Source organism: Pollachius pollachius (assembly GCF_949987615.1).
Source record: "Pollachius pollachius genome assembly, chromosome: 2".
Taxonomy (NCBI): domain Eukaryota; kingdom Metazoa; phylum Chordata; class Actinopteri; order Gadiformes; family Gadidae; genus Pollachius; species Pollachius pollachius.
In genome coordinates this window covers 46,182,283-46,326,461 of record NC_136935.1, presented here as the reverse complement: position 1 = coordinate 46,326,461, position 144,179 = coordinate 46,182,283, and the positions used below count along the sequence as shown (strand labels likewise).

General features: G+C 42.9%; 8 protein-coding genes and 2 pseudogenes across 13 annotated transcripts in view; 5 read left to right on the top strand and 5 right to left on the bottom strand.

Moving 5' to 3' along the window:
• The window catches only part of apbb2b (amyloid beta (A4) precursor protein-binding, family B, member 2b), a 43,184-nt gene extending 41,291 nt beyond the window's left edge, over positions 1–1,893 (bottom strand). For both annotated transcript variants that reach the window (XM_079730567.1, XM_079730568.1), the window contains exon 1: positions 1,798–1,893. The gene's annotated coding sequence lies outside the window, so the exon portion shown is untranslated. The remainder of the gene's footprint in view (positions 1–1,797) is intronic.
• LOC307071393 (NLR family CARD domain-containing protein 3-like) overlaps positions 1–8,348 on the bottom strand; it is a gene marked incomplete at both ends in the record, with an annotated part of 16,559 nt that extends 8,211 nt beyond the window's left edge. Inside the window, 11 exons of the mRNA XM_079730373.1 lie at positions 1,817–1,983; positions 4,128–4,324; positions 4,421–4,578; positions 4,955–5,001; positions 5,125–5,298; positions 5,431–5,604; positions 5,743–5,753; positions 5,938–6,015; positions 6,579–6,700; positions 6,825–6,834; positions 6,897–8,348. Of these exons, the coding sequence (XP_079586499.1) occupies positions 1,817–1,983; positions 4,128–4,324; positions 4,421–4,578; positions 4,955–5,001; positions 5,125–5,298; positions 5,431–5,604; positions 5,743–5,753; positions 5,938–6,015; positions 6,579–6,700; positions 6,825–6,834; positions 6,897–8,348 (2,590 nt within the window). The remainder of the gene's footprint in view (positions 1–1,816; positions 1,984–4,127; positions 4,325–4,420; positions 4,579–4,954; positions 5,002–5,124; positions 5,299–5,430; positions 5,605–5,742; positions 5,754–5,937; positions 6,016–6,578; positions 6,701–6,824; positions 6,835–6,896) is intronic.
• Positions 8,349–17,637: 9,289 nt separating this feature from the next.
• LOC307071555 (CMP-N-acetylneuraminate-beta-galactosamide-alpha-2,3-sialyltransferase 1-like) lies at positions 17,638–20,973 on the bottom strand (the record flags this gene model as incomplete). The annotated part of the gene is made up of 5 exons (XM_079730571.1): positions 17,638–18,470; positions 19,182–19,301; positions 19,429–19,474; positions 20,253–20,432; positions 20,816–20,973. The coding sequence occupies 5 exons, from the start codon at positions 20,971–20,973 to the stop codon at positions 18,306–18,308; spliced, it is 669 nt and encodes a 222-aa protein (XP_079586697.1). The 3' UTR covers positions 17,638–18,305.
• Positions 20,974–36,921: 15,948 nt separating this feature from the next.
• Positions 36,922–50,585, top strand: LOC307071391 (CMP-N-acetylneuraminate-beta-galactosamide-alpha-2,3-sialyltransferase 1-like; annotated as a pseudogene). Its single transcript, XR_013812796.1, has 7 exons — positions 36,922–37,132; positions 37,289–37,493; positions 48,292–48,478; positions 48,928–48,973; positions 49,110–49,758; positions 49,889–50,183; positions 50,346–50,585. The product of XR_013812796.1 is annotated as a CMP-N-acetylneuraminate-beta-galactosamide-alpha-2,3-sialyltransferase 1-like (transcript).
• A 2,158-nt stretch (positions 50,586–52,743) lies between these two features.
• On the bottom strand, positions 52,744–56,602 carry LOC307071390 (NLR family CARD domain-containing protein 3-like; the record flags this gene model as incomplete). The annotated part of the gene is made up of 6 exons (XM_079730371.1): positions 52,744–52,753; positions 53,300–53,473; positions 53,610–53,783; positions 54,094–54,267; positions 54,837–54,979; positions 55,151–56,602. 6 exons carry the CDS (start codon positions 56,600–56,602, stop codon positions 52,744–52,746), a joined length of 2,127 nt encoding a protein of 708 aa, XP_079586497.1.
• Positions 56,603–64,298: 7,696 nt separating this feature from the next.
• Positions 64,299–70,315, bottom strand: LOC307071959 (CMP-N-acetylneuraminate-beta-galactosamide-alpha-2,3-sialyltransferase 1-like). The gene is made up of 7 exons (XM_079731099.1): positions 70,155–70,315; positions 69,126–69,402; positions 68,773–68,969; positions 68,210–68,389; positions 67,402–67,447; positions 67,155–67,274; positions 64,299–66,446 (listed from the first exon to the last, which is right to left on the bottom strand). Exons 2-7 carry the CDS (start codon positions 69,378–69,380, stop codon positions 66,282–66,284), a joined length of 963 nt encoding a protein of 320 aa, XP_079587225.1. The 5' UTR covers positions 69,381–69,402; positions 70,155–70,315; the 3' UTR covers positions 64,299–66,281.
• A 9,810-nt stretch (positions 70,316–80,125) lies between these two features.
• Positions 80,126–91,679, top strand: LOC307071554 (CMP-N-acetylneuraminate-beta-galactosamide-alpha-2,3-sialyltransferase 1-like). Of its 2 annotated transcripts, XM_079730569.1 has the most exons (8): positions 80,126–84,864; positions 85,313–86,150; positions 86,281–86,575; positions 86,738–86,934; positions 88,755–88,934; positions 89,336–89,381; positions 89,518–89,637; positions 89,724–91,679. In XM_079730569.1, exons 3-8 carry the CDS (start codon positions 86,303–86,305, stop codon positions 89,889–89,891), a joined length of 984 nt encoding a protein of 327 aa, XP_079586695.1. In that variant the 5' UTR covers positions 80,126–84,864; positions 85,313–86,150; positions 86,281–86,302; the 3' UTR covers positions 89,892–91,679. The 2 variants fall into 2 exon arrangements, with proteins under 2 accessions (XP_079586695.1, XP_079586696.1); XM_079730570.1 differs by lacking the exons at positions 80,126–84,864; positions 85,313–86,150 and having other exon boundaries at positions 86,441–86,934.
• Positions 91,680–124,710: 33,031 nt separating this feature from the next.
• LOC307071389 (CMP-N-acetylneuraminate-beta-galactosamide-alpha-2,3-sialyltransferase 2-like) lies at positions 124,711–126,256 on the top strand (the record flags this gene model as incomplete). Its single annotated transcript, XM_079730370.1, has 5 exons — positions 124,711–124,868; positions 125,104–125,283; positions 125,701–125,746; positions 125,883–126,002; positions 126,089–126,256. The coding sequence occupies 5 exons, from the start codon at positions 124,711–124,713 to the stop codon at positions 126,254–126,256; spliced, it is 672 nt and encodes a 223-aa protein (XP_079586496.1).
• Positions 126,257–129,660: 3,404 nt separating this feature from the next.
• LOC307071388 (CMP-N-acetylneuraminate-beta-galactosamide-alpha-2,3-sialyltransferase 1-like) lies at positions 129,661–141,938 on the top strand (annotated as a pseudogene). The gene is made up of 7 exons: positions 129,661–129,957; positions 130,157–130,353; positions 136,965–137,127; positions 138,598–138,684; positions 140,743–140,862; positions 141,205–141,298; positions 141,913–141,938. The product of its transcript is annotated as a CMP-N-acetylneuraminate-beta-galactosamide-alpha-2,3-sialyltransferase 1-like (transcript).
• A 2,067-nt stretch (positions 141,939–144,005) lies between these two features.
• The window catches only part of haspin (histone H3 associated protein kinase), a 10,528-nt gene continuing 10,354 nt past the window's right edge, over positions 144,006–144,179 (top strand). For both annotated transcript variants that reach the window (XM_079759032.1, XM_079759031.1), the window contains exon 1: positions 144,006–144,179. This exon is cut by the window's right edge and continues 89 nt beyond it. In XM_079759032.1, coding sequence (XP_079615158.1) covers positions 144,108–144,179 — 72 coding nt within the window. In that variant the 5' untranslated portion in view covers positions 144,006–144,107.

The following is a 144,179-nucleotide window of genomic DNA, read 5'->3' as shown; positions in this document are numbered from 1 at the left end:
ATGTTTGAATGCACAAACACGCACATGCACACACGTCTGATGAACACACGTTGTGCTTTGCACGCAGTCATACCACACACACCGCAAGCCGGTAATCCAACCCAAACGAACCAGGTTGGATTTAAAAACGCCTGCTTCTTGTCATGCAATACTTTTTTCTTTTTTTTTCCCCCCTGTGGGCCATCGTGACCTGCTTACGATCGTTTACCCAAACACTGGTGTGTCCAAACACTCAAGAGGGCAAACCACAGAAAACCGTCCAATCAGAGAGGAGCCGTCATAGGAGCCGTAGTGTTTCAACCACCGTGGATTTTAAACTGCGAAACTCACGGAGGGTCTGCGGCACTTGGCCCAAAACACAGCTCATAAATGTCCTCGTCACTTTTTCCACAGTCAGCAAGTCCTGAGCTTGAACGTCAGCAACACATGAATTGAAAAACTGGGGAAGGAGAGGGGGGGGACACTGAAAATGTATTGAGAACGTAAAAAGAAACTCACATAAAAAGGGAATTATATTGGCCCAATCCCCCGAAATGCAAATAACCCAAACACACGTATAATGTATACGTGTAGCCAAGGATGAAAAGAATGGTCATTAATAAGAAAGTGTGTTTGTGTGTGTGTGTGTGTGTGTGTGTGTGTGTGTGTGTGTGTGTGTGTGTGTGTGTGTGTTGTACTGTCACAAGTTTGACTCTTATTAGGCCAGTAAAACAGCAGAATCACAACCCAGCTAAGTTTGAGCAGCATTTATGGAAAAGGTTTCCTTTTAAGCAAAGGACTATTTCGTTATGCAAATCCTCTTTCCATTCTCCCTTTCTCTCTGAAACATTCAGAACAGTCATTTGTGTAACCCATAACCATCTATAACACCACCCTCACTAACAAAAAATAATAAGTTTTGTTGTTTACATGCACACTATATTGGCCATCGTAAGATCTTCGTCATTAAACACAAACAGCAATTACGTGGATCCGTGTTTGCGTAAAAACAACAATCCTGTTATCTGAAGGGCCGAGTATGGGAACAATTAGCTAGCTGGTGGAGCGCTCAGCCCACAGCACCCATAGGAAGCAAACACAACACAGTACAGAACTCTACTGCGTCCCTTTGTTTCGCAATAAATTAACAGTAGTGTGAGCTTGGTACAGGGCAGTAGTTGATGTAAGGCAGGGAGCGTTGGAATACCCTCTTCCCTGTCTGTTCCCATGTCAGCTACACAAGTTGGAGACCTGCTACATCTCCCTGTAGGACAGCGGATTACATCCTGCGCTATAACAGGTATTAGGCCAGAGCAATTGCCCTGAGGTTCGTTTTTATTACCAACTCCTTTAGAATTAATTTATTAATTTGTCAACCTCGATCCCACTTCTTCAAAACTCCAGCCCGGCTATAATTAAATGGCATGGCAGTGGTCAATGGCTGCCTAATGCTACCATAAAGGCTTCCAGCCCACTTGTTTTGGAATGCCTTTAAAGCAAGTAGCAAGTCTAACGGTTAAAGGGTCACCAGGCAATGACAACAAATCAGACAGAATGAACCGTAGCAAAGGGGATAGTTCGTTTTGCACGACCGGCGTTTCCGAGCAAATCCCCAGTAGCTGCAGCCTCTCCCAGCCTTTCCCACTGGCAACAAAACGGGGCCCCCGATACCAAATGCAACGCGACGCGTAAAGCATATGAAAAGTTGTTCACTCAACGCTCGTCTAATTACTTGAGCTTTGGTCCAAAATATGAAAAATAACGGTGCTACTGTCAGTATACGATGAAGACACATAGAAGGCGCAGCACATCACTCACCTCGCCTGTGTACACGTACGTTCACGTATTCGCTGCGACGTGTTTTCCTTCGTCTTCTCGGTGGCTGCTTGTTTCTCCTGCTCCTCCAGCGCCTCCCTCCCCTCCAGATGCCGAGGAAGCTCCGCGGGGAACGGAGCGACGTTGCACCGGAAGCAGTAGCCCCGCGCCACCCAGGGGAAGGGTCTCCTGAGTTATTACCACGCGTTTCCTTCACTGAACGCTACATAACGCAATCATAAGTTCACAAATACATAAGGGGACATTTTGTTGGTTTCGAAAAGGAATTTGAACTGTATCTACTATTGTGGAGTCAAACGCAGCGGTAACCATTCAAGTCTGCGCATTGTGTTTGAATAAATAGTTATTATTCATCTTTAATTGTTTTGCTTATTATTTGTGCCTAAATAAAGTTTACTTCATTCGTTTTTTGTCTCATGCACTGGTTTGCATTTTGTAACCTTTGTTGAAGCAACAACAAAAATGTTCTAAATTGGACTGCATTTTCTTAAAGCAAACTGTAACCTACGTTTTATTTTAAGATACATGTTGTATTTTATGCCAGTTGATATCAAAATTAATATCTACGGCTTGAGCCGAAGTGTTCACGCGCCCGCACCATGTATGCTAAACAATCTTCAGTAGGCTAATGAATCACAATCAAAAATCTCTGGTTAATCCGTCATTTATTATATGCAATTGTTATGTTTTGACAAGAAACCCGATATCCACTAAGAAAGAGATTGTAAAAATCTTTAAAAAATAAAAGTAATGATTTGTGTATCCTCACACATAGTCTAGAGGATCTGAATAAAGAATAAATAAAGAAAGAATAACATCGTTAATAGATGTAAAATAAATGATAGAATGTATGACTAATGTGGCTAAACCAGGAATAAAGGCATTTTACTCCGACGTTTCATTGAGCCAAAGAAAGATTAAAGTGGAGACTCTGTGGTGGTCGTTTCAGGTTTAGACGCAGAATACCGTACACGCTTTAAGATGGACTGTCTGATTTACCGATTCTTTATTTCATTAACTGTGCTCTTCTGATGGCGTTTCCATTAATCGGCAAAAAATGTATGCTATATATATATCTACAATTTAGACATCTCACTTTGTGAAATGGATAAAAAGCGCTGAAAGGATAAACCAAAATTATAATCTAGTTGTTCAAAGGTATGAAATGTCATTTCTGCCGCTAGGGGTCAGTCAATCAAAACAATCAAAACATAGGTAGAGTCTATCGGTGGGTCCACTCCATTGGCTTGGTGGCTGGCATGAACCACTTGTTAAAGAAGTAAACTAGATCGCTATTGAAATATATCAATAAATTACCTGTCTCTACTGGATGTCTGATTGCATTCGTTTCCCTGGTAGTGAGGGGGTATTGGGATGGGATTATGACCCCATGGAGATGCGAACAAATGGACCATAACCATGAATGCAATAACGAATTCCTCTTGGTTTGAACATTGTTGGAAACAATTGTAACATTTCTGCATTAAAACATTTAAAAATAACTAGACCAATTTATTTGATGAATTATCTTCTGACATAATGTACAAAAAAAAATAAAAACATTGGCCTAGTTATTTTTTTTAGATATTTAAATGCAGAAATGTTACATATTGTGGCAAGCTACGACGAGGAGCGAACGAACTCGAGCCAGAGGGTTATTTAAAGTACAGTACATACAACGCATTACCCCCGGGGGTTACTTTTATTTTGATACACACCCACTTTAAACACAGAATATACATTTGAACAAAGGTCCTACATCGTCAGTCAGTTTACAACGGTCTGTGTCACGGAACCATGAACCGAAACAACAAAACAATCAGAACACTTGACGCAGTACAATCCCCTAAACACAAAACTCTAAAAGACCCTTTCCGCGCTAACCAATATGACGGCACAGCCCCGTGGGTCGCTACTGTGTACTTCATTGAAATGTTTGAATAGCAAATGTCAGTTTTTTTTATCTAACAATTAAAACAGGTTTAATTAATGTTCATTTGAGTGCAAAAAATTCAACACATTTCTTACATTGCCTCAAATCATAAAAAAAAGTAGCAGTTTGATAGCAAAGAAAATGCAACAACTTTTGAATTAGATTGATGAATATAGCTCAATGATCACTATATGAAAATAAATGTCCGTAACTGAAATAATTCTATATAATAAGATTTAACAAAGAGTGAGTGAGTGAGTGAGTGGGTGAGTGGGTGTCTGTGTGTGTGTGGGCTAACTAGAGCCGACATAGGGACACTGAGGAACCATAGCGGTTCAACCCAAACCCAGGAAAGAGGTTGCCATGAGTGAATGTGGACTTGAAGGTGTGAATGTGCGTCAGTGTGTCTGAGGACCCTCCTACACCTGGGGACACACTGTAAAAGGACAGGGTGCCAGCAGGCCGGTCCACATATACTCCTACTCTGTTAGAATTAAAGCAGTGGACACTTATCCTTGTCCTTGTACTGTTGTACCAGGCAGAGAACCGATCAGCAAAACAATAAAGACTCCAGGACTGGTCGTTATATCCAAGACAAGTCTCATCACACTGTCCTTGATTTGTTATTCTTCTGTACGCCACTCCGATATAAACCTCCCCTTTCCACTCTACCTCCCAGTAACAGCGGCCATTCAGACGCTGTCCACACAACACCTGTCTGGAGACATAACACCCCTCCGGCACTTCAACGTTGGTCACCTTTCTTTGGTCCTCAGAGAGAGAGAGTTCAGGGTGGGCTGTGTTTGGGTCCAGAGTGAAGTCAGAGGCGTCTGTGGGGTAGAACAAGAGGCAATAAGGGGACTGAGTAATCCAGAACAGAAACACAAAGTATAATGATGCTGGAAAATTACTAATATTTGATGACTTTTCAAACACATCAAAATGTCAATTATCTAATTAGTCGCAGTCCTAAACATGATTAAGAAGCGATGTATCCATGTTTCGTGGATTGATTGTGGATTCAACAACAGGTAGGCTGGACATTTATCAGTTAGATGGAGATAGATGACGTCAACCGTCATCTATCCGTCATCTCATGTCCCAGTAGGATCTCAATGAATGGACCTCCCCTATGCTATGTGGATGGACTTTCTATCTGACTAGTCAGTGTGTTGTGTTGAATAAAATTAAACACTGGACTCTTACACTTCCTCAAACCTGATTCCAGCCTCGAAACCTCGCCGTGGTCAACACTGGGGGGAAAACACAGTCAGACCAGCATGGTGTCTTTAAAAGCAGTCAATTAAAAATTGCTAGGGATAGCCCATTGATATTTGCCAATGTGTTCTCTTGATTAGAAAGGTGAACTCCCCTACCTGAGGGTGTCCAGTTTCCAGTGGGGACCCTCCAGTCCAGCAGAGAGCAGCGTAGCTCCAGAGTCTCCTGGGTGATTGTAGCTCAGGTCCAGCTCTCTCAGATGGGAGGGGTTGGAGCTTAGAGCTGAGGCCAGAGAAGCACAGCCTTCCTTTGTGAGCAGGCAGCCAGACAACCTACACACACACACACACACACACACACACACACACACACACACGCTTTTAGACAATAATTAAAATCACTGGATATGCACAAAATCACACATACAAGATTAACAAAGACCTGATCTGTTGGGTGAAACTGACCTGAGAGTTTCCAGCGTACAGTGTGGACTCCCCAGTCCATCAGAGAGCAGCTTCACTCCTGAATCCTGCAGATCATTGGTACTCAGGTCCAGCTCTCTCAAACTAGAGGACTCAGAGCTGAGAACTGAGGCCAGAGATTCACAGCATCTCTCTGACAGATTACAGCCGATCAGCCTAAAAATAACATAAACATATTTTAAAACATTTTAGAAAAACAAATAATTTTTAAACATCAATACTGTAAAAGGAATGTGCTGGCAGGTAGTTGTGTGTCGTAGGAATGTTTTAGAATTGTATTTAAATGTATCATACTCTAGGTTTGTCTAGAATGGATTTTACATGAAAAATATTATTGTATACTAGATATGACGTCATTATTTTTAAGATTACTTCAAATTGTTGTTGGGGATCATAAATGAGAATGTATTAACCAACTGATTAAGAATATACTTACATAACTCTTTTCTCATTGACTAAAACTGACCTGAGAGTTTCCAGTGTACAGTGTGGACTCCCCAGTCCAGCAGAGAGCAGCATTACTCCTGAATCCTTCAGATCATTGTTACTCAGGTCCAGCTCTCTCAGACTAGAGGAGTTGGAGCTGAGAACTGAGGCCAGAGCTCTACAGCATCTCTCTGATAGATGACAGCCATTCAGCCTTAAAACAAAAGATTTTTAAAAAATGACTTACATAGAATTGAATTCAATACATCTAATAACAAAATGTCGACACATTGAGTGTCAAAATAAAAGATAAACAATAGATGTCCAATTTAAATATCAAACAATATTCCACTTAAACTGCATAAGAATACAGATTATATTGTGTTTATAATGATGTTAAAATACAATTATATCTCAGGATTCAAATTGAAGAGGAAACTATTCAATGATGATATTGGACTAAAAATATTTGAATGAATCTATTAAATATCATGGGCCTTGAAATGCAATTCTTTGCTCATCGAAAAATCCTGGTGTAAAACCTCAACACTTTTTTGGAATAATTGATTTACGTTTATCTAAAGTAAGGGGAAGTAGATTATTAAAATAAGTAAAAATTATTAACATAATTAAAGAAAAATATATATATATATATACACACACTGTGTATATTTCTATTTAGAACTTTGTTCATTGAGAAAAACTGACCTGAGAGTTTTCAGTCTACATTGTGGACTCCCCAGTCCAGCAGAAAGCAGGCTCACTCCTGAATCCTGAAGATCATTGGCACTAAGGTCCAGCTTTCTCAGACTAGAGGAGTTGAGAACTGAGGCCAGAGCTTCACAGCATCCCTCTGACAGATTACAGTCGATCAGCCTTAAAACAACAGATTTCCAGTATCGTTATTGCTATTGTTTGTTGATATTTATGTATTTTGGAGCATGTTATACAATACATTGTCTGTGGACATACAAAGATGTTTTGGAGGCTTTGACCACTGGCAGCAGTCTCAGAAGACCCTCCTCTGAAGCAGTGTATTTCTTCAGGTCAAACACGTCCAGCCCCTCTTCTGATGATAGTAAGATGAAGCCCAGAGCTGACCACTGAGCAGGGGAGAGAGTAGTTCTGGAGAGTCTTCCTGATGCCAGGTATTGTTGGATCTCCTCCACTAGAGATTGGTCGTTCAGCTCATTCAGACAGTGGAACAGGTTGATACATCTCTCTGGAGAGGGATTGTCACTTATTTTCCTCTTGATGTACACAACTGTTTCCTGATTGCTCTGTGGGCTACTTTCTATGTGATCCAGCAGGCCTTGTAGGAGAATCAGATTTTCCTCCAGAGAGAGGCCCAGGAGGAAGCGGAGGAACAAGTCCAGGTGTCCGTTCTCACTCTCTGAGGCCTTGTCCACAGCACTCTGGTATAGGAGTTGGACCCCATATTTCTTGCTAAGTTCAGAAGATCCTGTAAACTGATTTATACCAGAGCTGATGATGGAATGAAAGACATGAACCGCCGCCAGAAACTCCTGAATGCTCAGATGGACAAAGCAGAAGACCTTCTCGTTGTACAGTCCACACTCCTCCTTAAAGATCTCGGTGAACATTCCTGAGTACAGTGAGGCGGCTTTGATATCAATGCCACACTTTGCCAGATCTGCCTCGTAGAAGATCAGGTTGCCTTTCTCCAGCTGGTTAAAAGCCAATTTCCCCAGAGACAAAATGATCTGCCTACTCTCTGGTGTCCAGGGTGGATCTGTTTCAGCTCTTCCATGATACTTCCTGCCCATCCGTATGGACTGAACCCTCAGGAAGAGGATGTACATCCCAGTCAGGGTCTTTGGCATCGCTTCTCTTCTCTTGCATGTGGTCAAGATGTGCTCCAGAACTGAAGCAGTGATCCAGCAGAAAAGTGGGATGTGACACATGATGTGGAGGCTTCGTGTTGTCTTGACATGGGAGATGATTGTGCTGGCCAGTGTCCCCTCTCTGAATCTTTTCCTGAAGTACTCCTCCTTTTTTGGGTTGGTGAACCCTCTCACCTCTATCACCCTGTCAACACAGACAGCAGGGATCTGATTGGCTGCCCCAGGGCGCGTGGTTATCCAGATGCGGGCGGTGGGAACCAGGTTGCCTTGGATGAGGTTTGTCAGCAGCACACCAAGCGAGGACGACTTGGTGACATCGGTACAGATTTCGTTCTGGAAGTCCAGAGGAAGTCGCCACTCATCCAGACCATCCAAGATGAAGAGAATGTTGTATAGGTCGTAGCTGCAGATTCCTGCTCTTTTAGTTTCAATGAATAGGTGATGAAGAAGCTCCACCAAGCTAAACTCTTTCTTTCTCAGTAAATTTAGCTCTCTGAAAGTGAAGTGAAATATGAAGTCTATGTCGTTGTTGCCTTTGCCTTCTGCCCAGTCCAGTGTGTACTTGTGTGTTAAGAAGGTTTTACCAATGCCTGCCACTCCAATTGTCATTATTGTTCTGATTGGATGATCATTTCCAGGTAAGGGTTTAAAAATGTCATCACATTTGATTGGTTTTTCACCCTTTACTGACTTCCGGAAAGCTTTTTCAATCATTCTGACCTCATGTTCCTTGTTGACCTCTCCATTGACTCCCTCTGTGACAAAGAGCTCTGTGTAGATCAGATTGAGCTGTGATGGCTGACCTGCTTCAGCGATTCCCTCATACACACGCTGGAGACTCTCCTTCAGGTGAGTCTTGAGCTCATGCTGGCACACGGCAGAAATATTTACTGAACGTAAAGACAACAGAAAGCATATAATTAGTTTTTTTTTAGGAATTTCGGTTGATAATGGGTTCCAGACTTGAAATCCATTTTTACAGTTGCAATGAGCTTTACTTTATTTGTTGAAACCAACCATTCACCTGACCATATGATGAAGAAGTGTGTAAAAATCCAACAAATATGTATAGCGCCCAAGACAAATGGTTGAAGGCAGACATTTGAAAAGAACAGGTGAATTGCTCATCTCGTATTTTTCCAGTGTAGTTAAATAAATAAGAGTCTCTTACAGCTCTGCATGGTGCTGGTGTGCCTCCTGTTCTCCTCTTCCTCACTCCCCAAGGCCTCCTCATCCTCCTGTTTCCTGGCAGAAAAAAAAAAAAGTGAACACAGCTGTCGATACTGCAACCGCCCCTGATGATGTTTGGCGGGACGGCCCTGTTCTGTTGTGTTTCTCTGCTCTGATGACTGGCTGTTTAGAGAGAAGACGCTAACCCTACAGAGTTTGAAACATCTTCATTCAGGACTCTTATCTCTCTCCTGACTGGTTGGGTCTGATAAGTTTTTCAGCAGCTTTGGAATACATACTTTTCACCGGAGGGGCGTCTGTCTTGCAAGTTGGGAGGAAAATTAATAGATCTCTCACTCGTCATGGATACGCAGCCGGGTACAGGTGAGGCTTTGCTCACATGCTGCTCTTGGCTGTAACTCAACACACACACACACACACACACACACACACACACACACACACACACACACACACACACACACACACACACACACACACACACACACACACACACACACACACACACACACCTTTAACACTGTGTAAAGATGTAAAGACAGCACTGCAGAGATGGACAACAGTCACAGACAGTAGGAAATCCTCTTCTTACCTCTTAGTTTGGCCCTGGCGGCCATGTTCTCCGGACACATTGATTTTAGAGGTATGCCCCCCCTCTTCTCTCTCCTCATTCATAGCAGATTTGAGACCTTTATATAAACACAACGTATTACAAGCTATAGTCATTCAGTGTTCATTCAGGTTAGTTTTTGTTCCATAAAGAAGCTCTAATGGAAACGTGTGAATGCAGACAGTGGACAGACAACACTGAGGGCTTGATTGTGAAACAAGCTTGCTACACCCCAGGTTGACCACTAGGGGGGAACCTGAACATTCAGTTTTTCCCATCAACCGGGTAATTGAATTGTATTCCATTTTCACGATGCGATTTATCTTAGTTCAAATAGGGGCATGAAACTGATGTGCTGCTAAGAGAGTTTATAGCTGTGGCTAATTATTAACTACTGTCCCTAATTAGGCTTTCAAATTTACAGCATAATTAAAATATATTGCTTTCAGTTTCATGCAAAAACACAACAAACTACAGATAGGCAAGTACAATAAAATACCCCCACAATATAGCAATACACATACACAAATAGTTGACAGTAAGAGTACAATTTGCTAAAAATTGGTATAGCTCTGGTTTGCAATTAGCCAGCACCTAACATTTATTGTTAAATAGTTCATGGAGTTCCAGAGTTGACAGCACGTCATGGAGAAAGCCGATTATCCAAATTTAGATCTACCATGTGGTATTGACAGTAGTAATGAGCTTTACTTTATTCGTTGATACAAACCATTCAACTCACCATATGATGAGAAAGTGTGTCAAAATCAAATAATATACTGTATGTATAGCGCCCAAGACAAACGGTTGAAGGCTGACATTTGAAATAGACAGGTGAATTGCCCATCTGTTTACAGAATAAGAGTCCCTTACATACAGGCATGTTTCAGTGTAGTTTCAAAATAAGAGTCCCTTACATACAGGCATGTTTCAGTGTAGTTTCAAAATAAGAGTCTCTTACAGCTCTGCAGAGTGCTGGCGTGCCTCCTGTTCTCCTCTTCCTCACTCCGCACGGCCTCCTCCTCCTCCTGTTCCCTGGCAGAAAAAAACAAAGTCAACGCAGCTGTCAATTATGCAATGCTACCACCCCTGATGATGTTTGGAGGGACGCTACAGTTCTGATGTGTTTCTCTGCTCTGATGACGAGAGAAGACGCTAACCCTACAGAGTTTGAAACGTCTACAATCAGAACTCTTATCTCTCTCCTGACTGGTTGGGTCTGATCACTGATAACAACCAACTTTTGTCTTTTCAGCAGCTTTGGAATACATACTTTTCACCGGAGGGGCGTCTGTCTTGCAAGTTGGGAGGAAAATTAATAGATCTCTCACTCGTCATGGAGACGCAGCTGGGTACAGGTGAGGCTGGTCTCACGTGCTGCTCTGGGCTGTAACGCAACACACACACACACACACACACACACACACACACACACACACACACACAGCTTGTACTCGACTCGACTATAGACTAATAACAACCTAATGGTATAGCACTGCAGAGATGGACAACAGTCACAGACAGTAGGAAATCCTCTTCTTACCTCTTAGTTTGGCCCTGGCGGCCATGTTCTCCGGACACATTGATTTTAGAGGTATGCCCCCCCTCTTCTCTCTCCTCATTCATAGTAGATTCTGACCTTTATACAAACACAACATATTACAAGCTATAGTCATTCAGTGTTCATTCAGGTCAGTTTTTGTTCCATAAAGAAGTGTGTGATTGCAGACAGTGGACAGAAAAATACTAAGGGGTCGATGCTATATAGCAGGGTGACCCCTAGGGGGCACTCTGCAGCTTAAGCAGGACACATGATGAGGTGCAAAAGAAGACACTGACCAAATTGTACCTAAACTTTTCTGATTAAGTTTCTACGGATTAGGATTAGGGCCAAATATGATATATATTTTTAGAGTTCTGACTTTAACATCGGAATTCTGATATTAAAGACAGAATTATGGGTAGGCTACCTGTAAGGAACCAAAGTCAGTGAGAGTCACTTTGCGACAGACAGAATGGGTACCACACCCTGACCCACGGACGGTAGGGAAGAGGGTTAGGGCCACATCTGTTTTTTTCTTTTTTGTTCTGAGTTTAAAGTTAGAACTCTTTTATTCTGACTTTGAAGTCAGAATTCCAAAAAAAACTCACGTGGCTCTAAACTTTTTCCGTAAGTTTCTGATTAAATGATTCAATTCCTTTTCCCTACTAACCAGGTAATTTAATTGTATTTGAATGGGACAATGTAATTGAACAGTGTTTCAATTAAACTGAAGTGCTGCAAAAATTGTTTATAGATGTTGTTTATTTGCTAAATGTTGTCCCCAGTTGGGCGTAGATGTTTACAGTGTAATTAAAATATACTGCTTTCAGTATAACAGAACCACAATAGATATGGGGGCATGACACTGATGTGCTGCCAAGGGAGTTTATAGCTGTGGCTAATTATTAACTATTGTCCCTAATTAGGCTTTTAAATGCACAGTACAATTAAAATATATTGCTTTCAGTTTCCTAAAACTACAATAAACCACAGATAGGCAAGTACAATAAAATACACCACAATATAGCAATACACATACACAAATAGTTGAGTAAGAGTACAATTTGTTAAAAATTGGTACAGCTCTGGGTTGCGTTTAACCAGCACCTAACATTTATTGAAAAATAGTAAATAACTGGAATTAGTTTGATTTCGGTTGGTAATGTGTTCCACACAACATGGTGTTTGACCATGTAGAAAGTGATGTCCAATCCAAATGTAGATCTACCATGTTGTATTTACAGTAGCAATGAGCTTTACTTTATTCATTGAAACAAACAATTCACCTCACCATATGATGAGGAAGTATGTCAAAATCCAAAATAAATGTATAGCGCCCAAGACAAATGCTTGAAGGCTGACATTTGAAATAATAGGTAAATTGCCCATTCATTTACAGAATAAGAGTCCCTTACATACAAGTCAGTGTGTTTTTCAGTGTAGTTTAGAAAATAAGAGTCTCTTACAGCTCTGCAGAGTGCTGGCGTGCCTTCTGTTCTCCTCTTCCTCACTCCGCACGGCCTCTACATCCTCCTGTTTCCTGGCAGGAAAAACAAACAATGTATACAGCTTCTTGTTTTTCAACAGCTTGAGACACAAGGGTACACACACACACACACACAAGATAACAAAAACACACACACGCACAAATACACACAATACACATATATTGATTACCTTACCTTCTTTTCCATGTCAAAAAGGATGTACATTAAGGTCATTTACAAAACATAAGTCACACTAAGTTTCCTGAAGAAAATTAAATGTCAAGTGTCAAAATTTCAGTTGTAGCTCCCATGTCTCTCTGAAGAAATAAAAGGCAAGTGTGGAATAACATCATCGACCGAGAACCAACCTGCCAATCTGTTTAAAGTCTGCATTCCACCTAATCTAGCATCGAGAATCATTTTACAACGAGGGCACCGAAGTCCAAAGGGTGTAACTAACTGACAATGATGACCTCAATAAAAATGTGTGTAGGATGACAAGCAAATGTTCAATGACTGCTGTAAAGTGTTTGAGATATAGAAGTCATGTGGTTCTTATTGTCACACGATTGTTAACAGTACATTCTAGTGGTAAGCTGAACATTCTGGGACCAAATTGAGAAGTGGATGTCAAGAATCTGCATTCGTGAGTTGGCGTTCACACCAAAGATAGGCCTCTTTTGAAATATTGAAAATATAAGATACCCAATGGGTTGGCAAATTATTTTCTCCTCACTGGTTTATAACAAGTTAAATTTGCAAAATTGAAAAAATAAAGAAGCACCATCCCTTGAATTGTATGACTGAGAACAGCAGGAGTATGAATGTAGGCGATAAAATATAAAAAGACTCGCTCCCAAAGATCAAAGTCATGATCTGGCCATATGCTTTATGAGTTTGTATTGTAAAAAAAAAAAAAAAAAGGGTGAACCTTTTGCCCGGTTAAGGGTTGTATTGTCTGGATTGTTCAAGGTGGTGTTGCCAGAGCTGGGGGTTGTTAAGTGTTATAGAGGTGTGGTTTCTTACAGGTGGTGGTGGTCACAGAGCTGGGGATATTGCCCTGTGAGTATAGCTCATAATCATCATAGTCCTTAGCAAGACATGTCCGAGTTCCTTCCTGGCCAAAGAGTTCATGCCTGGCCCCCCCATCCCTTCTGCCAGGGTTGGGCGGGCGGGTTTGGTTGGTCTGTTGGTCAGCTTCCCAGCACGGGTCATCAGGACGTGTCTCATGTTACCTGGGGCCAGGGCTTATGGTGCGTTCCTGAATCCTCGGACGCCAGCCTTCCGAGTTGCACGTTTCACGTCACTTCCGGTCTCGGAGCATTCATAGCGTCCCTGTTCGTCTTTATGATTGTGGCATGAAATTGGCCAGTCGTTGTTCATTGTTAGCTACATTAGCCTCTTTAGCAAACAAGCCCGAAAACAAACAACACACTTTACATTGTATTGCATGCACAGCAAGACCATGCAATGTATAAATTGGTGACCGGAATAAAGTAGCAATGTAATCAAGTGTGTAAGAGCATTTAAAATCGACATTAAAATGACCTACGTGGTACAAATACAAAAAAAATAAATCTCTTCAGGGGCGCAGCCATTTTGTCGAGATCATCATCACTGTTCTCGGTCTACTCTCAGATTTTCGAAACATGAAGACAAAAAGGGGGTGTGCCTTCGAGAAATGCCGCAAGAAAACTGGGAGATCTTCGACTCGGATGTCTGGCGTTGGAGGATTTAGGAACACACTGTTAGAACAGGTGCTGGTTCGACAACATTCGTACAGCATAGTGTGTGTGTGGATGTGTGAGTGTGTCTGTCTAGCAATGAACTTCTAACATTATCGGTTAGACAATGGATGTAGGCTGCTTCTGATATCATCTCATTGTGGTTCAGTCAGGGACTTTCCTAGGAATTCTGGGCCCCCTGACATAATTCAGTTATGGAGCCCCCCCCCCCCCCCCAACATATATACATTTTAAATGTTATATATTCATTCACATTTTATAATCATTAAATATTGGGTAATACTGGGTCAAAATTGAGTAGTCATTATCATCATCAAGGATGCAGGGAATGCAGAAAGCTGCATTGAAACTCTTACTATGGACTAACCAGTCCCTCTTTACCTTTACCCTGCCATTTGGTGTCTTGGAATATTTAAGATAATCAGGGAAAGGCTTTCCCTCTCCGTCGTTGGGCATCTCCTCATCTTCCCTAACAGCAATCTTTCTGAAAATACTTGCCCTGTCTTTGTCAGTCAATCTTGCTGGCCACAAACCTGGGTCAACAGAAAGCAGCTGATCTGGGTCTGAGACCAGTACATGTGGCTCATCTGCATGTGGCTCACATCTGTCTGACATGTCCCTCATTTCAGCCTCACTTGGTTCCTCCACTTCCTCATCAGTGCTGCTTCTACTTAGACTGTCCTCCTTCTCCCCTTCTTCTATTTCAACCTCATTGGTTTCTTCTGTGGGTTCATCATGGCTTGAAGAGGGCCCTGACTTTAAGATACATCATATAATTCAGAAAATGTCTCGTAATTATCTGAACAATGTTGTCAACAGTCTATTTGATTGGATTGCGCTGGCCATGACTAAATATGTATTTGTATGTTTTGATTTGCTGCATTAGCCTACAATAAATAGCAGCTATTAATCTAAGGGTAGACTACTTGTAATTTTAGCTGACTTAAAACTAAAATGTACAAGTATCCTTAGTTTAATGTCTGCTAATATTGTAATGCAGCCAATCAAAATATTCAAAATCCGCTTACATAAATGTTAACCCCAAAGACTTTTGTTCATGGATTGCACATAGGCTCACCTTCTTGCCTTTCAACTGGGGGGGATAATCCTGGGGCTGCATCTGTGCATGTGGGCAGTTTTCATTAGCTAATGTCAAAGCTATCATGCTATGACTGGCAAGCAGTATGGAATGTAAATCATTGCATTATACGGGAGATATTAAATAGTCCGCCCGACTTGTAAAAAACAAAAACCCTCACGATTTTAACTCTAAAACACATTAAAGTATTATTAATTGATTAAATATTTTGTTCTTTCGTAAGTGACCATGGTATAAAGCGGGATAATGCCCTTCGAGGTGTCCATTAACAGAAATGAATGGACTTCGCGGAAGCAACCGCGGAGGACGGTTCACGCCTCCACGTCGTCCATTCACTTCTGTTAATGGACACCTCGTCGGGCATTATCCCTTACATATGTCAACATTACACATTACACCTGACATTTCCTTTTCAGTAGCAATGTAGGCTATTTGTAGATAGGTAGGCTATTGGATATCCTGTGAATGGTAATGCAAACGATCTTTTCAGTTTTATCATCCAGTGCAGGCTGTAATTATTTTAGCTACAGTAGTGCTAGCTGCTAGGCTTCTTATCAGGTTGTTGGGAAAGTGTAGAGGGAGGGAATATACCTTTCTTGGTAAAAAACTGGGTGACCAACTGTCGACCCCTTAGAGATCTTTCCTCTCTTTCTTTCCTCTCTTTCCTGCCATGACAACCTGACTTCTTCATTTCACCGACCGGCATACACACAAACTGACTGACTTTAGGCAGTCTGCACTTGTTTCACCACGATCTGCCTGGCTACTTTGCTCTGCAGTAGCGTGAGACTTGGGCTGTACCAAATAATGACAAATGAGAGAGGTGATAATAGGGTGAACACTTTCTAATGATTTTGTAAAAATGGAGAAACAAACCACAAGTTCATTTAATTTGATGATTTAATCCGAAAAATAAAATTAAAAGAAATATGAATCAATATTTCGCCAAAACTTGCACATAGTTGTAATAATACCAGTGTCCTCTCAGTGCTGCGCCCCTGGAATCATCCTAATTTACCCCCCACCTAAGGACGTCCCTGCGTACAAGCAGGTGTCACCAGGCCACTTGGCCACCAGGCAGAATGGAAGAGCCGTAGGGCCAACTTGTGGACAGCAGCGGGTGTGTTCCACACCAGCGCAAATCAGACTATGAAGGATCGGATCAGATGCGTCCTGCGCTTTGTCCCACCTTCTTCAACTAGGTGTAAGTATGCATACTGTACCAGGTGGGGCTGCTAAAACAAACCAACCCACACACACTCCCACACAGAGAATGACATTCCTTTAACACAAAGGGGGATAGAGGGTGACAGGTTATGATAACATCTACTTCTGAGAAACACACTTTAATGAAGCATTGAGAGTAGTGATGACAACATCTTAGGCTGCACACTTGGGAGAATTTTACTTATATAAGGCATGTGCCCGTGTGGGAGAATTTTACTTATATAAGGATTATAATCATCATCTTGCCAAACATATATATACATATGCATAAACATATACATATACATAGATACATAGATATATACATACATACATACATACATACATACATATATATATATATATATACACATGTATCTATGTATCTATGAATGAGATAAGCATTGGAAAAAACATCTCTTTGGAGAGTCTCCTTTGTGAAAAGATCATCCGATGTTCTGTGCCACCAGTATGGACTAATATTCCTCGTACAATATAATTTTAAAAAAAAAGCTGATATAAAAGCTGATGTGGTCGAGACCACCTAATGGTTAGAGGATGTTGTGAAAGGAATGGAAAAGGCTATCTACCAAGGGGAAGGGGTAACTTAGGCAAGGTTAGAAGGATGGGGTAAACTGGGTTTTCATTGATGGATAAGGGAGGGAAGGTTAAAGGATTAGGGAAAACTGGGTGAAATGTTTTTCAGTTTGCCACAAGTATGAGGAAGAACCAGTTGTTGATGACCATAAAGAGAACGGAAAGAAATCATTATGTCGTCCTTGGTTGGTGCCATATATGGGCATTCTTGATTAACAAGCCTGGCTTGGAGCTTATTTTAGGAATCACAAGGTAAGGCTAGATAAACAAATGCACCTGCTTTTAGCGAAACCGAAGAAACAAGTGATCTGACAACCAGCTCAGCTTTTGTTTTTCTTTGTTCACAGAAACAAAAACAAAAAAACAGACCCCCGTGCTTCCTTTCCGTTTTTGACAGCAAGACGGCACGTCGACAAGCTTGGTATCATTCAATACTTTAAAACCTGTTTCAAAAAATATAAAGTAGAGCTCTCCTAGAGAGACGTATCCATCAGCTAGGAGGAAAGACAGCGCCCAAGAAAGAGAGACTTCAGAGAGCAGAGAGAAGAGATCCACCAGGCCCCCCCTAACCATAGTAAATAGTGTAGAGTTTACACTATCCTCTCAACATCTTTTGCATCACTTCTTGCAGATCTGAAGCCATGAAATTGTCCTTGAGGCCCTCTTTCATATAAAGGCCCTGACACACCAACCAGATTATCGGTCGTCGGACAGTCAGGCGAGCTCGGTTACCTGAGTCTGTTTGGTGTGTGCTGTGCGATCGGCAGTTGTCAAAGCCGTCGGTGATCTTTTCAGCCGATTGCACATGTTGAATCGGCGATCGGCAGTCGGAATGGTGTGTCAGGGCCATAAGAGACCCCAGGTCTCAAGCTCACTCCACAGTTTGACAAACTGCTTAACAAGTGACAACAAAAAACCAACAAAATGAGCCAAAAAATTAACCACAGAGCTGTGTCAATGTTTGATCTCAAATCATCACACCCCTAACTAGAGGAGTAAAAAGAAAGAAAGATGTGAGGTTGGCAGTAAATGTTTAAGTTCAGGGTCCACTACTACCATGACCATTTTGTCAGAGAGAGAGAAAACATTCAAAACCCTTTATAGAAGTTCAGTTTTTGCCTTTCTGCAAGTTGCAGAATAAGTTTGTACTCTTGCCCTCCACCATGCTGTCCAGTTCCAAAATGTCTTCCAAACGTCTCCCAGTAGTGGTTCCAGTTTCCATCCTTGTTTGCTCCAAATCCAAATACATTGACCTGGGAAATCAGACACGTAGCTGTTCACTTTGATAGGGAATATAATAGTGAACTAGACATGTCACCGCATGTGTTTTGCACCAACTGATAATGGCTAATAAGCAAGCACATATTACCATAAGGTTGGGCAATTACTAATGAGTATTTAGACCAAATTGTGGTTCATTTGGGCTTACAGGTCGGTTTTCACGACTTTTTAAGCTTTTTTCCAAAAGTGACATTATGGGTCTCCAATTGCAAAAACAGTCAGCATGTCAAATAAGGCCCAGATACCAAGGTCCAGACATTTTTATAAAAGGGGAATGGCTCACAGCCTTTTAAGTTTGACCACTGTATACTGTATTGCCCTAAGTGGTTATAGTAAGTGAATACTTTGTGGAGACGTCAATACATCCTGTCCACATATGCTAATTTAATTTGACAACTCTCAGATGTTCAGGTTTGGTGTGGTTGATTTTAGCGTTTTTGCCCAATTTCCTTTTTTAATATTAAATATTAATATTAATTTAAAAGAAAATTTGCATGGGTTGGTATATGCCCGACTTTTTGGTAGGGGTTTGGCGCACATCCAGAAATAAATTCAGAGGAGATATTTACATAAAAAAGGAATAATAATAATGATTATAATAATTACAGACACATGATAACAGTATTGTTGCTTGCATTGCAACAACACTAATTACTGTTTGCTTATGTTTCCATTTTACCTACCTCATCACAAATGTGCATTGCAAGCACCACACCCATAAAGCCAGTGGATGGATACTTTCCTTTTTTTCCCAGCCAGTTTTCATGGACATATTGGATAAAGCCGGGATGGAGAACCTTTACCTGGGTGCATGAGGAGCTCAGATTCAGCCTCTACAAGTGGCATTACATTGATATACCTTTCACAACTAGAAAACAACTAGAAAAGGTCACCACTATGTGGCAAGTTGCAAAATGACTTAATACCCACCAAACCCTGATTCGCTTTGACTGTTGATTTCACCTGTTTGTATGTGCTGTGATAAAACAAACATAAAACAATTACATTGGAGTTGGTACGGGAGAAATGATTTTGTCGAACATACTTAAAACTAGATTCCTGCAAAATAATCAAAACCACAAATTATATCTGTGTGGCTCAGCCTTCAGGTGATCAAAAGCACAATGTTTAGAAAGTGAAAAATATATATATCTTCACAAAAACAAAGACATTTGGGATACTTCCATGAGGATAATTTACTTTGCTTGCAGTTCTGAAAATGTTCATTGTAAAAAACAGTTTGGAGATACAAATGTAGCCAACATAAGTGTATGGGTGTAGTGTTGTCAGGTGTAAACATACCTAGGATACAACTAAACAAAAAGACCAAAGGCACAAACAATACGTGGTGCCTCCCAAACGACAACCACCCTGACACTGGGCTCACAGGTCTACTTCTAAATAAGCCCAGCTCAGGTGTTGTCAATGAGCTCGTTAGGCTCCCCTCGTCAGGGTCGTGACACCTCCCCCCATAAGACGGCGGTCCCCCAAGAACTCCGTTCCCACAAAAAAAAAAAAGAACAAACCATACCAGACACAATTGAATTTGTGTGTTTCACATCACAGATAACATTTTTTCTGTTAATAGAAAAGGGATAAATGTGGTCTAGGATGGGACACTGCATAATCAGACTTGTAAAGTCGGTGCAACTTGAAGCGATCCTTTTCTGAAATTTAGACATTACCTAGCTAGCACTTCTTAAATCACTGAAACATATGTTGTTGTTGACATTTTGTATATTCTGTTGACTTACCTTTTTACAGATTTTGAGGTGAAAGCGCTGACTAGCCACTCAAGGTCCCTTATTTTGAAGGGAAATAGCATGAGATGAGTGTGGTCATTCAAATCCACAGCACTCTCTGGGTACATGATGTGGAGAGTCGTTTTGTTTCCCACGTCCCCTTCGTAGCCCACAATACGAGCTGTATTGAACCTAGATTGTACAATTAAGGAAAATTACATCGGTATCATTTATATTTGAGGGACTTTATGTAGTTATAAAGCTACATAAAACAGTTATTTAGCTCATCAATGGCGGCTAAGAATGACCTGGTCTAATGGACTTAATCTTCAATGAGAGACAAGCAGGAAATCTAGTCCAGCATCTGTTGCAAGTGATGGAGCATAGAATAATACACAGAGTCGGGGTGTGTCTCTAAGTAAGATGTATTAACGAGCTGGCACATAACATTACTGACGCGTTGGCTACCCGAGTGCATACACACCCGAGCCCACCAGAGGGAGCTGTCGGCTTGCATAACACTACCTTACAACAGCATCCACACGGGGCAGGAAGGTTACACTGGCATAATTTACCTTATGATGACATCATGAAAGTCAATGAGGGGTCCATAGTGAGACCCCAGCAAATTCACTGAATTCCCAACCACAGCACAGGTCCTGCAGCGATCAGGGCTGGAGTCCATGAAGCTCTCCTGTTCTGGGAAAATCTCAAACACCTTCAGTTCGGCCATTCTGTAGCTGAGAAAGGGCTTATTGCCAGATTGCAAGATCTGATGTGAAGAGAAGAGGATAATTAATTATCGGTTGAAGGAGAAGTTTGCAATTGAGTATTGATATATTTTATGTGGATTTTGTGAACGTTTTGAATCCAGATTTACTTGCTTGTTATCGTTACTATCTAACATTTTTTTATTGCATATATTCACCTTCCACCATCCGAAATCACGCTCTGAGAGAGCGTTATCCTGCGTCAAAAAGGGATTGAGAGACGCGTTGAAGCGTTCCGTAAACCATGGATCGTCATCATGTATTGCACATCTATTGCACGCGCACGGACGCAAGCCCTCAAGCCGGAGCCAGTGCCCCAACCGTTTGTCCATTGTATCAGTTTCATACAGCACAAGGATGCACATTATTCCAGACATGAATAGGATAGTGTATCTTCGTGTGCGGCTTGCCATATTGAGAATGTGATGATCCAATCTGTTAAAGGTGGACATATAAATTAATAGATTTCAATAAATACTCTTAAAGTGTTTTTTTCATTTATTAATTTTTATGTAATCCCTTCTTTAGTTGGCTTCAACTACATGAAGCCTTTCTGTCTGCAAGCCTAAATCCAGGCAACTGCACAGTGTAAAATAATTGTCACGTTTATTGATTGCTTAGCCGTTGTTTTGTATAGGGTTAGAAATAGCAAAAATTGCAATTCAGCTAGCTAGATAAAATATCACAATCTGACTGAAAAAGGATGATCAACGCAAATATATTATCAATGACAAATCGAGTATTGATTGATTATATGTCATTTAGTCATTAGCCTCGGAGTAGCATCAGTCTGTCTCGTTCACATCTTACAAAGACGAACTGTTCCAAAATAATAGCAACACAGTATTGGCTGGTAACCAATTCAAATCCACACCAAAGCAAATCGTGTAGACCTACTCCTACACACAATATTTCTGCTTAACCCATTTGTACCGGCTGCTGCACGGCGCAGCAGCCGGTACAAATGGGTTAAAGAAAAAAACCAAAAGAAACTAAATTTATATTGTTCTCTTTTTTCTTAATACTGATCAAGCCTAGTCAGCAATGTTGCTTTTTCACATGCAATTTATAATAATAAGACTACTAATAATGCTGATTATTATAATCATTATCATGGTTATTTGAATGATAACCATGAAAACCATAATATTAACAACGATGACATCAAATAAGTATATTCCTTTTACCTGATAATTGTGAAGAAATATAAAACTCTGTTACAGTCCGAATATTTAAAGATGACATCAAATAGCAGCTATTATGCCCATGGTGAAAATAAACTGTTGTAACAGCAAAGGTTAAACCAAAAAGATTGAAACCCTTATTGCAAAGCTTACATGTAAACACTTCCCCCTCTACCCAGGTTATGAGATTTCACATCCTGGTGTTTGCTTACAGTGCACTCATCAAGTCACTCCCATCTTGGTTTCAATTCCTTCTCGACATCCTTCTCCTCCGAGTCCCTACTCCACCTCCTCCTCCACCTCCTGCTCCTCCGAGTCCCTACTGCACCTCCCTCTCCTCCGAGTCCCTCCTCCACTCCCTCCTTCTCCTAGTCCCTAGTCCTGTGGTAGAAAATAATGAAGGTTTGAAAGGATTGTGGTGGGACGCGCGGCGTCTGGCCTGCAGAGGGAATATGGACATGTTGGGAGCACACCGGATCTGCTGGGTGGATTGGGTCTGATTGCGGGCACCTGTTCGTAGAGATGGATTTATTGATTCGTTTCCGCGAACCAGTTCGCGTCATTCAGTTCGCCAAGAGGAGTCGTTCGCGAATCGTTCATTCGTTCGTTCAGTCGAGTTTCCGGTAGCGGTGAATCGAATCATACACGGTTCTCTGAGTCAGTCAGACTCAGCCCCTCGTTCGTTAGTTAGTTCGTTCGTTCAGTCGAGTATCCGGTTCAGTCGAGTTTCCGGTAGAATCATGGAATGAACGGCTCAGACTCAGCGCCTCCCTCGTTCTCATTCTCATACGTCAACATTACAACTTTAACCAAACGCAGCGGGATGGGGGGTGTAGTTGATTATTGGATGTTTGACATATCAGCAAAATAATAGACTTGATTTAGCAATGATGGTGGGTATCCCGGGTGTTTTAGGCTCCCATAAACAGAACCCTGTGCAGCCAAAGACTAAATCTAGCTGCCAAAATTAACACTGCCTTCAAAACGAGAGCTGGTTAATTGTGAAAAATGCATTAAACTGTCATCAGACAACGCAGTTATACGCTATTGTAATGACCTCGCCGGTGACAAACCAAGTCACTGAAAACCCGTAACCAACGGCAAAAAGCCACACTAACAACAACCGGTTACCCGGGCAACCCCCCAACCCGGTCCCTTCAACGTGCAAGCCCCCACCCTCCTGTTCTCCCAAGGCCCTCCCCCAGCTGACCTGATGATTCGCCCCCCACACTGATTGACAAGAAGAACATCCAATGCATGCACAGAGAACTGGCATAACGGACAACGAAATACAATGCAACACATAACACACAAACTCTTTAAATGTCCCAGGGTCGCTACACTATAGACCCTAGAGTTTCTGGTATAAAGGCTGGGACGAATTTCAAATGATAAATATGTACACTTTATGTTGAAAGTATACTGTCGCGATTTCCATTGAAACGGATTGCGCGTTGAGTAGTCTTCACAACGAGAGCTGGTAGGTTGTGAAAAATGTGGTATAAAGGCTGAGACGAATTTCGAATTATAAATATGTACAATGCATCCTTTAAATACGTCCATGCAACAGATGGCCAATGTGAATAATAGATAGCTCGCTAACTAAGCCCATTTGTTTTTCCCCCATTAAACCTGTTTTCTGTCTCTCATTGACTAAAATTCAACGAGAGCGTCCTAGACTCAGTCCTAGAACAGCATACGATTGGCTGGCTCTCGTGAGTCGTGACGTCTCTCAGTCGGTCCCTCCTCACCACTCACATAGTGAGTGAACGAACTGTCAGCGATTCAGCGACTAGTGGGTCTGGGAGGAGTCAACTCTGAGAACGAACGAGGCGAACGAGGCGAACGAGACGAACGAGGCAAACGAGAGAGAGGAGCCAGTTCAGTTCGTTCGTCTTAACGATTCGTTCATTAGAACTTATTCGTTCGCGAACGAGTCAACACTACCTGTTCGCAATCAGACCCAATCAGGGAGTGTGTATTTATGTGCCTGCTTTATCTTGTAGTGAGGAGGATCGGTAGCAGAGAGGAATGATTAAACCACATGGACGATCGCTGCAAGAGATCCCCAGAAACGCTCCCTGTGACCGCCTTGGCGGATTTACGATTTATGTTTTGTGATTTGTTGAACTGTCCATAGTCGAAATAAACGACTTGCTTGTGCTGAAAAGCAACCCTGGTGTCCATGCGCTCTGTGGATCGGCTGATGGAGGTGGGTCAGGTCGCCCGCGTCACCCGTGCCCCGTCTCCTCCCCAGGGTCCCGGCGAGGCGTACAGTATCCCGGTGAGGATACAGCGGGGTACGTATCAGGCGCTGTTGGATTCGGGCTGCATGCAGACCATGATCCATCAGCGCCTGGTGCGATGCGAGGCATTGGTAGAGGCATCTAGCGTTCCGGTGAGGTGTATACACGGGGATGTTCACGAGTATCGCTTGGTCCCTATCGAAATTCGTTATGGGGGGAAAAAGCATAGAGTCAAGGCGGCAGTTAGTTCGGGCCTCACGCATCCCCTGATTCTAGGGTTGGATTGGGCTGGGTCTCCACAGGCTGTTAGGGGGACTACAGGGGTGCGGACACAACAGATAGGGACATGTAAGTCCTGTGCTGTGTTCTGCGCCGATGCGGGGGCGTCCGACGCTGTTCAGGGACGGGGGGGGGGGCGGGGAGTCCTCAACCCGAGGTCCCAGCACCGAGGTTCCCACCGGTGGAGGAATTTCCCCTCGAGCAGTCTCGAGACGCTACCCTACGCTCAGCCTACGACCAAGTGATAGCTATTGATGGTACTCGGGTACAGCCAGACGCAGTACCCGAGTTTGACAAACTCCTGTTTCCTTTCAATTAACCTGACCTCACCATTGGCCATTCAACCTCTGTTTCCATTGTGTTCCAACTTCTGTTTTTTTACTTAGTAACTGAACCCAGGGACGTCCTTAGGGGGGGGTAAATTAGGATGATTCCAGGGGCGCAGCACTGACGGGGGCGCCCCAGAAGACACTGGTATTATTACAACTATATGCAAGTTTTGGCGAAATATTGATTCATATTTCTTTTAATTTTATTTTTTTCGGATTAAATCATCGAATTAAATGAACATGTGGTTTGTTTCTCCATTTTTACAAAATCATTAGAAAGTCTTCACCCTATTATCACCTCTCTCATTTGTCATTATTTGGTACAGCCCAAGTCTCACGCTACTGCAGAGCAAAGTAGCCAGGCAGATCGTGGTGAAGCAAGTGCAGACTGCCTAAAGTCAGTCAGTTTGTGTGTATGCCGGTCGGTGAAATGAAGAAGTCAGGTTGTCATGGCAGGAAAGAGAGGAAAGAAAGAGAGGAAAGAGCTCTAAGGGGTCGACAGTTGGTCACCCAGTTTTTTACCAAGAAAGGTATATTCCCTCCCTCTACACTTTCCCAACAACCTGATAAGAAGCCTAGCAGCTAGCACTACTGTAGCTAAAATAATTACAGCCTGCACTGGATGATAAAACTGAAAAGATCGTTTGCATTACCATTCACAGGATATCCAATAGCCTACCTATCTACAAATAGCCTACATTGCTACTGAAAAGGAAATGTCAGGTGTAATGTGTAATGTTGACATATGTAAGGGATAATGCCCGACGAGGTGTCCATTAACAGAAGTGAATGGACGACGTGGAGGCGTGAACCGTCCTCCGCGGTTGCTTCCGCGAAGTCCATTCATTTCTGTTAATGGACACCTCGAAGGGCATTATCCCGCTTTATACCATGGTCATTTACGAAAGAACAAAATATTTAATCAATTAATAATACTTTAATGTGTTTTAGAGTTAAAATCGTGAGGGTTTTTGTTTTTTTTACAAGTCGGGCGGACTATTTAATATCTCCCGTATAATGCAATGATTAACATTCCATACTGCTTGCCAGTCATAGCATGATAGCTGTTGACATTAGCTAATGAAAACTGCCCACATGCACAGATGCAGCCCCAGGATTATCCCCCCCAGTTGAAAGGCAAGAAGGTGAGCCTATGTGCAATCCATGAACAAAAGTCTTTGGGGTTAACATTTATGTAAGCGGATTTTGAATATTTTGATTGGCTGCATTACAATATTAGCAGACATTAAACTAAGGATACTTGTACATTTTAGTTTTAAGTCAGCTAAAATTACAAGTAGTCTACCCTTAGATTAATAGCTGCTATTTATTGTAGGCTAATGCAGCAAATCAAAACATACAAATACATATTTAGTCATGGCCAGCGCAATCCAATCAAATAGACTGTTGATAACATTGTTCAATATGTTCAGATAATTACGAGACATTTTCTGAATTATATGATGTATCTTAGAGTCAGGGCCCTCTTCAAGCCATGATGAACCCACAGAAGAAACCAGTGAGTTTTTTTTACAGTTGCCATGAGCTTTAACATATTCTTTGAAACAAACCATCAGTTCACCATTTTCTTCGAACAAATTACCCCTGGTGGGATTAATTAAGTTGTTTTTATTGTGTTGCATTGATAAGTAAGTGTGTACAAATCTATTTGTTGGAGGTTGACATTGTAAACAGATGGGTGAATTGCCCATCTATTTACAGAATAAGAGTCAGTTACATACGACAGTTTTACAACGAGTGCACTCAACACGAAGGAACCAAAGTTTAAACCGATATCTGATAACGCTTTGTTGGAGGTTGACATTGTAAACAGATGGGTGAATTGCCCATCTATTTACAGAATAAGAGTCTGTTACATACGACAGTTTTACAACGAGTGCACTCAACACGAAGGAACCAAAGTTTAAACCGATATCTGATAACGCTGACTTTCTTAACATTTTTAAGTAAGACGACATCCAAATGTTGAATGACTACTTTAGTGAGAGTAGTTAGTGTGGTGGTAGTGATAGAGGTTGGGTTGCTGATTGTTGTAAAGGGGTGGTACACACAAACACAAAAACACACACACACACAGACGTTATATTGATTACCTTATTATTAGTTTGCACAGAGATAAAAGTTTGAATAAAGTGTAACAACTGTGAATATAGGTGTAATCATGTATAAGAGGATTAAAAAAGATTGAATAGCTTAACTTAATTGGAGTTGAGAAAAGAGACAAAAAGTAATGTACTATTGGGGTTTAATTATGTCTAAGACTGATCCATCCAGCATACAATTAGGTGGACACTCCCACTTGTGATGTCTCTAAGAGGAAGTTTGATATCATTTTATCGTGGTATTTTAGAGCCCCAATAATAATTATGCGATCAAACACGACTGAAGGTAACAAGAAAGGTAAGGCATAATTTGTCGTTGTATTGTCGCTATTCTTTCGCATCTAGTTCATCAAGATTAGCTCACAGAATTATGAGGCCTATATTAATGGACCACGCGGAGTCTCAGCTTTTATATGACATATCAGTTGTGTTGATAGCATATCGTGAAAAATATCTATTTTAAGCACATTGGCATTTAGCGTCTACTAGAAGCAGAAACACAGCCATGTATGAAGAACCTGGACACAAACCATCGACTCGTTCTCAAAAACCTGGACTTAGGTTGAACACGATCAGGATCAGTAGAAGTAGAGGGAATGAGTGTAGCATTCCCAGCTGGACTTTATTCAGACTTTAATTAGCGATGCACTCCATAAAGATGACTGATGGCCCATGGTGCGGTATCAACCATTTATTTTCACACATCCACACCACAGATACACCGTAAGAGCTGAAAGCAAATAAAAAGGCACAATCATGCACTCGTAATATGACCATGCTTTCCCCACAGCTAGCTACCACCACGAGGTGAATAGCACTAGCTAGCATTAGCTAACTCCAAAAATGCATACTCTTACACATATATCAAAAACAAAACGTAACAGAACTTAATTCCACAGTTTATCAACACACATACCTGTTCGCCTTCCAGCTAGGTGCTATTAAAGGGATGAACAATGCTTCATATGTTTTGTGAACAGTTCTAAGCATGAACAAACGTGTTCACCTCTTAAACCTTCCTTTCCGTCTGAGTCGCGCACCGAGAGACGGCAGGTAAACGTCTCTGTGGCCTTTCAAAATAAAGGTCACACAACAAGGTGCAAGTAAAATTCGCTATGAATATTAATCAGAAACACATTTAGGGCACCATACAAGTTTGAATGAACAAATGTGATATCCAAGGCACTATAAACCAATCTCAATAATATAAAATATGATAAAACAAAATTATATGGGTCATTTACACTCCCACCAAATCATTAGTGTTTCAAATATAGTCAAATCAACCATGTGCAAACACAAATGATTTTTTAACTCAAAATAACCATAGACCATAGACCTGGTAAGGAAGAAGTGTCAAGTACTTCAAAACAAATGAAAACACATCTTAATAGATGCAAGGCATGTGCTAGTTTGTAACTAACTAGTCACTATCTAGTAACAAGACCAGTTTCTGAACAGGCCGTTCAAGCACTGACTGCTTGGTGAGACGTTCACCTTTCTTGCCTAGTTTTCTATCACCTAGACAGATTTTCACCCTCCTAACCAGTCCATCCCTATCCACTGTAGTTTCTGAAACTCTACCCAACCTCCATTCATTTCTAGGCAGATCATCATTTTTCATCATCACTACATCCCCTTTTTGTAGGTTTCTCTTCGGGGTGTGCCAGCGTTGCCGGATGGCGATGTTGGATAAATACTCTTTACGCCAACGGCTCCAGAACTGCTCCGCTAAGTACTGTACATGGCGCCACCTCTTTCTCGCATACATATCTTCTCTGATGAACTTGCCGGGGGGAGGAAGAGCTGGGGTAGACTTCATGGTAAGAAGTTGGTTAGGGGTAAGCGGCTCAAGACTGTTGGGATCATTGAGGTTTTCAACAGTGAGAGGGCGACTATTAACTATTGTCATTGCTTCATAGAAGAATGCTCGGAGGGACGCATCGTCCAGATTTCCAGGAGAGAGAGAGAGGGTCGAGTTGAGGACACTCCTGACCGTCCTAATTTGACGCTCCCACACTCCGCCGACGTGGCTTGAACCTGGTGCATTCATGATGAAGTCGCACTGATTCTCAGAGAGAAAGATTGCCAGTTTGTCAATATCAACTTCCTTAAGAGCTTCCTTCAGTTCATTTTTAGCTCCTAGGAAGTTGCTTCCTTGGTCAGATTTTATCTGGCGCACTGCACCACGTATGGCAATGAAGCAGCGCAGTCCATTTATGAAGGAATCTGTTGACATGTCCTCCAGCATTTCGATATGAATGGCTCTGGAGGAGAAGCAGGTGAAGAGAAGACCATATCTTTTGCACACACGCCGTCCTTTTTTGGTGTAAAAGGGTCCAAAGCAGTCCATTCCACAGTATGTAAATGGTGGAGATGGATCCAAACGCTCTGGTGGGAGATCGGCCATTCTTTGCTCTTCTGTGTGTCTCCTGAGCTTTCTACACATCACACATTGGCGAAGATGAGATGCCACGGCTCGACCAATCCCCGATATCCAGTAGCCCTTTGACCTGATTTCGTTGATGGTCATTCCTTTACCTTGATGTTTAGCCTTTTCATGACAGTGGACGATGATCATCTTCGTGACGTGATGTTCCTTCGGAATGATCGCAGGATGTTTGGCTGCGTGAGGGAGATTTGAGTCACCGAGTCTACCTCCCACCTTGATCACACCATCATTGTCCAGAAAGGCGTCGAGGCGATGCATCTCGTTGTGGAGTGGCAGCCGAGAGCCTTTCTTCAGAAACTTCAATTCCTCTGGATATGTCTGTCTCTGTAAATCTTTGATTATGAGGCGCTCCGCGTCCTCTCGTTTCTCCACTGTAGAGAGACCATTGGATTTGTCTTTGTTGATTCGTCGAAGGATACGCGCCACTGCTCTAACAGCCCGGGACCAAGATGAGAACCCTGACAGCCGATCTGCCAGGGAGTCTTGCTCTGTAGTTTCTGTGCTCAGTGTCTGAGCGCCTTTCACTTCTGGGTCTCCAAGTGGCAGTTCCGAGATCACCTCCTCTGAGAGGCCAATTTCCCTTTCCCATAAAAACGCAGGTCCTTGGAACCAGTCTGATGATATCAGCTCACTGATGGTTAGGCCTCTGGAGGCGTGATCCGCCGGATTTTGGTCAGTGGGGACATATCTCCATTGCTGTTGAGACGTGCTGAGGTGTATCTTCTGGATGCAGTTGGCCACGAACGTGTGGAAACGTCGAGCCTCGTTGTTAATATACCCTATAACGACTTTAGAATCAGTCCAGAAGTACTCCTTGGCATCAACGTATCCAAGTTCTTCTTTTAACACATTGCTGGTCTTCACTGAGATGACTGCAGCTGTTAGCTCTAATCTCGGGATTGTGGTGACCTTCGTAGGAGCAACACGAGACTTTGCCATGATTAGGGCACAGTGGATGTCTCCTTCTTCATTTCTGAGTCTCAGGTATGAACACTGCCCGTAGCCAATCATGCTTGCATCGGAGAAGTGGTGTATCTCTTGTCTCGTAACCCTTCCAAAGTTTGCAGGTGCGTAACTCCGGGGGATGTCTATCTTCTCCATGTTGGTAAGGTCATTTTTCCATCTCTCCCACCGTGGACGAAGTTCTTCAGTCAGGGGATCATCCCAACCCGTTCCCTGTCTGCACATTTCCTGCAGCACTCCTTTTCCGATTAGCAAGAATGGGGCGACAAACCCTAAGGGGTCGTACAAGGAGGCAACCATAGACAGTATACCTCTTCGTGTTGCAGGTTGGTCCTTGAGGTTGACGTTGAACTTTAAGCAGTCTGACTCGACATGCCATTGGATACCTAATGCTCTTTCTGCAGGTAGATCATCAAAGGTAAGGTTGAGATCTTTAATGTCTGATGCACGTTCAGATGACGGTATGCTCTCTAAGACAGCTCTGTCGTTGGACACAAATTTGTGGAGCCTAAGACCACCTAGGGCACAAAGTTCTCTGGCTTCTTGAGCGAGCTGAATAGCCTTTTCCGTATTGTCCATACTTGCGACCCCGTCATCGACATAAAAGTCTCTCATAATGAACTGTGAACCTAGAGGGTATAGGTCTCTGTTCTCGGTAGCTAAATACTTCAAGCCATAGTTCGCGCAACCAGGCGATGAGGCAGCGCCGAAGATATGCACCTTCATACGGTACTCCTGAGGCTGCGCGCTGAGATCTCCTTTCCTCCACCAAAGGAAGCGCAGATAGTCCTGGTCCATCTTGCTCACATGAAATTGGTGAAACATCCTTTCTACGTCGCACATCAACGCCGTGGAGTGTAGTCGGAAGTGAAGGAGAACACCATTGAGATTGTTCATCAAGTCGGGTCCGGTGAGCAGATGATCATTTAGACTGGTTCCCTTGTATTTGGCGGAGCAGTCGAATACCACGCGCAGCTTGTCTGGCTTCTTGGCGTGGTAGACGCCATGATGAGGTACGTACCATTTTTCTCCTTCCTTCCCACCATCATGGACTTCCTCTGCGTCACCCTTTTCTATGACATCCTCCACGAACTTGATGTACTGTTCCTTGTACCTTTCATCCCTCGACAGCTTCCTCTTGAGATGGTTGAGACGAACGACGGCAAGCTGTCTGTTGTCAGGTAAGTTGGGTCTCTCCTTAAAGGGTAAGGGCATTTCGTAGTGACCTTGGCTATTTTTCCTGATGCCAGTTTTCAGTTTGTCCAGGAACAGGATGTCTTCCTGGGACACCGTTTTCCCATCCTCCTTGGCATCCTTAAAATCGGATTCCAGAACACGAATAGCATCTGCAGGGGTGACTGGAGGGAGCTCGTTGACAGCTATCCGGAAACACCGTCTTGCCACACTTGGAGCGTCAAGGCATGGCGAAGAGCATCCAACTATACTCCATCCTAGATCGTTACAAACTGCGTAAGGCTCTTCATTTCCTCCTGATATTACATCTCTTGGTGCCATTGCCCTTGCACAGTTGTATCCTATTAAAAGACCAACCTCACAATCCTGCAGCGGTGGAATCTTGTCTACGATTGTGGAGAGATGATTCCATTGTCTGGCCGTTTCGCTTGTAGGAATGTGGGTGCGGTTCACTGGAATACAGCTTTTCGTGTAGGCAGGAGGAAGGTCGATGTGGATGGGGGACTCGTAACCTCGTATACGAAGCCCCGAAACTCGTTGGCTTTTCACAATGGTGTCACATCCTATCATAGTTGTTAACTTCAGTGTTACTGGACAGGAGTCTACCTTTAAAGTTTTGCTCACTTCCTCGTCGACGAATGTGGTGTCACTTTGTGTGTCCAGCAGGGCGTAGACAAGTTTTTCAGTTTGTGAGTTATTCTTGGATGACACCCAAACAGGCACAATCATCGACGTGTTGGTAGACTGTCCAGTCGTGACGGCATGTGACATCACAGTCGTGGCAGGATCTGTTCGATGTATGTTGCTTGGGGATATGGTTTCCCAAGGTTTGGACCGTTCCCTTTTTACATAGTTTTCATCGTGAAGACAGGTTGGATGTTTGCCTTTGCAGGTGTTGCAGGAATGTCTATGTCGGCAGTCCTTTGCACTATGGCCAGGTTTGGTACAGCCATAGCAGAGCTTGTTCTCTTTCACAAATTCTCTTCTCTCTGCCAGAGTCTTGGCGATGAACTTGGGACATCCGTGTAGCCTGTGTTGAGTGTCTTGACAGAACGCACAAGGGGGCTTTTCCTTCCCCTTCGCTGGCCTTTGCCTTTCACCGTCGGCTTTGGTTTCGGTTTGAGTACTCAGAACACTCGCCTTGTTCCTCTTGGGGTCCCTGTTATTCCTTTTAGCTGGGCTAGACTCGGAGTTGTGGAAGGCATATGGTGAGGTGATCGGATTACAGGCAATCCTTGCCTCCTTTGCTATGAAGGTGGTGAAGTCCTTAAAACTGGGGAATTCTCGAATTGAGTCCAAGGCTTCCGTAGCCTTCCTGTTCCATCTAGATGCTATCCAGTCTGGCAGTTTGTGGACTAGCTTCCTGTTCTCTTCACAGTCGTTCAGTATTTCAAGGTTTTTCACATGTGACATTGCATCTTGACAGGCGTTCAAGAAATCTGAAAAGTCCCGAAGCCCCTCTGCATCCTTAGGTTGGACTTTCGGCCACTCTGTCAGCCTATCTCTAAAGGCTCTCTGTATAACAAAGGGGTGGCCATATCTGTGGTTCATTTTGTCCCAAGCGTCCCTGTAAGCCTCGCTATCATTTCTATAGAAGGTCCCTTCCAGTGTCTTACGAGCTGGACCGCCTACATACTTCCTCAGATAATAAAGCTTATCTGCTGAGGAGATGGCCTTTGAGTCAATGAGTGACATAAATGAAGTTTTCCACTCAATAAACTGGATAGGGTCACCATTAAATACTGATGGCTCTGGCACTGGAAGTCTATTTAGGGCCATACTATCTTGGAGGGCCCTGGCTAGGGACGACATATTTAGCTCAGATGACGAGACTGTGACGTTAGGGGGTTGTCTACTTGGAGCTATGGAGCCACTATGACTATTTGAGGAGTGGACGCTGCCCTCTTGTGGAGCTTCCTGGTTGTAGACTTGTAGTCTGGCCCGAGCTGCCTTGATTTCCTTCTCGGCCTGTATGCGTTCAAGAGCGCGTTTTTCAACTTCAAGCTGCTTCCTTTGTTGCTCCTCTAGTGTCCTTTGTTGCTCTTCTAGAAGTTGGATCTTCTCCCTTAGTTTCTCTTCCTCCAGAAATCCTTCCAACTCAACTTCCTTCACGGCAAGCTCTGCTGCAGCGTTCATGCGTTTGGCTGTTAAAGTAGTGTCTTCAGAACCGTTGACTGACTTTGACATTCTAGAGACAGTGGATCCATAAACGGAGCGCGCATAGCCGTTTTTCAGTAGCTCCTTGAGACGGCGCTGTGCTTGTTCTGCATCAAAATCTAAATCGATGTCTACAATCCTCTCGTAGGCGATTTTCTTAATTTCTGTTGTAGCTGCCTCACATGCGTCAACATGGTTTCTCAATACGGCTGACGGTGTGAAGTGAACTAGTGCTTCGGAATATGTTTTCACCACTGACTCTTTATCTTTCTCCAGAGCATCGAGCAGAGATGCCAGCTCACTTTCATTGAGGTCTTTCTTTAACTGCTCTCTTGACTCACGGGCTTGACTCTTCCATTTTTCATACGCTGTGAGGATCTTTCTTTCCTTCTTCTTCACCTCATCTTGTTGAAGTTCAAGCATTTTTGGAGTCAGGATTTTTGTTCGAGTTGAGCGTCGGCGGCTATCCTCTTCCTGTTCTTGAAGTTGACCTTGGAGGCTACTTAATGTTTCTTCTCTACTTTGAATTTCCTTCTCTAAACGTTCTCTCTCTGTAGTCACCAGTGTTTCATCAAGAGCCCCTTTAAGCCTTCCTATTTTATGCTGTAGGCTATCTATCTGTTTCTCTAGCTCTGACTGTGGGGTAGGATTCTCTGCTCCTTTAATATTCAATTCTGCCATTATTGATATGATAAAATGTTCGTCTTTACAATAGCCTATAGACTGTACAGCGGGAAGAAGAATCCTTAATATTTAGACTACACAAAGATAGGAGCAGATAATCTGACATAAATACAGACCACTCAGAGGACTAGAGCCTATTACTGTAGGCTGATTGTTAAATGATTGACTGCAATGTTAAAATGAAATCAACCTCTCCAATTAATACAAAATTCAGTTAACATTTAGACTGTACATTGTTACACATTGAAACACCCCTTTTTCTTTTTTTTTCTTTTTCTATTTGGAGTTAACAGGAAGGATGATCAGAAAATGTACAGTAGCATAGCAGTCAATAAACATAAACAAAGTCACAAAATTCACTTGTTTTTTCTTTGTGTGAAGAGTACCTTATTTTTTTCTTAAAGGTCCTATAAGCTTTACATTTAGTAGAAGAAAATTCAATAAATGTCCATTTTTGTTGAAATAATTTTCTTCTTAATTTCTTTCTTCTTAAACCGTTACAGATGAATATGAATGTTCTTAGTGAAGATGAATCGTTCCTTTCCAGTCAATTAAATGTTCCATACCTTTAATGTCTGACCGTCACACCAAACCTTTAAGCCAGCTGCATGATGACTTAAAGTCCCTTTGTCTAGAAGACCCGTAGAATGGAGCCGAGTTGCTCCCTACATGAGGTGTCGGCCGTGGGACATCTATCCCCGGTCTCCCCTAGTCGTGCTGCAACCTGGGTCCGTGGTTCGTCTTCGTAGACCTCTCCTCTCTGGCAGCGTGGTGGCAGGGTTGATGAAGGGTCTAGCTCTTACTGTAGCATTCCCAGCTGGACTTTATTCAGACTTTAATTAGCGATGCACTCCATAAAGATGACTGATGGCCCATGGTGCGGTATCAACCATTTATTTTCACACATCCACACCACAGATACACCGTAAGAGCTGAAAGCAAATAAAAAGGCACAATCATGCACTCGTAATATGACCATGCTTTCCCCACAGCTAGCTACCACCACGAGGTGAATAGCACTAGCTAGCATTAGCTAACTCCAAAAATGCATACTCTTACACATATATCAAAAACAAAACGTAACAGAACTTAATTCCACAGTTTATCAACACACATACCTGTTCGCCTTCCAGCTAGGTGCTATTAAAGGGATGAACAATGCTTCATATGTTTTGTGAACAGTTCTAAGCATGAACAAACGTGTTCACCTCTTAAACCTTCCTTTCCGTCTGAGTCGCGCACCGAGAGACGGCAGGTAAACGTCTCTGTGGCCTTTCAAAATAAAGGTCACACAACAAGGTGCAAGTAAAATTCGCTATGAATATTAATCAGAAACACATTTAGGGCACCATACAAGTTTGAATGAACAAATGTGATATCCAAGGCACTATAAACCAATCTCAATAATATAAAATATGATAAAACAAAATTATATGGGTCATTTACAATGAGTTTAGTCTCAAGTCTAAAAATTTTGGTTGACATCATCAAGCTCTCAGCAGGGCTCAACGGAGGTCAATGAGACCAACTGAAAATATACCAAGCAGGTTTTATAAATGGTATAAAAATGATATATATTGTCCTCCGCAAGACAGGTCAGCCAGATTTCCTGCCTGGCCTAAGCTTGTTGGAGCGTGGGGTACAGCCTCTTTTTATAGGGATTGCTGCCAGAGCTAGGGAGGGCCTGCTTGGGTGGTCTGTCCATCACTGCACAACTTCCCAGTACATCAGGACGTCACTAATGTCATATGGGTTCAGGGCTCAGATCTGGTGCCGTGTCTGTGATGATTTGAATGAATGGACACCAGCTTGAAATTCAATCGGTTCCTTATTACTGAATGAGACAACAAGGAAGTCGCATGATGCACTAAATCAACATCGCAAGGTTACCACAGCTCAAAGGTGTGAAATGCGGTGTAAAAAAGTAATACAATAATACATGTGTTGCCCTATTAGGTCACAAATGAATCTCCCTCCTTCTGGAGATCGTTACATTTATGTCTAGATTATAATGGACAAAACACTGGTTAAGCAATTATAAACTTTTAAATTATTTCACACTGTGCTTTTGCCTGGGTTTAGGCTTGCAGACATATAGGCTTCATGTGGTTAGTCGGAATTCAGACGTGTCCAGTTTGTTGTGTTTACCTATCCAAAATTGTGAAAAAGTGAAAGAATACTTTGAGTATTTATTGACATCTCCACATTTAAATGTCCATCTTTCACAGATTGAATCATCCCATTCTCAATACGGCAAGCTGCAGACGAAGAGTAAACATTATCCTATTCATGTTTGGATAATGTGCATCATTGTGCTACTTGAAATTACTACAACAAACAAACATTTGTGGATTCCTAAATTGGGGCACTGGCTCCGGCTTGAGGGCTTGCGTCCGTGCGCGTGCAATACATGATGACAATCCATGGTTTACGGAACGCTTCAACGCGTCTCTCAATCCCTTTTTGACGCAGGATAACGCTCTCTCAGAGCGTGATTTCAGATGGTGGAAGGTGAAGATATGCAATAAAGCAATGTTAGATAGTAACGGTAACAAGCATGTAAATCCGGATTAAAAACATTCACAAAATCCACATCAAATATATCAATACTCAATTGCAAACTTCTCCTACAACCGATAATGAATTATCCTCTTCTCTTTACATCAGAACTTGCAATCTGGCAATAAGGCCTTCCTCAGCTACAGAATGGCCGAACTGAAGGTGTTTGAGATTTTCCCACAACAGGAGAGCTTCATGGACTCCAGCCCTGATCGCTGAAGGACCTGTGCTGTGGTTGGGAATTCAGTTAATTTGCTGGGGTCTCACTATGGACCGGGCCCTCCGCTCCCTATACGCAGAGTACGCAGAGTGCGTAGGGCACCAAGTACCTGGCTGGGCTACCAAAATTAAGCTTGCTAAAAAAAATTCATGATAATAATTTAATAATTAATTATTAAAAAACTACAAAAATATATAACTAAGCTATGAAGAGGCCTACCGTAGTTTTTTCTTAATTGTATAACCTATATCACTTAATTTAGGCAAATTACATGTTTTTACCTAATATATAAAAATAGTCTCCCCCCTTCCCTGACCCTAATGGTACAGCCTTCGAAGCTCTCGTGTTTTCGCATCGGAGACAGAGCAGGTGCCGGTGATATGAAGTTGCTTTTGAATGGCAGCAACAGCGAATATATAATGACAAGTAAGAGACAACAGGAATCTGGCGCAGAAAAGCGGAAAAAGAAAAAGCTGAGAGATGACACCCGTGCATCCCTTGTTGGTAAGTGTGTGAGTATTATAGCTCTAATTGTTTTGCTAACGTTCAGTGATATTGTAATGCTAGCATGACAGTTACACTACACAGCAGCAGAAGCTAATAGTTAAGACCAGTGGCGGTGGGTCAATGGGGGCGCTAGGGCGCCGCCCCTCCGTGAAATATTCACTTGAATATATCTGCCAACTATTAATAAACTATTATTACGCAAATAAATCAACAAAAATACATAGCGTTTATCCTCGTTTACTTGTGTGATATACTTGTCACTGCCAGCAACCATTTAAATGCATCTGAACGTCAATGATTTGGTCTAGGCTAGTTAATGGTCATTCGAAATAAAGCCCTCCTCCAAGTCATGGGCGCCGGCCACGTTGAAGTCAATGTAAGCTCGCTAACTTTTTGCTGTCAATCAAGCAGACAGCTTTTCATTGGCGCAAGAAAATTCGCCCTCGGGTCGCACCAGCCTGCGCCCCAAGCCAATGGTATCGCTTTACTTTTTTGTTATCACCACATGATTGGACAATTCAGCGAATCAATCAAATAGGCTACCTCCCTCAGCAGCATTCGCGCACCACAACTAAATGTAGAGACCATTTAAAGTTCCAGCAGAATTTTCTTTTCCAAGGGTGGATGGAAGGGCATTTCACCCAAACCTCCAATTGAAATCCCTTTCTAATAAAGAAAAAATCCAAAGGAGCTATTATAGCTAGTTATAGCTGTCAGAAGTCAAGTTAAAGAAGTCCGAGAAGCTCTCTTGGAAGCAAGACAAGCTGTCACTGAACCTGTTGCAAGGTCAGAGGCTCAAAGCCTGGCAGAAGAGGTTGGCTTGTTCAGATTTCTGATCTGCACCATTGTTTGGGCTGAAGTTCTTTCAGTCACCAACCAGGTGAACAAGCTGCTGCAGTCATCATCAATGCAGCTTAACGTTGCAGCCGGGCTCATTGAGACTGCTAAAGCCTCCCTTACAAAATACAGGCAGTCTGGGTTTGCTGAGGCCTAGCAACTGCCAAGGAGCTGTGTGAGGCTCTTAACCTCGAACCCGAGCTCAAACAGAAGCGGTTGAGAAGCACAAAAAGGCAGTTCGGCTACGAAGCTCCTGACGAGCCCTTCAGTGATGCAAAGAAGAGGCTTGAAGTTGAATTTTTCAACAGAGTTGTGGACTCCGCTCTGACGTCGCTGCAGGAGCGGTTTGAGACCCTGAGCCAGGTGAGACACACATTTGGACTGTTACTTGACTTTCAAAAAGTACATGGGATATCCAAGGAGGACCTGCGCAAACACTGTCTCGATGTGGAGAAGGCTCTCACAGATAAAGGCGAAGCTGATGTTGATGGACTGGAGATGATGCAGGAGATGATCAACCTCCCTCAACTGCCATCAAAGACGACTGCCATGGAGATGCTGACCAGTCTTCATGACAGTAACCTGCAAGAAGTGTATCCAAACCTCTGGATTGCTTTAAGGATTTCTTTGACTCTTCCAGTCATCGTTGCTTCTGCTGAGCGAATTTTTTCGAAACTGAAACTTATCAAAATCTACCTACGGTCAACAATGGCACAAGAACGCTTAAGTGGCCTTGCTGTCATCAGCATCAATGCAGAAGTGGCACATAACGTGTCATACGATGACTTGATTAGTGATTTTGCTGCCAGGAAAAGTCGCCGTGCACCTTTCTGAAGCCTCCTGCAGCCGCAGGACAATATTGCACTCTTTTTTTTTGTGAAAACCAGGGATTATTTCAAAATCTTGCCTTAAAACCAGGTCTGTTTATGACTACGCAGTAGTGAAGTAAATAACTACTTTGGTTATGTTCAAATGTAGCTACTGTTTTGTCCAAATATAGCTGTTTGTCTGTAAAAATAGTGTGAAAAAAAGTTGTTTTTTGATATTTTGTTTTGATGATGACTTGATGACTTCCCTTTAAACCTTATTTGAGTTCATAATTATTTTTCAGTCATCTTTGGAGCCTGCAGTTGTTATTGTTTTATTATATTGTAATGCTGCTGTTAAGAACGTTTTATATATAACGTATTTATTACTGATGGTGTTCCTGTTGTTGCTGTTTTGTTTTTGTTTTAAATATTACTTAATATATACATGTTCATAGTATATTTAATGTCAACTTATAATAAATAGCAACGGTTTGATTGCAAACTCTGAAGGTTTTGTGTGTGTGTGTGTTTGGGGGGGCACCCTGACCAGCCCAGCTTAGGGCACCCAAAAGCTTAGCAGCGGCCCTGCTATGGACCCCTCATTGACTTTCATGATGTCATCATAAGGCAAATTATGCCAGTGTACCCTTCCTGCTCCCTGTGGATGCCGGACTAGATTTCCTGCTTGTCTCTTATTGAAGATTAAGTCCATTGGACTAGGTCAGGGGTCGGCAACCTGCGGCTCCGGAGCCGCATGCGGCACTTTAGCCCCTCAGCCGTGGCTCCCTGCAGTTTTCTTAAAAAAAAAAATTTAAAAAAATAAAAAATATTATATATATATTTTTATATATATCGTCAACTAAACGAGAGGTCGCAATGGATGCGCAATAGCGCTACCGTGAGGGGGGGAGTGAATGACAAAGCTTCGTTGATTTGCAGGTGGCTAATCCCAGTAGGAGTTAAATCTTTAACTGGCATCTGGCATCAGGAAGTAGCCTAGATGCTGCCATTGGCAGGAGGCGGGACATGCCAGTGAGCCGCCAATCAGCAGCATCCACCGTTGACAGCCAATTGCACGAACGAATACTGAGCGAGAAGGGTTTACAGCATTAAAGTTCGTAGTCAAAAAGTTATTTAGCTGTGTTGAATATTAAAGTTTCAGTACGTTATATTTTGATAATAAAGGTCCTTACAGTTTTTTCATTACTTGACTATTGTATCGCTATGCTATGCTATGCTATCTATTCCTTGTTTACATTGCTGGCCATGACCGATCACGTAGAACGTCAACGGTTGACGCTGCTGACTGGCTACTGTAGTCTACTGTAGGCTACTGTAGGCTATCCCTGATGCCACATGACAGCTAAAGATTTAACCATGTAACTCCCTCTCTGACTAATATTGAGTAAACTTACCATGGATAAATCCAAGAAAAGAAAAGTGGCAGAGGAAAATCAAGATTTTAATTCAGCGTGGACAGATTCATTTGCTTTCAGTACTACTGATGCAGGCTTACCTATATGCTTGATATGTGGCGAGAAATTAGCCAATAACAAAAAATGTAATGTTGAAAGACATTTCCAGAACAAACACTCCGCATTTGCTGAAAAGTACCAAGCAGGAGATGAAAGGAAAAGAGCGATTTCGGAACTGCTGCGGAAATGTGAGCAGAGTAAGATTACTTTTAAGAAATGGATCAAGTCTCCAAATTCAACAACTGCTGCTAGTTTTGCGGCAGCTCAGGAGATCGTCAGGTGCGGAAAGCCATTCACAGATGGAGAATACTTGAAAGAGACATTCATTAAAATATCAGAACATCTATTCTCGGACTTTAAAAACAAAACTGAAATTATTCAGAAAATTAAAGATATGCCTCTCTCTGCAAAAACCGTAAAGGACAGGGCCATTAAGATGTCAGAAAACATCACCAGTCAACAAATTAACGACATAAATTCAGCTCCAGCATTCTCCATCGCCTGTGATGAGTCCAGTGATGTGAACTACATTGAACAACTAGCGCTGTTATGCAAATACGTGAACTCTGACGGGCCGCAGGAAGAAATTATTGAGTTGATACCGCTCAAAGGCCAAACACGGGGGGAGGACATTTGTGAGGCTGTGGTGAATTGTTTAAAAGCCAAAGGAATAAATACCACCAACATGGTGTCAGTGGCTACTGATGGGGCACCTAGTATGAGAGGAACACAGAAGGGGTTTATTACTTTACTTCAGAAGTCGCTGGGTCGAGAGCTGCTGACGTTTCACTGCATCCTGCACCAAGAAGCACTGTGCGCTCAAACATTTCCCCCCGAATGCAAAGAGGTGATGGACCTTGTCATTCAGATAGTCAACAAAATAATGGCAAAAGGGTTAAACCACCGACAGTTCTGTTCATTGTTAGATGAAGTCGACAGCGCATATTTGGATCTCCTGCTGCATAACAAAGTCCGGTGGCTGTCCAGGGGAGAAGTGCTTAAACGGTTTGCGGCTTGTCTGGAACAAGTGAAAACTTTCCTGGAAAGTAAGGGCCTCACCTATCCAGAACTGGAACACCCAGATTGGCTGGAAAAGCTGCACTTCATGGTGGATATGACAGGTCACCTTAACATGCTGAACAGAAGTCTCCAGGGAAAAGGAAGCACTGCCCTTCAGCTGCTGGAGTATGTTTTGGCGTTCGAGCGCAAGATGACAGTGTTTGCCAGAGATGTGGAGAAAGGTACGTTCTCTCACTTCCCCTCCCTGAGAGAGTTCAAAACGTCACACAACATCAATTGTGAGTACTTGCAGCACACGATCATTGCAATGCAAACTGCATTTGGACAAAGATTCAGTGAGTTCAGAAAGGAAAAAAGCACATTATCCTTCCCCGTCACACCCCTGGACATCGACCCGTCCATGCTGAACATGTCAGCATTCACTTTCGTGAGTCAACCCGATCTTGAAATTGAACTGGCTGACATAGCTGACAAAGAGGTATGGGTGTCCAAGTTCAAAAGTCTGACAGCTGATCTCGAAGACGTCGCCCGTCGGAAGGCTATTCTCGCTCGAGAACACAAATGGAGCGAAATAGAAAACCTTCCCAAACCCGACAAACTTGTGTTTGAGACATGGAATGCAATTCCCGAAACTTATCACAACATCAAGAAGTATGCCTTTGGAGTCCTGTCCATCTTTGGATCCACATACTTATGCGAGCAAATATTTTCTAACATGAACTATGTCAAATCAAAATATCGCTCACGCCTCACAGATGTCAGCCTGCAATCCTGCGTTAAGATGAAGGTCACGTCCTACAGCCCCGACATAGAAAAGCTCAGCAGTGATGTTCAGAAACAGAAATCACATTAAACAGGTGAGGACACTACAATTTAATAGGCTATTATTTTGCACCAAAAAATATATATTTTAGAAACTGAGCTGGTGTGTTATTTTGATTTTTGTTCAGATTCGATGGTTTATTGCTGTGGCCGAGGAAAAATCAAGAGGATGACAACAAACCTATGTTTACCTGTTTAGGTGTTCTTTATGTTTAGACTTATTATAGCCTACTCGTTCTATATGTTTGATTTATTTCAAAGTTATTTCTCCTCTTCATAAGAATTTGAGGTTTTCCTGTTAGAACAGCAATCAAATGTTCTTCAACAGCTTTCTCTTTGTTGTTTTATAATTTCATGAATGCAACGAACTATGTTCTTTATGTTTAGACTTATTATACTCGTTCTATATGTTTGATTTATTTCAAAGTTATTTCTCCTCTTCATAAGAGTTTGAGGTTTTCCTGTTAGAACAGCAATAAAATGTTCTTCAACAGCTTTCTCTTTGTTGTTTTATAATTTCATGAATGCAACGAACTATGTTTTTTTTTACAGAGTGTCACAGGGAGGGGGTGAATTAAAAAGTTTGCGGCTCCAAACATTTTTTTTTTGCGGGAGATGGGCCAAAATGGCTCTTTTGATACAAAAGGTTGCCGACCCCTGGACTAGGTCATTCTTAGCCGCCATTGATGAGCTAATTGTAGCTCATCTCTCTCTCTAACCTGTGCTCTCTCTCCACAGGCTGACCCAAGGCTGCTGTGTGACGCCGCAGACGCTGTGTGACGCCGCAGACGCAACTTCCGGGTAGCCGGCTTGGTTTGTTTGGTTTGGTTAGCAGGACACTTAGTGTCGACCTGCTACCTCGCTTTGTATCTTGGTTTGTATCTATTTTCCGGCATTTATATCTACGACCTGTTCTGCATACTCTGTATTGTATTCGCTGTTTCCCCCGCTGGAGCTCCGTCTGCATCAACCACGGTAAGCATGGATTCCGGTTGCTCTTGTTCCGCCTTTCTCATAAATAAGATTGCTCTGTTAGAGAAACTTATATGTCAGTTGGAGGATGAAAGGGTGGCGAGCATAAAGAAGACAGATGCTCCAGAAAGTACAGAGAAGAGACCCGCCAGGCGGACTCGTAGAGCTAACGCTATCGTTAGCAGCGACTCCGTCAAGGCAATTCTGTCGGCAGCACCACCTGCGAGGCAGAGTGCTGTCAGTAGCCTGCCTCGCAAGTCCTTTTCGGGGGTAAAAACGCTAGTCATAGGCGACTCTGTTACACGTAAAGTTAGACTACACTCGCCAGCAAAAATGATTTGCCTACCCGGGGCCAGGGCTCCCGACATTGAAGCTAATCTTAGGGTGCTGGCAAACACCGACACTACTTTCGACAACATTGTAGTTCATGTCGGCACCAACGATGCTAGGACGAGACAAACTGAGGTCACAAAAAGTAACATAGCTAGGCTTTGTGACTTCGCCAGAAAGATGTGTCGGCATCGATTAATCCTCTCTGGCCCTCTACCCGATAAGGGTAATGATGAGCGCTATAGTAGATTATTGTCTCTAAATCGCTGGCTGGCACGATTTAGTTCGGAGCAGGGCTTTGGTTTCATTGATAACTGGCCCTCCTTGTGGGGCCGCCCTGGTGTGCTCATGAGAGACGGCCTACACCCTACTGGGTTAGGCGCCTCAATTATGTCAAAAAACATAGACAGATGTCTTATCCAGGCGTGACTCATCCAATCACAGCACGCTGGGTTGCAGGAGCTTAGCAAACCTGCTAGCAACAGGTTAGCTGATCCAGTTTATCAGGAAGGTGTATCTATTGCACCAATCTTTTCAGAGTTGAGTGTTAACCAGACTCCCTCTGAAAATAACGCTGTTCCTATATGTACGGTGGTGCGGCCGCGCACTGTCTTGAGGTGTAAAACCCGCAGGCAAGGGCTGCGACCAGTATGTCGAAATCGCACCATCCCCTTGATCGCTTCAGAGCTGAGTGTTAATCGGACTCCCTCTGAAAATAATAAAATGGAAGCACTCAGAATAGGGTTCATGAATATAAGGTCGCTTTCATCTAAGGCGCTCTTGGTCCATGATCTAATTGTTGATAATAAGATCGACATACTGGGCCTTTGTGAAACCTGGTTAAAACCAGATGAGTTTCTAGCCCTAAACGAAGCTACTCCCCCCAATTACGTCAGCGCTCAAGTATCTAGAGAAATTAAGAAAGGTGGTGGAGTAGCCCTGATATCTAATTCTAAGCTTAACTTAAAGCCAAAGAATAGATATACAATCAGATCCTTTGAGGTGCTTGCGTTCTGCTCCTCAGCTCCCTGACAAGCGAAACGAGTTCCAGACTCTTTCGTTTCAGCTATAGTATACCGTCCCCCAGGACCGTATTCACTTTTTGTTGATGAGTTTTCTGACTTTGCAGCTGATCTGGCTACATATTCAGACAATATTTTGCTCATTGGGGATTTCAACATTCATGTGAATAACCCATCTGATGCCCTCGCAAGGGCTTTTCTGTCCATTACAGATACGCTTGGCTTCAAACAGCTCGTCCAGCACCCAACCCACATCGGTGGAAACACGCTGGACCTCGTTTTGACCCGCGGTGTAGACATCTCACAGCTAGTGGTCTCTCCCTACACCTCAGCTTTATCAGACCATTATTTGCTCACTTTCCAGGTGGTGGTATCCTGCACCTGCAACGATCAGCAGGCTACTTTCAGCTGTCGCCGCATCACACCTGCAACCATTACAGCGATGGCAGATAAGTTACCCCGTTCACTTGCTCCTCTTTGTAACTATAGGGGTTCTGTGGACTGCCTTACTGATGACACAAACGCTGCCCTGTCTGCTGCCATTGATTCAGTTGCCCCGCTCGTAATTAAAAAACGATCATTGAAAAAACCAGCTCCCTGGTTTAATGCAGAAACGCGCACTATGAAGCGAAGCTGCAGAATCCTTGAACGCAAATGGCGCTCGACTAAACTTGAGGTCTTTCATCTTGAATGGCACAACAGTCTGCTCACCTATAAGGGTGCGCTGACTACTGCCAGGAACGCCTACTTTTCCCGTATCATCAACTTGAATAGAAACAATCCCAAGTTTCTTTTTGACACGGTGAAGAGTCTGACTCAGAATCAGACTGAGACAGTAAGTTCTTCCATCATGGCAGGTGAATTCATGGATTTCTTTGTGAATAAGAGTCAATCGATTAGAGAGGAAATTGATGCTTGCCGTGCAGCTTGTCCTACACATCCTGTGGGGCAGGATGGGGTCCTGCCTAGTAGGATGGGGAATTCTGACGCAACTTTCTTGGAGTTCAAGGCAATTCCTCTGGTGGAACTTGAAAAGGTGATAAAGGCATCGAAACCAACAACTTGTATGTTGGATCCTCTCCCTTCCAAGGTTCTTAAAGAACTTCTTCCAACTGTGGGGCCTACTATCCTCTCACTTATGAATCTTTCGCTTTCAACAGGAATTGTTCCCTCCAATTTCAAGGCTGCGGTGATAAAACCGCTACTCAAAAAGCCTGGCCTAGACCCTGACTTAGTCAGGAACTATCGGCCTATATCGAACCTGACCTTCCTGTCCAAGGTACAGGAAAGGATTGTAGCAAAGCAAATCGTCGATTATCTGACGAGGAACAATCTCTTCGAACCTTTCCAGTCAGGGTTCAGGAATTTCCCCTCAACTGAAACTGCTGTTACAAGAGTTGTAAATGACATCCTTCTTGCCTTGGATAAAAATACAAGCTCAATGCTTGTGCTGCTGGACCTGAGTGCTGCGTTCGACACGATCGACCATAGCATTCTTCTTCACCGTCTTGAGCACTATGTTGGTTTCGGGGGTACGGCTCTTGGTTGGCTTGAATCGTACCTCACAGATAGAACCCAATTTGTGCTCCATGAGGGTTCAGAATCAAAACACTGCAAACTACGCTTTGGCTTACCACAAGGGTTGGTCCTTGGCCCATTACTTTTTGCAATCTACATGCTTCCCTTGGGCGACGTTATCCGCAGCTTCGGAATTAGTTTCCACTGCTACGCGGATGACACCCAGCTCTTCATTCCAGTGGATTCAGGGAACTCGCCCCAGATCCAGAGGGTTGAGTCCTGTCTAGCTGCGGTGAGGGGCTGGATGTCACAAAACTTCCTCCAGCTTAACACTGGGAAGACAGAGCTGATAATTATCGGCTCGAAGCGGGACCAGAGAGAGTTTGAGGATGTCTCACTGTGGTTGGATGGACTCGCCATCCTACAGAGTGCATCAGTCAAGAATCTTGGGGTCCTGTTCGACCCTCAACTGTGCTTCAACCAACATGTTAGAAGCATAACTAGAATTGCCTTTTTCCATCTGAGAAACATTGCAAGAATCAGACCAATGTTATCTGCAGCGGATGCAGAGACACTGATTCATGCGTTTGTTTCATCAAGACTGGATTATTGCAATGCACTGTTCTCGGGACTACCAAAATCTACCACAAAAAGTCTACAGCTTGTACAGAATGCTGCAGCTAGACTGCTGACCAGAACGAGAAGGTTTGATCATATCACACCTATTCTCGCCTCTCTGCACTGGCTACTAATAACTTTCAGATCGGACTTTAAGGTGCTACTGCTAACCTATAAAGCCGTGCATGGATCTTCTCCATCCTACCTGAAGGACCTGATCATTCCTTATAGTCCTTCTCGGTCCCTCCGGTCTTCGGGAGCTGGGCTTCTTTCACTGCCGAAGGTTAAAAAGAAATCGGCCGGACTGAGAGCGTTTGCCTATCGAGCCCCCTTCCTATGGAATAGGCTGCCACAAGTGATCAGGGAAGCTGACTCTGTGGAGCTATTCAAAGGAAAGCTCAAAACGCACCTCTACGATCTTGCATTTGGAACATAGGATTGTGAAAACGATTGTGAAAATGCGAAGTGAAGACCACTCTGGTTGTTTGTGTTTTGTTAATGCAGTATACATTCCCGCTATGTACTGTTCCGTTCTAATTCACTATTCTGTCTGTTCTAGCATGTTGCGGTGACTGGACTGGATGCCTGGACTCTCCTCATGGTCAACCGGCCAGCACCACATCACCATTTTTGTGCATGTATTTACCTGTATGTCAATTATGGCACCCATTGCACTCCTGACCATCCATGGAAGAAGGATCCCCCACTATGCGTTTCTTCTCAAGATTTCTTCCTTGCTAATTTCAAGGGAGTTTTTTCTTGCCCTTGTGGGGGCTTGGGTAAAGGGGGGTGTCATAAATATTTGACTTGTTAAGCCCTTTGAGACTGTAATGGTGATTAAGGGCTATACAAATAAAATTGAATTGAACCATGAATGTAAAACAACAAAGAGATTTAGGCCTATAACTACATAAAGTCCCTAAAATATGAATGATACTGATGTTATTTCCCTTGATTGTACAATCTAGGTTCAATACAGCTCGTACTGTGGGCTACGACGGGGATGTGGGGAACAAAACGACTGTCCACATCATGTACCCAGAGAGCGCTGTGGATTTGGATGACCACACACATCTCATGCTATTTCCCTTCAAAATAGGGGACCTTGAGTGGCTAGTCAGCGCTTTCATCAAAAAATCTCTGACAATGTAAGTCAACACAACATACGATAAACCAAACAACATATGTTTAAATGACTTAAGAAGTGCTTAGCAATGTCTGATTCTTAGAAACGACGATCATTTCAAGTTGAATCAACTTTACAAGTCTTTGTTTAGGAACCATCCCATTCCAGGCCACATTTTGACCATTTCCATTAACAGAAACAATCCTGTGAAGCAAAGTGAATTATTCTGAAGGAAAGGCCCCAAATGTGTTGGTTATTGTTAACAATTATTATTTTTTACTTTCTAAACATTTTGCTCATGATCACATGAAGGCTGAACCACACCGATACACTATCATCTGTGGTTTCCATTATTGTTGCATGATTCTAGTTCTATGTACTTTCAACAGAATTTGACACAATATTTCAAGGAAAGAACCTTTCTCCTGTACCAACTCCAATGTAATTGTTTTGTTTTTGTCTTTTTCACAGGACATACAGACGGGTGAAATCCACAGTCAAAGCGAATCAGGGTTTGGTGGGTATTAAGTGATGTTCATGGTTTTGCCAGTTACCACATAGCGTTGACCTTTTACAAATGTTCTCTAGTTGTGAATTGTATGTCAATGTAATGCCACTTGCAGAGGTTTAATCTGAGCTCCTCATGCACCCAGGTAAAGGTTCTCTATCCTGGCTTCATCCAATATGTCCCCCCCCCCCCCCCCCACAACACACACACGTGGGCCTATTCATAACTAATTTATAGATTTTTTATAATGTAATAATTATCATGACATTTTGAGCAACCTTAATTTTGGGGGCCCCTGCCAGGTACTTGGGGCCCTACGCGCTCTGCGTACTCTGCTTATGGGGAGCGGTGGCCCAGGTGCCACCACTATGGGCTAATATTCCTTGCACAATATAATAGGATGATGAGGTCGAGACCACCTAATGGTTTGAGGATGTTGTGAAAGGAATGGACAAGGGAATCGGCCAAGGGGAAGTGGTAACTGAGGCCAGGTTAGAAGGATGGGGTTCGAAAACTGGTTGTCATGTTTGTTGATGGATAAGGGAGGGGAGGTTAAAGGATGAGGGAACCTGGGTGAAATGTTTGCCCACAGTATGTGGCAGAACCAGTTCTTTGAAACAAGAAACAAATAACACATTAGCCTCATTGCAAGCTACTTTTAAAACCTGTTTTAAAACAAATATAAAATGGGGCTGTCCTAGAGAGATGTATCTGCAGCTAGGGAGGGAAGGACAGCACCCAAGAAAAGAGACTCCAGAGAGCAGAGGAGCGATCCACCAGTCCCCCTAACCCTGGTAAAGTGTTTTTTTTAATCTTTTAATGACCTCTCAACGACTATATCCATCACTTCTTGTAGATCTGAGTCAATCAATACTTTAAGAGTATTTATTGAAATCTCCACATTTAAATGTCCATTTTTCACAGATTGAATCATCCCATTCTCAAAATGGCAAGCCACAGACGAGGAAAATACACTATCCTATTCATAACTGGGATGATGTGCATCCTTGTGCTACTTGAAATTACTACAAGCAACAAACATTTGTGGATTTCTAAGATGTGGCACCGGTTCCAGCTTGAGGGCTTGCCTCCGTGCGCGTGCAATAGATGTGTTACAGATGATGATGATCCATGGTTTACGAAACGCTTCAATTCGTCTCTCAATCCCTTTTTGACGCATAACAATGCTCTCTCAGAGCATGATTTCAGATGGTGGAAGGTAAATATATCCAAAAAACAATGTTAGGGGCTAACAAGAACAAGCAAGTGATCCTAGATTCAAAATCGACATAAAATATATCAATACTCAATGACTCAAACTTCTACCCATTCGCACAACAGTAAAGGAAGATCATTAATCATCCGGTTTTCTTCACATCAGATCTTGCAATCTGGCAATAAGCCCTTTCTCAGCTACAGAATGGCCGAACTGAAGGTGTTTGAGATTTTCCCAGAACAGGAGAGCTTCATGGACTCCAGCCCTGATCGCTGCAGGACCTGTGCTGTGGTTGGGAATTCAGTTAATTTGCTGGGGTCTCACTATGGACCCCTCATTGACTTTCATGATGTCATCATAAGGTAAATTATGCCAGTGTACCCAGTGGTCGAGTTGGAAAAAAAAAGCCAGGGGGGATGGTGGATTTTAACTTTTAGGGACAGACAGGGGCGTAGCCAGGACATTATTACTGGGATGGGGGGGGAGAGACTCCATTGTCAACGGGGAGGGGAGGGGGGACTCCAAAGTCAATATTTATTGTCAAAGTTAGATCAAAATAATAGTATATATATATTTCAGCTTTCTTTAGACTGTTTCCGTTCGGGATTTTTTAATTTAATTTTTTTTAAATGTAATTATATACATATATATTTTTTTTTTTATCTGACTCGGGGGGCCAGGGGGGTGGCCAACCTCTGACCTCCGACGTTTCATTGAGCCAAAGAAAGATTAAAGTGGAGACTCTGTGGTGGTCGTTTCAGGTTTAGACGCAGAATACCGTACACGCTTTAAGATGGACTGTCTGATTTACCGATTCTTTATTTCATTAACTGTGCTCTTCTGATGGCGTTTCCATTAATCGGCAAAAAATGTATGCTATATATAGATCTACAATTTAGACATCTCACTTTGTGAAATGGATAAAAAGCGCTGAAAGGATAAACCAAAATTATAATCTAGTTGTTCAAAGGTATGAAATGTCATTTCTGCCGCTAGGGGTCAGTCAATCAAAACAATCAAAACATAGGTAGAGTATCGGTGGGTCCACTCCATTGGCTTGGTGGCTGGCATGAACCACTTGTTAAAGAAGTAAACTAGATCGCTATTGAAATATATCAATAAATTACCTGTCTCTACTGGATGTCTGATTGCATTCGTTTCCCTGGTAGTGAGGGGGTATTGGGATGGGATTATGACCCCATGGAGATGCGAACAAATGGACCATAACCATGAATGCAATAACGAATTCCTCTTGGTTTGAACATTGTTGGAAACAATTGTAACATTTCTGCATTAAAACATTTAAAAATAACTAGACCAATTTATTTGATGAATTATCTTCTGACATAATGTACAAAAAAAAATAAAAACATTGGCCTAGTTATTTTTTTTAGATATTTAAATGCAGAAATGTTACATATTGTGGCAAGCTACGACGAGGAGCGAACGAACTCGAGCCAGAGGGTTATTTAAAGTACAGTACATACAACGCATTACCCCCGGGGGTTACTTTTATTTTGATACACACCCACTTTAAACACAGAATATACATTTGAACAAAGGTCCTACATCGTCAGTCAGTTTACAACGGTCTGTGTCACGGAACCATGAACCGAAACAACAAAACAATCAGAACACTTGACGCAGTACAATCCCCTAAACACAAAACTCTAAAAGACCCTTTCCGCGCTAGCCAATATGACGTCACAGCCCCGTGGGTCGCTACTGTGTACTTCATTGAAATGTTTGAATAGCAAATGTCAGTTTTTTTTATCTAACAATTAAAACAGGTTTAATTAATGTTCATTTGAGTGCAAAAAATTCAACACATTTCTTACATTGCCTCAAATCATAAAAAAAAGTAGCAGTTTGATAGCAAAGAAAATGCAACAACTTTTGAATTAGATTGATGAATATAGCTCAATGATCACTATATGAAAATAAATGTCCGTAACTGAAATAATTCTATATAATAAGATTTAACAAAGAGTGAGTGAGTGAGTGAGTGGGTGAGTGGGTGTCTGTGTGTGTGTGGGCTAACTAGAGCCGACATAGGGACACTGAGGAACCATAGCGGTTCAACCCAAACCCAGGAAAGAGGTTGCCATGAGTGAATGTGGACTTGAAGGTGTGAATGTGCGTCAGTGTGTCTGAGGACCCTCCTACACCTGGGGACACACTGTAAAAGGACAGGGTGCCAGCAGGCCGGTCCACATATACTCCTACTCTGTTAGAATTAAAGCAGTGGACACTTATCCTTGTCCTTGTACTGTTGTACCAGGCAGAGAACCGATCAGCAAAACAATAAAGACTCCAGGACTGGTCGTTATATCCAAGACAAGTCTCATCACACTGTCCTTGATTTGTTATTCTTCTGTACGCCACTCCGATATAAACCTCCCCTTTCCACTCTACCTCCCAGTAACAGCGGCCATTCAGACGCTGTCCACACAACACCTGTCTGGAGACATAACACCCCTCCGGCACTTCAACGTTGGTCACCTTTCTTTGGTCCTCAGAGAGAGAGAGTTCAGGGTGGGCTGTGTTTGGGTCCAGAGTGAAGTCAGAGGCGTCTGTGGGGTAGAACAAGAGGCAATAAGGGGACTGAGTAATCCAGAACAGAAACACAAAGTATAATGATGCTGGAAAATTACTAATATTTGATGACTTTTCAAACACATCAAAATGTCAATTATCTAATTAGTCGCAGTCCTAAACATGATTAAGAAGCGATGTATCCATGTTTCGTGGATTGATTGTGGATTCAACAACAGGTAGGCTGGACATTTATCAGTTAGATGGAGATAGATGACGTCAACCGTCATCTATCCGTCATCTCATGTCCCAGTAGGATCTCAATGAATGGACCTCCCCTATGCTATGTGGATGGACTTTCTATCTGACTAGTCAGTGTGTTGTGTTGAATAAAATTAAACACTGGACTCTTACACTTCCTCAAACCTGATTCCAGCCTCGAAACCTCGCCGTGGTCAACACTGGGGGGAAAACACAGTCAGACCAGCATGGTGTCTTTAAAAGCAGTCAATTAAAAATTGCTAGGGATAGCCCATTGATATTTGCCAATGTGTTCTCTTGATTAGAAAGGTGAACTCCCCTACCTGAGGGTGTCCAGTTTCCAGTGGGGACCCTCCAGTCCAGCAGAGAGCAGCGTAGCTCCAGAGTCTCCTGGGTGATTGTAGCTCAGGTCCAGCTCTCTCAGATGGGAGGGGTTGGAGCTTAGAGCTGAGGCCAGAGAAGCACAGCCTTCCTTTGTGAGCAGGCAGCCAGACAACCTACACACACACACACACACACACACACACACACACACACACACACACGCTTTTAGACAATAATTAAAATCACTGGATATGCACAAAATCACACATACAAGATTAACAAAGACCTGATCTGTTGGGTGAAACTGACCTGAGAGTTTCCAGTGTACAGTGTGGACTCCCCAGTCCATCAGAGAGCAGCTTCACTCCTGAATCCTGCAGATCATTGGTACTCAGGTCCAGCTCTCTCAAACTAGAGGACTCAGACCTGAGAACTGAGGCCAGAGATTCACAGCATCTCTCTGACAGATTACAGCCGATCAGCCTAAAAATAACATAAACATATTTTAAAACATTTTAGAAAAACAAATAATTTTTAAACATCAATACTGTAAAAGGAATGTGCTGGCAGGTAGTTGTGTGTCGTAGGAATGTTTTAGAATTGTATTTAAATGTATCATACTCTAGGTTTGTCTAGATTGGATTTTACATGAAAAATATTATTGTATACTAGATATGACGTCATTATTTTTAAGATTACTTCAAATTGTTGTTGGGGATCATAAATGAGAATGTATTAACCAACTGATTAAGAATATACTTACATAACTCTTTTCTCATTGACTAAAACTGACCTGAGAGTTTCCAGTGTACAGTGTGGACTCCCCAGTCCAGCAGAGAGCAGCATTACTCCTGAATCCTTCAGATCATTGTTACTCAGGTCCAGCTCTCTCAGACTAGAGGAGTTGGAGCTGAGAACTGAGGCCAGAGCTCTACAGCATCTCTCTGATAGATGACAGCCATTCAGCCTTAAAACAAAAGATTTTTAAAAAATGACTTACATAGAATTGAATTCAATACATCTAATAACAAAATGTCGACACATTGAGTGTCAAAATAAAAGATAAACAATAGATGTCCAATTTAAATATCAAACAATATTCCACTTAAACTGCAGCTAAAAATCTACTATTTTAAGAAGAAGCTATGGTTATACTGTACAACCTACAGGGAACTCAGTAACATAATAAAGTATAAGAATACAGATTATATTGTGTTTATAATGATGTTAAAATACAATTATATCTCAGGATTCAAATTGAAGAGGAAACTATTCAATGATGATATTGGACTAAAATATTTGAATTAATCTATTAAATATCATGGGCCTTGAAATGCAATTCTTTGCTCATCGAAAAATCCTGGTGTAAAACCTCAACACTTTTTTGGAATAATTGATTTACGTTTATCTAAAGTAAGGGGAAGTAGATTATTAAAATAAGTAAAAATTATTAACATAATTAAAGAAAAATATATATATATATACACACACTGTGTATATTTCTATTTAGAACTTTGTTCATTGAGAAAAACTGACCTGAGAGTTTTCAGTCTACATTGTGGACTCCCCAGTCCAGCAGAAAGCAGGCTCACTCCTGAATCCTGAAGATCATTGGCACTAAGGTCCAGCTTTCTCAGACTAGAGGAGTTGAGAACTGAGGCCAGAGCTTCACAGCATCCCTCTGACAGATTACAGTCGATCAGCCTTAAAACAACAGATTTCCAGTATCGTTATTGCTATTGTTTGTTGATATTTATGTATTTTGGAGCATGTTATACAATACATTGTCTGTGGACATACAAAGATGTTTTGGAGGCTTTGACCACTGGCAGCAGTCTCAGAAGACCCTCCTCTGAAGCAGTGTATTTCTTCAGGTCAAACACGTCCAGCCCCTCTTCTGATGATAGTAAGATGAAGCCCAGAGCTGACCACTGAGCAGGGGAGAGAGTAGTTCTGGAGAGTCTTCCTGATGCCAGGTATTGTTGGATCTCCTCCACTAGAGATTGGTCGTTCAGCTCATTCAGACAGTGGAACAGGTTGATACATCTCTCTGGAGAGGGATTGTCACTTATTTTCCTCTTGATGTACACAACTGTTTCCTGATTGCTCTGTGGGCTACTTTCTATGTGATCCAGCAGGCCTTGTAGGAGAATCAGATTTTCCTCCAGAGAGAGGCCCAGGAGGAAGCGGAGGAACAAGTCCAGGTGTCCGTTCTCACTCTCTGAGGCCTTGTCCAGAGCACTCTGGTATAGGAGTTGGACCCCATATTTCTTGCTAAGTTCAGAAGATCCTGTAAACTGATTTATACCAGAGCTGATGATGGAATGAAAGACATGAACCGCCGCCAGAAACTCCTGAATGCTCGGATGGACAAAGCAGAAGACCTTCTCGTTGTACAGTCCACACTCCTCCTTAAAGATCTCGGTGAACATTCCTGAGTACAGTGAGGCGGCTTTGATATCAATGCCACACTTTGCCAGATCTGCCTCGTAGAAGATCAGGTTGCCTTTCTCCAGCTGGTTAAAAGCCAATTTCCCCAGAGACAAAATGATCTGCCTACTCTCTGGTGTCCAGGGTGGATCTGTTTCAGCTCTTCCATGATACTTCCTGCCCATCCGTATGGACTGAACCCTCAGGAAGAGGATGTACATCCCAGTCAGGGTCTTTGGCATCGCTTCTCTTCTCTTGCATGTGGTCAAGATGTGCTCCAGAACTGAAGCAGTGATCCAGCAGAAAAGTGGGATGTGACACATGATGTGGAGGCTTCGTGTTGTCTTGACATGGGAGATGATTGTGCTGGCCAGTGTCCCCTCTCTGAATCTTTTCCTGAAGTACTCCTCCTTTTTTGGGTTGGTGAACCCTCTCACCTCTATCACCCTGTCAACACAGACAGCAGGGATCTGATTGGCTGCCCCAGGGCGCGTGGTTATCCAGATGCGGGCGGTGGGAACCAGGTTGCCTTGGATGAGGTTTGTCAGCAGCACACCAAGCGAGGACGACTTGGTGACATCGGTACAGATTTCGTTCTGGAAGTCCAGAGGAAGTCGCCACTCATCCAGACCATCCAAGATGAAGAGAATGTTGTATAGGTCGTAGCTGCAGATTCCTGCTCTTTTAGTTTCAATGAATAGGTGATGAAGAAGCTCCACCAAGCTAAACTCTTTCTTTCTCAGTAAATTTAGCTCTCTGAAAGTGAAGTGAAATATGAAGTCTATGTCGTTGTTGCCTTTGCCTTCTGCCCAGTCCAGTGTGTACTTGTGTGTTAAGAAGGTTTTACCAATGCCTGCCACTCCAATTGTCATTATTGTTCTGATTGGATGATCATTTCCAGGTAAGGGTTTAAAAATGTCATCACATTTGATTGGTTTTTCACCCTTTACTGACTTCCGGAAAGCTTTTTCAATCATTCTGACCTCATGTTCCTTGTTGACCTCTCCATTGACTCCCTCTGTGACAAAGAGCTCTGTGTAGATCAGATTGAGCTGTGATGGCTGACCTGCTTCAGCGATTCCCTCATACACACGCTGGAGACTCTCCTTCAGGTGAGTCTTGAGCTCATGCTGGCACACGGCAGAAATATTTACTGAACGTAAAGACAACAGAAAGCATATAATTAGTTTTTTTTTAGGAATTTCGGTTGATAATGGGTTCCAGACTTGAAATCCATTTTTACAGTTGCAATGAGCTTTACTTTATTTGTTGAAACCAACCATTCACCTGACCATATGATGAAGAAGTGTGTAAAAATCCAACAAATATGTATAGCGCCCAAGACAAATGGTTGAAGGCAGACATTTGAAAAGAACAGGTGAATTGCTCATCTCGTATTTTTCCAGTGTAGTTAAATAAATAAGAGTCTCTTACAGCTCTGCATGGTGCTGGTGTGCCTCCTGTTCTCCTCTTCCTCACTCCCCAAGGCCTCCTCATCCTCCTGTTTCCTGGCAGAAAAAAAAAAAGTGAACACAGCTGTCGATACTGCAACCGCCCCTGATGATGTTTGGCGGGACGGCCCTGTTCTGTTGTGTTTCTCTGCTCTGATGACTGGCTGTTTAGAGAGAAGACGCTAACCCTACAGAGTTCGAAACATCTTCATTCAGGACTCTTATCTCTCTCCTGACTGGTTGGGTCTGAGTTTTTCAGCAGCTTTGGAATACATACTTTTCACCGGAGGGGCGTCTGTCTTGCAAGTTGGGAGGAAAATTAATAGATCTCTCACTCGTCATGGATACGCAGCCGGGTACAGGTGAGGCTTTGCTCACATGCTGCTCTTGGCTGTAACTCAACACACACACACACACACACACACACACACACACACACACACACACACACACACACACACACACACACACACACACACACCTTTAACACTGTGTAAAGATGTAAAGACAGCACTGCAGAGATGGACAACAGTCACAGACAGTAGGAAATCCTCTTCTTACCTCTTAGTTTGGCCCTGGCGGCCATGTTCTCCGGACACATTGATTTTAGAGGTATGCCCCCCCTCTTCTCTCTCCTCATTCATAGCAGATTTGAGACCTTTATATAAACACAAAGTATTACAAGCTATAGTCATTCAGTGTTCATTCAGGTTAGTTTTTGTTCCATAAAGAAGCTCTAATGGAAACGTGTGAATGCAGACAGTGGACAGACAACACTGAGGGCTTGATTGTGAAACAAGCTTGCTATACCCCAGGTTGACCCCTAGGGGGCACCCTGAACATTCTGTTTTTCCCATCAACCGGGTAATTGAATTGTATTCCATTTTCACGATGCGATTTATCTTAGTTCAAATAGGGGCATGAAACTGATGTGCTGCTAAGAGAGTTTATAGCTGTGGCTAATTATTAACTACTGTCCCTAATTAGGCTTTTAAATTTACAGCATAATTAAAATATATTGCTTTCAGTTTCATGCAAAAACACAACAAACTACAGATAGGCAAGTACAATAAAATACCCCCACAATATAGCAATACACATACACAAATAGTTGACAGTAAGAGTACAATTTGCTAAAAATTGGTATAGCTCTGGTTTGCAATTAGCCAGCACCTAACATTTATTGTTAAATAGTTCATGGAGTTCCAGAGTTGACAGCACGTCATGGAGAAAGCCGATTATCCAAATTTAGATCTACCATGTGGTATTGACAGTAGTAATGAGCTTTACTTTATTCGTTGATACAAACCATTCAACTCACCATATGATGAGAAAGTGTGTCAAAATCAAATAATATACTGTATGTATAGCGCCCAAGACAAACGGTTGAAGGCTGACATTTGAAATAGACAGGTGAATTGCCCATCTGTTTACAGAATAAGAGTCCCTTACATACAGGCATGTTTCAGTGTAGTTTCAAAATAAGAGTCCCTTACATACAGGCATGTTTCAGTGTAGTTTCAAAATAAGAGTCTCTTACAGCTCTGCAGAGTGCTGGCGTGCCTCCTGTTCTCCTCTTCCTCACTCCGCACGGCCTCCTCCTCCTCCTGTTCCCTGGCAGAAAAAAACAAAGTCAACGCAGCTGTCAATTATGCAATGCTACCACCCCTGATGATGTTTGGAGGGACGCTACAGTTCTGATGTGTTTCTCTGCTCTGATGACGAGAGAAGACGCTAACCCTACAGAGTTTGAAACGTCTACAATCAGAACTCTTATCTCTCTCCTGACTGGTTGGGTCTGATCACTGATAACAACCAACTTTTGTCTTTTCAGCAGCTTTGGAATACATACTTTTCACCGGAGGGGCGTCTGTCTTGCAAGTTGGGAGGAAAATGAATAGATCTCTCACTCGTCATGGAGACGCAGTTGGGTACAGGTGAGGCTGGTCTCACGTGCTGCTCTGGGCTGTAACGCAACACACACACACACACACACACACACACACACACACACACACACACACACACACACACACACACACAGCTTGTACTCGACTCGACTATAGACTAATAACAACCTAATGGTATAGCACTGCAGAGATGGACAACAGTCACAGACAGTAGGAAATCCTCTTCTTACCTCTTAGTTTGGCCCTGGCGGCCATGTTCTCCGGACACATTGATTTTAGAGGTATGCCCCCCCTCTTCTCTCTCCTCATTCATAGTAGATTCTGACCTTTATACAAACACAACATATTACAAGCTATAGTCATTCAGTGTTCATTCAGGTCAGTTTTTGTTCCATAAAGAAGTGTGTGATTGCAGACAGTGGACAGAAAAATACTAAGGGGTCGATGCTATATAGCAGGGTGACCCCTAGGGGGCACTCTGCAGCTTAAGCAGGACACATGATGAGGTGCAAAAGAAGACACTGACCAAATTGTACCTAAACTTTTCTGATTAAGTTTCTACGGATTAGGATTAGGGCCAAATATGATATATTTTTTTAGAGTTCTGACTTTAACATTGGAATTCTGATATTAAAGACAGAATTATGGGTAGGCTACCTGTAAGGAACCAAAGTCAGTGAGAGTCACTTTGCGACAGACAGAATGGGTACCACACCCTGACCCACGGACGGTAGGGAAGAGGGTTAGGGCCACATCTGTTTTTTTCTTTTTTGTTCTGAGTTTAAAGTTAGAACTCTTTTTATTCTGACTTTGAAGTCAGAATTCCAAAAAAAACTCACGTGGCTCTAAACTTTTTCCGTAAGTTTCTGATTAAATGATTCAATTCCTTTTCCCTATTAACCAGGTAATTTAATTGTATTTGAATGGGACAATGTAATTGAACAGTGTTTCAATTAAACTGAAGTGCTGCAAAAATTGTTTATAGATCACAGATAGGCAAGTACAATAAAATACACCACAATATAGCAATACACATACACAAATAGTTGAGTAAGAGTACAATTTGTTAAAAATTGGTACAGCTCTGGGTTGCGTTTAACCAGCACCTAACATTTATTGAAAAATAGTAAATAACTGGAATTAGTTTGATTTCGGTTGGTAATGTGTTCCACACAACATGGTGTTTGACCATGTAGAAAGTGATGTCCAATCCAAATGTAGATCTACCATGTTGTATTTACAGTAGCAATGAGCTTTACTTTATTCATTGAAACAAACAATTCACCTCACCATATGATGAGGAAGTATGTCAAAATCCAAAATAAATGTATAGCGCCCAAGACAAATGCTTGAAGGCTGACATTTGAAATAATAGGTAAATTGCCCATTCATTTACAGAATAAGAGTCCCTTACATACAAGTCAGTGTGTTTTTCAGTGTAGTTTAGAAAATAAGAGTCTCTTACAGCTCTGCAGAGTGCTGGCGTGCCTTCTGTTCTCCTCTTCCTCACTCCGCACGGCCTCTACATCCTCCTGTTTCCTGGCAGGAAAAACAAACAATGTATACAGCTTCTTGTTTTTCAACAGCTTGAGACACAAGGGTACACACACACACACACACAAGATAACAAAAACACACACACGCACAAATACACACAATACACATATATTGATTACCTTACCTTCTTTTCCATGTCAAAAAGGATGTACATTAAGGTCATTTACAAAACATAAGTCACACTAAGTTTCCTGAAGAAAATTAAATGTCAAGTGTCAAAATTTCAGTTGTAGCTCCCATGTCTCTCTGAAGAAATAAAAGGCAAGTGAGGAATAACATCATCGACCGAGAACCAACCTGCCAATCTGTTTAAAGTCTGCATTCCACCTAATCTAGCATCGAGAATCATTTTACAACGAGGGCACCGAAGTCCAAAGTGTGTAACTAACTGACAATGATGACCTCAATAAAAATGTGTGTAGGATGACAAGCAAATGTTCAATGACTGCTGTAAAGTGTTTGAGATATAGAAGTCATGTGGTTCTTATTGTCACACGATTGTTAACAGTACATTCTAGTGGTAAGCTGAACATTCTGGGACCAAATTGAGAAGTGGATGTCAAGAATCTGCATTCGTGAGTTGGCGTTCACACCAAAGATAGGCCTCTTTTGAAATATTGAAAATATAAGATACCCAATGGGTTGGCAAATTATTTTCTCCTCACTGGTTTATAACAAGTTAAATTTGCAAAATTGAAAAAATAAAGAAGCACCATCCCTTGAATTGTATGACTGAGAACAGCAGGAGTATGAATGTAGGCGATAAAATATAAAAAGACTCGCTCCCAAAGATCAAAGTCATGATCTGGCCATATGCTTTATGAGTTTGTATTGTAAAAAAAAAAAAAAAAAGGGTGAACCTTTTGCCCGGTTAAGGGTTGTATTGTCTGGATTGTTCAAGGTGGTGTTGCCAGAGCTGGGGGTTGTTAAGTGTTATAGAGGTGTGGTTTCTTACAGGTGGTGGTGGTCACAGAGCTGGGGATATTGCCCTGTGAGTATAGCTCATAATCATCATAGTCCTTAGCAAGACATGTCCGAGTTCCTGCCTGGCCAAAGAGTTCATGCCTGGCCCCCCCATCCCTTCTGCCAGGGTTGGGCGGGCGGGTTTGGTTGGTCTGTTGGTCAGCTTCCCAGCACGGGTCATCAGGACGTGTCTCATGTTACCTGGGGCCAGGGCTTATGGTGCGTTCCTGAATCCTCGGACGCCAGCCTTCCGAGTTGCACGTTTCACGTCACTTCCGGTCTCGGAGCATTCATAGCGTCCCTGTTCGTCTTTATGATTGTGGCATGAAATTGGCCAGTCGTTGTTCATTGTTAGCTACATTAGCCTCTTTAGCAAACAAGCCCGAAAACAAACAACACAACTTTACATTGTATTGCATGCACAGCAAGACCATGCAATGTATAAATTGGTGACCGGAATAAAGTAGCAATGTAATCAAGTGTGTAAGAGCATTTAAAATCGACATTAAAATGACCTACGTGGTACAAATACAAAAAAAATAAATCTCTTCAGGGGCGCAGCCATTTTGTCGAGATCATCATCACTGTTCTCGGTCTACTCTCAGATTTTCGAAACATGAAGACAAAAAGGGGGTGTGCCTTCGAGAAATGCCGCAAGAAAACTGGGAGATCTTCGACTCGGATGTCTGGCGTTCGAGGATTTAGGAACACACTGTTAGAACAGGTGCTGGTTCGACAACATTCGTACAACATAGTGTGTGTGTGGATGTGTGAGTGTGTCTGTCTAGCAATGAACTTCTAACATTATCGGTTAGACAATGGATGTAGGCTGCTTCTGATATCATCTCATTGTGGTTCAGTCAGGGACTTTCCTAGGAATTCTGGGCCCCCTGACATAATTCAGTTATGGAGCCCCCCCCCCCCCAACATATATACATTTTAAATGTTATATATTCATTCACATTTTATAATCATTAAATATTGGGTAATACTGGGTCAAAATTGAGTAGTCATTATCATCATCAAGGATGCAGGGAATGCAGAAAACTGCATTGAAACTCTTACTATGGACTAACCAGTCCCTCTTTACCTTTACCCTGCCATTTGGTGTCTTGGAATATTTAAGATAATCAGGGAAAGGCTTTCCCTCTCCGTCGTTGGGCATCTCCTCATCTTCCCTAACAGCAATCTTTCTGAAAATACTTGCCCTGTCTTTGTCAGTCAATCTTGCTGGCCACAAACCTGGGTCAACAGAAAGCAGCTGATCTGGGTCTGAGACCAGTACATGTGGCTCATCTGCATGTGGCTCACATCTGTCTGACATGTCCCTCATTTCAGCCTCACTTGGTTCCTCCACTTCCTCATCAGTGCTGCTTCTACTTAGACTGTCCTCCTTCTCCCCTTCTTCTATTTCAACCTCATTGGTTTCTTCTGTGGGTTCATCATGGCTTGAAGAGGGCCCTGACTCTAAGATACATCATATAATTCAGAAAATGTCTCGTAATTATCTGAACAATGTTGTCAACAGTCTATTTGATTGGATTGCGCTGGCCATGACTAAATATGTATTTGTATGTTTTGATTTGCTGCATTAGCCTACAATAAATAGCAGCTATTAATCTAAGGGTAGACTACTTGTAATTTTAGCTGACTTAAAACTAAAATGTACAAGTATCCTTAGTTTAATGTCTGCTAATATTGTAATGCAGCCAATCAAAATATTCAAAATCCGCTTACATAAATGTTAACCCCAAAGACTTTTGTTCATGGATTGCACATAGGCTCACCTTCTTGCCTTTCAACTGGGGGGGATAATCCTGGGGCTGCATCTGTGCATGTGGGCAGTTTTCATTAGCTAATGTCAACAGCTATCATGCTATGACTGGCAAGCAGTATGGAATGTTAATCATTGCATTATACGGGAGATATTAAATAGTCCGCCCGACTTGTAAAAAACAAAAACCCTCACGATTTTAACTCTAAAACACATTAAAGTATTATTAATTGATTAAATATTTTGTTCTTTCGTAAGTGACCATGGTATAAAGCGGGATAATGCCCTTCGAGGTGTCCATTAACAGAAATGAATGGACTTCGCGGAAGCAACCGCGGAGGACGGTTCACGCCTCCACGTCGTCCATTCACTTCTGTTAATGGACACCTCGTCGGGCATTATCCCTTACATATGTCAACATTACACATTACACCTGACATTTCCTTTTCAGTAGCAATGTAGGCTATTTGTAGATAGGTAGGCTATTGGATATCCTGTGAATGGTAATGCAAACGATCTTTTCAGTTTTATCATCCAGTGCAGGCTGTAATTATTTTAGCTACAGTAGTGCTAGCTGCTAGGCTTGTTATCAGGTTGTTGGGAAAGAGTAGAGGGAGGGAATATACCTTTCTTGGTAAAAAACTGGGTGACCAACTGTCGACCCCTTAGAGATCTTTCCTCTCTTTCTTTCCTCTCTTTCCTGCCATGACAACCTGACTTCTTCATTTCACCGACCGGCATACACACAAACTGACTTTAGGCAATCTGCACTTGTTTCACCACGATCTGCCTGGCTACTTTGCTCTGCAGTAGCGTGAGACTTGGGCTGTACCAAATAATGACAAATGAGAGAGGTGATAATAGGGTGAACACTTTCTAATGATTTTGTAAAAATGGAGAAACAAACCACAAGTTCATTTAATTTGATGATTTAATCCGAAAAATAAAATTAAAAGAAATATGAATCAATATTTCGCCAAAACTTGCACATAGTTGTAATAATACCAGTGTCCTCTCAGTGCTGCGCCCCTGGAATCATCCTAATTTACCCCCCACCTAAGGACGTCCCTGCGTACAAGCAGGTGTCACCAGGCCACTTGGCCACCAGGCAGAATGGAAGAGCCGTAGGGCCAACTTGTGGACAGCAGCGGGTGTGTTCCACACCAGCGCAAATCAGACTATGAAGGATCGGATCAGATGCGTCCTGCGCTTTGTCCCACCTTCTTCAACTAGGTGTAAGTATGCATACTGTAGCAGGTGAGGCTGCTAAAACAAACCAACCCACACACACTCCCACACAGAGAATGACATTCCTTTAACACAAAGGGGGATAGAGGGTGACAGGTTATGATAACATCTACTTCTGAGAAACACACTTTAATGAAGCATTGAGAGTAGTGATGACAACATCTTAGGCTGCACACTTGGGAGAATTTTACTTATATAAGGCATGTGCCCGTGTGGGAGAATTTTACTTATATAAGGATTATAATCATCATCTTGCCAAACATATATATACATATGCATAAACATATACATATACATAGATATATACATACATACATACATACATATATATACACATGTATCTATGTATCTATGAATGAGATAAGCATTGGAAAAAACATCTCTTTGGAGAGTCTCCTTTGTGAAAAGATCATCCGATGTTCTGTGCCACCAGTATGGACTAATATTCCTCGTACAATATAATTTAAAAAAAAAAGCTGATATAAAAGCTGATGTGGTCGAGACCACCTAATGGTTAGAGGATGTTGTGAAAGGAATGGAAAAGGCTATCTACCAAGGGGAAGGGGTAACTTAGGCAAGGTTAGAAGGATGGGGTAAACTGGGTTTTCATTGATGGATAAGGGAGGGAAGGTTAAAGGATTAGGGAAAACTGGGTGAAATGTTTTTCAGTTTGCCACAAGTATGAGGAAGAACCAGTTGTTGATGACCATAAAGAGAACGGAAAGAAATCATTATGTCGTCCTTGGTTGGTGCCATATATGGGCATTCTTGATTAACAAGCCTGGCTTGGAGCTTATTTTAGGAATCACAAGGTAAGGCTAGATAAACAAATGCACCTGCTTTTAGCGAAACCGAAGAAACAAGTGATCTGACAACCAGCTCAGCTTTTGTTTTTCTTTGTTCACAGAAACAAAAACAAAAAAACGGACCCCCGTGCTTCCTTTCCGTTTTTGACAGCAAGACGGCACGTCAACAAGCTTGGTATCATTCAATACTTTAAAACCTGTTTCAAAAAATATAAAGTAGAGCTCTCCTAGAGAGACGTATCCATCAGCTAGGAGGAAAGACAGCGCCCAAGAAAGAGAGACTTCAGAGAGCAGAGAGAAGAGATCCACCAGGCCCCCCCTAACCATAGTAAATAGTGTAGAGTTTACACTATCCTCTCAACATCTTTTGCATCACTTCTTGCAGATCTGAAGCCATGAAATTGTCCTTGAGGCCCTCTTTCATATAAAGGCCCTGACACACCAACCAGATTATCGGTCGTCGGACAGTCAGGCGAGCTCGGTTACCTGAGTCTGTTTGGTGTGTGCTGTGCGATCGGCAGTTGTCAAAGCCGTCGGTGATCTTTTCAGCCGATTGCACATGTTGAATCGGCGATCGGCAGTCGGAATGGTGTGTCAGGGCCATAAGAGACCCCAGGTCTCAAGCTCACTCCACAGTTTGACAAACTGCTTAACAAGTGACAACAAAAAACCAACAAAATGAGCCAAAAAATTAACCACAGAGCTGTGTCAATGTTTGATCTCAAATCATCACACCCCTAACTAGAGGAGTAAAAAGAAAGAAAGATGTGAGGTTGGCAGTAAATGTTTAAGTTCAGGGTCCACTACTACCATGACCATTTTGTCAGAGAGACAGAAAACATTCAAAACCCTTTATAGAAGTTCAGTTTTTGCCTTTCTGCAAGTTGCAGAATAAGTTTGTACTCTTGCCCTCCACCATGCTGTCCAGTTCCAAAATGTCTTCCAAACGTCTCCCAGTAGTGGTTCCAGTTTCCATCCTTGTTTGCTCCAAATCCAAATACATTGACCTGGGAAATCAGACACGTAGCTGTTCACTTTGATAGGGAATATAATAGTGAACTAGACATGTCACCGCATGTGTTTTGCACCAACTGATAATGGCTAATAAGCAAGCACATATTACCATAAGGTTGGGCAATTACTAATGAGTATTTAGACCAAATTGTGGTTCATTTGGGCTTACAGGTCGGTTTTCACGACTTTTTAAGGTTTTTTCCAAAAGTGACATTATGGGTCTCCAATTGCAAAAACAGTCAGCATGTCAAATAAGGCCCAGATACCAAGGTCCAGACATTTTTATAAAAGGGGAATGGCTCACAGCCTTTTAAGTTTGACCACTGTATACTGTATTGCCCTAAGTGGTTATAGTAAGTGAATACTTTGTGGAGACGTCAATACATCCTGTCCACATATGCTAATTTAATTTGACAACTCTCAGATGTTCAGGTTTGGTGTGGTTGATTTTAGCGTTTTTGCCCAATTTCCTTTTTTAATATTAAATATTAATATTAATTTAAAAGAAAATTTGCATGGGTTGGTATATGCCCGACTTTTTGGTAGGGGTTTGGCGCACATCCAGAAATAAATTCAGAGGAGATATTTACATAAAAAAGGAATAATAATAATGATTATAATAATAGACACATGATAACAGTATTGTTGCTTGCATTGCAACAACACTAATTACTGTTTGCTTATGTTTCCATTTTACCTACCTCATCACAAATGTGCATTGCAAGCACCACACCCATAAAGCCAGTGGATGGATACTTTCCTTTTTTTCCCAGCCAGTTTTCATGGACATATTGGATAAAGCCGGGATGGAGAACCTTTACCTGGGTGCATGAGGAGCTCAGATTCAGCCTCTACAAGTGACATTACATTGATATACCTTTCACAACTAGAAAACAACTAGAAAAGGTCACCACTATGTGGCAAGTTGCAAAATGACTTAATACCCACCAAACCCTGATTCGCTTTGACTGTTGATTTCACCTGTTTGTATGTGCTGTGATAAAACAAACATAAAACAATTACATTGGAGTTGGTACGGGAGAAATGATTTTGTCGAACATACTTAAAACTAGATTCCTGCAAAATAATCAAAACCACAAATTATATCTGTGTGGCTCAGCCTTCAGGTGATCAAAAGCACAATGTTTAGAAAGTGAAAAATATATATATCTTCACAAAAACAAAGACATTTGGGATACTTCCATGAGGATAATTTACTTTGCTTGCAGTTCTGAAAATGTTCATTGTAAAAAACAGTTTGGAGATACAAATGTAGCCAACATAAGTGTATGGGTGTAGTGTTGTCAGGTGTAAACATACCTAGGATACAACTAAACAAAAAGACCAAAGGCACAAACAATACGTGGTGCCTCCCAAACGACAACCACCCTGACACTGGGCTCACAGGTCTACTTCTAAATAAGCCCAGCTCAGGTGTTGTCAATGAGCTCATTAGGCTCCCCTCGTCAGGGTCGTGACACCTCCCCCCATAAGACGGCGGTCCCCCAAGAAAAAAAAAAGAACAAACCATACCAGACACAATTGAATTTGTGTGTTTCACATCACAGATAACATTTTTTCTGTTAATAGAAAAGGGATAAATGTGGTCTAGGATGGGACACTGCATAATCAGACTTGTAAAGTCGGTGCAACTTGAAGCGATCCTTTTCTGAAATTTAGACATTACCTAGCTAGCACTTCTTAAATCACTGAAACATATGTTGTTGTTGACATTTTGTATATTCTGTTGACTTACCTTTTTACAGATTTTGAGGTGAAAGCGCTGACTAGCCACTCAAGGTCCCTTATTTTGAAGGGAAATAGCATGAGATGAGTGTGGTCATTCAAATCCACAGCACTCTCTGGGTACATGATGTGGAGAGTCGTTTTGTTTCCCACGTCCCCTTCGTAGCCCACAATACGAGCTGTATTGAACCTAGATTGTACAATTAAGGAAAATTACATCGGTATCATTTATATTTGAGGGACTTTATGTAGTTATAAAGCTACATAAAACAGTTATTTAGCTCATCAATGGCGGCTAAGAATGACCTGGTCTAATGGACTTAATCTTCAATGAGAGACAAGCAGGAAATCTAGTCCAGCATCTGTTGCAAGTGATGGAGCATAGAATAATACACGGAGTCGGGGTGTGTCTCTAAGTAAGATGTATTAACGAGCTGGCACATAACATTACTGACGCGTTGGCTACCCGAGTGAATACACACCCGAGCCCACCAGAGGGAGCTGTCGGCTTGCATAACACTACCTTACAACAGCATCCACACGGGGCAGGAAGGTTACACTGGCATAATTTACCTTATGATGACATCATGAAAGTCAATGAGGGGTCCATAGTGAGACCCCAGCAAATTCACTGAATTCCCAACCACAGCACAGGTCCTGCAGCGATCAGGGCTGGAGTCCATGAAGCTCTCCTGTTCTGGGAAAATCTCTAACACCTTCAGTTCGGCCATTCTGTAGCTGAGGAAGGGCTTATTGCCATATGGCAAGGTCTGACGTGAAGAGAAGAGGATAATTAATTATCGGTTGAAGGAGAAGTTTGCAATTGAGTATTGATATATTTTATGTGGATTTTGTGAACGTTTTGAATCCAGATTTACTTGCTTGTTATCGTTACTATCTAACATTTTTTTATTGCATATATTCACCTTCCACCATCTGAAATCACGCTCTGAGAGAACGTTATCCTGCGTCAAAAAGGGATTGAGAGACGCGTTGAAGCGTTCCGTAAACCATGGATCGTCATCATGTATTGCACATCTATTGCACGCGCACGGACGCAAGCCCTCAAGCCGGAGCCAGTGCCCCAACCGTTTGTCCATTGTATCAGTTTCATACAGCACAAGGATGCACATTATTCCAGACATGAATAGGATAGTGTATCTTCGTGTGCGGCTTGCCATATTGAGAATGTGATGATCCAATCTGTTAAAGGTGGACATATAAATTAATAGATTTCAATAAATACTCTTAAAGTGTTTTTTTCATTTATTAATTTTTATGTAATCCCTTCTTTAGTTGGCTTCAACTACATGAAGCCTTTCTGTCTGCAAGCCTAAATCCAGGCAACTGCACAGTGTAAAATAATTGTCACGTTTATTGATTGCTTAGCCGTTGTTTTGTATAGGGTTAGAAATAGCAAAAATTGCAATTCAGCTAGCTAGATAAAATATCACAATCTGACTGAAAAAGGATGATCAACGCAAATATATTATCAATGACAAATCGAGTATTGATTGATTATATGTCATTTAGTCATTAGCCTCGGAGTAGCATCAGTCTGTCTCGTTCACATCTTACAAAGACGAACTGTTCCAAAATAATAGCAACACAGTATTGGCTGGTAACCAATTCAAATCCACACCAAAGCAAATCGTGTAGACCTACTCCTACACACAATATTTCTGCTTAACCCATTTGTACCGGCTGCTGCACGGCGCAGCAGCCGGTACAAATGGGTTAAAGAAAAAAACCAAAAGAAACTAAATTTATATTGTTCTCTTTTTTCTTAATACTGATCAAGCCTAGTCAGCAATGTTGCTTTTTCACATGCAATTTATAATAATAAGACTACTAATAATGCTGATTATTATAATCATTATCATGGTTATTTGAATGATAACCATGAAAACCATAATATTAACAACGATGACATCAAATAAGTATATTCCTTTTACCTGATAATTGTGAAGAAATATAAAACTCTGTTACAGTCCGAATATTTAAAGATGACATCAAATAGCAGCTATTATGCCCATGGTGAAAATAAACTGTTGTAACAGCAAAGGTTAAACCAAAAAGATTGAAACCCTTATTGCAAAGCTTACATGTAAACACTTCCCCCTCTACCCAGGTTATGAGATTTCACATCCTGGTGTTTGCTTACAGTGCACTCATCAAGTCACTCCCATCTTGGTTTCAATTCCTTCTCGACATCCTTCTCCTCCGAGTCCCTACTCCACCTCCTCCTCCACCTCCTGCTCCTCCGAGTCCCTACTGCACCTCCCTCTCCTCCGAGTCCCTCCTCCACTCCCTCCTTCTCCTAGTCCCTAGTCCTGTGGTAGAAAATAATGAAGGTTTGAAAGGATTGTGGTGGGACGCGCGGCGTCTGGCCTGCAGAGGGAATATGGACATGTTGGGAGCACACCGGATCTGCTGGGTGGATTGGGTCTGATTGCGGGCACCTGTTCGTAGAGATGGATTTATTGATTCGTTTCCGCGAACCAGTTCGCGTCATTCAGTTCGCCAAGAGGAGTCGTTCGCGAATCGTTCATTCGTTCGTTCAGTCGAGTTTCCGGTAGCGGTGAATCGAATCATACACGGTTCTCTGAGTCAGTCAGACTCAGCCCCTCGTTCGTTAGTTAGTTCGTTCGTTCAGTCGAGTATCCGGTTCAGTCGAGTTTCCGGTAGAATCATGGAATGAACGGCTCAGACTCAGCGCCTCCCTCGTTCTCATTCTCATACGTCAACATTACAACTTTAACCAAACGCGGCGGGATGGGGGGTGTAGTTGATTATTGGATGTTTGACATATCAGCAAAATAATAGACTTGATTTAGCAATGATGGTGGGTATCCCGGGTGTTTTAGGCTCCCATAAACAGAACCCTGTGCAGCCAAAGACTAAATCTAGCTGCCAAAATTAACACTGCCTTCAAAACGAGAGCTGGTTAATTGTGAAAAATGCATTAAACTGTCATCAGACAACGCAGTTATACGCTATTGTAATGACCTCGCCGGTGACAAACCAAGTCACTGAAAACCCGTAACCAACGGCAAAAAGCCACACTAACAACAACCGGTTACCCGGGCAACCCCCCAACCCGGTCCCTTCAACGTGCAAGCCCCCACCCTCCTGTTCTCCCAAGGCCCTCCCCCAGCTGACCTGATGATTCGCCCCCCACACTGATTGACAAGAAGAACATCCAATGCATGCACAGAGAACTGGCATAACGGACAACGAAATACAATGCAACACATAACACACAAACTCTTTAAATGTCCCAGGGTCGCTACACTATAGACCCTAGAGTTTCTGGTATAAAGGCTGGGACGAATTTCAAATGATAAATATGTACACTTTATGTTGAAAGTATACTGTCGCGATTTCCATTGAAACGGATTGCGCGTTGAGTAGTCTTCACAACGAGAGCTGGTAGGTTGTGAAAAATGTGGTATAAAGGCTGAGACGAATTTCGAATTATAAATATGTACAATGCATCCTTTAAATACGTCCATGCAACAGATGGCCAATGTGAATAATAGATAGCTCGCTAACTAAGCCCATTTGTTTTTCCCCCATTAAACCTGTTTTCTGTCTCTCATTGACTAAAATTCAACGAGAGCGTCCTAGACTCAGTCCTAGAACAGCATACGATTGGCTGGCTCTCGTGAGTCGTGACGTCTCTCAGTCGGTCCCTCCTCACCACTCACATAGTGAGTGAACGAACTGTCAGCGATTCAGCGACTAGTGGGTCTGGGAGGAGTCGACTCTGAGAACGAACGAGACGAACGAGGCAAACGAGAGAGAGGAACCAGTTCAGTTCGTTCGTCTTAACGATTCGTTCATTAGAACTTATTCGTTCGCGAACGAGTCAACACTACCTGTTCGCAATCAGACCCAATCAGGGAGTGTGTATTTATGTGCCTGCTTTATCTTGTAGTGAGGAGGATCGGTAGCAGAGAGGAATGATTAAACCACATGGACGATCGCTGCAAGAGATCCCCAGAAACGCTCCCTGTGACCGCCTTGGCGGATTTACGATTTATGTTTTGTGATTTGTTGAACTGTCCATAGTCGAAATAAACGACTTGCTTGTGCTGAAAAGCAACCCTGGTGTCCATGCGCTCTGTGGATCGGCTGATGGAGGTGGGTCAGGTCGCCCGCGTCACCCGTGCCCCGTCTCCTCCCCAGGGTCCCGGCGAGGCGTACAGTATCCCGGTGAGGATACAGCGGGGTACGTATCAGGCGCTGTTGGATTCGGGCTGCATGCAGACCATGATCCATCAGCGCCTGGTGCGATGCGAGGCATTGGTAGAGGCATCTAGCGTTCCGGTGAGGTGTATACACGGGGATGTTCACGAGTATCGCTTGGTCCCTATCGAAATTCGTTATGGGGGGAAAAAGCATAGAGTCAAGGCGGCAGTTAGTTCGGGCCTCACGCATCCCCTGATTCTAGGGTTGGATTGGGCTGGGTCTCCACAGGCTGTTAGGGGGACTACAGGGGTGAGGACACAACAGATAGGGACATGTAAGTCCTGTGCTGTGTTCTGCGCCGATGCGGGGGCGTCCGACGCTGTTCAGGGACGGGGGGGGGGGGGCGGGGAGTCCTCAACCCGAGGTCCCAGCACCGAGGTTCCCACCGGTGGAGGAATTTCCCCTCGAGCAGTCTCGAGACGCTACCCTACGCTCAGCCTACGACCAAGTGATAGCTATTGATGGTACTCGGGTACAGCCAGACGCAGTACCCGAGTTTGACAAACTCCTGTTTCCTTTCAATTAACCTGACCTCACCATTGGCCATTCAACCTCTGTTTCCATTGTGTTCCAACTTCTGTTTTTTTACTTAGTAACTGAACCCAGGGACGTCCTTAGGGGGGGGTAAATTAGGATGATTCCAGGGGCGCAGCACTGACGGGGGCGCCCCAGAAGACACTGGTATTATTACAACTATATGCAAGTTTTGGCGAAATATTGATTCATATTTCTTTTAATTTTATTTTTTTCGGATTAAATCATCGAATTAAATGAACATGTGGTTTGTTTCTCCATTTTTACAAAATCATTAGAAAGTCTTCACCCTATTATCACCTCTCTCATTTGTCATTATTTGGTACAGCCCAAGTCTCACGCTACTGCAGAGCAAAGTAGCCAGGCAGATCGTGGTGAAGCAAGTGCAGACTGCCTAAAGTCAGTCAGTTTGTGTGTATGCCGGTCGGTGAAATGAAGAAGTCAGGTTGTCATGGCAGGAAAGAGAGGAAAGAAAGAGAGGAAAGAGCTCTAAGGGGTCGACAGTTGGTCACCCAGTTTTTTACCAAGAAAGGTATATTCCCTCCCTCTACACTTTCCCAACAACCTGATAACAAGCCTAGCAGCTAGCACTACTGTAGCTAAAATAATTACAGCCTGCACTGGATGATAAAACTGAAAAGATCGTTTGCATTACCATTCACAGGATATCCAATAGCCTACCTTTCTACAAATAGCCTACATTTCTACTGAAAAGGAAATGTCAGGTGTAATGTGTAATGTTGACATATGTAAGGGATAATGCCCGACGAGGTGTCCATTAACAGAAGTGAATGGACGACGTGGAGGCGTGAACCGTCCTCCGCGGTTGCTTCCGCGAAGTCCATTCATTTCTGTTAATGGACACCTCGAAGGGCATTATCCCGCTTTATACCATGGTCATTTACGAAAGAACAAAATATTTAATCAATTAATAATACTTTTATGTGTTTTAGAGTTAAAATCGTGAGGGTTTTTGTTTTTTTTACAAGTCGGGCGGACTATTTAATATCTCCCGTATAATGCAATGATTAACATTCCATACTGCTTGCCAGTCATAGCATGATAGCTGTTGACATTAGCTAATGAAAACTGCCCACATGCACAGATGCAGCCCCAGGATTATCCCCCCCAGTTGAAAGGCAAGAAGGTGAGCCTATGTGCAATCCATGAACAAAAGTCTTTGGGGTTAACATTTATGTAAGCGGATTTTGAATATTTTGATTGGCTGCATTACAATATTAGCAGACATTAAACTAAGGATACTTGTACATTTTAGTTTTAAGTCAGCTAAAATTACAAGTAGTCTACCCTTAGATTAATAGCTGCTATTTATTGTAGGCTAATGCAGCAAATCAAAACATACAAATACATATTTAGTCATGGCCAGCGCAATCCAATCAAATAGACTGTTGATAACATTGTTCAATATGTTCAGATAATTACGAGACATTTTCTGAATTATATGATGTATCTTAGAGTCAGGGCCCTCTTCAAGCCATGATGAACCCACAGAAGAAACCAGTGAGTTTTTTTTACAGTTGCCATGAGCTTTAACATATTCTTTGAAACAAACCATCAGTTCACCATTTTCTTCGAACAAATTACCCCTGGTGGGATTAATTAAGTTGTTTTTATTGTGTTGCATTGATAAGTAAGTGTGTACAAATCTATTTGTTGGAGGTTGACATTGTAAACAGATGGGTGAATTGCCCATCTATTTACAGAATAAGAGTCTGTTACATACGACAGTTTTACAACGAGTGCACTCAACACGAAGGAACCAAAGTTTAAACCGATATCTGATAACGCTTTGTTGGAGGTTGACATTGTAAACAGATGGGTGAATTGCCCATCTATTTACAGAATAAGAGTCTGTTACATACGACAGTTTTACAACGAGTGCACTCAACACGAAGGAACCAAAGTTTAAACCGATATCTGATAACGCTGACTTTCTTAACATTTTTAAGTAAGACGACATCCAAATGTTGAATGACTACTTTAGTGAGAGTAGTTAGTGTGGTGGTAGTGATAGAGGTTGGGTTGCTGATTGTTGTAAAGGGGTGGTACACACAAACACAAAAACACACGCACACACAGACGTTATATTGATTACCTTATTATTAGTTTGCACAGAGATAAAAGTTTGAATAAAGTGTAACAACTGTGAATATAGGTGTAATCATGTATAAGAGGATTAAAAAAGATTGAATAGCTTAACTTAATTGGAGTTGAGAAAAGAGACAAAAAGTAATGTACTATTGGGGTTTAATTATGTCTAAGACTGATCCATCCAGCATACAATTAGGTGGACACTCCCACTTGTGATGTCCCTAAGAGGAAGTTTGATATCATTTTATCGTGGTATTTTAGAGCCCCAATAATAATGATGCGATCAAACACGACTGAAGGTAACAAGAAAGGTAAGGCATAATTTGTCGTTGTATTGTCGCTATTCTTTCGCATCTAGTTCATCAAGATTAGCTCACAGAATTATGAGGCCTATATTAATGGACCACGCGGAGTCTCAGCTTTTATATGACATATCAGTTGTGTTGATAGCATATCGTGAAAAATATCTATTTTAAGCACATTGGCATTTAGCGTCTACTAGAAGCAGAAACACAGCCATGTATGAAGCACCTGGACACAAACCATCGACTCGTTCTCAAAAACCTGGACTTAGGTTGAACACGATCAGGATCAGTAGAAGTAGAGGGAATGAGTTTAGTCTCAAGTCTAAAAATTTTGGTTGACATCATCAAGCTCTCAGCAGGGCTCAACGGAGGTCAATGAGACCAACTGAAAATATACCAAGCAGGTTTTATAAATGGTATAAAAATGATATATATACATTATATGAATGATATTGTCCTCCGCAAGACAGGTCAGCCAGATTTCCTGCCTGGCCTAAGCTTGTTGGAGCGTGGGGTACAGCCTCTTTTTATAGGGATTGCTGCCAGAGCTAGGGAGGGCCTGCTTGGGTGGTCTGTCCATCACTGCACAACTTCCCAGTACATCAGGACGTCACTAATGTCATCTGGGTTCAGGGCTCAGATCTGGTGCCGTGTCTGTGATGATTTGAATGAATGGACACCAGCTTGAAATTCAATCGGTTCCTTATAACTGAATGAGACAACAAGGAAGTCGCATGATGCACTAAATCAACATCGCAAGGTTACCACAGCTCAAAGGTGTGAAATGCGGTGTAAAAAAGTAATACAATAATACATGTGTTGCCCTATTAGGTCACAAATGAATCTCCCTCCTTCTGGAGATCGTTACATTTATGTCTAGATTATAATGGACAAAACACTGGTTAAGCAATTATAAACTTTTAAATTATTTCACACTGTGCTTTTGCCTGGGTTTAGGCTTGCAGACATATAGGCTTCATGTGGTTAGTCGGAATTCAGACGTGTCCAGTTTGTTGTGTTTACCTATCCAAAATTGTGAAAAAGTGAAAGAATACTTTGAGTATTTATTGACATCTCCACATTTAAATGTCCATCTTTCACAGATTGAATCATCCCATTCTCAATACGGCAAGCTGCAGACGAAGAGTAAACATTATCCTATTCATGTTTGGATAATGTGCATCATTGTGCTACTTGAAATTACTACAACAAACAAACATTTGTGGATTCCTAAATTGGGGCACTGGCTCCGGCTTGAGGGCTTGCGTCCGTGCGCGTGCAATACATGATGACAATCCATGGTTTACGGAACGCTTCAACGCGTCTCTCAATCCCTTTTTGACGCAGGATAACGCTCTCTCAGAGCGTGATTTCAGATGGTGGAAGGTGAAGATATGCAATAAAGCAATGTTAGATAGTAACGGTAACAAGCATGTAAATCCGGATTAAAAACATTCACAAAATCCACATCAAATATATCAATACTCAATTGCAAACTTCTCCTACAACCGATAATGAATTATCCTCTTCTCTTTACATCAGAACTTGCAATCTGGCAATAAGGCCTTCCTCAGCTACAGAATGGCCGAACTGAAGGTGTTTGAGATTTTCCCACAACAGGAGAGCTTCATGGACTCCAGCCCTGATCGCTGAAGGACCTGTGCTGTGGTTGGGAATTCAGTTAATTTGCTGGGGTCTCACTATGGACCGGGCCCTCCGCTCCCTATACGCAGAGTACACAGAGTGCGTAGGGCACCAAGTACCTGGCTGGGGCACCAAAATTAAGCTTGCTAAAAAAAATTCATGATAATAATTTAATAATTAATTATTAAAAAACTACAAAAATATATAACTAAGCTATGAAGAGGCCTACCGTAGTTTTTTCTTAATTGTATAACCTATATCACTTAATTTAGGCAAATTACATGTTTTTACCTAATATATAAAAATAGTCTCCCCCCTTCCCTGACCCTAATGGTACAGCCTTCGAAGCTCTCGTGTTTTCGCATCGGAGACAGAGCAGGTGCCGGTGATATGAAGTTGCTTTTGAATGGCAGCAACAGCGAATATATAATGACAAGTAAGAGACAACAGGAATCTGGAGCAGAAAAGCGGAAAAAGAAAAAGCTGAGAGATGACACCCGTGCATCCCTTGTTGGTAAGTGTGTGAGTATTATAGCTCTAATTGTTTTGCTAACGTTCAGTGATATTGTAATGCTAGCATGACAGTTACACTACACAGCAGCAGAAGCTAATAGTTAAGACCAGTGGCGGTGGGTCAATGGGGGCGCTAGGGCGCCGCCCCTCCGTGAAATATTCACTTGAATATATCTGCCAACTATTAATAAACTATTATTACGCAAATAAATCAACAAAAATACATAGCGTTTATCCTCGTTTACTTGTGTGATATACTTGTCACTGCCAGCAACCATTTAAATGCATCTGAACGTCAATGATTTGGTCTAGGCTAGTTAATGGTCATTCGAAATAAAGCCCTCCTCCAAGTCATGGGCGCCGGCCACGTTGAAGTCAATTTAAGCTCGCTAACTTTTTGCTGTCAATCAAGCAGACAGCTTTTCATTGGCGCAAGAAAATTCGCCCTCGGGTCGCACCAGCCTGCGCCCCAAGCCAATGGTATCGCTTTACTTTTTTGTTATCACCACATGATTGGACAATTCAGCGAATCAATCAAATAGGCTACCTCCCTCAGCAGCATTCGCGCACCACAACTAAATGTAGAGACCATTTAAAGTTCCAGCAGAATTTTCTTTTCCAAGGGTGGATGGAAGGGCATTTCACCCAAACCTCCAATTGAAATCCCTTTCTAATAAAGAAAAAATCCAAAGGAGCTATTATAGCTAGTTATAGCTGTCAGAAGTCAAGTTAAAGAAGTCCGAGAAGCTCTCTTGGAAGCAAGACAAGCTGTCACTGAACCTGTTGCAAGGTCAGAGGCTCAAAGCCTGGCAGAAGAGGTTGGCTTGTTCAGATTTCTGATCTGCACCATTGTTTGGGCTGAAGTTCTTTCAGTCACCAACCAGGTGAACAAGCTGCTGCAGTCATCATCAATGCAGCTTAACGTTGCAGCCGGGCTCATTGAGACTGCTAAAGCCTCCCTTACAAAATACAGGCAGTCTGGGTTTGCTGAGGCCATAGCAACTGCCAAGGAGCTGTGTGAGGCTCTTAACCTCGAACCCGAGCTCAAACAGAAGCGGTTGAGAAGCACAAAAAGGCAGTTCGGCTACGAAGCTCCTGACAAGCCCTTCAGTGATGCAAAGAAGAGGCTTGCAGTTGAATTTTTCAACAGAGTTGTGGACTCCGCTCTGACGTCGCTGCAGGAGCGGTTTGAGACCCTGAGCCAGGTGAGACACACATTTGGACTGTTACTTGACTTTCAAAAAGTACATGGGATATCCAAGGAGGACCTGCGCAAACACTGTCTCGATGTGGAGAAGGCTCTCACAGATAAAGGCGAAGCTGATGTTGATGGACTGGAGATGATGCAGGAGATGATCAACCTCCCTCAACTGCCATCAAAGACGACTGCCATGGAGATGCTGACCATTCTTCATGACAGTAACCTGCAAGAAGTGTATCCAAACCTCTGGATTGCTTTAAGGATTTCTTTGACTCTTCCAGTCATCGTTGCTTCTGCTGAGCGCATTTTTTCGAAACTGAAACTTATCAAAATCTACCTACGGTCAACAATGGCACAAGAACGCTTAAGTGGCCTTGCTGTCATCAGCATCAATGCAGAAGTGGCACATAACGTGTCATACGATGACTTGATTAGTGATTTTGCTGCCAGGAAAAGTCGCCGTGCACCTTTCTGAAGCCTCCTGCAGCTGCAGGACAATATTGCACTCTTTTTTTTTGTGAAAACCAGGGATTATTTCAAAATCTTGCCTTAAAACCAGGTCTGTTTATGACTACGCAGTAGTGAAGTAAATAACTACTTTGGTTATGTTCAAATGTAGCTACTGCTTTGTCCAAATATAGCTGTTTGTCTGTAAAAATAGTGTGAAAAAAAGTTGTTTTTTGATATTTTGTTTTGATGATGACTTGATGACTTCCCTTTAAACCTTATTTGAGTTCATAATTATTTTTCAGTCATCTTTGGAGCCTGCAGTTGTTATTGTTTTATTATATTGTAATGCTGCTGTTAAGAACGTTTTATATATAACGTATTTATTACTGATTGTGTTCCTGTTGTTGCTGTTTTGTTTTTGTTTTAAATATTACTTAATATATACATGTTCATAGTATATTTAATGTCAACTTATAATAAATAGCAACGGTTTGATTGCAAACTCTGAAGGTTTTGTGTGTGTGTGTGTTTGGGGGGGCACCCTGACCAGCCCAGCTTAGGGCACCCAAAAGCTTAGCAGCGGCCCTGCTATGGCCCCCTCATTGACTTTCATGATGTCATCATAAGGCAAATTATGCCAGTGTACCCTTCCTGCTCCCTGTGGATGCCGGACTAGATTTCCTGCTTGTCTCTTATTGAAGATTAAGTCCATTGGACTAGGTCATTCTTAGCCGCCATTGATGAGCTAATTGTAGCTCAACTCTCTCTCTCTAACCTGTGCTCTCTCTCCACAGGCTGACCCGAGGCTGCTGTGTGACGCCGCAGACGCTGTGTGACGCCGCAGACGCAACTTCCGGGTAGCCGGCTTGTTTTGTTTGGTTTGGTTAGCAGGACACTTAGCGTCGACCTGCTACCTCGGTTTGTATCTTGGTTTGTATCTATTTTCCGGCATTTATATCTACGACCTGTTCTGCATACTCTGTATTGTATTCGCTGTTTCCCCCGCTGGAGCTCCGTCTGCATCAACCACGGTAAGCATGGATTCCGGTTGCTCTTGTTCCGCCTTTCTCATAAATAAGATTGCTCTGTTAGAGAAACTTATATGTCAGTTGGAGGATGAAAGGGTGGCGAGCATAAAGAAGACAGATGCTCCAGAAAGTACAGAGAAGAGACCCGCCAGGCGGACTCGTAGAGCTAACGCTATCGTTAGCAGCGACTCCGTCAAGGCAATTCTGTCGGCAGCACCACCTGCGAGGCAGAGTGCTGTCAGTAGCCTGCCTCGCAAGTCCTTTTCGGGGGTAAAAACGCTAGTCATAGGCGACTCTGTTACACGTAAAGTTAGACTACACTCGCCAGCAAAAATGATTTGCCTACCCGGGGCCAGGGCTCCCGACATTGAAGCTAATCTTAGGGTGCTGGCAAACACCGACACTACTTTCGACAACATTGTAGTTCATGTCGGCACCAACGATGCTAGGACGAGACAAACTGAGGTCACAAAAAGTAACATAGCTAGGCTTTGTGACTTCGCCAGAAAGATGTGTCGGCATCGATTAATCCTCTCTGGCCCTCTACCCGATAAGGGTAATGATGAGCGCTATAGTAGATTATTGTCTCTAAATCGCTGGCTGGCACGATTTAGTTCGGAGCAGGGCTTTGGTTTCATTGATAACTGGCCCTCCTTGTGGGGCCGCCCTGGTGTGCTCATGAGAGACGGCCTACACCCTACTGGGTTAGGCGCCTCAATTATGTCAAAAAACATAGACAGATGTCTTATCCAGGCGTGACTCATCCAATCACAGCACGCTGGGTTGCAGGAGCTTAGCAAACCTGCTAGCAACAGGTTAGCTGATCCAGTTTATCAGGAAGGTGTATCTATTGCACCAATCTTTTCAGAGTTGAGTGTTAACCAGACTCCCTCTGAAAATAACGCTGTTCCTATATGTACGGTGGTGCGGCCTCGCACTGTCTTGAGGTGTAAAACCCGCAGGCAAGGGCCGCGACCAGTATGTCGAAATCGCACCATCCCCTTGATCGCTTCAGAGCTGAGTGTTAATCGGACTCCCTCTGAAAATAATAAAATGGAAGCACTCAGAATAGGGTTCATGAATATAAGGTCGCTTTCATCTAAGGCGCTCTTGGTCCATGATCTAATTGTTGATAATAAGATCGACATACTGGGCCTTTGTGAAACCTGGTTAAAACCAGATGAGTTTCTAGCCCTAAACGAAGCTACTCCCCCCAATTACGTCAGCGCTCAAGTATCTAGAGAAATTAAGAAAGGTGGTGGAGTAGCCCTGATATCTAATTCTAAGCTTAACTTAAAGCCAAAGAATAGATATACAATCAGATCCTTTGAGGTGCTTGCGTTCTGCTCCTCAGCTCCCTGACAAGCGAAACGAGTTCCAGACTCTTTCGTTTCAGCTATAGTATACCGTCCCCCAGGACCGTATTCACTTTTTGTTGATGAGTTTTCTGACTTTGCAGCTGATCTGGCTACATATTCAGACAATATTTTGCTCATTGGGGATTTCAACATTCATGTGAATAACCCATCTGATGCCCTCGCAAGGGCTTTTCTGTCCATTACAGATACGCTTGGCTTCAAACAGCTCGTCCAGCACCCAACCCACATCGGTGGAAACACGCTGGACCTCGTTTTGACCCGCGGTGCAGACATCTCACAGCTAGTGGTCTCTCCCTAAACCTCAGCTTTATCAGACCATTATTTGCTCACTTTCCAGGTGGTGGTATCCTGCACCTGCAACGATCAGCAGGCTACTTTCAGCTGTCGCCGCATCACACCTGCAACCATTACAGCGATGGCAGATAAGTTACCCCGTTCACTTGCTCCTCTTTGTAACTATAGGGGTTCTGTGGACTGCCTTACTGATGACACAAACGCTGCCCTGTCTGCTGCCATTGATTCAGTTGCCCCGCTCGTAATTAAAAAACGATCATTGAAAAAACCAGCTCCCTGGTTTAATGCAGAAACGCGCACTATGAAGCGAAGCTGCAGAATCCTTGAACGCAAATGGCGCTCGACTAAACTTGAGGTCTTTCATCTTGAATGGCACAACAGTCTGCTCACCTATAAGGGTGCGCTGACTACTGCCAGGAACGCCTACTTTTCCCGTATCATCAACTTGAATAGAAACAATCCCAAGTTTCTTTTTGACACGGTGAAGAGTCTGACTCAGAATCAGACTGAGACAGTAAGTTCTTCCATCATGGCAGGTGAATTCATGGATTTCTTTGTGAATAAGAGTCAATCGATTAGAGAGGAAATTGATGCTTGCCGTGCAGCTTGTCCTACACATCCTGTGGGGCAGGATGGGGTCCTGCCTAGTAGGATGGGGAATTCTGACGCAACTTTCTTGGAGTTCAAGGCAATTCCTCTGGTGGAACTTGAAAAGGTGATAAAGGCATCGAAACCAACAACTTGTATGTTGGATCCTCTCCCTTCCAAGGTTCTTAAAGAACTTCTTCCAACTGTGGGGCCTACTATCCTCTCACTTATGAATCTTTCGCTTTCAACAGGAATTGTTCCCTCCAATTTCAAGGCTGCGGTGATAAAACCGCTACTCAAAAAGCCTGGCCTAGACCCTGACTTAGTCAGGAACTATCGGCCTATATCGAACCTGACCTTCCTGTCCAAGGTACAGGAAAGGATTGTAGCAAAGCAAATCGTCGATTATCTGACGAGGAACAATCTCTTCGAACCTTTCCAGTCAGGGTTCAGGAATTTCCCCTCAACTGAAACTGCTGTTACAAGAGTTGTAAATGACATCCTTCTTGCCTTGGATAAAAATACAAGCTCAATGCTTGTGCTGCTGGACCTGAGTGCTGCGTTCGACACGATCGACCATAGCATTCTTCTTCACCGTCTTGAGCACTATGTTGGTTTCGGGGGTACGGCTCTTGGTTGGCTTGAATCGTACCTCACAGATAGAACCCAATTTGTGCTCCATGAGGGTTCAGAATCAAAACACTGCAAACTACGCTTTGGCTTACCACAAGGGTCGGTCCTTGGCCCATTACTTTTTGCAATCTACATGCTTCCCTTGGGCGACGTTATCCGCAGCTTCGGAATTAGTTTCCACTGCTACGCGGATGACACCCAGCTCTTCATTCCAGTGGATTCAGGGAACTCGCCCCAGATCCAGAGGGTTGAGTCCTGTCTAGCTGCGGTGAGGGGCTGGATGTCACAAAACTTCCTCCAGCTTAACACTGGGAAGACAGAGCTGATAATTATCGGCTCGAAGCGGGACCAGAGAGAGTTTGAGGATGTCTCACTGTGGTTGGATGGACTCGCCATCCTACAGAGTGCATCAGTCAAGAATCTTGGGGTCCTGTTCGACCCTCAACTGTGCTTCAACCAACATGTTAGAAGCATAACTAGAATTGCCTTTTTCCATCTGAGAAACATTGCAAGAATCAGACCAATGTTATCTGCAGCGGATGCAGAGACACTGATTCATGCATTTGTTTCATCAAGACTGGATTATTGCAATGCACTGTTCTCGGGACTACCAAAATCTACCACAAAAAGTCTACAGCTTGTACAGAATGCTGCAGCTAGACTGCTGACCAGAACGAGAAGGTTTGATCATATCACACCTATTCTCGCCTCTCTGCACTGGCTACTAATAACTTTCAGATCGGACTTTAAGGTGCTACTGCTAACCTATAAAGCCGTGCATGGATCTTCTCCATCCTACCTGAAGGACCTGATCATTCCTTATAGTCCTTCTCGGTCCCTCCGGTCTTCGGGAGCTGGGCTTCTTTCACTGCCGAAGGTTAAAAAGAAATCGGCCGGACTGAGAGCGTTTGCCTATCGAGCCCCCTTCCTATGGAATAGGCTGCCACAAGTGATCAGGGAAGCTGACTCTGTGGAGCTATTCAAAGGAAAGCTCAAAACGCACCTCTACGATCTTGCATTTGGAACATAGGATTGTGAAAACGCGAAGTGAAGACCACTCTGGTTGTTTGTGTTTTGTTAATGCAGTATACATTCCCGCTATGTACTGTTCCGTTCTAATTCACTATTCTGTCTGTTCTAGCATGTTGCGGTGACTGGACTGGATGCCTGGACTCTCCTCATGGTCAACCGGCCAGCACCACATCACCATTTTTGTGCATGTATTTACCTGTATGTCAATTATGGCACCCATTGCACTCCTGACCATCCCTGGAAGAAGGATCCCCCACTATGCGTTTCTTCTCAAGATTTCTTCCTTGCTAATTTCAAGGGAGTTTTTTCTTGCCCTTGTGGGGGCTTGGGTAAAGGGGGGTGTCATAAATATTTGACTTGTTAAGCCCTTTGAGACTGTAATGGTGATTAAGGGCTATACAAATAAAATTGAATTGAACCATGAATGTAAAACAACAAAGAGATTTAGGCCTATAACTACATAAAGTCCCTAAAATATGAATGATACTGATGTTATTTCCCTTGATTGTACAATCTAGGTTCAATACAGCTCGTACTGTGGGCTACGACGGGGATGTGGGGAACAAAACGACTGTCCACATCATGTACCCAGAGAGCGCTGTGGATTTGGATGACCACACACATCTCATGCTATTTCCCTTCAAAATAGGGGACCTTGAGTGGCTAGTCAGCGCTTTCATCAAAAAATCTCTGACAATGTAAGTCAACACAACATACGATAAACCAAACAACATATGTTTAAATGACTTAAGAAGTGCTTAGCAATGTCTGATTCTTAGAAACGACGATCATTTCAAGTTGAATCAACTTTACAAGTCTTTGTTTAGGAACCATCCCATTCCAGGCCACATTTTGACCATTTCCATTAACAGAAACAATCCTGTGAAGCAAAGTGAATTATTCTGAAGGAAAGGCCCCAATGTGTTGGTTATTGTTAACAATTATTATTTTTTACTTTCTAAACATTTTGCTCATGATCACATGAAGGCTGAACCACACCGATACACTATCATCTGTGGTTTCCATTATTGTTGCATGATTCTAGTTCTATGTACTTTCAACAGAATTTGACACAATATTTCAAGGAAAGAACCTTTCTCCTGTACCAACTCCAATGTAATTGTTTTGTTTTTGTCTTTTTCACAGGACATACAGACGGGTGAAATCCACAGTCAAAGCGAATCAGGGTTTGGTGGGTATTAAGTGATGTTCATGGTTTTGCCAGTTACCACATAGCGTTGACCTTTTACAAATGTTCTCTAGTTGTGAATTGTATGTCAATGTAATGCCACTTGCAGAGGTTTAATCTGAGCTCCTCATGCACCCAGGTAAAGGTTCTCTATCCTGGCTTCATCCAATATGTCCCCCCCCCCCCCCCCCACAACACACACACACACACACGTGGGCCTATTCATAACTAATTTATAGATTTTTTATAATGTAATAATTATCATGACATTTTGAGCAACCTTAATTTTGGGGGCCCCTGCCAGGTACTTGGGGCCCTACGCGCTCTGCGTACTCTGCTTATGGGGAGCGGTGGCCCAGGTGCCACCACTATGGGCTAATATTCCTTGCACAATATAATAGGATGATGAGGTCGAGACCACCTAATGGTTTGAGGATGTTGTGAAAGGAATGGACAAGGGAATCGGCCAAGGGGAAGTGGTAACTGAGGCCAGGTTAGAAGGATGGGGTTCGAAAACTGGTTGTCATGTTGTTGATGGATAAGGGAGGGGAGGTTAAAGGATGAGGGAACCTGGGTGAAATGTTTGCCCACAGTATGTGGCAGAACCAGTTCTTTGAAACAAGAAACAAATAACACATTAGCCTCATTGCAAGCTACTTTTAAAACCTGTTTTAAAACAAATATAAAATGGGGCTGTCCTAGAGAGATGTATCTGCAGCTAGGGAGGGAAGGACAGCACCCAAGAAAAGAGACTCCAGAGAGCAGAGGAGCGATCCACCAGTCCCCCTAACCCTGGTAAAGTGTTTTTTTTAATCTTTTAATGACCTCTCAACGACTATATCCATCACTTCTTGTAGATCTGAGTCAATCAATACTTTAAGAGTATTTATTGAAATCTCCACATTTAAATGTCCATTTTTCACAGATTGAATCATCCCATTCTCAAAATGGCAAGCCACAGACGAGGAAAATACACTATCCTATTCATAACTGGGATGATGTGCATCCTTGTGCTACTTGAAATTACTACAAGCAACAAACATTTGTGGATTTCTAAGATGTGGCACCGGTTCCAGCTTGAGGGCTTGCCTCCGTGCGCGTGCAATAGATGTGTTACAGATGATGATGATCCATGGTTTACGAAACGCTTCAATTCGTCTCTCAATCCCTTTTTGACGCATAACAATGCTCTCTCAGAGCATGATTTCAGATGGTGGAAGGTAAATATATCCAAAAAACAATGTTAGGGGCTAACGAGAACAAGCAAGTGATCCTAGATTCAAAATCGACATAAAATATATCAATACTCAATGACTCAAACTTCTACCCATTCGCACAACAGTAAAGGAAGATCATTAATCATCCGGTTTTCTTCACATCAGATCTTGCAATCTGGCAATAAGCCCTTTCTCAGCTACAGAATGGCCGAACTGAAGGTGTTTGAGATTTTCCCAGAACAGGAGAGCTTCATGGACTCCAGCCCTGATCGCTGCAGGACCTGTGCTGTGGTTGGGAATTCAGTTAATTTGCTGGGGTCTCACTATGGACCCCTCATTGACTTTCATGATGTCATCATAAGGTAAATTATGCCAGTGTACCCAGTGGTCGAGTTGGAAAAAAAAAGCCAGGGGGGATGGTGGATTTTAACTTTTAGGGACAGACAGGGGCGTAGCCAGGACATTATTACTGGGATGGGGGGGGAGAGACTCCATTGTCAACGGGGAGGGGAGGGGGGACTCCAAAGTCAATATTTATTGTCAAAGTTAGATCAAAATAATAGTATATATATATTTCAGCTTTCTTTAGACTGTTTCCGTTCGGGATTTTTTAATTTAATTTTTTTTAAATGTAATTATATACATATATTTTTTTTTTTTTATCTGACTCGGGGGGCCAGGGGGGTGGCCAACCTCTGACCAGGGTGGCTGGTCAGAGGTCCCCCATGTGGCTACGCCCCTGGGGACAGATCATTTGTGCTGATGATAGCGCATATGGTGGGAGACCAACGGTGTGATAATTATTATTATTATTATTATTATTATCATCATTATATATTTTTATATAAAAACGCAGCTGATCGGAAGCATCACACGATTCGGAGGCATGCATCACATTTAAGGATTTTAAAAATTGATTCTTATTCTTTTTTTTCAAAAATGCATTCAGCAGAGGAGGGAATCTAGCGTTGCTCACGGGTTGGAATGAAAGGGAGAAAAGGGGACAGAGTTGCCTGCGGAAGCGATGTCTGAGATGCAGAGACAGCTTCACGCTACCAGTGTCTGTCTCGTATGGTGTGGAATGAGAGCTCGTGAAGGCACTATTGCGCAAGCACGCAGGCGCGCAGCAAGCGTGCCTGCATGCTTGCGCAATAGCATACTGCCCGAGAATGCAGCATCGCTGTCAAATCTGTCTCTGGGAAAAGTAACGTTGCCCCGAATTGAAAAAGGAAACCGCTATAATGAAATCGCGGTATTATTTCCACATTAATTGATAAAATAACAGGGGATTGGAAGGGGGATGGCTGTTTCAGAAGGGGGATAATTTTAATCATTTTAATTCCAAAGGGGGATGACATCCCCCCTCATCTCGAGTGCTGAGTGTACCCTTCCTGCCCCCTGTGGATGCCGGACTAGATTTCCTGCTTGTCTCTCATTGAAGATTAAGTCCATTAGATTAGTGCTGTGTCTGAAATCGCGCACTTACCTTAGTGCACTTACATTGAGTGCACTTCCTTATTCCTACAGTACACTTACTTATAGGCGCATTGCTCTCATTTCTACAGTGCACTGTCAAAACAGCCTTCGTGCACCTACCGGAAATGAGTTTGCAGTTTGAAGGTTCTTCTTCTGTGGTATTTTTTTTTTCTGCTTGATCATTTCTGTTAGTCGCCTGTGTTAGCGATCTAGCAGTATTCACGTTATCGTTCTTGATACCAACTGATTACAGAATTAACAACATAAAAACCCTGGTCGGATACAGCCTAAAACATTGTAGTTGCATTGAGAAACAAACCAAATACGTGTAATTTTACTTACATTTGTTGAGCACATCAGTCTCAAATGTTACAATGTCCTCCATTTTCCGATTTGAAATTCCCACCCCTTCCACTACGTAGAGAAGATGGCGGCCGTTGAGGGTGGAAAGTGTCCATCGGTCCACTCAAGTTTTAGATTGTTTTAAGCGTGCCACCGATGTACTTCCAGTGTACTGCGTCTTGGCACACTCCGTTTTTGCGCAAAGTGCACTCAAAAAAGTGCAAGTATAGAAGTGCGGGATTTCAGGCACAGCATAGGTCATTCTTAGCCGCCATTGATGAGCTAAATGAACCATGAATGTAAATAAACAAAAAAATAAAATATGAATGATACCGATTTAACTGCCCTTTATTGTACAATCTAGGTTCAATACAGCACGCACTGAGGGCTACGAAGGGGACGTGGGAAACAAAACGACTCTCCACATCATGTACCCAGAGAGCGTTGTGGATTTGGATGACCACACACATCTCATGCTATTTCCCTTCAAAATAAGGGACCTTGAATGGCTAGTCAGCGCTTTCACCACTAAATCTGTGACAATGTAAGTCAACACAATATACAATAAACAAAACAACATATGTTCAAATGACTTAAGAAGTGCTTAGCAATGTCTGATTCTTTGAAACGACAAGTCGAGTCGATGATTCAAGTTGAATCTACTTTAGAAGTCTTTTTTTAGGAACCGTCCCATTCCAGGCCACATTTTGACCATTTCCATTAACAGATTTATTTTTGTGAAGCAGAGTCAATTATTCTAAACATTTTGCTTTTGATCACATGAAGGCTGAACCACACCGATACAGTGTCATCTGTGGTTTTCATTTTTGTTGAATGATTCTACTTCTATGTATTTTAAACAAAATTTGACACAATATTTCAAGGAAAGAACTTTTCTAGTGTACCAACTCCAATGTAACTTTCATGTTTTTGTCATTTTCACAGGACATACAGACGGGTGAAATCCACAGTTAAAGCGAATCAGGGTTTGGTGGGTATTTAGTGGTGTTCATGGCTTTGCCAGATACCACATAGTGATGACCTTTTACAAATATTTTCTAGTTCTGAAAGGTATGTCAATGTAATGCCACTTGCAGAGGCTGATTCTGAGCTCCTCATGCACCCAGGTAAAGGTTCTCTATCCGGGCTTTATCAAATATGTCCATGAAAACTGGCTGGAAAAAAAAGGAGGATATCCATCCACTGGCTTTATGGGTGTGGTGCTTGCAATGCACATTTGTGATGAGGTAAGTCCAATAGAAACATCAATATACACTATAATTCACTACGATATTCTCTATGATAGTGAACAGCTAGGTGTCTGATTTCTCAGGTCAGTGTATTTGGATTTGGCGCAGACAAGGATGGAAACTGGAGACACTACTGGGAGGAGCTTCAAAACAAACATTTTGGAACTGGACCCCATGGTGGAGGGCAAGAGTACAAACGTATTCTGGAACTTGCAGAGAGGCAAAAACTGAACTTCTATAAAGGGTTTTGAATGTTTTCTGTCTCTCTGACACAATGGTCCTGGTAGTAGTACATCAGGACCCTGAACTTAAACATTTAGCGCCCACCTCACATCTTTCCTTCTTTTTTGTACACTCCTCTAGTTAGGGGTGTGATGATTTGATTTGAGATCAAACATGGACACATCTCTGTGGTGACATTTTATGGCTTATTTTGTTGGGGTTTTGTTGTGTCACTTGTTAAGCAGTTTGTTAAACACTATTTACAAGGGTTAGGGGGGCTGATGGATCTCTTCTCTCTGGAGTCTCTCTTTCTTGGGCGCTGTCTTTCCCTCCTCTAGCTGACAAATATGTCTCTCTAGGAGAGCTCTACTTTATCTTTTTTAAAACAGGTTTTGAAGTATTGATTGATACCAAGCCTGTTGATGCTGCCGTCTTGCTGTCAAAAACGGCAAGCTTTTTTTTTGTTTCTGTGAACAAAGACAAACAAAAGCAGATCACTTGTTTCTCCGGTTTTGCCAAAAGCAGCTGTATTTGTTTTTCTAGCCTCACCTTGTGATTCCTACAATAAGCTCCAAGCCAGGCTTGTTAATCAAGAACGCCCATATATGGAATCAGCAAACGATGAAATAATGATTTCTTTCCGTTCTTTTCATGGTCATCATGGTCATCAACAACTTGTTCTTCCTTTAACCTCCCCTCCCTTATCCATCAATGAACAACCATTTTACCCCATCCTTCTAGCGTTGACTAAGTTACCCGTGCCCCTTGGTAGATACCCTTTTCCATTCCTTTCACAACTTCCTCTAACCATTAGGTGGTCTCGACCTCATCAGCTTAATTATATTGTACGAGGAATATTAGTCCATACTGGTGGCACAGAACATCGGATGATCTTTATACGAAGGACACTCTCCAAAGACATGTTTTTTCTAATGCTTATCTCATTCATATATACAAAGATACATACATATACATATACATACAAACATATAAACATAAACATATACATATATAATGTATGTTTATGCATATGTATAAATGTGTTTGTGCTACAAGTGTGCAGTCTAAGATGTTGTCATCACTACTCTGCAATGCTGTGTGTTTTCTTTCTCAGAAGTAGATGTTATCATAACCTGTCACCCTCTATCCCCCTTTGTGTTAAAGGATTGTCATTCTTTGTATGGGATCGGGTGTGCTTTGGGTTGTTTTAGCACCCTTACCTGGTACAGTATGCATACTTACACCTAGTTGAAGAAGGTGGGACAAAGCGCAGGACGCATCTGTTCCGATCCTTCATAGTCTGATTGGCGCTGGTGTGGAACACATCCGCTGGTGTCCGCAAGTTGGCCCTACGGCTCTTCCATTCTGTTTTTTATTTAATTATTTATTCGAGACAGTATATGCAAATATTTGTGTACAGAAATTAGTGTAATGCGCTATGTACAGAAGTAAATCCACGTGGACTGGGTTGAGTGGCCTTTCATTTGGTGCCCCATTTTTTTCTGTTTCATGCCCTGTTTTTGCCAAGCTCGGGAGCTAGGCTTACCCTCTGTATTTTTTTTGGAGCAATTCGAAAGACAATTTTGTTTAAAGGTAGTTCTATTATGATTATTATTTTGGTCCAGGCCCAACCTGATGTATAGCTTCCATGACCTTTTTCGGGCTTGATAATCTTTTGTTGTTGAAATAAACCCATTATCCATTGATTTATTTATTTAGTTTGGTTTATTGTATGACGATGTGTCTATGTGTCAAGCACTTTGAGTCTACCTCGTGTACGAAAATAATATATGAATAAAGTTGCCTTGCCTTCCCTTGCAAAATCCCATGTCTGTACTGTTTTTGTTGGCTTTATGCAGGGGTGGAAAGTAGCGAGTTACATTTACTCGCGTTCCTGTAATTGAGTAGTTTTTTGTGTACTTGTAAGTTTTTAAGTGGTTTTTAAAATCGATACTTTTACTTTGAGCATGTTCATTTTGAAGTATTGTAATTCGCTACATTTTATATCACCCGCGTTACTGAGTAAAAAAGAAAATAGGAAATAAAATAAAAGCAATGTCTGATTCTTAGAAACGACAAGTCGAGTCGATGATTCAAGTTGAATCGACTTTAGAAGTCTTTTTTTAGGAACCGTCCCATTCCAGGCCACATTTTGACCATTTCCATTAACAGATTTTTTTTTGTGAAGCAAAGTCAATTATTCTAAACATTTTGCTTTTGATCACATGAAGGCTGAACCACACCGATACAGTGTCATCTGTGGTTTTCATTATTGTTGAAGATTCTACTTCTATGTATTTTAAACAAAATTTGACACAATATTTCAAGGAAAGACCTTTTCTAGTGCACATTTTATGGCTTATTTTGTTGGTGTTTTGTTGTGTCACTTGTTAGGCAGTTTGTTAAACACTATTTACAAGGGTTAGGGGGACCTGATGGATCTCTTCTCTCTGGAGTCTCTTTCTTGGGCGCTGTCTTTCCCTCCTCTAGCTGACAAATATGTCTCTCTAGGAGAGCTCTACTTAATCTTTTTTAAAACAGGTTTTGAAGTATTGAATGATACCAAGCCTGTTGATGCTGCCGTCTTGCTGTCAAAAACGGCAAGCTTTTTTTTTGTTTCTGTGAACAAAGACAAACAAAAGCAGATCACTTGTTTCTCCGGTTTTGCCAAAAGCAGCTGTATTTGTTTTTCTAGCCTCACCTTGTGATTCCTACAATAAGCTCCAAGCCAGGCTTGTTAATCAAGAACGCCCATATATGGAATCAGCAAACGATGAAATAATGATTTCTTTCCGTTCTTTTCATGGTCATCATGGTCATCAACAACTTGTTCTTCCTTTAACCTCCCCTCCCTTATCCATCAATGAACAACCATTTTACCCCATCCTTCTAGCGTTGACTAAGTTACCCGTGCCCCTTGGTAGATACCCTTTTCCATTCCTTTCACAACTTCCTCTAACCATTAGGTGGTCTCGACCTCATCAGCTTAATTATATTGTACGAGGAATATTAGTCCATACTGGTGGCACAGAACATCGGATGATCTTTATACGAAGGAGACTCTCCAAAGACATGTTTTTTCTAATGCTTATCTCATTCATATATACAAAGATACATACATATACATATACATACAAACATATAAACATAAACATATACATATATAATGTATGTTTATGTATATGTATAAATGTGTTTGTGCTACAAGTGTGCAGTCTAAGATGTTGTCATCACTACTCTGCAATGCTGTGTGTTTTCTTTCTCAGAAGTAGATGTTATCATAACCTGTCACCCTCTATCCCCCTTTGTGTTAAAGGATTGTCATTCTTTGTATGGGATCGGGTGTGCTTTGGGTTGTTTTAGCACCCTTACCTGGTACAGTATGCATACTTACACCTAGTTGAAGAAGGTGGGACAAAGCGCAGGACGCATCTGTTCCGATCCTTCATAGTCTGATTGGCGCTGGTGTGGAACACATCCGCTGGTGTCCGCAAGTTGGCCCTACGGCTCTTCCATTCTGTTTTTTATTTAATTATTTATTCGAGACAGTATATGCAAATATTTGTGTACAGAAATTAGTGTAATGCGCTATGTACAGAAGTAAATCCACGTGGACTGGGTTGAGTGGCCTTTCATTTGGTGCCCCATTTTTTTCTGTTTCATGCCCTGTTTTTGCCAAGCTCGGGAGCTAGGCTTACCCTCTGTATTTTTTTTTGGAGCAATTCGAAAGACAATTTTGTTTAAAGGTAGTTCTATTATGATTATTATTTTGGTCCAGGCCCAACCTGATGTATAGCTTCCATGACCTTTTTCGGGCTTGATAATCTTTTGTTGTTGAAATAAACCCATTATCCATTGATTTATTTATTTAGTTTGGTTTATTGTATGACGATGTGTCTATGTGTCAAGCACTTTGAGTCTACCTCGTGTACGAAAATAATATATGAATAAAGTTGCCTTGCCTTCCCTTGCAAAATCCCATGTCTGTACTGTTTTTGTTGGCTTTATGCAGGGGTGGAAAGTAGCGAGTTACATTTACTCGCGTTCCTGTAATTGAGTAGTTTTTTGTGTACTTGTAAGTTTTTAAGTGGTTTTTAAAATCGATACTTTTACTTTGAGCATGTTCATTTTGAAGTATTGTAATTCGCTACATTTTATATCACCCGCGTTACTGAGTAAAAAAGAAAATAGGAAATAAAATAAAAGCAATGTCTGATTCTTAGAAACGACAAGTCGAGTCGATGATTCAAGTTGAATCGACTTTAGAAGTCTTTTTTTAGGAACCGTCCCATTCCAGGCCACATTTTGACCATTTCCATTAACAGATTTTTTTTTGTGAAGCAAAGTCAATTATTCTAAACATTTTGCTTTTGATCACATGAAGGCTGAACCACACCGATACAGTGTCATCTGTGGTTTTCATTATTGTTGAAGATTCTACTTCTATGTATTTTAAACAAAATTTGACACAATATTTCAAGGAAAGACCTTTTCTAGTGCACATTTTATGGCTTATTTTGTTGGTGTTTTGTTGTGTCACTTGTTAGGCAGTTTGTTAAACACTATTTACAAGGGTTAGGGTGACCTGATGGATCTCTTCTCTCTGGAGTCTCTTTCTTGGGCGCTGTCTTTCCCTCCTCTAGCTGACAAATATGTCTCTCTAGCAGAGCTCTACTTTATCTTTTTTAAAACAGGTTTTGAAGTATTGAATGATACCAAGCCTGTTGATGCTGCCGTCTTGCTGTCAAAAACGGCAAGCTTTTTTTTTGTTTCTGTGAACAAAGACAAACAAAAGCAGATCACTTGTTTCTCCGGTTTTGCCAAAAGCAGCTGTATTTGTTTTTCTAGCCTCACCTTGTGATTCCTACAATAAGCTCCAAGCCAGGCTTGTTAATCAAGAACGCCCATATATGGAATCAGCAAACGATGAAATAATGATTTCTTTCCGTTCTTTTCATGGTCATCATGGTCATCAACAACTTGTTCTTCCTTTAACCTCCCCTCCCTTATCCATCAATGAACAACCATTTTACCCCATCCTTCTAGCGTTGACTAAGTTACCCGTGCCCCTTGGTAGATACCCTTTTCCATTCCTTTCACAACTTCCTCTAACCATTAGGTGGTCTCGACCTCATCAGCTTAATTATATTGTACGAGGAATATTAGTCCATACTGGTGGCACAGAACATCGGATGATCTTTATACGAAGGAGACTCTCCAAAGACATGTTTTTTCTAATGCTTATCTCATTCATATATACAAAGATACATACATATACATATACATACAAACATATAAACATAAACATATACATATATAATGTATGTTTATGTATATGTATAAATGTGTTTGTGCTACAAGTGTGCAGTCTAAGATGTTGTCATCACTACTCTGCAATGCTGTGTGTTTTCTTTCTCAGAAGTAGATGTTATCATAACCTGTCACCCTCTATCCCCCTTTGTGTTAAAGGATTGTCATTCTTTGTATGGGATCGGGTGTGCTTTGGGTTGTTTTAGCACCCTTACCTGGTACAGTATGCATACTTACACCTAGTTGAAGAAGGTGGGACAAAGCGCAGGACGCATCTGTTCCGATCCTTCATAGTCTGATTGGCGCTGGTGTGGAACACATCCGCTGGTGTCCGCAAGTTGGCCCTACGGCTCTTCCATTCTGTTTTTTATTTAATTATTTATTCGAGACAGTATATGCAAATATTTGTGTACAGAAATTAGTGTAATGCGCTATGTACAGAAGTAAATCCACGTGGACTGGGTTGAGTGGCCTTTCATTTGGTGCCCCATTTTTTTCTGTTTCATGCCCTGTTTTTGCCAAGCTCGGGAGCTAGGCTTACCCTCTGTATTTTTTTTTGGAGCAATTCGAAAGACAATTTTGTTTAAAGGTAGTTCTATTATGATTATTATTTTGGTCCAGGCCCAACCTGATGTATAGCTTCCATGACCTTTTTCGGGCTTGATAATCTTTTGTTGTTGAAATAAACCCATTATCCATTGATTTATTTATTTAGTTTGGTTTATTGTATGACGATGTGTCTATGTGTCAAGCACTTTGAGTCTACCTCGTGTACGAAAATAATATATGAATAAAGTTGCCTTGCCTTCCCTTGCAAAATCCCATGTCTGTACTGTTTTTGTTGGCTTTATGCAGGGGTGGAAAGTAGCGAGTTACATTTACTCGCGTTCCTGTAATTGAGTAGTTTTTTGTGTACTTGTAAGTTTTTAAGTGGTTTTTAAAATCGATACTTTTACTTTGAGCATGTTCATTTTGAAGTATTGTAATTCGCTACATTTTATATCACCCGCGTTACTGAGTAAAAAAGAAAATAGGAAATAAAATAAAAGCAATGTCTGATTCTTAGAAACGACAAGTCGAGTCGATGATTCAAGTTGAATCGACTTTAGAAGTCTTTTTTTAGGAACCGTCCCATTCCAGGCCACATTTTGACCATTTCCATTAACAGATTTTTTTTTGTGAAGCAAAGTCAATTATTCTAAACATTTTGCTTTTGATCACATGAAGGCTGAACCACACCGATACAGTGTCATCTGTGGTTTTCATTATTGTTGAAGATTCTACTTCTATGTATTTTAAACAAAATTTGACACAATATTTCAAGGAAAGACCTTTTCTAGTGCACATTTTATGGCTTATTTTGTTGGTGTTTTGTTGTGTCACTTGTTAGGCAGTTTGTTAAACACTATTTACAAGGGTTAGGGTGACCTGATGGATCTCTTCTCTCTGGAGTCTCTTTCTTGGGCGCTGTCTTTCCCTCCTCTAGCTGACAAATATGTCTCTCTAGCAGAGCTCTACTTTATCTTTTTTAAAACAGGTTTTGAAGTATTGAATGATACCAAGCCTGTTGATGCTGCCGTGTTGCTGTCAAAAACGGCACGCTTTTTTTTTGTTTCTGTGAACAAAGACAAACAAAAGCAGATCACTTGTTTCTCCGGTTTTGCCAAAAGCAGCTGTATTTGTTTTTCTAGCCTCACCTTGTGATTCCTACAATAAGCTCCAAGCCAGGCTTGTTAATCAAGAACGCCCATATATGGAATCAGCAAACGATGAAATAATGATTTCTTTCCGTTCTTTTCATGGTCATCATGGTCATCAACAACTTGTTCTTCCTTTAACCTCCCCTCCCTTATCCATCAATGAACAACCATTTTACCCCATCCTTCTAGCGTTGACTAAGTTACCCGTGCCCCTTGGTAGATACCCTTTTCCATTCCTTTCACAACTTCCTCTAACCATTAGGTGGTCTCGACCTCATCAGCTTAATTATATTGTACGAGGAATATTAGTCCATACTGGTGGCACAGAACATCGGATGATCTTTATACGAAGGAGACTCTCCAAAGACATGTTTTTTCTAATGCTTATCTCATTCATATATACAAAGATACATACATATACATATACATACAAACATATAAACATAAACATATACATATATAATGTATGTTTATGTATATGTATAAATGTGTTTGTGCTACAAGTGTGCAGTCTAAGATGTTGTCATCACTACTCTGCAATGCTGTGTGTTTTCTTTCTCAGAAGTAGATGTTATCATAACCTGTCACCCTCTATCCCCCTTTGTGTTAAAGGATTGTCATTCTTTGTATGGGATCGGGTGTGCTTTGGGTTGTTTTAGCACCCTTACCTGGTACAGTATGCATACTTACACCTAGTTGAAGAAGGTGGGACAAAGCGCAGGACGCATCTGTTCCGATCCTTCATAGTCTGATTGGCGCTGGTGTGGAACACATCCGCTGGTGTCCGCAAGTTGGCCCTACGGCTCTTCCATTCTGTTTTTTATTTAATTATTTATTCGAGACAGTATATGCAAATATTTGTGTACAGAAATTAGTGTAATGCGCTATGTACAGAAGTAAATCCACGTGGACTGGGTTGAGTGGCCTTTCATTTGGTGCCCCATTTTTTTCTGTTTCATGCCCTGTTTTTGCCAAGCTCGGGAGCTAGGCTTACCCTCTGTATTTTTTTTTGGAGCAATTCGAAAGACAATTTTGTTTAAAGGTAGTTCTATTATGATTATTATTTTGGTCCAGGCCCAACCTGATGTATAGCTTCCATGACCTTTTTCGGGCTTGATAATCTTTTGTTGTTGAAATAAACCCATTATCCATTGATTTATTTATTTAGTTTGGTTTATTGTATGACGATGTGTCTATGTGTCAAGCACTTTGAGTCTACCTCGTGTACGAAAATAATATATGAATAAAGTTGCCTTGCCTTCCCTTGCAAAATCCCATGTCTGTACTGTTTTTGTTGGCTTTATGCAGGGGTGGAAAGTAGCGAGTTACATTTACTCGCGTTCCTGTAATTGAGTAGTTTTTTGTGTACTTGTAAGTTTTTAAGTGGTTTTTAAAATCGATACTTTTACTTTGAGCATGTTCATTTTGAAGTATTGTAATTCGCTACATTTTATATCACCCGCGTTACTGAGTAAAAAAGAAAATAGGAAATAAAATAAAAGCAATGTCTGATTCTTAGAAACGACAAGTCGAGTCGATGATTCAAGTTGAATCGACTTTAGAAGTCTTTTTTTAGGAACCGTCCCATTCCAGGCCACATTTTGACCATTTCCATTAACAGATTTTTTTTTGTGAAGCAAAGTCAATTATTCTAAACATTTTGCTTTTGATCACATGAAGGCTGAACCACACCGATACAGTGTCATCTGTGGTTTTCATTATTGTTGAAGATTCTACTTCTATGTATTTTAAACAAAATTTGACACAATATTTCAAGGAAAGACCTTTTCTAGTGCACATTTTATGGCTTATTTTGTTGGTGTTTTGTTGTGTCACTTGTTAGGCAGTTTGTTAAACACTATTTACAAGGGTTAGGGGGACCTGATGGATCTCTTCTCTCTGGAGTCTCTTTCTTGGGCGCTGTCTTTCCCTCCTCTAGCTGACAAATATGTCTCTCTAGCAGAGCTCTACTTTATCTTTTTTAAAACAGGTTTTGAAGTATTGAATGATACCAAGCCTGTTGATGCTTCCGTGTTGCTGTCAAAAACGGCACGCTTTTTTTTTGTTTCTGTGAACAAAGACAAACAAAAGCTGAGCGTTTCCGCAGATCACTTGTTTCTCCGGTTTTGCCAAAAGCAGCTGTATTTTTTTTTCTAGCCTTACCTTGTGATTCCTAAAATAAGCTCCAAGGCAGGCTTGTTAATCAAGAACGCCCATATATGGCATCAGCAAACGATGACATAATGATTTCTTTCCGTTCTTTTCATGGTCATCATGGTCATCAACAACTTGTTCTTCCTTTAACCTCCCCTCCCTCATCCATCAATGAACAACCATTTTACCCCATCCTTCTAGCGTTGACTAAGTTACCCGTGCCCCTTGGTAGATACCCTTTCCCATTCCTTTCACAACATCCTCTAACCATTAGGTGGTCTCGACCTCATCAGCTTAATTATATTGTACGAGGAATATTAGTCCATACTGGTGGCACAGAACATCGGATGATCTTTTTACGAAGGAGACTCTCCAAAGACATGTTTTTTCTAATGCTTATCTCATTCATATATACATAGATACATACATATACATATACATATATATATATATATATATATATATACACAAACATATAAACATAAACATATACATATATAATGTATGTTTATGTATATGTATAAATGTGTTTGTGCTACAAGTGTGCAGTCTAAGATGTTGTCATCACTACTCTGCAATGCTGTGTGTTATCTTTCTCAGAAGTAGATGTTATCATAACCTGTCACCCTCTATCCCCCTTTGTGTTAAAGGATTGTCATTCTTTGTATGGGATTGGGTGTGCTTTGGGTTGTTTTAGCACCCTTACCTGGTACAGTATGCATACTTACACCTAGTTGAAGAAGGTGGGACAAAGCGCAGGACGCATCTGTTCCGATCCTTCATAGTCTGATTGGCGCTGGTGTGGAACACATCCGCTGGTGTCCGCAAGTTGGCCCTACGGCTCTTCCATTCTGTTTTTTATTTAATTATTTAATCGAGACAGTATATGCAAATATTTGTGTACAGAAATTAGTGTAATGCGCTATGTACAGAAGTAAATCCACGTGGACTGGGTTGAGTGCCCTTTCATTTGGTGCCCCATTTTTTTCTGTTTCATGCCCTGTTTTTGCCAAGCTCGGGAGCTAGGCTTACCCTCTGTATTTTTTTTTGGAGCAATTCGAAAGACAATTTTGTTTAAAGGTAGTTCTATTATGATTATTATTTTGGCCCAGGCCCAACCTGATGTATAGCTTCCATGACCTTTTTCGGGCTTGATAATCTTTTGTTGTTGAAATAAACCCATTATCCATTGATTTATTTATTTAGTTTGGTTTATTGTATGACGATGTGTCTATGTGTCAAGCACTTTGAGTCTACCTCGTGTACGAAAATAATATATGAATAAAGTTGCCTTGCCTTCCCTTGCAAAATCCCATGTCTGTACTGTTTTTGTTGGCTTTATGCAGGGGTGGAAAGTAGCGAGTTACATTTACTCGCGTTCCTGTAATTGAGTAGTTTTTTGTGTACTTGTAAGTTTTTAAGTGGTTTTTAAAATCGATGCTTTTACTTTGAGCATGTTAATTTTGAAGTATTGTAATTCGCTACATTTTATATCACCCGCGTTACTGAGTAAAAAAGAAAATAGGAAATAAAATAAAAGCAATGTCTGATTCTTAGAAACGACAAGTCGAGTCGATGATTCAAGTTGAATCGACTTTAGAAGTCTTTTTTTAGGAACCGTCCCATTCCAGGCCACATTTTGACCATTTCCATTAACAGATTTTTTTTTGTGAAGCAAAGTCAATTATTCTAAACATTTTGCTTTTGATCACATGAAGGCTGAACCACACCAATACAGTGTCATCTGTGGTTTTCATTATTGTTGAAGATTCTACTTCTATGTATTTTAAACAAAATTTGACACAATATTTCAAGGAAAGACCTTTTCTAGTGCACATTTTATGGCTTATTTTGTTGGTGTTTTGTTGTGTCACTTGTTAGGCAGTTTGTTAAACACTATTTACAAGGGTTAGGGGGACCTGATGGATCTCTTCTCTCTGGAGTCTCTTTCTTGGGCGCTGTCTTTCCCTCCTCTAGCTGACAAATATGTCTCTCTAGGAGAGCTCTACTTTATCTTTTTTAAAACAGGTTTTGAAGTATTGAATGATACCAAGCCTGTTGATGCTTCCGTGTTGCTGTCAAAAACGGCACGCTTTTTTTTTGTTTCTGTGAACAAAGACAAACAAAAGCTGAGCGTTTCCGCAGATCACTTGTTTCTCCGGTTTTGCCAAAAGCAGCTGTATTTTTTTTTCTAGCCTTACCTTGTGATTCCTAAAATAAGCTCCAAGGCAGGCTTGTTAATCAAGAACGCCCATATATGGCATCAGCAAACGATGACATAATGATTTCTTTCCGTTCTTTTCATGGTCATCATGGTCATCAACAACTTGTTCTTCCTTTAACCTCCCCTCCCTCATCCATCAATGAACAACCATTTTACCCCATCCTTCTAGCGTTGACTAAGTTACCCGTGCCCCTTGGTAGATACCCTTTCCCATTCCTTTCACAACATCCTCTAACCATTAGGTGGTCTCGACCTCATCAGCTTAATTATATTGTACGAGGAATATTAGTCCATACTGGTGGCACAGAACATCGGATGATCTTTTTACGAAGGAGACTCTCCAAAGACATGTTTTTTCTAATGCTTATCTCATTCATATATACATAGATACATACATATACATATATATATATATATATATATATACACAAACATATAAACATAAACATATACATATATAATGTATGTTTATGTATATGTATAAATGTGTTTGTGCTACAAGTGTGCAGTCTAAGATGTTGTCATCACTACTCTGCAATGCTGTGTGTTATCTTTCTCAGAAGTAGATGTTATCATAACCTGTCACCCTCTATCCCCCTTTGTGTTAAAGGATTGTCATTCTTTGTATGGGATTGGGTGTGCTTTGGGTTGTTTTAGCACCCTTACCTGGTACAGTATGCATACTTACACCTAGTTGAAGAAGGTGGGACAAAGCGCAGGACGCATCTGTTCCGATCCTTCATAGTCTGATTGGCGCTGGTGTGGAACACATCCGCTGGTGTCCGCAAGTTGGCCCTACGGCTCTTCCATTCTGTTTTTTATTTAATTATTTAATCGAGACAGTATATGCAAATATTTGTGTACAGAAATTAGTGTAATGCGCTATGTACAGAAGTAAATCCACGTGGACTGGGTTGAGTGGCCTTTCATTTGGTGCCCCATTTTTTTCTGTTTCATGCCCTGTTTTTGCCAAGCTCGGGAGCTAGGCTTACCCTCTGTATTTTTTTTTGGAGCAATTCGAAAGACAATTTTGTTTAAAGGTAGTTCTATTATGATTATTATTTTGGCCCAGGCCCAACCTGATGTATAGCTTCCATGACCTTTTTCGGGCTTGATAATCTTTTGTTGTTGAAATAAACCCATTATCCATTGATTTATTTATTTAGTTTGGTTTATTGTATGACGATGTGTCTATGTGTCAAGCACTTTGAGTCTACCTCGTGTACGAAAATAATATATGAATAAAGTTGCCTTGCCTTCCCTTGCAAAATCCCATGTCTGTACTGTTTTTGTTGGCTTTATGCAGGGGTGGAAAGTAGCGAGTTACATTTACTCGCGTTCCTGTAATTGAGTAGTTTTTTGTGTACTTGTAAGTTTTTAAGTGGTTTTTAAAATCGATGCTTTTACTTTGAGCATGTTAATTTTGAAGTATTGTAATTCGCTACATTTTATATCACCCGCGTTACTGAGTAAAAAAGAAAATAGGAAATAAAATAAAAGCAATGTCTGATTCTTAGAAACGACAAGTCGAGTCGATGATTCAAGTTGAATCGACTTTAGAAGTCTTTTTTTAGGAACCGTCCCATTCCAGGCCACATTTTGACCATTTCCATTAACAGATTTTTTTTTGTGAAGCAAAGTCAATTATTCTAAACATTTTGCTTTTGATCACATGAAGGCTGAACCACACCAATACAGTGTCATCTGTGGTTTTCATTATTGTTGAAGATTCTACTTCTATGTATTTTAAACAAAATTTGACACAATATTTCAAGGAAAGACCTTTTCTAGTGCACATTTTATGGCTTATTTTGTTGGTGTTTTGTTGTGTCACTTGTTAGGCAGTTTGTTAAACACTATTTACAAGGGTTAGGGGGACCTGATGGATCTCTTCTCTCTGGAGTCTCTTTCTTGGGCGCTGTCTTTCCCTCCTCTAGCTGACAAATATGTCTCTCTAGGAGAGCTCTACTTTATCTTTTTTAAAACAGGTTTTGAAGTATTGAATGATACCAAGCCTGTTGATGCTGCCGTCTTGCTGTCAAAAACGGCACGCTTTTTTTTTGTTGAAAAAAGGAAATAAAATAAATAAAAAATCGCGGACAGCTTTTATTTTTACGGGACAACACCGGATACTACTGCAGTGGAAGGTAGGAGAGGGGAACAAACTTACGCCAAAATCAAATGACAACGACGACAATCATGGAAACAGACGACCGCAGACACGATATGGAAAATAGTACAGCTGATGGTGAAACCGAAGTGAACCCCTGGCCTTACATAAAGGACTACTTCAGTTACAAGAGCCAAAAAGGACCCAGCATCATTATGAAATGTAAATGTGTTTGCCGAAAGAAGTGGAAATAGCATCATATAAAAACTCCACGTCCAACCTGCGCAAGCATGTAGAGGTAAGTGAAATAATACATTCAATGTCAAAAAGACACTGCATGCATGGCATTGCTAACGCTGGTTGCCAGTGCATTAGCAAGCTAGGTAAGGGTTAACATAATGCGACACGAGGTGTCCACGTCGTCTCCACGGCATCCATTAAACATAGTTATTATAACCTTTTTAAAATTAAACAGCGGTCTTACTCACCTTTTAATGAGATAACCATTGAAGTTTAACCAGAGGACATTTAGTTTAGCCACTTGATTTTACTACTATCGTTATGACAGCTCTTGTGTTGCGAGCGCCATCCTGTGGTGGCTGTTTCATGGCAGGATATTTTAGGCTTTATAAATCACATATCAACACTGTTAAAGAATGATGTCCCATTCAAATGGCAACCTGTTTGAATGTAAATAGGGATATGACTCCATACAGTTACATCAAAATTAACAATTGTGTGAATGTTAAAGTCATAGTACACTTCAAACGGGGTTGTATGAGGTATGCTTTCCTATGCAGAGTCAATGTATTACCATATTGGACAGCACTCAGTACTGTAAATTTATATAATATAAAAGACAAAATGTGATTTGAATTTAAGCTATGAATGTTAATATTTTAAATGCTATGAGTTTAATGAACACAACGTTGATTCACATACTGATTAAAACATTTGTTTACAGAGGAAACATCCATCAAAGCTGAAGGCGGATGATAATGTAGTGCATTAAGCTATACCTGTTTACAAAGGTTAAGGACTGTTTAGCCCTGAATTTTCATTGCAATTTGCAAAGTTTTTGCTACAGAGAAATAACTCTTTTCAGACACAAATAATTGTCTTCTTGTTTAATACGTCCATGTTGCTGAAACGGTAGCTTAAGGCTAGCCTACTTATCTCTTGAAAATGTATCATCAAGACCAAGGTTTCTGTATCAATGCTGTTGTCTTCTGATGTGATGTGAAATCTTTGCTCCAAAGTGTTTTTTAAAAACTTATCTAAAGTATAATGACACAGTATACATCCATTCATGTGTGGCGACATGATGTTTAATTTTTACACTTTAATTTGTAAAGGTGTTGCATTAATTAAACTAGTTTGAGATTGATATCCCCTTGTCTATAATGCCCTACACAGAAGAGACCCCGCCCCCTCCCGCTGTTTAAAAGTAACTAGTAACTTTAAGTTCATTTTAAATCACCTACTTTTTACTTTTACTTAAGTCGATTTTTTAGACCAGTACTTTTACTTTTACTTGAGTAAAATTCAGTGGCGGCTGGTGAATTTTATTTTAGGGTGGGCTAAAAGTTTGTAAACCAAACCCCCTGTAGGGGGACTGGGGGCATCCTTCCCCCGAAGATATTTTTGTGATTTTCACAGACAAGCTAAGCATTCTGGTGCATTCTGACAAAATAATAAAGACAAAAGAGAACATTTCCTCACAAAGACGAATGGAGCCGGGGAACTAAGTTTTAACTTAATTTATCTGCCTTGTAGAATTCAGCAAGATTAAAAGTGCAAATACATCAATAATAATTGGGAATTATACACGAGAGAGAATGTGATTCTAAAATGGGTGAGTTACGGCTAGTGTTGTTTTCGTGAACGAAAATTATGACTAAATATCGTCGTCAACGAACCTTTATCACCTGAGGAAAACGAGACGCGACGCAACGAAAATGCTGGTCATGTGACGATAACGATAATTAAATATATAATGCAATACTGTAGACGAATAAAAACGAGACTAACTGTGGATTACACAATAAAAACTATGCTCAAATGTGTCTTCATTTTCGTTGACCAAAACGAGACGAGACGAAATGTTATAACAAAGATCCTTATTATACAATACAAATTATAAGCGAAGAAGAAGTTGCTGGGCGACGTCACTTCCTCAATCCCAATCGCGGGGATTTAGAATCAGAAGACGCGGTTGCGGTGGGTTAACGCAGAGCCCTGGTTAACGTACGAAAAGAGAAAGACTGATGGCCGGCCAACCGGGTATCGTTTGTGGGAGAAAAAGAAGAGACGATATTTGGAAATACTTTAGGTACACAGACGTGGAAAAGAAAACCGAATGTGTTGTGGAAAAAGATGGGGAGAAATGTGGCCACAAAATCGTCGGAAAAAACACCACGAATCTTAAGAGACATCTCAAGGCATTTCATAATGAAATTGAGGTAAGTCAAGACATTAACGTAATGTTACTTTCTATTGGGGAGAATCTGAAAGTATAGAAGAATCTGAAAGTAGTAGAAGAATCTGAAAGTATAGTAGAAGCTGAAATAGTAGAAGAATCTGAAAGTAGGCTATAGAAGAATCTGAAAGTAGTAGAAGAATCTGAAAGTAGTAGTAGAAGCTGAAATAGTAGAAGAATCTGAAAGTAGGAGTAGAAGCTGAAATAGTAGAAGAATCTGAAAGTAGTAGGCCTAGTAGAAGCTGAAAAAGATGGAAAAATAGGAATAATTGGAAAAGTTGAATGAATATGAAAAAGCTGAATACATAGCCATAATGTCGTCAAAAATATGAACATTTTGATATTTGAATGGTTTCTGTAGCTTAAAATATGAAGAAGGAGAAGAATGTTAAAAAACGGGTGAAAAGTGAATGAATTAGTTACGATGTCTTATACAGTGGAAGGTCCGCCGGCCGGTTTCAATGGGGCGAATGGTGGAATATGCCGGTTTGAAACTAAAATGGCGATACAGAAAAAAGTTTAGCTACCGAAATTTCGTGAACATGCCTAGATAGATATGAATCTCTAGATTAGTTGCATTGTTTGAACCATGGGAAACGGTTGAAATTTGAATTAGTTACGAGCGTAAAGCATTGTAGGGATTGTGCTTCGCGGGGTTTGTTTACCGTTGCTATGGTGACCAAAATGATTATACGCAACTGAAAACGATGGCCGATGCGAGTTTGAAACTAAAACTGTGATTGTGAAAAAAGTATAAATGCTATCGAAATTCCGTTTGGATAGGATTGAAGATACAAGTGTGTAGATTTGTTTAATGGTTTGAACGATGGTAAACGGTTGAAAAAGGACTGGTTACGATGTCAAACAGTGGAAGGTCCGCCGGTTAGAATGATGTAATATGCCGTTGTAAAACTAAAACTGTGATACCGAAAAAAGTTTAATAGCTACCGAAATTCCGTGAACATGCCTAGATAGATATGAATCTGTAGATTTGTTTAATTGTTTGAACCATGGGAAACGGTTGAAATTTGAATGAGTTACGAGCGTAAAGCATTTGAAGAATTTGAAGAATCAGAGGGCTAAACTATATTTACCGCCACCACTGGACTGGATTGATAGTTCATCTAGTAGCCTGGTTGTTTGTTTGGAACGGGGAGAGAAAAAAAACGGGGACGACCCGTCGACTTAAATTATTCATGTCGACTAATTTATGAAGTCGATTACGTCGACTATGTCGACGAGTCGTCCCAGCTCTAGTCCTGACATTATATCTATTCCTGTGCTAGATTCCAGAAAGAGCATCAGTGAAGCAAGTCCCGCCCAAGAAGATGGACAAGCCAACTAGTGCTCAGGATTTCTTTGCCACACGGATGTACAACAACAACTCCCCAGAGCAACGTACCAAAGAGGAGGGGATAGCACAGTGGATAGGCCGAACAGGACTCCCAGCACGAATTACCGAGGACGAAGAGTTCATCGCTATGATGGCAAAAATGGACAAAAAGTTCAAAGTACCAAAAAGACATAAAATTTTAAACTTGATGGAAAACATGTACAAAGAAGAGAAAGAAAAGATCAAACAGAACCTGGCCACAGCACGCATAATAACTACAGGGTTGGATATTTGGACTAAAAAGGGGCTTACAGCATCCTTCCTGGGAATCAGCGCCTGTTACTTCAACCCTGAGGACAACAAGGCTGAACACAAGCTCCTGAACCTGAAAGAGATGGCTCAACCTCACACCGCAGAGTCCATTAGTACACTTGTGGAGGAGTCAATGGTAGAATGGGGAATCCCCAGAGAGAAGTTCCTCACAACGATTACTGACAATGGCAGCAATATGGTGGCTTCATTCCACAGCCACACACATGCAGAAGTTGCCACAACTTCTGAAGAGGATTCAGAGGCGGAGCAAGACGATGGGGAAGGAGGACAGGAGGGGGAGGATGAAAGGTCAGTCTGTATGAAACTATGCTATAAATTCATTCAGCAGTTATGTAACTGGTCATGATATAATTTCATATACATAAAAATAAGTTCATAGGAAGTTAACTACTAGAAGAATTTCATTTGGTTCAATAATGTAAGGGATAAAATGGTTAAATATGTACGTTTTTCTTTTTTTATATTTCCATGTAGATACGACTACGGAGCCATAGAGAGGACTCCATGCGTAGTTCACACCATACAGCTTGTCGTGAATATGGTTCAGAAAGAACCCCCAATCCAAAGGCTTTTGGAGAAAGTGAGGCACTTGGTGAACAAGTTTAGAAAGTCGTCTGTCGCCACAGAGCGGCTACTACAGAAGTGTGCTCTGGTTCTGATAAAAGACTGTCCCACCAGGTGGTCAAGTTGCTTTGCAATGATGTCGCGCTGTCTTGAAGTCAAGGAGCACCTCACAGCTGTGGCTGAGTCCATGAGTTGGGACAGCCTGCAGCCCAGTGAGTGGCAGAAGATCCAGATGCTGAAAGACTTACTTCTGCCATTTGCAGAGCACACTAAGTCACTCGAAAGTGACACTCAATCACTTTCCCTTGTTGTGCCAGCAATCCTGGATCTCAAAAACCACCTGTCGGAGTTCTCGCTTGCACATGGGAGAACCTACAAAGATGCAGCGACATTGGCTCAGAAGATGCTGTCCAGCATGGATAGACGCTTTAATGTGTTTCTTGACATAACAGCTGATAACTTCTCACCACTTCCTGCAGCAGCATGCTTTGTGGACCCTTGTGTAGCTGAAACCCTTCTGGAAAATGATTATGAATTACAGAATCTTCTCAGAAAGGCAGAGGACTACATTGCTCATCTTGTGCCACAAAGAGTGCAAGTACGAGAAGAGCCGTTGACAGATGATGAGCAGGTCGCAAATGAGGGTACAGAGGCTCCAGAGTTAACCCCCGCAAAACGGCCCAGATTTAGGTTTTTCAGTGCCAATCGTCCATCGAGGCCCAAGACACTGACAGCCAAGACAACAAACATAAGGCAGGAGATTTCAAAATATAAAGAGGGACTGTTCAGGTCTACTAGTGCTGAGGTTGAGGAATCCGGCATTGAGTATTGGTTAACTCAGTGTTCCACTGCGTTTCCAACACTGAAACCTCTGGCCTTGGACCTCCTGGCAATTCCAGCCTCTCAGGCATTTACAGAGAGGGTCTTCAGTGTAACTGGTTACCTCTCTTGTGGCCGCAGGAACAGGGCTAGGGCCATTTTGGAAAGAAGTGCTTTCCTTAAAGTAAACAAGCCTAAGTAGTATTAGTTATTGGCTGGCCTGAACAGACATGCAAGAAGCATGCATGTACTACACACACACTCTCACACTCTCTCTCTATCTCTCTCACACTCACACACACACAGTTTTGATATGCAACCTATCATAACCTCAACCGTTCATATATTCAGGTAAGTTCAGGCCAACACACAGTGTTGAGATACTCTGTGTGCCAGGCACCAGTGAAAAGAAAATCTGATGTCAAAAATATAGCCAGTTACAGTTAGTTAGTTGTTAGTTAGTTAGTACAGTTAGTAATGTAGTTGCCGTTTGTTCAGTAGTTGGCATAATTCAGTACTGTTTGTGCTTTTCTGTCAATACATTTCACTATATGCAGCCAGTGCTTCCCATCCCATTATCTCCCTAAGGTCCAAACCGTTTGTAGTGTTGTTGTCTCTTAAAAGTTTTTATGATGATTGATGATCTTATTATACTTCAGTTAACAAGGAATACAAGTCAGACACACACATTTTATTTGCACTTTTTTCAAGCACCTTGTTTTCATTTATGTTCAGCTTGAATGTAATATTTTTTTTCTGCCACTCATGTGATGCTATTTCATTTATTTTATTTATTATTTTATTTAAATTTATGTGTGTACTTCCAGCATATTTGGTTGGTAAAATAAATATGTTGCAAATTCAAATCAGAGCGTCTTCTGTGTCTGGAATGGATGTATTCTTGAGTCTTTAATGTAGCAATAATATAATAATAAGATAACCTTGTTTGAATTGTAAAATGGGTTTGGCTAAATACAATCTTTGACTAAAACTAGACAAAAATGTCATCAGTTTTCCTCGACTAAAACTAGACTAAAATGTCATCAGTTTTCCTCGACTAAAACTAGACTAAAATAGTCATGGACAATTCTGACTAAAATAAGACTAAAATGCTCAGACTTTTAGTCGACTGAAACTTGACACGACTAAAAGGAGTATGAACGTGACTAAAACTAATAAAAACTAAAATGATGGCTTGACACAAAGACTAGACTAAAACTAAAAGTAAAACAGGCCGCCTGTGTTGGTAACTTCACTCATAAATCTATCTACAGTCAAGTATGCATTTAGACAAATATGATAAAATATCAATATAATATGTGCATCCTTTTATGTGTGGTTGCTTAAGACACACTGAAGGCATGATGCCACCATAGGTTTGCAGAAAACTATATACAATATGCACACTGAAGGCATGATGCCACCATAGGTTTGCAGAGAACTATATACAATATGCACACTGAAGGCATGATGCCACCATAGGTTTGCAGAGAACTATATACAATATGCACACTGAAGGCATGATGCCACCATAGGTTTGCAGAAAACTATATACAATATACACACTGAAAGCATGATGCCACTATAGGTTTGCAGAGAACTATATACAATATGCACACTGAAGGCATGATGCCACCATAGGTTTGCAGAGAACTATAGACAATATGCACACTGAAGGCATGATGCCACCATAGGTTTGCAGAGAACTATATACAATATGCACACTGAAGGCATGATGCCACCATAGGTTTGCAGAGAACTATATACAATATAGACTTGAAAGGGGTGGGGTGGTGGTGTGGGGTTGTGAGGGCCGCTGTAACCCAGTGTCCCATCCTCACGGGAAGGGGGGGTGGGGGACAGATAGAGAGAGAGACAGAGACAGACAGCGAGAGAGAGAGACTACATTAGACGTGTTCGCACTGTAACGACTGCCAACTGCACTGTTTTTAATCACAAACATGAAGCAAGCATCATGTCCAAAATACATTCAATATCAGGCCTCGAATCACAACAAATAGGGTGCAGGGAGACAGCAGGCAATGGAGAAACTAAATGATTTTCCAAAATCACATCCGAGGTACAGTCCAGAGATACAGCACCAAGTAACAGCAATTAATAATGCTCTATAAACAATTAGATAAGTAGGCTACAAACATGTTCTGATGGCAAGTTTCTCACACACACACACAAAAACAAAACGTGTTCGCACTGTAACGACTGCCAACTGCACTGTTTTTATCACAAACATTATGAAGCAAGCATCATGTCCCGAATAAAATCAATATCAGGGCAGCTTGGGCCTACCTTATTTGAAGAGAAGCTCGACGGCCTTTCTGAGTCGCAAACAGGTTAATCACCATGTCATTGACGTCCGGTGATCTTTGGATGAGGTCCCGCTCAACAGACAGCATCGCTAGGGCGTTAGGCCTATCTTGTCCGATGGTACTTCGGAGAAATGTTTTGATCCTCTTCAGTGTACTGAAGCACCTCTCTGACTCTGCCGATATCATAGGGGTTGTCATTGCTATTTGTGTTCATTTCAATGTCTCCGAAAAAGTGCACTGAAGATTGTGAAAGTCTGTTTTTCTTCACCTGCTCGTTGTCTCTGTGTACGGGGAGATGCTGTGGCCGTCATCCAGCTGACAGGCAATATTTACTTTGCCCAACATTGAAAGCTTCACACAGTTTCCAATGTGAGTTGCACTGCATTCATGTTTCTTTATTTTACAGGACACATGTTTTAAATCCACAACCCCTTGTTGGGTCCAAGCTGTGTCTCCTCCGAACAGCACGCAAGTGAAACATAAGAGAGCGCTCCTAGCTAAGCTAGCCGTTAGCCAGTCTTTCCTTTCGAACCAAGAGGTGCAAAATGAACGATTTTGTCGCGTGTCCTTTTGTTTTATCTGAACATCGTTTGGCCGATGTGCCCCCAGTCTCTTTATTTCTTTTTTTTCTTCTAAAGACATCAACGAAAACGGATGAGTCAGTAGATAGTCCACTTCGTTAGGTAAATTAGCGCTCGCCATTGTGGTCAGGGTTTTTTTCACTTTTTTCCTCCCGCCTCCAACAGTGTCCGTCGCCAGTGAGAGTAACTGTCACTGTTGGTCTGGGCTATATTCATTTAGCCCAAATGGTCTCTAAATCAAGGGGGTATGTCATAACATCTGTCAATCACGATTGGACGACACCGATTGGATGCTGATTTTCTTAAGTGGGCTTAGAAAAGTCAGCCCAGACGAACTGTCTGGGCTGACTTTTCTAAGCCCACACAACATATCTATATGTATCTCCTGCGTTTTTGTGATTATTTGGTGCTGTTGCTTCTCCGTTGCACCAAAATCAACCAATTATAAGTTTTAGTAATTATTATATTTTAATATTTTCATTAATTTAATAATGTTCTCATGTTTATTTTAAAATATAGGGAGGGCTTAGCCCCACTAGCCCATTGATACCAGCCGTCCCTGGTAAAATTTCATCCAAGTAATCATACTTTTACTTGAGTAGAATATTTTTGTACTCTTGCCACCTCTGGCTTTATGTTACCTTTTATTTGACAGTAGCCATGAGCTTTAACATATTCTTTGAAGCAAACCATCACTTCACCAATTTCTTCAAACAAATTGACCCTGGTGGGATTATTAAAGTTGTTTGTATTGTATTGTATTGGAAACAAATGGGTGAATTCCCAATCTATTCACAGAATAAGAGTCCGTTACAGTTTAACGAGGACACTCAACACGAAGGAACCAAAGTCTAAACCGGTATCTGAAAACCATGACTTTTTTAACATTTTTAATTAAGATGACAACCAAATGTTGAATAACTACTAAGTTGCGATGGACGTTGAAACCAGCAGCTCGCATGCCGTTTTAATTATGGCTATAAAACCAAACATCCTACATCAATGGATGTAGACACACTCAAATCAACCAGTTCATATACATATTTATATATATTTATTTATTTATTTATTTTGTTGCTTCGAGGAGGTGATCTTCGTATATAATAAATAATAATATATATATGTAATGGATAATGCATAGAACGCCGTTCATTATCGGGAAAAATAAGCCCCAGCAGGGCGAACAGGATTTTATTTTTGATAATGACCTGCGACGTTCTATACATTATCCCACTGATTACACGGCTACTTTTCAAAACGAAAAAAAAAACTCACACGGTGTGTCTTTTTATAATTGATTTGTGACCATTCTTCGTGTTGATCTGCAGAGAAATAGTCTGCCAATGACGTTGACGTCGTTTAGCAACCGAATGCGCTGGGGTTGATAAGTTACCGTACTACTTTCGGAGTGATACAAAGACGTGAATCAGAGGCAAAAAAATTCACTTTCATTGACAGCGGTCATTATATGCTTAGCAACGATCAATTATCGAAAAAAAATTCACCGGCAGAAGTTGGGAAGGGCCATGCAAGTGAACGGAGCGTTCCACAGCATCGAGAAGAGCCTTGTAATAAATAAATATATTTATTATATATAACCTCCTCGAAGCAACGAAAATGGTCTTTTAAATTCAAGATGTGTGGGCGAAAATAGGGATATAGTGCCATTCCGTCAACATGAATTTCATTCATAGAATTTCCGAGAGGATGGTCCATGGTCAGGGATTGGCTCAAATACATCAAAATGTATTTCCAAATAAAATACCAAATACCACCCTTAAAGGAGAAATCCAGTGTAAAATGGATCTGTTATGTTTAGTATTGTAGCGTCACAGGGTTTGGGAGGAAGGGGCGGGCCTTCTGAGAGGGGGGTCCCGGGGGTTTCCTTCCGGGTGGGTGTGTCCGGTTGTTGAGTGTTCCGGTTGAGCTGCGCCTGTCTGTCCCTTTTGAGGAATCTAATAAAGCTCCTATGGACTTACTTCGCTCACTACCTCGCCTGTGGTCATTACATTGGTGTCAGAAGTGAACAAACGACGGGAGTGGGTTTACAGTTGTGCGTCCAAGCGGAGGGCTACTTTGGATTTACGTCGCGGTCGGGCTACAGCGTTAGTTTCAGTGTGTCGGTTAGTTCGCGTCGGTCATGTCTTTTCATGTCAAGTGAAAGAGGAGGAGGTGGAGCAGGAGACTGGTGCGTTTGGATGGACAGAGGACGCGTATGGGGAGTTTCGCAGAGCTTCCCAAGGGGCCAGAGAGGGGTTGAGAGAAGCTGCAAGGAAGCTGGCGGCCGACGCAGGGTTGTCTTCTCTTCCCGCACGCCCGGAGCGGGAGCCCGCGGCTCGGGAGGTAAACAGACATGGCGGCGCCCATGTTCCAGTTGCCGCCCCCCATGTCCCAGTTGCCGCCGTTTCGGTTAAGACGCCTAAGTACTCCGGTAGGTCTGACTGGAAGGCGTTTCATGCTCAATTTGAACTGCTGGCTGACGCTGGGGGATGGACAGTAGAGGCTAAAGCATTGCAGCTGGCTTTGTGCCTCACAGACGACGCGTTGTCGTGCCTGCTGCTGCTTTCACCGGGGGAGAGACGGGATTACGGAGCTTTAGTGGGGGCCTTGCAGAGGCGGTTTGGACAATGTGTGAAGCCGGAGCTCCTTCGTAATGAGCTTGGTAACTGCTGCAGGAAGCCGGGGGAGTCGCTGAGGGTGTTGGCTAATGACATTGAGAGCCTGACACGTAGGGCATATGCACATATGCCCCCCAGCGTGCAGAGCGAGTTGGCACGGGACCAGTTCATCAGAGCCCTCCTTCCTCTGGAGCTGCGGGTTCAAGTGCAATTACAGCACCCAATTTCTCTTCAGTCGGCTTTGGAGATGGCCGTGGAGAGGGAAATCGTGTGGGGCGCGGTCACTGAGGGGGGCCCGAGAGGGAGTTATCCGGCAGGGGGAGCAGCCCGGGGCCCGGTGGCGGAGGAAAAGCCGGCGTGGGCGACAGAAATTACGGAACTGATAAGGGCCGTATCACTGCAGCCGTTACGCATTCGACAGCGTCCCGACCAAAGAGCCTGTTGGGGGTGTGGCCAACCCGGACAATTGGTCAGAGATTGCCCCACACACGCGGGTCCGGGAAACGCCACAGGGCCCGCACAGGGGGGGATGTGCGGACCTTAAACAGTTCTTCCCCCGCTCCCCCCGCCCCAGCTGTTCCAGAAACGGAGGGGCCACGTCAGCACAGGTGGGGGAGCCAAGACCCACTTCCCCCAGAAGCAGACGTCATCGAAGCTTCAAGGACGGCGATGGTGGTGGGTCGACTCGGTGACGGGGATTCATGCTATGTTCCTGTGGCCGTGGAGGGGGTGCCGTGTTCGGCCCTGGTGGATACCGGTTCATCAGTGACGGTGCTCAGACCAGACGTGTGCCCGGAGTGGATTCGGTTGGAGCCCACTGACGTGCAGCTGCGCACGGCCACAGGGGGGCTGGCCCCGATGAAAGGTACGGGGCTACTTACATTGACTGTGGGGGGAAAGGACGTACGTCACCCAGTGTGGGTAGCAGCGGTGCAGGACCCATGTATTCTGGGCTGTGACTTTTTGAAGGCCACAGGTTGCCGACTCGATCTGGACGGGGGCACGGTGAGCTTCCGAGGGGGGCCTGTGATCGCTTTGTTGCCCACTGGCTCAGGTTCGGGGCCGCCCGTGGGGTCCATCTCGCCGGCAGTGTGTGCAGTAGAGCCCGAAGTCAGCGATCCCCTGCCCGTGGCGTCCGTAACCTTTCCCAGGACTTATGTGCCCCAAGCAGCCCAGGCCCAGTCATGACGACTGAAGGGGGGGGCGTCGCCGCCGACCGTGAGGGAGATATGACTAAAGAACCGAGTTCCAGGACAGTTTTGCTATGGGGGAGGATGACGTGGGCCGGACTCCCTTGGTGCTAGACAAGATCGACACTGGGGAGGCCAGGCCTATCAAGTGTCGGCCGCGTCGTCTCCCTTTGGCACGTCAGGAGGCGTGTGACCAAGCGGTGGAGGAAATGCTGCAGGCAGGCGTAATTGAGCCTTGTGGCAGTCCTTGGGCGTCCGCTGTCGTCATGGTCCCCAAAAAGAACGGCACCTGGCAGCTCTGCCCGGACTACAGGCCGGTGAATGGGGTGACCAAAAAAGATTCGTACCCGCTGCCGCGCATCGACGAGTCCCTGGACTTAGTCTCGGGATCGTCCTGGTTCTCTGCCTTGGACCTCCGCAGTGGGTACTACCAGGTGCCCCTCACCCCAGAAGCAAGACCCAAGACAGCGTTCTGCACAGGCCGGGGTTTGTGGCAGTTCCAAGTCCTTAGTTTTGGACTGTGTAACGCTCCAGCCACCTTCGCCCGCCTGATGGGCCGGGTTTTGTCAGGCATCCCCCGCCAACAGTGCCTGGTATACCTGGACGATATCTTGGCGCATGGCAGTGCCTTTGACTCCGCCCTCGAGTCCCTGCGCCGGGTGCTGGAACGGATCCGTGCAGCGGGCCTGAAGCTGCATCCAGATAAGTGTCACTTCATGCGCAGAGAGGTACAGTTCTTGGGGCACACAGTGGGGGGGGAGGGCATCCGCACAATGGAAGCGAAAGTGCAGGCGGTTGCAGACTGGCCCACCCCGGCTAATCAGAAGCAGCTCAAGAGCTTCCTCGGCCTGGCTTCCTATTACCGGAAGTTTGTGCGGGGTTTTTCATGCTTGGCTGCTCCTCTTTACAGGCTGCTACAAAAGGACAGTGTTTTCCTGTGGACTGAGCAGTGCCAGGGGGCGTTCACCAGCCTTCAGCGTGCCCTGAGCGAGTCCCCCGTGCTGGCCCCAGCTGACCCCTCGCTGCCGTTCATGCTGGACACCGATGCTAGTGGCGTCGGGGTGGGAGGGGTGCTCTCCCAAGTGGGGCCCGATGGAGAGAGAGTGGTGGCGTACTTTAGCCGGGCCTTTAACAAGGCGGAGCGGCGTTACTGCGTTACCCGCAGAGAGCTCTTGGCCGTAGTGCTCTCCATCCGTCACTTCAGGTTCTACCTCTGCGGCCTGCCTTCTACAGTGAGGACTGACCACTCTGCTCTCCAGTGGCTCATGACCTTCAAAGTGCCGGAAGGGCAGGTGGCCAGGTGGTTGGAGGAACTCCAGGCCTACTTCTTCCGAGTGGAACACCGGACTGGAGCCCGACACACCAACGCCGACGCACTCTCTCGGCGGCCCTGCGCTGCCGAGGGGTGTCGCTGCTGCGAGAGGAAGGAGGCCCGCGAGAGAGAGCTGCGGGCAGAGGAGGAGGGATGCGCCGCGGTGCAGCAGTTGGAGGTCATCTGCCGAGGGTTGGAGACCATAGATGGAGGCGATTGGAGAAAGCAGCAGGAGCAGGATACCGACCTTCAGCCGGTGTTGCAGTGGGTGGAGGTGCAGCGAAAACCACCGTGGGAGGAGGTGGCCGCCCTCTCCAGAGATGTCAAGGGACTGTGGACCAAGTTCGGGGCTCTGCGCCTCTGCCGGGGCGTGCTGCAGCAGGCCTGGAAGGAGCCGGCCACGGGCGAAGAGAGGTAGCAGGTTGTGGTTCCCAAGGGCCTAGGGTTAGTGCTCGAGGCCATGCATGGAGCCGCAGGGTCGGGGCACTTTGGGGTTGCTAAGACACTCCGACGCTTACGCCAGGGTTTTTACTGGGGCCAGTCCCGGAGGGATGTCGAGGACTTTTGCTGTCGTTGTGACCCCTGCACCGCACGGAAGGGCCCCACCGGGCGCTCACATGCTCCCCTTCAGCAGTTTCTGGTGGGCGCGCCTATGGAGAGGGTGGCGGTGGATGTGGTGGGGCCGCTGCCCCGCTCGGACCGTGGCAACCGCTTTGTTCTCACTGCCATCGACTACTTCTCTGAGTGGCCCGAAGCCTATGCCATCCCTGATCAGGAAGCTGAGACCGTGGCCGACGCCCTGTTGGAAGGCATGTTCAGCCGTTTTTGGGTTGCCAGAGACATTGCATAGCGACCAGGGGAGAAATTTTGAGTCCCGGGTGTTCTCCGCTATGTGTGAGCGCCTGGGCATCCATAAGACCCGCACCACTCCCCAGAGGCCGCAGAGTGATGGACTGGTGGAGCGCTTCCACCGCACAATGGGCCAACAGCTGGCCCTCCTCACCTCCCAGCACCAGAGAGACTGGGATAACCACCTTCCCCTGGTTCTCATGGCTTGCCGCACCACCGTGCAGGAGTCTACGTCATGCACGCCTTCCCTTCTCATGCTGGGAAGGGAGCTTGGTACCCCGGCGGAGTTGGCATTCGGTCGTCCACCGGATGCCCCAGACTGTTCCCCTGGCCCTGAGTATGCCAGGAGACTCCAAGATCGCCTGGAGTCGGCCCACCTATTTGCCCAGGAGCAACAGCAGAGGGCAGGGGTGAGGCAGAAAAGGAATTACGACATAAAAAGCAAAGGCCTGCATTTCCAGGCGGGAGAGCTAGTTTGGGTGTTCAATCCCCAAAGGAAGAAGGGGAGATGCCCTAAACTGGACAGTCCTTGGGTGGGCCCCTGTCGAGTTCTGGAGAGGCTGGGTGAGGTGGTGTACCGGTTGCACCTACCACCTAAAGGAAGAAGGGTGGCACTGCACAGAGACAGACTGGCTCCGTACCAAGGGGGTGCCTCCCCACTGGCCCAGGGGGGTCCCGTTACCCCTCACTGCCGCCCTGCCGCCTCAAAGCCCACCCCCCCGGCGACACCGGCGGGGCCTCGGTCGGACGCCTTTACCCCAGCTGGCGGGGATAACCAGCCCTCCCCTGTATCCGATACCCTTTGCCCCCCGCCCCCTCCCAGGTGCTGAAGACCCCGTTCCCTTTGTACCGGAGGCCCGGGGAGGGGGTTCTCGACGGCCCAGGGGGCCACCAGGGCCCTTAAAAGACTTTGTTTGCTATCTGTAGGATGAGTTTAGTAATTTTGTTCAGCGTTGTGCCTGTTGTTATGTGGGGGGGGGGGGTTGAAGCACGTCATGTTAAAGAGAAGTTACGTTTATTCTGGGGGCTGTTTTTTCTGTGATTCCTCGGGGCGAGGAACTTTTTGAAGGGGGGGTAATGTAGCGTCACAGGGTTTGGGAGGAAGGGGCGGGCCTTCTGAGAGGGGGGTCCCGGGGGTTTCCTTCCGGGTGGGTGTGTCCGGTTGTTGAGTGTTCCGGTTGAGCTGCGCCTGTCTGTCCCTTTTGAGGAATCTAATGAAGCTCCTATGGACTTACTTCGCTCACTACCTCGCCTGTGGTCATTACAGTATGATAACGAGTTGGAATGTTCGTTTGAGAGCAAAAAAGCGCATATAGACATATATGCACGTATATAGAATTCTCAAGTTGGCTGTTTTTAGCTGATTCTACCAAACCGCTTTAAACTTGGAACAATAGGGGCATGTCTCATGGTATGAACTAAATATTTTTAGTTTATACGCTATTTTTAACATCTTACAAGGCTAGAAGTAGCCCGACACTTCTTTGGTAGTATAATAAGGTTCTTAACATATAAAACAAGGCATTGATAACTTTTTAAGTGTACAGATTGTTTATTAAAAAGGACATTTTATACACACAATACCATCAGCCAATTTAAGAATGCGTCTATGTGCGCTTTTTTGCTCCCAAACAAACATTCCAACTCATTATCATACCAAACATATGCCAGATCCATTTTACAGCGGATTTCTCAGTTAAAATGTATCAAAATAAGCTACAAAATACAGCAGCCAAAAAATATATCAAAATAAAATACTGTATTTTTGTATTTCCAGAATACTACAAAATACTTCTTCAAAAAACCTTTCTCTAATAGCCTTTTTCATCTATCGCTTCACTTGTCCACTAAAAAAAACATGTGAAAGCAAGAGAAATGTTCGGTAACTCAAGGAACCCTTCCTTAATTACTCTCTTGGTGTAATATATTGCCCTCTATGAATCAGTGACAATAACTCAAAGACAAACAATCCAAATGGATGATTTATTTAGAAATTTAAACTAGGTAGCATTTTAACCTTTTCAGTTATTTAACACCATCACTACCAAGGCACCCAAGTAAAGGTTCTCTATCCTGGCTTCATCCATTATGTCCATGAAAACTGGCTGGAAAAAAAGGAAAGTATCCATCCACTGGCTTTATTGGTGTGCAATGATATAATAATATAATTCACCATGATATTCTCTATGATAGTGAACAGCTACGTGTCTGAATTCCCAGGAAACCCAGGAAACCCTAACATTTTGGAACTGGACCCCATGGTGGAGGGCAAGAGTACAAACGTATTCTGGAACTTGCAGAGAGGAAAAAGCTGAATTTCTATCGAGGGTTTTGAATGTTTTCTGTCCCTTTGACACAAGGGTGTCACGCTACGTCCTGCTACGCGGTCCAACACCCCCATCTAGTGGCCACTGGTGGCTTCTGGTCCTCATCTCCTCGACGCACCTGCCGGTAATATGCTAATCACCGTACCCTACTTCAGTCGGGGATTTCCAGTCTGCCGGCGCCAGTTCGTCGTTTACAGCTACAAGTTAGTATCGCCCTACCACCTCTGTTCCAGTCTTGCCCCGATTCCTTGCTCCCTTAGTAATCCCCTCTTCCCTTCTCTAGTTCTCCTTCTGCCTGCCTGCCTACCCGGTACCTGACCCCCGCCTGCCTGACTACCCATCCATCGTCGAGCCCTTGCCTATCCAATCGCCCGCCCGGCACCAGACCCCCTGCCTGCCTGACTACCAGTCCCAGTTCCGGGTTCGTCGGCCTTCCCCCGGGAGCCGTTCATTCCAGCCCCCGAACGCTACGAAGGGGACCTGGGATCCTGTCGGTCGTTCCTTCTCCAGTGTTCCCTTGGGTTTGAGATGCAGCCCCAGACCCACCCTACCGATAGATCTCGGATAGCCTACCTGATCGACACGCTTCGGGGCGAGGCTCTCGCATGGGCTCGGCCCCCCTAACCGTATGTTCGTTCCTGACGCTGCAAGGTCCAAGGTAGTACTGACCTGGGCGCACTCCTCCCGACTCACCTGCCACCCAGGTATCACCCGCACTTTGGACTTCATCCGGCGGCGTTTTTGGTGGTCCACCATGGACCAGGACGTTCGCTCATTTATTTTGGCGTGTGCAACCTGCGCCCGGAATAAGACCTCAACTCGTCCCCGCTCCGGTTTACTACGGCCTCTACCCATCCCTAGTCGTCCCTGGTCTCACATAGCCCTGGACTTCGTCACCGGTCTACCCACGTCCGAGGGCAACACCACCATCTTGACCGTGATCGATCGTTTTTCTAAGGCCGCCCACTTCATCGCGCTCCCCAAGCTTCCCTCCTCAAGGGAGACCGCCGACCTTTTGGTCAGACATGTGTTCCACCTGCATGGCATTCCCGCGGACATAGTCTCTGACAGAGGCCCCCAGTTTGCCTCACAGGTTTGGCGGTCATTCTGTAAGGCTCTTGGCGCCACCCCCAATCTCTCCTCCGGATTTCACCCCCAGTCCAATGGTCAATCCGAGCGAGATAATCAGGAGATGGAGGCGGCACTTCGTTGCATCACCCACGCCAGCCCCACCTCTTGGAACTCTCAGCTGCCCTGGGTTGAATATGCCCATAACACTGGTGAATGCTTCCACGGGGCTCTCTCCATTCATGGCCTCCCTGGGATACCAACCACCCCTGTTCCCTGAATTGGAGGAAGAGATAGCGGTCCCGTCCATTCAGACTCATCTGCACAGATGCCGGCGCACTTGGAGACGCACGCGCGCTGCGCTACTCCGTGCATCCTCCCGCTCTCAACTACAGGCCAACAAGCACCGTCTACCGGCCCCCCAGTACGCCCCCGGACAAGGAGTTTGGCTTCGGGCTAAGGACCTCCCCTTAAAGGGGATTTCTCTCCCTAACTCTCCCCCCGCTTCATCGGTCCTTTTGAAATCGAAAGAGTCATTAACCCCAGTGCCGTTCGTCTAAGGCTCCCCCCATCCCTCCGGGTGCATCCAACCTTCCATGTCTCCCAGGTCAAGCCCGTCTCCACCAGCCCGTTGTCCCCCCCCGTCCCACCTCCACCCCTTCCAAGGGTGATTGACAACCATCCGGCTTGGGCGGTCCGTCGCCTCCTGGATGTGCGGCGCCGGGGCCACCAGTACCTGGTCGACTGGGAGGGGTACGGTCCTGAGGAGCGTTCCTGGGCTCCCCGGAGTCACATCTTGGATGCCGCACTCATCCGGGACTTTCTCCGAGATCACCCGTGGTGGGGCGTCCGCCGAGAGGCGTCCGTCGAGGGGGGGGGTACTGTCACGCTACGTCCTGCTACGCGGTCCAACACCCCCATCTAGTGGCCGCTGGTTGCTTCTGGTCCTCATCCCCTCGACGCACCTGCCGGTAATATGCTAATCACCGTACCCTACTTCAGTCGGGGATTTCCAGTCTGCCCGCGCCAGTTCGTCGTTTACAGCTACAAGTTAGTATCGCCCTACCAGCTCTGTTCCAGTCTTGCCCCGATTCCTTGCTCCCTTAGTAATCCCCTCTCCCCCTCTCTAGTTCTCCTTCTGCCTGCCTGCCTACCCGTTATCGGACCTTCGCCTGCCTGACAACCCACCCATCGTCAATGAACATCCTGTTCACCCCATCCTTCTATCCTTGCCTAAGTTACCCCTTCCCCTTGGTAGATACCCTTGTCCACTGCTTTCACGACATCCTCTATCCATTATGTGGTCTCGACCTCATCAGCTTTATTATAAAGTAAAGTCATTCTTTGTGTGGGATTATGTGTGGGTTGGGTTGTTTTAGCACCATCACCTGGTACAGTATGCATACTTACACCAAGTTGAAGAGGGTGGGACATAGCACAGGAGGCATCTGTTCCAATCATTCATAATCTGATTGGCGCTGGTGTGGAACACACCCGCTGCATTTATTGTTGCAATAAACCTTAATTTTTTTGGTTTCATTTATTGTATGACGATGTTTCTATGTGTGAAGTGCTTTGAGTCTACCTCATGTTTGAAAATAATATACAAATAAAGTTGCCCTGCCTTCACTTGCGAAATCCTGTGTCTGTACTGCTTTAGTTGGCTATTCTTTGAAACAAACCATCACTTCACCAATTTCTTCAAACAAATTGGCCCTGGTGGGATTAATAAAACTGTTTGTATTGTATTGTATTGATAAGTATGTGTGTAAAAATCAATTCGTTGAAGGTTAACATAAACAGATGGGTAAAATTGTCATCTATTCACAGACTAAGAGTCCCTTACATACAACAGTTTTACAACGAGGGCACTCAACACGAAGGAACCAAAGTTAAAACCGGTATCTGATAACGCTGACTTAACATTTTTAAGTAAGGTGACAACCAAATGTTGAATGACTGCTGTAGTTAGAATAGTTAGTGTGGTGGTAGTGATAGAGGTGGGGTTGCTGTATGATGACACACACACACACAGGTTGTATTGATTACCTTATTAGTTTGCACTGAGATAAAAGTTTGAATAAAGTGTAACAAATGTGAATATAAGTGTAATTATGTATAAGAGGTTTAAAAAAGATTGAATAGCTTAATACAAGAGGGAAAAAAAATAATGTACTATTGGGGTTTAATTATGTCTAAGATTGATCCATCCAGCATACAACTAGGTGGACACTCCCACTTCTCTGAGAGGAAATTTTATATCATTCTATCATTGTATTGTAGAGCCCCAATAAATATGTTGCAATCAAACACGACTGAAGGTTCAAAGGAAGGTAAGGCAAAATTTCCGTTGTATTGTCGCTATTCTTTTGCATCTAGTTCATCTAGATTAGCTCACAGATGTATGAGGCCTTTGTGTTGATAGCATATCGTGAAAAATATCTATTTCAAGCACATTAACATTTAGCGTTCACCAGAAGTAGAAACCCAGCCATGTATGAAGAACCTGGACTCAAACCATCAACTCGTTCTCAAAAACGGACTTAAATTGAACAGGATTAGGATCAGTAGAGAGGGAATGAGTTTAGCCTCAAGTCTAAAACATCATCAAGCTCTCAGCAGGGCACCAACTGGAAATTCAAATCGTTTCCTTATAACTGAATAAGACCGAAGGAAGACGCATGATGCACTAAATCAACAACGCAAGGTTACCACAGTCCAAAGGGGTGCAATGCGGTGTAAAAATTAAAACATTAATACATGTGTTGCCCTATTAGGTCACATAAATTATTCTCCCTTCTTCTGGAGATCACTTTATTTATGTCTAGATTATAATGGACAAAACACTGGTTCAGCAATTATAAACTTTTAAATCATTTTACACTGTGCTGTTGCCTGGATTTAGGCTTCCAGACATATAGGCTTCATGTGGTTGCTCGGATATCAGACGTGTCAAGTTTATTGTGTTTAACGTTCCAAAATTGTGAATAATTGAAAGAATACTTTAAGAGTATTTATTGAGATCGCCACATTTAAATGTCCATCTTTCACAGAATGAATCTTCCCATTCTCAAAATGGCAAGCCCCAGACGAGGAGTACACACTATCCTATTCATGACTGCGATAATGTGCATAGTTTTGCTACTTCAAATTGCTACAACCAACAAACATTTGTGGATTTACAAGTTGCGGGCCTGGTTCAGGCTTAAGGGCTTGCCTCCGTGCGCGTGCAATAGATGTGTTACAGATGGTGATGATCCATGGTTTACGAAACTCTTCGACACGTCTCTCAATCCCTTTTTGACGCAGAACAACTCTCTCTCAGGGCGTGATTTCAGATGGTGGAAGGTGAATATATACAATAAAACAATGTTAGATACTAACAAGTATAAGCAAGTAAATCTAGATTCAAAATCCACATCAAATATATCAATACTCAATGTCTTAAACTTCTACCCACCGGTACAACAGTAAAGGAAGATAATTAATTATCCTCTTCTCTTCAAATCAGAATTTGCAATTTGGCGATAATGCCTTCCTCAGCTACAGAATGGCCGAACTGAAGGTGTTTGAGAATTTCCCACAACAGGAGAGCTTCATGGACTCCAGCCCTGATCGCTGCAGGACCTGTGCTGTGGTTGGGAATTCAGTTAATTTGCTGGGGTCTCACTATGGACCCCTCATTGACTTTCATGATGTCATCATAAGGTAAATTATGCCAGTGTACCCTTCCTGCCCCCTGTGGATGCCGGACTAGATTTCCTGCTTGTCTCTTATTGAAGATTAAGTCCATTGGACTAGGTCATTCTTAGCCGCCATTGATGAGCTAAATGAACCATGAATGTATATCAACAAACAATCAAAGAGATGTAGGCCTATAACTACATATAGTCCCGAAAATATAAACGATACTGATGTTATTTCCCTTGATTGTACAATCTAGGTTTAATACAGCTCGTATTGTGGGCTACGAAGGGGACGTGGGAAACAAAACGACTCTCCACATCATGTACCCAGAGAGCGCTGTGGATTTGGATGACCACACACATCTCATGCTATTTCCCTTCAAAATAAGGGACCTTGAGTGGCTAGTCAGCGCTTTCACCAAAAAATCGGTGAAAATGTAAGTCAACACAATATACAATAAACCAAACAACATATGTTTAAATTACTTAAGAAGTGCTTAGCAATGTCTGAATCTCAGAAACTACGATCACTTCAAGTTTAATCGACTTTACAAGTCTTTGTTTAGGGACCGTCCAATTCCAGGCCACATTTTGAACATTTCCATTAACAGAAAAAAATGATGGGAAGCAAAGCGTATTATTCTCAAGGAAATGCAAACAATTATTATTTTTTATTTTCTAAACATTTGCTTTAGATCACATGAAGGCTGAACCACACCGATACACATCATTTATGGTTTTCATCATTGTTGCATGATTCTGGGTCTATGTTTTTCCACAAAAATGTACACAATATTTCATTTCTCCTGTACCAACTCCAATGTTATTGTGTTATGTTTTTGTCTTTTTCACAGGACATACAAAGGGTTAAAATCAACAGTCAAAGCAAATCAGGGTTTGGTGGGTTTTATGTGATGTTCATGGTTTTTCCAGTTATCACATGGTGGTGACCTTTTACAAATGTTTTCTAGTTCTGAAAGGTATGTCAATGTAATGCCACTTGCAGAGGCTGATTCTGAGCTCCTCATGCACCCAGGTAAAGGTTCTCTATCCAGGCTTTATCCAATATGTCCATGAAAACTGGCTGGGAAAAAAAGGAGGATATCCATCCACTGGCTTTATGGGTGTGGTGCTTGCAATGCACATTTGTGATGAGGTAAGTCCAATAGAAACATCAATATACACTATAATTCACCATGATATTCTCTATGATAGTGAACAGCTACGTGTCTGATTTCTCAGGTCAGTGTATTTGGATTTGGCGCAGACAAGGATGGAAACTGGAGACACTACTGGGAGGAGCTTCGACACAAACATTTTGGAACTGGACCCCATGGTGGAGGGCAAGAGTACAAACGTATCCTGGAACTTGCAGAGAGTAAAAAGCTGAACTTCTATCGAGGGATTTGAATGTTTTCTGTCCCTCTGACACAAGGGTAGTGGTAGCAGTACATCAGGACGCTGAATTTAAGACACTAACAGCCAACTTCACATCTCCCTTTTTTGAATCTGGCTTTTGTGCACTCCCCCGGCATTGAGGCCGCTGTAGTTAGGGGAGTCATGATTTCAGATCAAACATGAACATATCTAATGTGGTTACCTGTTTTGTTGATTTGTTGAATCACTTGTTGAGGGCTGTGGCCCCACAAGAAGTGATGCAAAAAGTCGTTGTGAGGTCATCATATAAAAAAACTACACTATTTGCTTGGGTTAGGGTGGCCTGGTGGACCTCTGCTCTCTGGAGTCTCTCCTTTCTTTGGCGTTGTCTTTCCCTCATCTAGCTCAGCGAATCCCAGCACCCGGTCCACGGACCAGTTAGAACCGGGCCTTGAAATATTTCCAGAAAAGCCCAAATAATAAAAAAAGTATCTTGTCATATTTTATAACTTATGCTATACGAGTCATTTTATTTCCTCCAACACATAGAATCCGTACAATTATTTGTATTGGAGAAAAGGGAAACATTTTGTGAATTGTTCTGAAAGTTGAATCATTGGTATATTCAATTCATACAATTAGCCTTTGTTGCCACCTAGTTCATGACATGCAAACAAACCACTGTAAATTAAGCAATGTAAGTGCCCTAAATGTCTTTGCACTGCTTTTGTGCTTATTTAAGTCTTGCGTGACCTTTTTGTGATTCTCTTATAAATTCTATTATTTTATATGATTGCATATAGAAGGCCTTTCATTGCTGTTGCTTTCGTTGCTGTTGCTTTTACCCTAACCCTTGTGGGAATGAAAAATAAACCATCTTGAAAAACAGCCACATCCTTTGTTTAAAAATGATGCATCTTAAAATCAAGGCATTAAAATTGACTAGGTACCGGTCCTTGGGACAAAAACGGTTGGGATTGGGAACCCCTGCTCTAACAGTTAGAGCAGGGGTTCCCAATCCCAACCGTTTTATCATACGTCTATCTAGGAGAGCTATATACTTTTTTCTATGGAGGGAGGTACAGAAACAGGAATCCATGGTACCTTATTTGATGCAGAGCTCAGACTCTGAAAAAAAGTCGCTAACACAACAGGTTTTTCAGTAGAAATCGCTAAAAACACTGACAATATAATATATTGAGGAAGTAAAGAGCGTCGGAGAGAAAGTAGGTGCATCTGGATGAGGAGTGCTCATTTTAAACATTTTTAAAAATACTCCTCTACCCAACAGCATTTGACCCCCATTTTGAATAATTAGCGTCAACAGGAATCCCGTTGTTCAGTTTCCTTGTGTATTTAAAAAACAATTGTTTGCTCATGGAAGTGTCTTGAACAAAACCGTGCGTCCTGTGTGTTAATCAAACAGACTCTGAGTCTATCCTGCAGAGAACCACGTCCAGAGACCCTCCACTCAGTCTCACTTCCTGACACTGACCTGCCTCAACTGTTGCTACTTACCACTAATGAGCACATCAACACCTGTGTGATGTCAGTACGGACCCTAACCATAACGCCTTGTTCACACTACATGCGTTCGTCGGCGGATGGCCGAGGGCGTGTCTGACGTATAGGGGACTAGTCTCTGTAGACGCATGCTGCAGCCGATCCAATCGCTTCCTGCTATAATGGAGATATGTGGATATTAATACAAAAGATGACACAAACAACAGGTGGCTAATAACAATCCAATCATTCCACATTTCTTTAAAAATATATAACGGACAGATTTTTACTGCTTCTTCCTGCTTCTCAACTTTGTGACGCAGGCCACGGAGCCGAATGGACGGACTAACCGACAATGCATTTCGCGAGCGCCCCATGCAAAGTCAATGTGATCCGTCGACGGATGGAGGTAGTTGAACAAGTCCTAAGCGCTCTTAACGGTGTTATATCTGATTTCTCACATAAACATTTACACTTATACAAAGTCCAACAGAGCTATCATGCTCCCATCCTCCTTTCGGGAAGAATACCTGCTGGAGTTCAAACTAAAGTACAGTGTTCAAACTAAAGGGCATTTTATGGTTCCACGTTCCCGCAACGCAAGGGGGTTACGGACCCCTTACATCCTTGCGTACCCTCCTTGCGTCTACCGTGTGCCTTCCAAAAATCGTCAAATTTGACAAAATGTACGAAGCTTAGGCATACTCCTCACTTCAGAAAACCAACTCTCTCTTTTAAAAGGATACCAGTTATTTACCTATTGCAAGATCCATTTCGACTTTGTCTGTAAAAAATATCCTCACAGTTACAATCCAGTCCCACATATCGATCATTATTTTATATACTGTGTTATTTTGCCTCATATTTTGCATATTGAGAATTTATTTATTGTCAATTTGACTTTGCCGTACTTATTTTAAATCATTTTATCCTTTTGTTCTTATTGAAACTTTGGTATGAGATAAATGCAATTTATCTCATACCAAAGTTTTTCATTTAAAAAATATCGGATTTCCCTGAGAGCAGCAATGGATGAAAACACTTGGGATGATGTTAATACAAAATAAAAGTAAATATATAACATAACTCGTTTCTTGATCGTTTTGACATGTTTAAATGCCAAAATAATACATAATATAGGCTACCTTTAAGGTACACAATGTAATCACACATGACAGTTTGGAATGATACCAGTTGTTGCATCATTCCCCATCATCATGAAAGGGGTAACACAAATGTATCCAAACACAAACTCTGTCAATGAAAGAGGTCATTAGGTTTAAAGCATTCCTTTAAAACTCAGTAACTTAGCAACAAAGTAATATAAAAGCCGAGCTGGTCTACAGAACGCCTCGGACTGTTTGCTTGCCGAACACTGGCGAACATGCAGAGATCTTCAGAGATCTCCATGTTAGTGGTCCATATTGTACCAATGTGTTGTTTTGTTAAGGTATTTGAAAATACTTAATTGGGAAAAGTTGTAATAATATACATAATTATATTATGATTGTATTTTTATAAATACACATTATTTAAGTTAAAACATACAAATATTTGTGGTTTTTCCTGCAATTATTTAATGTTTGTAGTCTGCTGGCTTTTCCGATCTTCGGTGTGTGTGTGTGTGTGTGTGTGTGTGTGTGTACAGAATAGGTTCTATACCAGAGTTACCTGAATAGTTTGAATTATTTGCATCAGTGGTCCATGGTTGTGTGTGTGTGTGTGTGTGTGTGTGTGTGTGTGTGTGTGTGTGTGTGTGTGTGTGTGTGTCACTATCTACACTTATTTGGTTGAACAAGTTCAACAGGGATTGGAACCAAACCCTTTTATAATTATAAAATCTAATAATAATGATATAAACTTAACATTTCCTTAATTATGTATCATTTTATTTTCCCAGATTGAATGAAACCATTCAACCTGACAGAGTGAAGATGAAGGACCAAATGAAAAAGGGATGGCTCTTCCTACTGATGTCTGTCACATTGACACTGGGCCTATTTGGGATTGCTCTAAACTACAAAACGGACAAACAATTGTTGACCACTTTGACTGAGAGATCTTCTCAATTGTGGCACCGGATCCTGCTTCAGGATTTACGTCCGTGTGCGTGCAATTGATGTGTTACAGATGATGATGATGAATGGTTTACGAAGCGCTTCAACACGTCAATCAATTCGTTTTTGACACAAGACAACACTCTCTCAGAGCCGGTGTTCAACTGGTGGAAGGTAAATCTATGACGTTGGCTTAACATAAGCTTTAATATTTACTAACAATAACCAGCGCAATAATCAACCCATCAGTCATTTGAATAGTCATGCAAGGAGAGCTGGGAAATATATTTCATTATTTTTTGCCATCAGCAGAACAATTATCTTACTTAAAAGAAGATGATAAAAGTTTTTTTTTTTTTTTTCTCCATACCAGAGATTGCAGCTTGGCAATACAAACTTTCTCAGCTACAGATTGGCCGAGCTGAAGGTGTTTGAGATTTTCCCAGAACAGGAGAGCTTCATGGACTCCAGCCCTGATCGCTGCAGGACCTGTGCTGTGGTTGGGAATTCAGTTAATTTGCTGGGGTCTCACTACGGACCCCTCATTGACTTTCATGATGTCGTCATGAGGTAAATTATGCAAAAAAAACAAGGGTTTCAGAATGACCATTTTTGTATGGTTGCATTTCCGGCAAATTGTATCTGTGAGTTGTTCTGAAAGAATTGCAAACCATTAACTACAAATGAACATTTCCAAACCACAATACACAACTACACAGGGAAAACTAGCCTGCCTCAACTTACATTCTAAAGGGCCCTATTATAACGGTCTGAAACACTAGTGAGAAGTGCAAAACGCAAGTAGCTTTGTGGGCGGATCTCTGGCGCTGTTGCTATAGGCGCGTTCATCGTCCTGGTGATAACGATAGTTATGATATTCACTGCGGTTCACCCCGGACTGCACTGCAGGGAACGGTTGGCCGGTTGAACGCTGATTGGCTGTTACACTACACATGTCACTCAGTGGCCACGCTGTTGAACGCTGACTGGCTGTCATCACGCGAATGTCGCGGCAAAGTTGAAATATTTCAACTCGAGTGAATTTGTCGCGCTGCAAATCCTCGTGAATGCGCTCGCCCGCGCAGAGCGAAAGTGTTGCGCGACAAATTAAAACTTGTCGCCGGTTTTCTCTAGCGAATAATTCGCCCGATTCGCGTCTCTATGTTATGTGTCGCCCCTGCGCGTATATTAACTATGCACTAATCAACGTCAGCACCGCCTACAATTCCCACGGCACCATGTATATAAGGAGGAGCATACCGCCGCTCATCCTCCACGCTATTATTTCAGCATTTGGAGGGCACAGCAGGTGCGAAACTAGACGGCTATGCCTACAATCATAGAACTAGAGTTATAATAATAGAACTATCGTTCTATTTCATGTACTTTACGCCGTCTAGGCTTCGCCTTATGGGCTAAGGCAAAGTTGCGAGCGGTGCCCAATCATTGTGCTGGACCCCAGTCAAACAAACCTAAGCCAGACTCAAAAAAGCAGAGGATGTGCAAAACACAACAGCTTAAAAAAAAACCTAATTCCTCCTAGATCAAGCAAGGCGATGATCAAGAGAAAAAGTGAATCTGTAAAAACTCAATCCGTGCTTCATGGAATCCATGCAAAGGAAAAGAAAAAACAGAGCAATACGGATTCCATTAGGTCCGCTACCACCGGGGGCGGAGCTATAGAGTCTAACTCGCCAATAAGGAACTTCTCTCATCCGTTTCTCATTTGAAAAAACGGCGGGAGGGCTATACTTGCAGACAAATCCAACTCGTCAACAGGCGAGCCAATAGGAACATCTCTAGTCCGTTTCTCATTTGAAAAACGGCAGGAAAGAAATACTGGCAATCAAATCCAACTCGCCAGCCGGCGAGAGGATATTAAAGATGCCGCTTAAAAGAACATGCCTATATTCTTAAGCCGTAGAAGGGGCCCGGACTCCAACACAGAGTGGCCGAGACGCCTCTGAGCAGAGCCGTCGAAGCGGCCATGCCCCGTGTCGAGTGAGCTTTAACGCCCAATGGTGGCGCTAAGCCCTGCCGAGAGTAGCCTTAGCAAACACCCTCACATGAATGATGAGAAAACTGCCGTTTAGAGAGAGCGCGGCCCCTGCGAGCGCCGCTAAAACACACAAACAACTGTTGTGTGGAGCGGAACACAGCCGAGAGTTTCACTTACAAAGCCAGCGCCCGCACCGGGCACAGGAGATGCAGCTCCACCTCTGCCTTACTAGAATGAGGCGGAAGTGAAAAGCCTTAAGCACAATATCCCTCGACCGGAAAGAACTGTTAATGTTCTTTGGGAGGATCGCAGGATTAGGTCTGAGCAGCGCAAAGGAGCTGTCCTCGTTAAGCAACAAGCAGCTCGGGCTGACAGTGGTAAACTCACCGGCCCGCTTGGCAGAAACCAAAGCCAATAAGAGCGCCGTCTAAAAGGACAGGGCATGCAAAGGGGACCGAGACAGAAGCTCAAAAGGGTCCCTGGACAACCCGCGCAACACGGTGGGGAGATCCCAGCCTGGTGTAAGCACGCGTGAAACAGGCCTAACACGTCTAGCCCAACGCAAGAATGTCTTGACCAGTGGATGGCTGAAGACCCGTCTACCATCAAAGCCTGCATGGCCAGCCGAAACGGCTGCTGCATAGACCTTGATGGTAGAAAAGGCAAAACCTTTTTCCAATAAGTACTGCAGAAACGCAAGCACGCTTCCCACCTTGCATAAAAATGGGACAGCGTGGTTCGTGACCATCAATTAGAGAAAGCGCCCCACATCGCCGCATAGAGGGAAGGCGTAGAAGGCGCATGGTGGACAGCGCGGCCACGTTTCTGCGAACGCGAAAGCGGGAGAGTGCCAACAGGAGGAGGCGAGAGCATCGCTGTCATGGTGGCTGAGTCTAGGCAAAGCCCCAAGTAGACTATCTGCCAGCTGGGAAGCGGGGAGCTCTTTTCCCAGTTGATGGCAAAACCCAGGAAAGAGAGATGGTTTATCACTGTCATGGTGTCCCTTCTCGTAGCTTCCTCTGAGTTTCTCAGAATAAGTAGGTCGTCGAGGTCGAAGAGAACCCTCTTTCGCTGACGCCTGAGCGGTCCCAACGCCGTCTCCACACAATTTGAGAAGGTGCGCGGGGCAAGGGAGTAGCCGAATGACAGGTACTGGTACTCGTACGCCACCCCCATTAAGGCAAAGCGGAGAAACTTCCTGTGTGCCTGCCTAACAGGGACGTGGAAGTAAGCATCCTTGAGATACAGGGATGTGAACCAGTCACCCTCTCTCACACATCGGAGCAGCGCTCTGCTAGTGAGCATTCTGAATTTCCTGGCGGCAACAAATTTGTTGAACACGCGAAGATCCAGAATAGGTCTCTTCTCCCGTGACTTCTTGGAATCCAGGAAGTAGCGGGAGTCAAACCCTAGGTGTGACTCGTGGGGTGGAACGGTAGTGATGATCCCCTTTTCCGAGAGAAGGGCCACCTCTGCTGCCAGAGCCCCGCTTGCCCCTGGGCCCCGTAGCTTTGTCTCCACCAAACCCATAAAGGGTGGGGGACGGCGCTGTATGGGATGGCCCCATCTCAACGTGTTGTCCAACCACGATGGTAGAACGCACAGCTCTTGCAAACACGCATAGTGGTCGGAGAGAGGGCGAGCTGACAGCTGAGGAACACTGTCCAGGAATAACCCATATTCCTTGGCCCCTACCGTCTCCACACTGTGTGTGAACCAAGCAGGGCATCCCATGAAAGGGAGGGTGAGCTCAGCGAGCGTGGTAGACGTTACAGAGTCAGTCGCTGTACAAACAGCGAGCTGTCTAGACGCCGTCCTCGGGCACGCTGAACAGTCAGCGAGCCGTCTAGTCGCTGCACTCGTGCCCGATGAACGAGCAACGAGTTGTCTAGCCGCCACGCTAGGATCGCCGTGTTTTCCGCTAGCTGTAACCACAGCACGCAGACCCGTCTTCCAACCGTCTTCCCACCTTCCACAGACAGTAGGAGGGAGGTAGAGGGGATAATGTGGGGAACGAGGAGACTGGTGCACGCGTCCGTATCCACGGGCTCTTGTATCGAGTCTCCAGCCCACCCACTGGCTCGTGTATCGAGTCTCCAGCCCACCCACGGGCTCGTGTATCGAGTCTCCAACCCGCCCACGAAACTCTGTACATTGCCCAAGTCCATTTGACACCTCTGTGCCCCTAAAGTCTAGATTGTTTGGCTAGTGTGAGCACGCCAACCGTACTCAAGTACAGTTCAATTCCGTGGCCTTTGCACACTTCGGAGAGGAGTGCTCAGGACACGGTACCGATCTAATGAGCCGACACGCGCACACGCATGGCTACGCAACCTGAGCTGGATGACATATAGTCCATGCGACCCTTTTATCCCATTAAACAATAAACATGGTGGCAAGCGGTTCACGAGTGGGTTCACGTTGGTGCGATAGTGAAGTTGAGTTTTTGATCAAAAATCCCCCGTTGGTCACAGTGCGGGCTTTCTTGGTTCACTGGAGAAGGTGGGTCTGCGCACAGAGTGTAGACCTCTTTAGAATAATTTGCAAACTCCCGAATGTTTACATTTTTTTATGAATGAAGACACCCGCATGCAAGAATAAGTTCACGCCTGAGTGTAGGCAACTATTTACAAGTGCAAAAACGCCAACATATTCTTTATTTTGTTGACCACATGTTTTTTATCCCGACAAAAGCCTTGTAAGTACAGTTCCTCTGCGTCTCTCTCGAAGATCGCACCATCTTTCAACGTCTTTGTTTAATACGACTGCATCACCTTATCTCACATGATCAGCAGCTCGCAGATTTCCCTTTCTCTCCAGTTAGAACTGCTCATGATGATATCGCTGCGTTGTCTTTGTGGAGACAGCGCAGCAACACCTCTACCTAAGCCCCCCCCCGGAACCGTGGAGCCGTCGCATTTACAACAGAATGAAACCCAATAAACCGCCAATGTGTGCAGGGTCCGGGAGAGTAAATTGGGGTTCTAGCTTAAAAAGCAATTTACCTCGGGGAGTGTAAACGTGCGGACCGTGCCGCGAAAAAGGCGTGCATAAAACGGCCTATTTGGCAGTGTAAAAACGCTCATTGAGAGAGGGCTGTATCTGAATAGAACGGCTCCAAATAAGCAGCAAAGTCAGTAAAGTGTCAACTGTGTTCTCTGTGTTGTTCTACTAAGCAGCGGACGCTTGGTGATGACGTGTTATGACGTGATGACGTATGTACAGGAGGCAACCATACTCAGGCCCAGTTGAGATTGCCTAGTGTGAGCACAGACCAGCGGCACAGCAGGGGGGGGAAGGCAGTCGTACTTGAGTACGGTACAGGTGTCAAACGGACTTGGGCACGGTACACATGGCCTAGTGTGAGTGCGCCCTTAAAGGGACGCCGCTTATTTGAAGCCGGTGAACCAGAGGTTATGTAAACACGCCGTCCGGCCGCCACCCTCCAGCCACCAGACTGGGGTGAGGGAAGGGGTAGCCTAGAGCAGGGATTCCCAAAGTGTGGTGCGCGCACCCCTGGGGGTGCGCGAGCTGCCGCTAGGGGGTGCGCGAGATGAAAAATGTAATGGCTGTAAATAAACATTTCCTTTGTAAAATTTCAATGAAAAACTGTAATTTAATTAATAAAAAAAATTAACTTCATTTATTTTTAAGTAGCCTAATATCACATGAGCAATGTTGTGTTGCTCTGTTTCAGCGCCGCTTTGATTCGGTCCTAGAAGTAGCCTATAACAGCAGTTGGAGCGGAGCGCGTTGCCAAGCAACTGCGTAAACAACTTAACTGTCGAACCAACTGCTGTATAATTTCAAATATGCGCACATAGTTTTTGGCCCCTACATTCATTATCGCAAATATGCTGAATTGGCTGAAGTCAGGAAAACTGTCAGGCGAGACATCTAAAGTAAAAGTTAGGGATGAAGGAGGAGAGGAACCAAGAGAGAGTGAAACATCGGAGGAAACAGAGGAGATAATTGGAGCGGATCCGGGAGAAGAAAACGAGACGGAGACACCAAATGATGAACGTGAGGACACCGCAAAGGAGGGAAGGCGATGGCAACAAGGCAAAAGAGGTGAAGAGGGTGAACACCAGACGGGGAAAAAAAGAAGGAAATATGATGAAAACTATCTGGGTCTTGGCTTCACTTGGATTGGTGATACAGACTGCCCTAAGCCGCAGTGCGTGGTGTGCAGTGAAGTGCTAGCAAACAGCTGCCTGAAGCCTTCTTATCTACGTCGCCACTTTCACACGAAGCACGCTAATTTAACTCAAAAGCCCCTTACATTATTTAAATCAAAATTGGAGGAGTTGCAAAACAGCCAAAAACAACTGCAGTTTCATTCATATGTTGGGTCTAAACAAGACGCATTACGGGCTTCATATCTTGTCAGCTACAGAATTGCGAGAAAGGGGCTGCCTCACACAATTGCCGAAGACGTGTGCTTGCCAGCTGCCAAAGAGATGGTGGGATGCATGATTGGAGAGAAAGAAGCAAAAAAGTTAGACATGATTCCAGTATCCAATAACACTGTGTCGCGCCGTATCAATGCAATGTCTGAAGACATCCTGGCTACATTAGTCAGCCGTGTGAAAGAGAGCGAGTTTTACTCTCTGCAAGTAGACGAGTCTACAGATGTGGCAAATCTGGCCAATCTTCTGGTGTATGTCCGTTACCTTTTTGAAGGCACGGTACAAGAAGATTTTCTGTTCTGTCGGCCCCTTGCTACCCGAACAACAGGATTGGAAATCTTCAATTTAATTGATGGGTTTATGAGGACCAACGGCATCGACTGGACAGGCTGCGTGGGCATTTGCACTGACGGGGCAAAATCGATGACGGGGAAGCACACAGGGCTTATAGCTCATATCAGGAAAGTGTGTCCATCCATTCAATGGTTACACTGCAGTGTTCACAGGGAGGCCTTGGCAGCCAAAAACATGCCAGCTGATCTACTTGCAGTACTGAATGATGCCGTGAAACTGGTCAACTTCATTAAAGCTCGCCCGCTAAATTCAAGACTGTTCACGCTGTTATGCAACGAGATGGGCAGCAAACACAAAGCACTGCTGCTGCATACTGAAGTGCGTTGGTTGTCCCGCGGCAAAGTGTTGACAAGGCTTTTTGAACTGCGACACGAGCTTCAGCAGTTTTTTGAGGACAATCCATTTCATTTGGCTTCCAGTCTGCATGACGAAGACTTCCTGAAGAGGCTCGCCTATCTGGCGGACATATTTTCTGCTCTGAATGAACTGAACCTAAGTCTGCAGGGAGTCAGTGTAACCGTGTTCAACACACAAGACAAGATCGAAGCTACGATGAAGAAGCTACGCTTCTGGGCGAGCTGTGTGAGTGGGAACACACTCTTGTGTTTCCCTACGCTTCACGAGTTCTTGGGGGAAAATGACGTGCACCTGGGTGAGCACGTGAAAAGCCTCATCATTGAACATCTCAACCAACTCGCCGAGCAGCTACGGAAATACTTCCCACCTATGGACACATCTCAAGCGTGGATTCGCAACCCGTTTGAAGTTTCCCTCCCGGTCCCCCAGCTGTCATTTCACGAGCAGGAACAGCTGATCGAGCTGTCATCTGACGGGGCTCTGCAGTTGCAGTTCAAAAAAAAGCCACTTGTCGATTTTTGGACTGAGTCAATGCCATCGTACACAGTCCTGGCAAAGAAGGCCTTGAGAGTGTTGATGCCCTTCGCTACAACGTATCTGTGCGAGGCTGGCTTCTCTGCTCTGACAGCAGTTAAGACTAAATATCGAAAGATATTATCGATATAAGATATATCAAAGACTGGATGCTGTTGAGAAAGATTTGAGGCTTAAACTGTCTTCAATTGCGCCAAACATCGCAGAGCTTTGTGCCAAGATGCAGGCCCACCCGTCGCATTAATATGGGTAAGTATTTGGCCAAATGGTATTGATATTATTGCTACAAATATACTGGAAATACTCACACGCACACCCTCCCTGTTTCTCCCTCCCTCTCTCTCTCTCTCTCTCTCTCGCTCTCTCTCTCTCTCTCTCTCTCGCTGCAGGCTGAGCCAGCTGCGCTGCACTGAAAAATCCCCAGGATCCCGGTTTATTTTTTATTTTTTAATCTGTTCCTGAGCCATGCTCTTTGTTATTTATGTTGTGTGTAACTTATTGCAATTTCATTCAAATTACTGGTGTTCTAATGTTATTTACATAACCTGTTGTATAATGACGGGGCTGTTAGCTCCACGGTCATTTAAACTTGCTGCAATTTGTGTTCAACGCGGCTCAAAAATATTATAACATGTTCACAACTTATCTGCTTTCTGCCTCTGATTATTTTTTCCCTTAGAAAGGGTCTCATATATGTCCATATTTCTGCATATTTTGGACCAAGGCCTAGTGCCCTCATCTTGAAAGTGTCATAGTTGGAATTGTTTGTACATAAATTGAATAAGTTGATAATAGTTCTATAATAAGTTAATGATATTTTTTACAACAAATACATGGGAGAGTTTCATGCAATCTTAATACTAAATATTTTAAGAAATTGAACCCCCCCCCCCCCCCCCCCGGTTGACGCAACCCGGTGCGTCAACCGGGTTGCGACATAGAAGGGGGTGCACGGGGGTGCAGTTTGGGAACCGCTGGCCTAGAGGAATGAACAACAAGCGTAGGACGCAGTTTGCCTAAGGAATATCGCTCTTTTGGAAGTATGTACTGCCATTTGGCCGAACGGTCTTAATTATCTTTATTGAAAAAAAACTTTATTGGGAAAGAAAAACTGGGAGCCAGCTTGCCGTGCTTCTGGCACCTCTGTGCTGCTTTCCCCAGCTGCTGCTGCGGCTGCTGCATCAGGATTGGAGGCGGCCCCCTGGAGCGTTGGGACTGGGCTCGACCCCGCTTCCTTCCAGCCTGCTGGTGGGAGAAGCCCCGAACCGGGAACGATTCTCACGGGCAGACCGCTGGCCCGAGAACCGGGGCCCAAATAGTCTATCCGGAGCTAATAGGCCCTTGACGAGGCTGGCCTGCTCTCATTTCGGCAACGCAGTGTGGGAGAGCCAAATGGCCCGCTGAATCATTGTAGACCCGGCCATATGCCGGCCGGCCGAAATGGCTATTGGCTGGAGAAGCGGGAAACCGCCAGCCATCTTGCGGCTTCGTCCTGGCCGTAAGCCTCCCTGCCAGCCGACAAGGAGAGCAGGGTGATGTTGTTGACCACCGCCACAGATTGTGAGGCACAGACGAACACTCTGTCCTTCAGGCCGACAAGCGGCTTCTGGAGGCGGTCGAGGGTGCAGCGGCTTCTCGTTAGCTTCTCGTTCCGCGCCGAGGCATCGGAAACACGCCAGGTGCTCGTCACCCGGCGACAGAGAAGCGGGACAAGAGGAACAGTGAGGCCCTAAAAAGGGCCCAGCTTTAATAGAGCGCTCTTAAATGGCCCTGAAAAGGGCAGTTTTCCCGTCGCCTCGCCCATGCCGCAGCCACAAGGTTCTTTTTCGGAAGAAGTCATCATTTATTTTTATTTATTTTTGTTGTTAATCAGACAATGCTGATAGAAAATGGAGGATGAGCGGCATGCGCCGCATTATATACATGTAACCGTAGGAAATGTGGGCGGTGCCCACGTTGATTGGTGCAATTTGCAGTGCGCGCGAGCACGCGCACGGGCGAAGCCTCGATGAAACAGAACGAGACGGCTCGCCAGTGATGACGCTTGCCCTTACACGTGTTCCCAACAGCGACCGTTCATGGGAATCTAAAAGTTATTCACAGCAGGGGGTTTTTATCGGATAAAAAACCCCAGAACTAAACAGTACTTAGTAGGATCAGTTTCAAGTTTGCATGCCTTTATTTCCTTGATGCCTACTATCACCTACTATCCTTCTGCTTTTATTCATGAGAAGCACATACAGTACTGCCATTGTATGGAAGGCAACACTTGCCCTTATCTAGAACTGGTTAACACAACGCTTACAACTGAGCAAGGTCATAGCAACAAACGGTTACATCATCAATAAATACTAAAGTATGTGATATGACGGTTCATTCTTTTATATTGAGTAAAACGTTCATGTTCCGCCATCTTCATGCGCGTCACTTGTTTAATACGACTGCATCACCTTCTCTCACATGATCAGCAGCTCGTGGATTTCACTTTCTCTCCAGTTAGAACTGCTTATGACCATATCGTTGCGTTGTCTCTGTGGAGACAGCGCAGCAACACCTCTACCCCCCCGCGCGGACCGTGCCGTGAAAAAGGCGTGCATAAAACCTATTTGGCTGTGTAAAAACGCTCAGTGAAAGAGGGCTGTATCTGAGTAGAGCGGCCCCAAATAAGCAACAAGCCAGTAAAGTGTCAATTGTGTTCTCTGTGTTGTTCTATAAAGCAGCGGACGCTTGGTGATGACGTATTACGACGTGATGTCTGTACGGTATGTACAAGAGGTAACCATACTCAGGCCCAGTTGAGATTGCCTAGTGCAGGGGTCTCCAACCTTCTTTCAACTGAGAGCTACTTTCAACTGAGAGCTACTAAAAATTGAGTGGCCAAGAGCTACTTTTTCATATACATCACTGACAATTCACATTAGGTCCAAGAAAACATTACTACTTTACACTTCTTGTGGGCCACATATACATCACTGAAAATTCAAATTAAAAGGTCCAAGGAAACATTACACTTTTTCATATACATCACTCAATACATAAATAAAATGATTAATGGTGCTGGTTCTACTGCTTGACTATGGGTGAGTGGAAAATACCCGGAGTCTGAGTATTCCTTTAAGGGAGAACCTTACCATCCCAATACCAATTTAATGGCTTTATTTTCTATTTATTTTCACAGTGAAACTGAAAACTACCATCAGAGCAAATAAGGATTTGGTGAATATTCTTTATTCTTTTGGCTGGTTGTCAAAACGAGTCGAAATGCAATGACCCTTGTTAACAATAACGTGTTCCTTGTGCTCTTAGGTAAAGGTTTTGCATCCTTATTTCATCAGCTATGTCCACCACAATTGGTTGGGAAGGAAAGGAAAGTATCCATCAGCAGGATTCCTGGGTCTGATGGTGGCTATGCACATTTGTGATGAAGTAAGTGAAAATTGAACTTACATTTATACTATTTGAATATAAAATATTTATAATGTCTAAATATAACAACTGCAAGTAATCTATGTTTGACAGATATTAGCTAGTTCATAGACATATCAATGTTTATAGACATTTTGGAATGGTAATGAAAGATCAATATAACAAAGATGCTTATCTTGTACAAATAATGTTTAGCTTCAAATGCATTAACTCAATGATATGTTGCTCCAGCTGTATTTATCTTTAAAAAAGGGATAAGCAAAGCACATTTAGATTACTGAAGCTACATCCAATATATAATTCACATTACAAGAGATAGACAATATATGTCTGTTTTCCCAGGTCAATGTCTTTGGATTTGGAGCAGACAGAAATGGAGACTGGAGACACTACTGGGAAAAACTTCCCAAACCTCATATAAGAACTGGAGTTCATGGTGGAGAGACAGAGTATAAAGTCATTCAGCATCTTGAACTCAGGCAAAAAACTAATTTCTTCAGTGGGTTTTAAATTCTCTCTCTCTCTCTCTCTCTCTCTCTCTCTCTCTCCCTTCCTCCCTTTCTTTCTTTCTTTCTTTCTTTCTTTCTTTCTTTCTTTCTTTCTTTCTCTTCACATGAGGGAGGGATTGGAGAAACTAGTAACAATATAAATTTTGTATATATATATATATATATTCTAATTTTCTATACCACCGTACCTTGAATTAACAGTTTGATGAAAACTGTGAGAGTCTAAATAAAAATGATTAATACAAATAATAATAATAATAATAATTGACTGAACAGAGATACGTTTTGACAGACTTTCAAAATAACTTTTCTTTAGGGTTTAGACAACACTGAACACTTATGTTTTCGATATAGTTTAATATCACTTAACCTCATCATCATCAAACATTTTGGCTTATGTATGAACCAGTGTGATATAGTGTATGATATATAAATAACTATATATAAATATAATTATATGTATATAATTTCTTTTGCTTTATTGATTTGACTAATCACACCTTAACCTATGCTAGACTTTCTGTCTCTGCCTTCTCTAAAGATGGCATCTCACTGAAAGAGGTTTAGCTGTTTGAATAGCTGGGGTCCTTCAGGACAGGTCAATGACTGTGTGGATGGTGGGAGGGGCGCTGCTGAACCACATGCTCACTGGACACTTTCACTGGGAAATCCAAGACACACAAACTGACAGGGTTTTCTATGGAGGTACACGTGCAAGTGGGAATATCCCTTTGTCCCTGCATGATCTTAACGGGAAAATGTTCAGAACTCTCTACTGAATGGGGATGGATACAATTTCACCAGTTTGACCACTCTATCTTGTCGTCTTTTCAAGTGCTAAAAAAAATATTGAGCAACATGAATGACTTGAATTCTGATTATAACGATTAAGAATCCTAAACTCACACAATTACAATTTATCAAAGATCTAATACTAACCCTATAATACCATAATGAATACATATATAGGTTATTTATAATAATTAATAACAAAACATAAAATAATGTTTACTATTACGGTTTGTTCTATGTTTGTTTGTACTTTTAACACAAGGGCTTTAGTGTGCAAGAAATGTACTACACCTGTACAAGGATTATCATAAATATCTAGCCTCTATACTTTATGAATGAGATAAGAGTGGAAAAGTCATCTGAGGAGACTCTTGCTGCTTAGGAAGGTAATGTGATTTTCTGTGCTACCAGTTTGTAACACTATTCAGGCCTGGGAGGGCAACTCAAATGAACCAGACGGTTTGTTCAGGCACCACTTAGACCCCTGCCTCGAAGATTAGCATATTCATCTTCAGGGCTTTAATTACTATTTTAAAAATGTGAATGATGTGAATTAAGTGTGTACAAAGGTAGAGAATATCCTAGTTATTCTGCTAGGACATTGAGCAGAATAACGAACATGACGACGGTTGGTTGGTGGTGAAGCCATGTATGGGCATTGTTTGATAACAACGCTGGCTTGCAGTTTAGGGGGGGAAACACAGAAGCGAGAATATAAAAACCGGAAAAGCAGGTGTTCTGCCGAACAGTATTATAATGGTAGTATTAAAGTATTATGTATTATTTTGTTAAAGGATTAAATAAAAGCCTTTATTCTGTGGTTTTCTGATCTCCGTCGTTTTGAGAGTTTAAGTGTCGTAGGCCTACTTTTCACAACAATACAAGGTGGCAAACCGCAACACGCCAGGGGCGTAGGAGTGAGTTTAACATTTGGGGGGACACATATCGGAAACCTGACAGATCCGTTAATGGTTTGAACAGAAATATGTCATAAATTAACTACACTGAAAAAATTCACAAATATATTTTATTCTACTAAAAAGATACATTTGTAAATGTAAAGGAAAACACATTTTGAATGGCAGTAATGAACTGATAAATATCAAATCAATTCTTTTATTGCTCAATCATCCAGTTTTTTAGAATAAGAAGCAGTGACAAGACGCTGTGTTGCGCTTTCAAAAATAAAATAAAATATTTTTCTCCCCCCGGTATAATTTTTAGGTGGGACAAATGCGCCTGTCTCCAATATTGGAGGGGACACGTCCCCTCCGTCCCCCCCCGGTTCCTACGCCCTTGCAACACGCTAAATAATTTTGCAGTACTTCGAAATGTTGTGTCATACTTAAACAAGACCGTAATTTAGAGAAAGCAGGAGTAAAATCCTATTTTTTTTTGCCGATCTCCGACAACCAGTTTGAGAACGTTATTATCTGCACCACCCATGGGGCCGTTACATAAACAACCGGTATTCAATGGCAATATAAGACCAAACATATCACACCAATATTCTTTTCTGTACAACTTCGGAAAATTGCATGATGAACACTGGATAATAATCTTATAGTAATCTTTTTTAGTATTTCTCACTCGTACACTACCAGCGTACCTCTATGATAAAATCGAAGTGTCAAAAAAGCGCAACTTCTAAGCTGTTATACACACCATCATCAGAGAGCGCTGTGGACGCTGAAGCCTCCTCAGCTGTTATATATACAACCCGTCAGCAGGAAGCGCTGTGGTCACTGCAGCCTTTTCAACCTTCTGAACTTCCTGTGGATTTTGACCAATCACCTGAAGGCGTATTTTGAACCAGAGGCGGGTGTAGGAAATGATTTAACGTTTCCCTTGTTAGACTGTAGACATTTGAATCCCATCCCCCAAATGTCCATAATCTCAATTTCGAGTTTATATACGTTATAAAGTTGACTTCTACAATCCAAGATGGATCGTGGGAAGCCGCTTTTTATGAAAACGTATGGCAAGCAACAGCGGAAAATCGCTGCCTGGATCGCT

What these genes read in the sequence shown, in the direction of transcription:
- LOC307071554 (XM_079730569.1), top strand. Translation starts at nt 86,303, where the DNA reads ATGGCAAGCCACAGACGAGGAAAATACACTATCCTATTCATAACTGGG. An exon ending in ATGATTTCAGATGGTGGAAG is followed by an intron (nt 86,576 to 86,737) that starts GTAAATATATCC and finishes TCTTCACATCAG; the next exon opens with ATCTTGCAATCTGGCAATAA. An exon ending in ACCACTAAATCTGTGACAAT is followed by an intron (nt 88,935 to 89,335) that starts GTAAGTCAACAC and finishes TCATTTTCACAG; the next exon opens with GACATACAGACGGGTGAAAT.
- LOC307071959 (XM_079731099.1), bottom strand. Translation starts at nt 69,380, where the DNA reads ATGGCAAGCCGCACACGAAGATACACTATCCTATTCATGTCTGGAATA. An exon ending in GTGATTTCAGATGGTGGAAG is followed by an intron (nt 68,970 to 69,125) that starts GTGAATATATGC and finishes TCTTCACGTCAG; the next exon opens with ACCTTGCCATATGGCAATAA. An exon ending in CAATGCACATTTGTGATGAG is followed by an intron (nt 66,447 to 67,154) that starts GTAGGTAAAATG and finishes CTGATTTCCCAG; the next exon opens with GTCAATGTATTTGGATTTGG.